At 39.9% G+C, this 144,179-nt stretch overlaps 4 protein-coding genes across 7 annotated transcripts; 2 read left to right on the forward strand and 2 right to left on the reverse strand.

Moving 5' to 3' along the window:
• Window positions 1–14,295: 14,295 nt before the first annotated feature.
• Window positions 14,296–73,612, reverse strand: LOC137944213 (uncharacterized). 2 transcript variants are annotated; one of them, XR_011110795.1, is made up of 15 exons: window positions 72,735–73,612; window positions 70,941–71,013; window positions 70,762–70,851; window positions 70,636–70,680; window positions 63,163–63,228; window positions 50,819–50,906; window positions 50,687–50,736; window positions 41,094–41,198; window positions 40,834–40,973; window positions 40,686–40,725; window positions 19,624–19,686; window positions 19,212–19,396; window positions 14,995–15,517; window positions 14,654–14,717; window positions 14,296–14,568 (listed from the first exon to the last, which is right to left on the reverse strand). XR_011110795.1 is itself a non-coding variant. In XM_068789796.1 (14 exons), exons 1-13 carry the CDS (start codon window positions 73,442–73,444, stop codon window positions 15,034–15,036), a joined length of 2,139 nt encoding a protein of 712 aa, XP_068645897.1. In that variant the 5' UTR covers window positions 73,445–73,612; the 3' UTR covers window positions 14,577–14,717; window positions 14,995–15,033. The 2 variants fall into 2 exon arrangements, 1 of the variants encoding a protein (XP_068645897.1); XM_068789796.1 differs by lacking the exon at window positions 14,296–14,568 and having other exon boundaries at window positions 14,577–14,717.
• Window positions 73,613–76,709: 3,097 nt separating this feature from the next.
• LOC137944242 (dual specificity phosphatase Cdc25) lies at window positions 76,710–89,573 on the forward strand. Its single transcript, XM_068789862.1, has 2 exons — window positions 76,710–76,978; window positions 89,171–89,573. The coding sequence occupies exons 1-2, from the start codon at window positions 76,760–76,762 to the stop codon at window positions 89,339–89,341; spliced, it is 390 nt and encodes a 129-aa protein (XP_068645963.1). The 5' UTR covers window positions 76,710–76,759; the 3' UTR covers window positions 89,342–89,573.
• A 947-nt stretch (window positions 89,574–90,520) lies between these two features.
• Window positions 90,521–100,284, reverse strand: LOC137944323 (26S proteasome non-ATPase regulatory subunit 2 homolog A-like). Its single transcript, XM_068789974.1, has 25 exons — window positions 100,048–100,284; window positions 99,857–99,957; window positions 98,025–98,145; window positions 97,881–97,940; window positions 97,439–97,506; window positions 95,318–95,360; window positions 95,127–95,195; window positions 94,973–95,011; window positions 94,808–94,890; window positions 94,473–94,587; window positions 94,275–94,349; window positions 93,919–94,077; window positions 93,675–93,782; window positions 93,453–93,557; window positions 93,184–93,324; window positions 92,999–93,103; window positions 92,688–92,909; window positions 92,300–92,413; window positions 92,014–92,229; window positions 91,807–91,866; window positions 91,585–91,698; window positions 91,408–91,493; window positions 91,208–91,316; window positions 90,928–91,106; window positions 90,521–90,818 (listed from the first exon to the last, which is right to left on the reverse strand). The coding sequence occupies exons 1-25, from the start codon at window positions 100,156–100,158 to the stop codon at window positions 90,743–90,745; spliced, it is 2,679 nt and encodes an 892-aa protein (XP_068646075.1). The 5' UTR covers window positions 100,159–100,284; the 3' UTR covers window positions 90,521–90,742.
• Window positions 100,285–102,301: 2,017 nt separating this feature from the next.
• LOC137944324 (F-box protein SKIP16) lies at window positions 102,302–119,912 on the forward strand. 3 transcript variants are annotated; one of them, XM_068789977.1, is made up of 5 exons: window positions 102,302–102,600; window positions 103,937–104,656; window positions 112,331–112,549; window positions 113,020–113,126; window positions 113,254–113,571. In XM_068789977.1, the coding sequence occupies exons 1-5, from the start codon at window positions 102,397–102,399 to the stop codon at window positions 113,267–113,269; spliced, it is 1,266 nt and encodes a 421-aa protein (XP_068646078.1). In that variant the 5' UTR covers window positions 102,302–102,396; the 3' UTR covers window positions 113,270–113,571. The 3 variants fall into 3 exon arrangements, with proteins under 3 accessions (XP_068646078.1, XP_068646079.1, XP_068646076.1); XM_068789975.1 differs by lacking the exon at window positions 113,254–113,571 and adding an exon at window positions 119,744–119,912 and having other exon boundaries at window positions 102,306–102,600; XM_068789978.1 differs by lacking the exons at window positions 112,331–112,549; window positions 113,254–113,571 and adding an exon at window positions 119,744–119,912 and having other exon boundaries at window positions 102,305–102,600.
• The last annotated feature ends 24,267 nt before the right edge of the window (window positions 119,913–144,179 follow it).

Here is a 144,179-nt window from a genome sequence, read left to right on the forward strand (position 1 = left end):
ATCTGCCATCTTCCACTGTACCATCGGAAGTGATGGAATGACCATCTCTTTTCCCTTTCTCCTTTGCTCATGCAATGACCTCGTCATACCCAAAACCTATAATTTCTCATATGCCAAAATGGCAGACACTTCGCGGATCTTTACCCCAGAAGATCAAACCATGGAAGAATTGTGTCCACTGTGTTCCTCTGCTCCTCTCTGTCGCTTGTGCGGTGGACCCACCATATGTCCGCTGCCGAATGTCAAGTCATGCCCTCTGCTCATTTATCGTCGTCTCTGAGTTTCAGCCTTGAATGCTCCGCCGCCAAACACTAAATCCATCATCCTCTAACTGGTGCCTCAACCGCTACCAGTGCTGCATCTCAACATCCGCAACCACCAGTTTCAATCCCCTCCTCGCAAACAGTTGGAGATTCCGCTTCTCTGATTGTCGTCGCTACCACTCCAGCCTTCCATGCCTTTATCTCTCATCTCTCCGATTTCGTCTGCCTAGTCCTCTCCCACCGTCGTCCCTCCTTCAACTCAAATCCCGTCTTACCAAGCAAAACCCTTTACAACATCTTTCTCCTTGGCTTGTCCCCTACCTTCACTGAGATTGTCGGCCTTGTCGGCTATGACGTCGCCATCACCCTTCACCTCCATCGTCGACGAAGACCATCGATATCGTCACCATTGTCCACCACACCCATTGTCGCTACTATTTGCCCCACCACACACCTGTGTTGTGCCAATGGTCGTTGCCACTGCGTCTCGCAAACACCGAACACAATGTATCGCCCGCACTAAAGCTACACTTTGTTGTTCCACATAATATGATTGGCTAGACCTAAGTTCAGGGAAATAAATAGCTCCCCTAGGATGCTTTCTTGCTCGCACGCATGCCACAAGTGTGAGACAAAAAAAAATCTCACAATCAACAACTGCCTGCTCACTGTTTTCCAATTCCAGAAAACTGCAAATCTCTCTCCCAATTCTAGCCTATCCCTCTTGGCTCAAATTCTAATTTGTTGGGTATGATCTCCATAGGTACATTAATGACTCCAAATCTAGGCCACAGAAAACCTTCACAGCAAATGTCTCTCGTTCTTGGATCAAATTCATCCTTATCAGGTATGATCTCCTTACAAAGCCAGCGCCATGTTCATAGTTTTAGTTTCTACGAGACAAGATTGGCCTATCTTGAGGGGATATTGTAAGTGGTTATCTCCCTTTGTATTTAGCCTTCTCCTTAGGTTTAGGAGATAAGATCTCCATGATTGTACTTATTTTTTCTATTCTAATTGTATAAATACCACCCTTCAACATCTCACATCCTATACTTACATGTAAACATGGGTTTTGAGTTTTAGATAAGTTGGTATTATTTGAGAGCTTTATCCTTAAAGCCCATTTTAAGATTCTATCTTGTGCCAACTTGTGTAATCCCATTATTTGGCTAGTGGAATCTCAAAGTATTACTTCAATTTATTCTTCTCAAAGCTTATGTTCAATTCCGATACCTCCCTCCCCCTCCCTCTCTCTGTTTTCCTATAAAGGTGGAGAGGAAGGAGGGATAGGCTCCTCCCTGACACATGTGCATAGAGGGAGATCAGCTCACCCCCTTCCTCCCCAAGAGCCATACATAACCCAGAAGATTAGACTGGTCGAGTCAAGTGCTACACTGGTTAAAGCAGTATATTTGGCTTAGTCAATTGGGTTTGAGCCCAATCCAGGTTATTCCATAGGTTGGTTAGAATCTAGTGGGTAGGATATATTCTCTGATCTGTGTTTGTTGCATTTTCCTCCTTTGAGTCCCTCATGGACTAACCAACTAAAGCGTTCTCTGGCCACTTGTTTCTACGAGTGGCTACTCTTTCAAACTCAGCCTAAGACTATGCCACTTAGCCTATTTGCTTCAAACTGTTGAAAGCAGCATCGAAATGTTTCATACTCGGTTGGATCGAACTGAACATGAAGAGCTTTCTTCTATTCTTCCCATGAGAAGTTGTTGTGTGAACCCTCCCAATACTTGAACCAGTCTCCAATATCACTGTCAAAGTGAAAGGATGCTAGTTTTACCTTATGGTCTTCTTCAGTGTTTTGATAGCTGGAGAGCTTCTCTACTCTATAAATCCAACTGTCAAGATCTCCGCGTGTTATGTAGGTGAGTTTGAGAAAATCAACTTGAGTGTAAGGACTATGGACACTACCTATCTCCACCTTAGTATGATATTGTCCACTTTGGACCTAAGCCCTCATGGATTTTCTCTTGGGCTTTTACCCCAAAAGGCCTCATACCAATAGAGATAGTGTCCACACTTATATATCCATGATCCTCCCCGCTTCTAGTCAATGTAGGACTTTAGTTGTATACCCAACAATCCTCCCCTCAAACAAAGGGTCACCGAGTCTCCCCTCAAACAATCATCCATCAGTCCACTCTCTACCAACCCGGATTTTCACTCCAATGTGTTGGAAGCACATGCCTTACATGGAGTACCACCTGTCTCGAGAGCATGCTCTATCCAGATCAACTCCTCTTCACCGTGTTGGGATCAGAACACGTCCATGAAGAATCTGGAGCACACCACCTGTCCAATAGAGCACATCCACATATCCATTTGCGATCTAATTTGAGGCTCACCACCTTCATTCGGCATTCAGAGGATTCATCCACCATGGCTAACTATAGGGCATAAATCTGATACCATTTGTAAAGACTATGGACACCACCTATTAGTATGATATTCTCCACTTTGGGCCTAAGCCCTCATGAATTTGTTCTTGGGCTTTTATCCCAAAAGGCTTCATACCAATAAAGATAGTGTCTACACTTATTTATCCATGATTTTCCCGACTTCTAGTCAATGTGGGACTTTAGTTGTATACCCAACATTGAGTCTCCGAGCTTGGACTCCAACTATGATGCTATAGTTGGTCCGTGAGGTGGTCTGGGACACTGCTATTGCCCTCGGACCTCCTTTGTCACTCTTGGACCTAATGAGAGGCTAGTGGAGAAACCTCTTGCACTTGAAAGGGACTTCCTTTGGGTTATAATAAGCTTGGACCTTTGCCAAAAGCTTGGAACCACTTTTGCATCATCTTTGCCTGTTGTCAGTTAATTGTTGGTTGTCTTCTTGCATCTTCCTCACAACTTCGAGCTGATCTCTAAAATTGGTGCTCAATTTATCCATGCATTGATTGAGCTGACTTAATCTTCGTCAAATCTACCTTAAGCTGGTTGAGAGCATAAGCTTTGGCCATCTCGATAGGAAAGGATAATGATCTCTATAGATAGGTGCTAAATCCATGATGCTATTGGCGTAACCTCAACCTTTTGGGCATTTCTTCTCCTTGGCTTGGGTTTGTTTGGATGAGGGGAAAGTGAAGGGGAAGTACGCTGGCTTTAATTTGCTTCCTTCAAGGCAGTAAGCTCTACCTCCAATTTTGCAATCTCATGTTTTTTAGCATTGTACTTTTCTTTATATTTATTTAGAGTATAAATTGATTTCTCTAAAAGCAATTCTAACTCATTTTCATTGTTCGAATCGCTTACCTCTTCCGAAGTGGTAGACTCTTCATCATCTTCAAGAGACATGAGTCTTACATCACTCTCTACTTCATCGGAATGTTTGGACTCTTCTTTCAAAGCATCCCAAGCTGAGATCAAGACTTTCTTCTTTTTGTTCTTTGGATCGTTTTTTGAAGATGAGGTTCTTCCTTCTATATTTCGGCATATGTTTTTCTATGCCCAAGTTTACCACACTGAAAACAAACATCAGTTTTCTAAAAGATTTTTCATTTTGAGTTCTAAATTAGTCTTTTCTACAATTTTCTTCTTTCTATATATTCTATGTATGTGTCTAGTGTATGGGTCATTCATTGTCACATGCCAAATGTCTCTCAATCCATGGATTGGACGAAGAATTTTATTCTTTCCTTCAAATATCATAGTTTACACCATTGAATCAAAGAGGAACAGTTCATGGATTTTCCTTGGAGAATGAGCAATTTATCTTGAGATGCCATCTTAATCAAATTTCAAAATCAAATGGATTTTGACTCAAATCAACTTTTGGCCAGCTCTGATACCAATAGTTGGTCGAGGTGGCCTCTCAAGAGGGGGTTGGGAATTTCAAGTTTAAAAGCTTTAGGTGACCAAGAATTAAATCAAGTAAATATACAAAAAAATATATGCAAAAATTCACACATTACAAATTGAACATCAAATGTTTTGTTATCGATATTCTCCTATTGGTAGTCACCACCCAAGAACCTGTGCTTCAAAAATTCCACTAATAATAGCTCTATTAATTGGGACTTACAAGAAAGAGATTTTGGCTCTCCTTCAAGTCACATGTATGCCCAAATACACAATTATAATTTACTCCCCAAGAGCTTAGCTAGATTCTACCTTTAGCAGGCCTTTTCCATCTAGATTTGTCAAGGTTCTAGATGAACATATTAGAAAATAAAACTCTACCTATAGTTGTTTTTCTTTCTTTTTTTGTAGGTCGTTCAAATTTTTTTTACTATTCAAACATTTTATTTTGACATTTCTTGAATAAGGTTTTTAAGTGTCATCCAGACTTTTTCTCAATTAAAATAATTAACTACCGAGTGTTGTTATTATCAAAATTGACCATGGGGATCTTGATTCTAAAGGTCTCCCAACATAGATTTTGGATATCTATAACCCTAATCAATGGGTGGCTCCTTTGCATGAGATGGTAGCATGATCTCACTGGGTGGTAGATCAACCCCTATCAGTTGAGGATCTGCGGAAATTATTTATACAATACACATTGTTGGAGCACTTCTTAAAATTGTGTGCTCTAGTGATTGCTCAAATTATATTATGTTTTGGAGTAATCATAGTTGAACCATGGCTCGACTCTCACATACCTGTTAGATATGTGACAACTGACAACAAATGGTTTTACGATTTTAAATATTGATTTTTAAATCTTTCTATAATCTAATTTGTACTATTTTCCTTTTATTTGTTTTGGTTATATTTTGAAAGGATAAAAAAGGTTATATACTTACCTGTGGAGCACATAGGTTTAGACTATTAAGAAAGGAACTTGTAACCTAAAAAAGGCCCTAGGAGTGCTCTAAAGTGAAATACTCCCTGAATGGAAGCACCTAGACATATAAATCATCATTCAAAGTGCTCCCATATATCATTATTTTGGGTTGTTCATTTTCTTCGAGCTAATATTGATTTTTGGTGACAAAAATGTTAAAGTTCTACTACCTTGTGTTTTCTAATTCATTTATCATCTTGTATTGATTTTAAAAGGCGGTTGACATTTGGGTTTGAGACTCTTCTGGTGATTCTAAGAGTAAGTGGCTCAATTTGGGTAGGGGATGGATTTTCTCGAACCTAACTAGTGGGGATTGATACCTACAATGCCCATTTTAAAAAAAATTACATGACTTATGGTTTAATGACAATAACGTAATTTTATGACTTTAGTCAAGGTATTTAAGAAAATAAAATTCTAACTCAAAGATATTTTTTTACTTGGACGTTAATACCCGCTTATTTAAAAATAAAGACTCGAGTTTTTTTCTTCCCCACAAAGGATTGAAGTTTTAATTTAGGGCCGTTTTGGAAGCAAAAAAAATCGGGCTTCCTTGAGAAAGCTTACTCAAATACTCAGTATTTGAAGTCAAATACTCGAAGTCTCGAATCACCGAAAAAAAAAAAAAAACAAAAACTTACTCTTCTCTATTTTTGCTTCTCCAAATCCCAATTCTCAAATTCTCACTTCAGCATTTCTCACCTACTTTCAGAACTAAAACATTCCAGTCAAAGAAGCCCTAATAACCTCACCAGATTCGTTTATTTTTCTCTCATTCATTCCTCCGACTACAACCACCAATTTGGAGTTGAATCAGCTAATAAACCATCACATTTCCTTTATCCTTATCGACAAATCAGCCTACCAAGAGATTAATAAACTACCAATTCGATTTTTTTATCTTTACATGTAAATGTTTATTTTTTATAATAATTTGTATAAGCTTTCTGTTTCAATGTTTGCAAAACGAAAAAAAAAAAAAACAGATAAGCTTTTTATTTCTGTTTCACTAAAAAAATCATATTAGCAGTAAGTAAGCTTTTCTGTTTGATGGAGTTAACATCAACGATGGTGGTTGCTGGTTTTGTTTTCTCCTAATCCGAAGGCAATTCAAGGTGATTGGAATGATGCTCGTGTTCTCACAAACAACACCAAAACAATTGAGTACCAGTAAGATTCTTTTTAAACCTAATCAAATTTCTTACTCCGATTTGTATTTTCCTTTTTATACTTACGGGGACAGAGACAAATTTTGTAACAAATTGAAGCTATATACTTTAGCTTGAGGGGGAGAGTTGGAAGATTAGTTTAAAGTTAATGAGGTTTTACTTATTTTCTAGGATTGTTATTTCTTGTAGAAATTACATTACTAGGTATTATGGGTCCCAAGAACATAGGTGTACTTTTGTAATGCTTTAAATTATAAATAGGGGAAGGGGGTCTACAAAACCTAAATTCCCTCCCATCTTTTTTTTTTCCTGCAAATTCCAACAAAGACCTACTGAAATCATCAATAACGAAACAAAGAAGAGATAATCAAAGACACTAGGTACCAGACAAGGGCCCCAAAGATCTAATTGGAGTACTTAAGCAAACTAGAACTTCTATGACTAGATCAAAACAATGCTTGATGATGCTTCCCAAGTTTACACTACAATGTAATGATTGTTTAGAAGGCAAAGATGGAAAGAACTAGTCTAGTTTGGTCGAGGAGAGATAATACTACAACCTGTACACCCTGCAAATGGTTGAGCCCCTCTTGTTCATGCCTTAAACCAATCATCCTCACCATTAGGTCCTAAAACACAGAGTGAGTAAAAAAATATCAATAAAAAATTAATCAAGTAATTGGGTTCATGGAAAACAAATTAATAGGAATTTTAGGTACAAATAACATAAACTCTAAACATAAGGATGAAGTAGGTTGAATTATGCCTATATCACTAACAAGTGAGGAGGAACTATCAACAAAGGTAACATACTTAGAAGAAGAGGATGGACTAAAGGAACCAAACATTGAGAATGTCCCTAACATCTACGTAGATGCACTTGAATCAATCACCCATGTAAGAAGAGTCACATGAAGTACAGACGTACATGAACTACCTATGGGGGTTGTAGTTGTGGAACAAATCTGCTACACATATATGGTAGAGGAAGCCAATTGTCCTAATCTTTGTACCAAACTTTAAAGTTCATCTAGAATAATGTCTACCTCGCCATTGACAGTAGACACAAGAATTGGCCAATGTTGATATGGAAAACTTGTCCTAACACTTGTCATAGAAAGTCATAGTTGTGCCACAATAAGCACACCTCCAATCACTCCTACCATCATCACAACCAGAGCCATCTAAACCACGTCCTCAACCAACCATTCCATGTGCATGGGGTGTCTCGAACTAACTTGGGGTAGAGAGAACGCTGAAGGTAGCAACTTCAGTACCTATTCTAGCCTTGTTGTCCTTAGGCACCAAAACACTTTCTACTCGCAGAACCCGGCTGAAAGCTTTCTTCAATGTGGACACATTATCATCCGCCAATGTGGATACATTGTGATCCGAGCACATTGTCATCCGCCAATGTGGGCACATCAGAGCTTTGTGGTGCCTTGCTGGAGTTTATGGCCCAAATCGATATCACCTCACAAATCAATTATTAGAGGACCTGTTGGATTTAATACAAGCTTGGGATTCCCTATGGCTTCTTGTTGATGACTTCAATGCAAGTCAATTTTGCAATAAAAACTCCCCACCTAGTCAGTTGTGCAACGAAAACTCCCCACCTAGTCAATTTTGCAACTCGATATCGCCTCACTGATCATTATTAGAGGAACTGTCGAATTTAATGCAAGCTTGGGATTCCCCTTGGATTCTTACAGGTGACTTCAATGCAAGTTGGCTGTGCTACGAAAACTACCCTAGTCAAAGAACAAGTTCCACTGTGCACAAATTTTGTATCTTTATCAGTGCTTGGGAATCAAATGAAATTCATACCTCAAGTAAATCTCTCATATGGAGTATTGGCCTAAGACAAACCCATCATTTTGAAGATTGATTGCTTCCTAGCAAAACTCCAATGGGCATAACTCAAAGATAGTTATGCAACTTATTTATGTCATAGTTATGCAACTTGACATCTCATATGTTGTAAGTATAGTTTTTTTTATGAAAGTGCATATATTGATAAAAGAGAGAATTACAAACCTAGTTAAGGGCCTGGCTCCACAACAAAGTGTTGGAGAGACACACCCGTTTTAGCCTGAGAGTCTGTTAAGTGGTTAGCAGAGCGTGGAATATTTTTCCACATACAATTTAGCCCAGAAAGTAAATTACAGATTTCCTTGAACATATCCCAATGTCGCCAGGGGGGTGACCATGATTTGCGCACCAATTAATGATTACTGCTGAGTAGCCTTCAATATAGAGTGGGCCAGAGAGATGGCTGGAAAAGACCTTGAGCCTGTGCAGAAGTCCAGTGAGTTCTGCAGTGGTAGAGTCTGATCTGCCAAGGGGGCCAGCATATGAGAAGAGAAGTTCGCTATATCTATTATGAACAACACCACTGAAATCTGCAGGACCAGGGCAACCTAAAGCGTTGCCATCAAAGTTGAGCTTTATATATCCAGGTGGGGTGTCCATGTGACCATAGGAGGGGGGCGAGCGGGAAGGGGTATTTATGCAGAATGGGCAGTGATGGTCCAAGATTGAGGTGCCTATACGAATTAAAGCATCAAAGGTCAATATTTTGTTTCTGTAGGCAGACCAAACAAAGAATTTGGCTTGTGGGGGGGCTAGCAAATCCCAAGCTTGAGCCATTGCGTGCTTAGGATGATCTGAGAGGTTGTTTAGGAGTGCATAGGCGGAAGATGAGGAGAAAGATCCGTTTGGACAAGGAGTCCAAATTAGGGTATCTTCAGATGTGATCATTTGGCTACGAGGAAGAGTGAGGAGGAGTTGGGACGCTAGGAGAGCTTCATCATCAGTAAGATGCCTTCTTAGGTTAAGATTCCAATCTCCATTTTCTGGTATCTTCAGATGTGAACATTTGGCTACGAGGAAGAGTGAGGAGGAGTTGGGACGCTAGGAGAGATTCATCATCAGTAAGATGCCTTCTTAGGTTAAGATTCCAATCTCCATTTTCTGACACACTATCCGAAATAGTAATCTCTTGGTTACTTGCCAAGCCAAAGATAACCGGGAAGCTATTTTTCAGAGGAGTTTGGCCAACCCACCAGTTATTCCAAAACTTCGATGTATTTCCGTTGCCAATATAACATTTGGTAGCTATTTTGAAATTGGGAAGGAGTTGAGCTATTTTTTTCCATGCAGGTGAGAGAGCGGATTCTCCCTCCTTCTATCCACCAACCAAAGGAAAGATTTGTTTTTAACTTGACGAAAGCTCTCCAGAGCAAATGATGATTCATGTTATATTTCCAAATCCATTTAAGCAGCAGGGCAGAGTTCATTGTAGATGTGTCTTGAATTCCCAGCCCACCTAGATCTTTTGGCTTACAAACCTCCTCCCATTTGACCAGATGATATTTTTTCTCTCCATTAGGACCTCCCCAAAGGAAGCGTCTCTTAATGAACTCAATTCTGTTTTTGATAGATGAAGGGCAATGAAACATGGACAAATAATAGTTGGAGATTCCTTGAAGACATGATTTGATGAGAACTAATTTGCTGCTTTTGAGAGAAATTTCCTCCTCTAAGTGGAAAGTCTCCCTTCAAGACGTTCAATGACTAGGTGCCAAGAAGCCTAAGAGGGGAGACGAGGGGTCAGAGGAAGCCCCAAATATGTTTCAAAGGATAATTCAATGCAGCAGCCCAAGTAGTTGGCCATAGAGTTAAGAAGGGTTGGCTCTATATTGTATCCTGAGATGGAGGATTTTTCCCAACTGATTTTTTGCCAAGACGAGATTTCAAATAAGCTAAGTACAGCACTAAGATTCTGAATTTGATCGAAAGTGCCATCACAAAAAAGAATAGTGTCATCTGCATAATGAAGGAGGTTAACATCAAGTGCAGGGTTAGGGGAGACAGGACTTAGCCATCCAGTAGATTTGGCTTAGCGGATCATAGCAGCTAATTGTTCCCCAATGACGATGAATAGAAGAGGGGACAGAGGGTCCCCCTGTTTGAGTCCCCTAGTGCTTTTGAAATATCCACAGGGTTTGCCATTTATCAGAACTGAATAGGAGACATTGGAAATACAGCTTCTCATCCAAAATCTCCAACGAATGGGAAAACCCATCTTGTAGAGGAGGTGATCAAGAAGCTTCCAATTTACTCTATCAAAAGCTTTCTCAAAGTCAAAGTTTTATAACCACTCTTGGGTTATTCAATTTCTTGAAGGAGTGGAGGATTTCATGCGTTGTCATAGTTGAGTGAAGAATATTCCTACCAGCAATGAAGCCACTTTGACTGGGACTAATGACTTTATGGAGAACAGATTTGAGGCGTTTGGCAAAGACACGAGCTAAGATTCTATAAGGGCTAGTGGTGAGGCTTATGGGCCTAAAATCTTTAGCCTGATTGGAGCCAGATTTTTTTTGGGACAAGGGCTATGAAGGAGGCTCCAATAGATTTGTAAGTGATACCTACTTGGTGAAAATTGTGGACAAAACTATGGATGTCACTTCTGATTAAGTCCCAAAACCGCCAGTAAAATTCCCCATTGAACCCGTCTGGGCCCGGGGCTCTATCTCTAGGCAATCTGAGGACTGCTGCATCAATTTCCTCGGGGATGAAAGGCTTTTCAAGTTGAGAAGCGTCAGATTCAGAGATCTAATAGAAACTGATATGGTCTAGGATAGGCCAATCAAAATGTTCCTCTGTATATAGACCTGTAAAAAACTTAACAAACTCATTAGCGATAGTCATACTAGCAGTACATTCCTCCCCATTGATAATGAGAGAGGATATACGATTAGATCTTTTTCTGCCAGATGCTATAGCATGAAAAAATCTTGTATTTCCATCCCTCTCAGAGAGCCATCTAAATCTGGATCGCTGCTTCCAGTGAGTGGTTTCATTAGAAAGGAGCTTGGAGAGATCATGAGTAAGGCTGTTTCTGGAGACAAGTTCATGGGGAAATAGTGTTCTTTGTTCTTCCAAGAGGTCTAGATCTACGAGTTGGCTGCGGATGGAGGATGTTTTATCACTAATTTCAGTTTTAAGGGAACGAGCCCAAGGTCTGAGAAAAGTTTTGAGGGCTCTGAGTTTACAATGGAATGCCCACCTAGGGTTTGAATGATGAGGGAGACTTTCCCACCAAATCTTGAGGTTTGAAGAAAAAGAAGCTTCGGATAGCCATGAATTTTCAAAACGGAATAGAGAGAAGCCCCAATTAGGAGGGTGAGAATTTATGAGAATAAGCCAGTGGTCGGAGCCAAGTTTATTGAGAACTTGACCAACAGTATTAGGGAACAGATTCAGCCAATCATTTGTAACTAGGAAGCGGTCTAATTTGGAGAGGATGGGAGGGTTTTGACCGATCAAGTAATTTTTTTCCCGGCGAGAGGAATTTCAACAAATTCAAGGGAGTTGATTAGATTTTAGAAAGTTCTCATTGTAGAGGTAATTCTTTTTGCAGGGGGGCTTTTTTCTGAGCATCAAAGGGTAGCATTGAAATCCCCAGCAATAAGCCAGGGTACATTCCATTGTTGGACTTTAGTTAAAGTATCATCTCAGAAAATGGATTTGTCCCCCATTACTTGAAGGCCCATAAATCCCTGCGATGGCCCATTCCGATCCCAAAGATCTATCCCGGAAATGGATACAAAGCGAGAATAGACCGAGGCTTGTAGTGACTGCCTCAACTGAGTTTGGGTTCTAGATTACAAGAATTCCTCTAGAGTGGCCGATCACATCGATAACTACCCACTCAGGGTCAGAGCTAAACCAGATACTGGATGCAGTAGATTGATCAAAAGATTGAAGTTTGGTTTCATTAAAAACAACTATGTCCACCTTACATTCAAAAAGAACAGCTTTGATTAGATCTCGCTTAGAGGGCGAGTTAATTCCACGGACGTTCCAGGATAAGACTTTCATAATCAGAGGCGCTTGCGAAACTCCTCTTCTGAGTAGCAGAAAAGGCTATTGTAATATTCGGAGAAATCCCAATAATACTTCAACATCTTCAAGAGAGGATTGGGGGAGGGAGGGAGAGTCTTTGAGATACTCCGAACGAGGGGGGGAGGAAGGAGGCTCTTGTTGAAGGCTGTTGGATTCTGGATAAGGGGCTCTTAGGTTTATTATGAGATTTCTTATGGGAGTAGGTTTTGATTGGCGCTGCAAGGGGTTCTTTTTGTTTAGGCTTACGCCTGGAGTAAGTGATGGGAGATCTGTTTTCATAGAGACAGTTGGAGGCTTGGGGATTGTTAGAATTGGTGTTCATAGTTGCTGGAGGGGTGCGAAAAAGGAAAATGGTGCTGGTTGCGGGAGGTGATGCGTACATTTGGGTGGGGGGATATCCTTTTATAGGGGGAGAACCTTCGGGAGGGGTGGGGGTTTGAGGGATACTCTTTTCTAGATCAGGGTAAGATTGGGTCCCGAGGGAAGGAAGAAAGAAATATTTGTTTGTGGGGATTTGCTGGCAAGATCTATCTCGGGCAGGGTGTGTGTGATGAGACGAGGGAGAGTTTGGTTGCTCGAGGGTGGGAGGAGTGGAGGATGATGAGTGTTATTCGGGGTTAGAGAGGCTAGGGGGTGGCGAGATAGGGGTGTGGGGATTAGAAAGTTTTTGGAGTGTAGCGTCGAAGGATTGAAGGCGAGATGTTGGGTGACAGAGATAGTCTGGAGTGAATTGGGGGTGTGGAGGCGGAGCTCAGGTCTGGGCAGGTTGAGAAGATGGGGAAGGGTGAGGACGTTTGATTTTGAGGGGTGTGGCAGAGGGCTGACATTGGGGATCATGGTTATGGGCTTTAGAGTCAGAGGCTCAGAGATCGGGGAAGGGGACGTAGATTGTGAAGGGGATAGGATGTGTGAGTCAGAAGATCCTAACAAAGAAGGTTTTTGGGGAGTAATGATGAGGTGATGCAGAGAGAGAGGGCATGAGGCCGGAGTTGACAAGGAGAAATTTAGAGGTTTGTGGAGAGGAAGTGGAGTGGTGGTTGCGTGAAAAGGGGGGATCTCGGTTTCTGTGGTAGGCCACTGCAAAGAGGGGTTTTGGGGGTTGGAGTGAGGTGTTTGGCTTGCGCGGAGTAGGGTGGTCTCGTGTTTTGTGGAGGTCATAGTTAATCCATGGAACATGAAAAAACGATTTGTTTAGAGCCAAGCAAAGGTCTATTGTATTAGCTACATGGTCATTTACGAATTGAGGGATATTCTAATGTTGATTATGTAAAGTCCAATTTAGATAGAAAATTTGTAATACCAAGTAATGTTCCATATAGTAAGAAAGTTTCTATGGGTAAGATTCATTTTGCAAGAGCTAGGCTTTTGCACCAAAGGTGCTATGATGATGCATTGTGATAACAAACTATCGTCTTCATTACTAGTAACCCAATGCTTCAAGAAAGAACCAAGCATGTTAATGTCGACTATCATTTCATTTGAGATGTTGTGATGAGTGGTACAATAGGCATTCCATTTGTTAAATCCGCATATCTTAGTGATATTTTTACTAAAGTTTTAGGCAAGCGTAAATTTGGGAATTTTTATAACAAATTGGAGATTCTTGATAGACACGATCTAGCTTGATGGTAAGTGTTGCAATATGTGAAGGGTATTTTGGTCATTTTATGCTTGTCTTTGTCTAAGAGATATGTGGTTCTATTTTCACTTTACTCTAATATGAATTTAGGGAGTTGTAGAATTTTGAGTGCAGAGAGTGTTTATGTATTTTTCATCTGTTTTCACCTATGTGATTTATCTAATATAAGAGGTTGATCTCGGACCTCTCATGAGTGCTGGTTCTCTGCTACACTCTCTCTTTTGAGCACTCTCTTTGTCTCTCTTCTCTCTATTTCCTTCTTAACTTCATACTTTCACACGCTATATTAACACAACTCATGAGTTTACTAGACAAAAAAAAATGGTCAATTGTATACAGTGCTTTAGAAAATAGAATGAAATTTTAAAATCAATCAATTATTCCAGAATCTAAAATGCAAACATTCCTCAATACTGAATGCAAAAAAGCATGAAATGACCAAAATATTAGCGCAATTTTGAAATCCCAGTGTCTCATATCAGTGATAAAATTAGGCGAAGGCACTCAGGGTATATTAAAAGATTTGGAGAACAAAGCCTGTCAAGCATATAATTCAAAAACAAAAAAGGTGGTCAAGCACAATTTAGTATGACTCTTTGTTACCTATTCACAATCATTGGTTTACAAGACTTTCCTAGTTTAAGTAAAACTCAAACATCAATTTTTTTATGTGAAAAGTAATATAATTATCAATCATAATGATGAGTTACAAAGCAATAACCATTCTTTTAACAACTTTTAATTTCTCTATTACACTCGAACACTCGCCCTCAAGCTACTGCATAGAAATCATTTTATTTAGAATAATGAGAATTTCAATGAAAGGAGGGAAAGGATAATAAATTTAGAAAAAGGCCACTCACAGTGGATACAAATCACAGATGCCTGCTTGCCATAGATAGATCATAACTGAGCTGATGCTAGTGCCTTGATGAACATATTAGCAAGCTAAGTCAGTGAGAAAACAAGTGAAATTACATGATTATGCACCTAACTTGCAAAATTCTAAAATTATGTAAAATTATATAAAAATTATTTTCTTTTACCTAATTTGATAATATAAAATTATTTTTATTTACATGATCAAATCAGGTTGGACAAGGAAATAATTTGAGAAAGTCAGCATGACATACAAAAAAATTGGGCAAAAAGAAAGGATTTGCTACTAGCAGGAAAGATCAGAATAAGAAAAGTAATGAATTACCTTATCATCTAGTGCTTGCCCTTTGTTCCCTACACCTCATCAAGAATTAATGGAGAAAACTTGCACCTTATTCTCACTTACGCATCCAAGTAAACCAACATCAGCAGAACTTGCATACTTTACATCAAGGATGGGACGTTCATGAGGAGTGAGAGCATTAATAAGATGTAGAGATGGCAATTCCCTCAAACTGACTCTGTGGCTACCTTCATCTCCATGTGCAAACAGTGGATTGCTATCCACCAGACTTATTACTGAGGATTTTGGCATTCGAACTTCACTGACATATGATGATACATGTTCAAAATTTTGGTAACTGTTCATACCCGTCCTCTTTAAGTGAACATAAGAACCCAATATGGGTGATCCAGGAGTAGTCATTGTTGAAGGTTGAGAAATCTGATGATCTGAAAAAAACTGGACTTTGGGCCGGAAGGTAGCAACAATATCTTCACTGCACCCGCAATAAGCAAGCGATATGCAGATGCCTTGGTTCTCCAAGTAAGGGATTCGATTAGGTCCACTAAACATTTGAATTGAAGAATGATTAGTAGTTCATTATTCAGTAATAACAGAAACTTCAAGTATTCTTCATGTGTTAACCAGAAAAATTAAGTTAAATAATACCCCTGATGTTCTAAGAATCTAATTGTATAAAGTAGCTAAAAAAAAGACTCAAAAGTTGATGAAGAACACTCGAATACATGATAAGAAACTTGAGTGTCAAACCCTTTTTCTTCCATCCGTGTAGACATCTATGGTAGCTAGTTTCCCAAGAACGTAGAAGAAAAAAAAAGAATCCTCCAATGCTTGAATTACTTTCTTTAGGTCATTGGATATTGCCAGTTTGAAGATAACGAAGACAACATGTTCATTAATTTTAGTACAAAAATATTGCAATATAATAGCATATTGATGACATAAGATTCTTATAGATGTAACTCATTACTTCCACTTAATAATATCAATGGGTTCCACGAAGACCTCAATCTACAAGGAGATGTACAAAGTGAACAGAAGGTGAACAAGCGACAGCAAGGGTGCATGGATCATGATCAAGGAGGATGGACACTAGATCTTGCAGAAGGATGCAGTATAAAAAAAAAAATCAATTTTCAGATGGACAAGTGTTGAAATATATCCAGATTCATTTGTTGTAATACGTCCAATCTCGTTGTCCAGATTCATCATCGTATTGTATTTCTGAATTCCCTCCTATATTAGAGGCTAAATTAGCTCTAGGAATAAATCAACTTTCTTTTATTCATCATCCTTTGTTGTATGTATTGTAGCCAATGTAGTTGTGATTAAAATGAAATTGAATAAGAATTTTGTATTCTTAATTTTCATCAACAAGGAAGACATTCTTGGGCAGGGAGCAGAGCAGCAAGGCATATGTCTGATTGGCAGAAGAGTTTGGAAGTCAGCCCCAATCACACATTTTCAATGGCGAATCCAACTTTTATCTGGATGCTATCATATTCAGCAGTATCCAGGCTTTCAAATAATAGAGAAGCGAGAAGAGAAGGTGATTTCCCCTGCACTTGCAAGAGAAAATTTCTTCACATGTTCAGTGAAAACAGAAAGTGATTGTCCCTGCACTTGCTAGAGAAAATTTCTTCACATGTTCAGGAAAATTGTGGAAGATGCAGGCCTGTCTTTCAGAAAAAGAGCTATGGACTACTGATTCTTGCTTCCATCTTTCAGTCACTGAGAGTGAATTTTGTAAAGTATCCAAAGTAATAGTCATTTGCTTGCTGGCTGGCTTGTCCAGCCTCCGTGTGCTCAAAGATTGATGTTATTCGCCGTCGCTTCCTATGGAGAAGTTTAGAAGACACGTTCAGATATCATTTGGTCAGTTGGAAGGAGATTTGTCTACCTCGGGATAGGTGGGCTGGGCATAAGACCTACAAAAGATATGAATAATGCCTTCCTGCTTAAGTGGATTTGGAACCTTAATGCCATCCATAGAAATTTGTGGAGGAATATGGTGTGCTACTATATTCAGATTCTAGGGCATTGGTGGAGAGAGGGAGGCACTCCCCACAGTTTATCCTCGATTTTGGAAATCCGTTTATAAGTTGCTTCCAATCTTCAAGGTCACGACCTCCTTCTACCCGGGAAATGGGAGGACTCTTTTGTTCTGGGCAGATGAGTGGTGCGGTTCCCGTCCCATATCTAAGGAGTACCCGGGGCTATCCAGGATTGCTATGAACCTATCATACTTGGTAGTAGAATCTTGGAGTAATCATTCGTGGAGTCTTCTCTTCCGCCGGAGCTTGAATGATGAAGAAGTTATAGCCTTTTGCTCGCTTCTATCCAGTCTTAGTAGTACCATCCTTCTGGAGAAAGTGCCAGATAAATTGATTTGGAAACCTAGCATCAGTGGTATATTCACAATCGCTTCAGCCTATTCCCACATCAAGGAAGTTGTTCCCAGTTTGCCAGAGCACAAGGCAAATCTCACCTAGAGACTCTCAACGCCTAACAAAGTAAAAAATATTATTTGGACAGCCATCAGAGAGAAAATCATCAATACAGACAATCTTCACTGACAATATTGCATCTTCCATTTTTTGTACTTGGAATCATATTCGTAGGACAGCCAGTTCTTTGGCTGATAGGCTAGCTAAATTTGGTACCTCCCAACAATCTCTCATTGTTTGGGACGGTTTCCGCTCCTTGTAATCTTGCTCCTTTGAGCCTTTTTATATAACTCGGTACTATTTCAAAAAAATAGTCATCTGCTTGCATTCATCCTGCTCCTGCAATACTCATCTGAATGTTGAGAATAGCCGGTTTTCATGTCATCTCTAGATCTTTTAACCCAAATGTATTTGCTGGCGCCACACACCATTACAGCCCCCCACTCATTGTTGGCCTTAAAGCCATTCCAGTCATCACCCCCTCATCAATGATTCTCTATACTGAATTTCTGTTGCTAAACTCAGTGTGCTTCCCACCACCCACCCACCCACCTACACCATTTCTCCAGCAAGCACTTCAGCGATGTTACCAATTCACTCAACAGGTTTCGCCACTAAAATGCACTGTTAGTAAGCCAAGTAGTTGTCCCACACAGCTTGCAGAGAATATTAACTGCAGGACATCCCCTTCTGAAAAGCTCATGACAGGTTAGTATTTGCCATATGCTTTTACCTTCAAACGTAAAGCATTTTCTCTGGTCTACATCTAAAAATAACACTTTTACTACATATCAGCTCTTGTGTAGGGACAAAATTATTCAAAATGTTCGTTGTAATGTTTGCACTACAGCTGATGAGTCTGAAGACCATAGCTTTCTTTATTGCGGTTTTGTGTTTAAAATCCGGGGTGTCATGCTAAAACTATTTGGCATTGAATCTGCTTCCCTTTGTCCTCTTCATATTTCTTTATGCAGGTTTCCAAAATACCACTTACCCATCCTAAAAAGGTTTTGTAGCGATTTGCTGTTGCAGCCACGATTTGGGTGTTAATGGAAGAATGTAATGAAGAAATATTTATCCTACAATCCCGCTCAATTAGTTAGTTAATAGAGTGCATTATTCATTTTACGCCCTTGTGGGTTAAAAAAACTCCCCATCTTTTCGGCATAATGAAAGTGTAGTCCAGCAAAGGCATTGGAAAATGACTGTTTTATCATTTTTTAGGTTTGGTTGTATGACAAAATACAGTCAACCCCAAGAAGGTTGGCCATAATTTTGGTTGTAGCTCAAGAGGCAATCCCAGCCCAGTGGGAAGTAGAGGAGTTTTCAGAGATCATGCATTGTCAAAGTATACTCTATGCCTAAAGTATTATGTGATTCTCTGCTCTCTTACATGGGATTACAATTCACAGCCTTCATTTTCCGTTCCTTCGGTCGTCAATGGACTCTTCAGTGGTTATTTTCTACTTTAGTTCTAGACAAGCTCCTCCCTAGGGTTTGTTGTTACAATGTGATCTCTACCTTATTCAATTCAGTTCATTATTTCTTAGGTCAGAGTGCAAATTCTATAGCAGATATCTAGCGTTAAATGGTTTCTTTACACTCTCCAGTTGTTGGATACTCTAACCTACTGGATTTAGTGGCTTATACTTTCGTCAGTGTTGTATTTCTTTTAATTTTTTCTTTGTTCTCTGTTGCATATCCTTGTATTCTTGATAATATTCTCATTATTTAAAAAAGAAAATGAAACCAATTAAACATGCATCTTTTTAAATCATAAGCACTACTGACCTCTCATTCCATTGACATAGACCAGATGCAGAAGCACTTAAGAGTGTAAGACCATTGGATGCAACAAGGGCGGCATTGTTACTCGTAAGACAATACAGTGTATGCACTGGATGGCAGCTTAAACCACTTAGTGCATGCAGCTGAGTTCTAGTTTGACGCAAATCAAACACCATCAGCATGCCATTCTGCACAAAAGAACCCACAAAGGTTAATATCAGGAATAATTTGGTGGATATCAATTGGGAAAAGAGCTCATAAATTCAGCTCGTCATTTGAAATGGACCTAAATCGAACTTCAATAGGAACACAAGACAGCTCAACCAACCAAACAATTTCCTAGCAAACCCCTCCGATGTAAGTGAAAAAAAAACATAAATTAAACATTTGGAAGCTTAAAAAATGAGGAATTGACCTGCAAACCAGCATAAACTTGATGCGAGCTGTCCAGATCCCATGCACATGACCACACAGGTGCCTTAGAAAAGAAAGACAAATAATTCTTATTAACTAGAAATGATGCTTAAACCATATATAAAATGAGATTGACTACAAGCATTTTAAGCGTCAAGGATGATGTTAACTAAGAACTTGAAAATGAGACATCTTTAAGAGAAGAAAGTAAGGTAGAAAGCAAGAATCAAAATCTTAGATTTCTTCTTTGATTAGGATTTGATGACATCCTTTATTTGTGTTAGAAGATAATTCTATTTACTTAGGTTTCTAGGAAAATGTTTTCTCATATAATCTTATTTCCAAGGGTGTAAGGGGAATAGGAACATTAGTGTCTTTTTATCATTGTTTTATGTTATAATGAGGGAAGAACAAACCTTACACACTTCCTTCTAAATTTAATGTGAATTATTTTCTCTAGCTCTCTTCTTCCATGTTCTAGCTCCTCTCTCCCATACCTTCAACCTTTGCTTCTCTCGCACTCATGAATTTTCACATGGTATCAAAGGGACAGTCCTGACACGGAGAAGGAGAAGAAGATGGAGAAGGTGGAAAAAAGAGGAAAGGAAGAAAAAGATAAGTTTTAAATTTTTGAGAGTCCTCTTTGCTTGTCTATGGTTTCCTTTCTTGGTTTGTGTTAAGCTACAATAGTGAAGTTTAGATAAGTTCCTGCTCCTTAACGTCCTTATTATTCTCTGTTAGTGTTGATAAACTGGTTCAAAACATATTCCCAGAAATCTGTAAGTCCTAGTTTTGATTGTCGTGTTTGCTATCATCGGTTGTTCAGTGAACTTTGAGAGAAACGTTTTTGTTCTATTTCTGGGCATTGCCTCTCGTGCAGTGCATTCAATATGGAAGAATCCTAATCCTGCTCGAAGAGCATGCTGCTGGTCTTGTAGTTGCCTTAATTTTCAGCAAAAATTTAAATCTATCTTAGCATGTGCTCTCTCTACTACATGTTTTGTGTTTGAGACAGTTTTTATTGATTACGTATTTTCTATTGTTTTTTTGCATGCTGCTTCAGTTGTGTTTTATGGTTGATGCATGTATCGATTTTTTGGTTGATCACATATCTGCTTAATTACCTCCTAGTTTCCAGCAGTGACCTTCTCATTGTTATCGATTCTTATTTGCGGCAGTGACTAGTTTGTTTTCCTGATTTCTTACTGACCTTGACGTGAGTTATGTGATTGTAAGTGTTTGATCGTGGTATCTACAATCTCAATTCTCGTTAATTTCCTGGAGTTCAACTTCTGTCCTGGAGGCATGGAATCTCAAACCACTTGAATGCCAACAAGATGTCCTTTTTGTTCAAGAAGATTCCTTCTTGAGTAAGGAGTCTGGTGTTTGTCTACTCTACCAGCAATACAGCACCAGACATCCTGGATTCTTGCCAACAGCTGTATTGTCCAGCAGCCAGTAGTCCTTGATCAGCTTGTCTCGTTCAGTGTTGCCAGCATTAGAATTTAATAATAATTCTGTTTACCATCAGATTATCAATGGTAGGTGGCAGGTTTCTGTCATTCCTAACTCTTCCTTCGGTGTCCTCTTAAACAAACAAGTGTCACGGTCCTCATGGTTGGTAGAGATAGGGACTTGTCCATGGTCTCATTGCCAGCAAGAAACGCGGTTATTATTAGCAGCAATTTGTCACTTTCCGTCCTCTGTTTTCTAGTTCCACAACTCCAGAGGTGTGCAGGTCTTTGTCTTGTCTTTGGCCATATAGCTTAAGGGAGTAGACGCTTAATGAGACATCCTTGTGTACTGTTTTCTTTCTTTCTGCTTTATTAAACCCGAGTGAGTCTCATTTGCTTTTATAATGTGTTGCCACAGTTTGAAGTTTATTTTGCTGGTTTAGTTCAGTTTTTGGGTTGATTTTAGGCACCAATCTAAACCATAATGGGTTGTTTTTATATCAAGACAGTGCATCACAATCCTCTCTTTCTTAATTAACTCTTTGTTATCCTTCTTGGTGTCAAAACTGGTCAGCTTTGTTCTCTCTTTGTCCATAACCACAATAGGGTGAATAGTTTAAGTGAGGATGTGTCTCACAGAATAGGCAACATCCAAGTTCTATTCAAGGGTAGACTATGCAACCTCGAGTTGTATTTCTTCAATTGGTAATGTTTTTTTTATCACTTCAGAGGAATGCCCACACACCCATTACACATAGCAGCACTTTGAGACATGTCTTCTTTGATGAATTGAAGGATGTCCACTTGTTTCTTCACAGCCATAGAAAGGAGTATGTCTGACCAATGTCAACGAGTATGACCTTCTTCCTTAGGTTCAGTTTCTGTCACTACATGGGGTTGTGGCAAGTCCAGAACTCAGCAAAGAGTTGAGTTCTTGTCTCAGTGCTTGATAGATGTCGATCCTCTTTTTGTTGGAGTATGAGATTTGTTGTTTAATCAGGAGTGATGTTTCTTCTCTCATATATGTTATTGGCAAGTTGGGTCTCTTGGTGTCATACATCCCCAACTTGAGGGGGAGAACTAGAAAGAGAAGTACAGAGGACTCAGGTATTTGAAAGAGCCTACAATGACGCGTTCCAAGTGGTGGTGAAGTTTTGATCAAAGTCAATGACCACATCCAAGTAAGGGGGAAGAAGCTAAAGTAAAAGATCAAGTTGAAGTTGACGATTTGAGAGCTCATTGCTTCATTGAAAACATTTGTTGGGAGATGGGCCGAAGCCCACATGACCAAGGAAGGCCCACACATCCAAGAGATGTGGAAGATGGGCTCAAGGCCCATAGACCAAGGAGAAGGCCCACAGGCCCATACAATGATGGCAGGATGGTAAATAAATAGTCATCTCATACAGATGGCATTGATGTAATTAGGTTAAAGTTTTAGGGGCATTATTGTAATATTTTAGGATCATTAATCTATAAATAGAGCTTTAGGGGAAGGGTTAGGGCATCAAATCCATAACCTATTCTTCCTCTTGTTTTCTCCCAATGGGTGTCTCTCTATTTTTCTCCATGAGCTAAATCCATGGAGTCCTGAAAATCTACATAGTATCAGAGCATTGATTTTCAAGACTCACATCTATGGTTTTCAGCATTCAAAGAAACCCATTATTTTTTTTTCTTTGCTCATATTACTGTTTTGTTTTTCGTCATTACTGGAACTCCATTTTTGTTGCTGAGTTTTTGATATTGTTGCTCTCTGATCTGTTGATTACTACCATCACCTGAATCTCTGTCTATTGTTACTAAGTAATCTCTCTAACGCTGGTGGAGAACAAAGGAAAAGTTGTACTGATAGAGATCTCTTCGATTCAATGGAAGACGATGATTTCCGGGTATGAACGGTTGAGATTGCTACTACTTATGACATTGGAACAACTACTGATTTCTTCTGCTCGTCGTCGTCGTCACGAGGCAAGGAAGTCGAGGAAAATGTTTTAGTTGTCCTTCCAGCAAGTCCAGCAGAAATCAACCTGGCTGGCATCCGTTGTTAATGGTGGATTAAAAGACGACAACAGTGCTGCGGCTAGAACAGCTGTTCCTCGCATGAGTTTTTTTCTCCGTCATCTTCCCCATGGCTAGAACAGTCACCATCCAGAATTATTTTGCTGCTGCTTATTATCTTCCAGCCAGCACGTTCTCTGCTCCATTGTGGTTCTTTTCGGAAACTTCTTTGTCCCCGCCGATTTATCAGCAGGGATTGATTTTCATCTGCTGATTTTTGGAAAGTCCTTCGCTGGCTCCTCCTCTCCTTGCGCCAGTTCTGTTGAATTTCCTGAAGTCGCTGCCATTTCGGAAACTCTCTGCTGGATTGATTTTTAATTCGGAAAGTCCTTGAAAACTCTCTGCTGGCTTACTCTCCACTTATTTCTGGAATGAAGTTGCTGGATCACTGCTTTCCGTTTTTCATTTCCTTTCAGAGAGTCCAAAATCTGTAAATAAATTTTGAACCGCCGCTCTGTTCAGTGCCGAGAGGAGGAAGAAGGCACTGTTGCCAAATTACATGTTTCCTAGGTTAGGAAACTTATTTGATCCAGCGCCGGGCCGGGCCTGTTCTGCCCAATCTGGACCGGGCGGGCACCAAGCTCACTTTGTTCCACTCTGGTTAACCCAGCAGGTCGGGTCAACTTGGTCCGGTCAACCTAACTCGGCCCACTTATTTTTTTGCCATACATATTTCTTCCGTAATTCGGCTATATTTGGTCTACTATTTGACTTGGCGCGACTCGATTGTTTTTCTCCAGCTGGATTATTATTTTGAAGTATTGGCAGCTTATTCCTTGGTCAGCATATTATTTGGTGCACAGACTCGCATCAGATTATTTTATGGGTCCTTTTTTGAGGATTACATCATTTGGGCTCAGGCCTATTTTAGCTATTGCTATTGTCTCTTTGGATGAAACATTATTATTGAAGAAGACTTCTCAATTACTGATTTTTATCACCATTGGCCATTGTGGTGATGAAGAAAGCCAAGGTGGCCTCAGAATATTATCTTCCAGGTAATTACCCGTTACCCCCCTTAATTGGTATTTATTACTTCTACCATTTGAGAGTCGGTGTCCTGTGAAGGGACACGGAGATGAATGAGTTTTGTTATACTTCTGAGCATTGTGTATAGACCAACTACCTACAGAAGATAGGAGTGTACCCTACATCTAGTATGAGTTATGACTGGATTATGGAGCGATGTCATACGGCTTGGAGTAATTTTACTCTTACTTATGTTATGCCAGTTGGGCCTCATGGAAGAGGGGGAGTATTGGAAGATATGGAGGACTACTATTTTATACGAGAAGATCCTATACACCATTTGCAGCAAGTTGGGTGTTCATGATGTTCTCTTACCCCCAACTTGAGGGGGAGTGTTGGAAGATGGGCCCAAGCCCACAAGACAAAGGAAGGCCCACACATTCAAAAAATGCAGAAGATGAGCTCAAGGCCAATAGACCAAGGAGAAAGCCCACAGGCCCATACAATGATGGCAAGATGGTAAATAAAGAGTCATTTTATAGAGATGGCATTGATGTAATTAGGTTACATTTTTAGAGGCATTATTGTAATATTTTAGGATCATTAAATAAATTGAGCTTTAGGGGAAGGGTTAGGGCATCAAGTCCATAACCTATTCTTCCTCTTGTTTTCTCCCAATGGGTGTCTCTCTTTTTTTCTCCATGAGCTAAATACATGGAGTCCTAAAAATCAACTACCTTAAAGACCTAAGTATAGAAAATTTTACAAATTTTTTATTTTGATATACTACTTAAAAAGTTGAAGTCAAAAACTCCAGCGTGAGGGAAAGTATTATAAGATAAAATTTCAATTTACTTAGGTCCATAGAAAGTATTTACTCATAAAATATTATTTCTAAGGGTGTAAGTGATGTAGGGACATTACTATCGTTTTATGCTATAAATAGGGGAGAAGAGGGAAGCCTAAACGCTCTCTTCTAAATTAACATGAATTATTTTCTCCAATCATACCTCTTCTCCCATGTTCTAGTTCCTCTCTCTCAAGCCTTCAACCTTTGCTTTTCACATACGCAAGAATTTTCACAATTTGCGTTCCTTGGGTTGATCTTTGTCTTTTGGGGTAACCAACATTATTCGTTTTTAACTTTGACAAGTAATTAGAGGAACAATTATTCGAATATTTCTCCATTAAGTTTTTTTCTACACAATGGTTTTATCATTACTTTCAATTTCAAATCATCTTTTATATTTTTCTCTTTTTTTTATTTCACCCTCCATTCTTTTGTAATTAGTCATGCCTTAGTTAGGGTTTTCTCCACTCTTCATCTTAACACTTCGTTTTAGTTACTACTAGATACCCCTGCAACCCAAAGATAGGGGACTTCATCTTTCCAGGGAGGTCCCAATGTTACTACTAGATACCCCTGCAACCAAGAGATAGGGGACTTCATTTTCCAGAACCGGGCGAAAGAGCTCAGAATTGTGTGGCTGCTCTCCACAGAATAGCAAAAATTCGACCCAAAAACCTAGGCCCAGATAGTGGAACTTGCCAAGATGATGGGCATCATCTACACGGAGCCCCTCCGGGGAGATAACCACTAGTCTAAGAAGTCCAAGAAGAAGACAAGTGATCAATGATCATTCTCTCTTGGCATGTTCGTGGAATTGGATCCGTGCGTCGCCGCGCCTCAGTTCGGGACCTCCTTGTCTTTACTAAGGCAAATGTTGCTATCCTTCAAGAAACCAAGGCGGCTTCTCTACCCCTTGGATATATCCGCATGTTGTGGCCCCTTAAAGAGCCTGGATGGATTTTTGTGGATGTGATTGGATCGGGTGGTAGCATTTTGATGGTGTGGGACACCAATACCATTGAGGTGCTCGATCATTGTTGTGGCACTTACTCCCTTGGAATCAAGCTAAGTCACAAAGGATCAGGGAACATTTGGTGCCTTGTGGATGTGTATGGTCCTGCCAGACACCATGAGAGACATCTCTTCTGGGATGACCTTTTGAGGACTTGTCAAAGGTGGCCCATTCCTCTAATGCTTGCTAGTGGTTTCAATGTTACCCGCTTCTGCCATGAGAAATCCCCGCCCTCCCGGAGAATCACTACCTCCATGAGGCTATTTGCAAACTTTATTGGCAGTTGGGACCTTAATGAGATTACCATATCTGGGAAGACCTTCACTTGGTCAAAGGGTAGACAGCCTCCCGTCCTCTCCAAGCTTGACCGCTTCTTAGCCAACAATGACTGGCTCCAATTATACAGCAATGCCACAGGCAAAGTTCTCAATAGGGTCGTTTCCAATCATTGGCCGATTATGGTAGATACCCACTTCGGCAGTTGCACCCCCCCCCCCCTCCCCTTTTAAGATTCAACAATGCTTGGATGGTGGACCCCTCTATCCTATCCTTCTGGAAGAGGATGGTCGTTGCTGGCCCGAGCGGTTGGACTTTCCCAACCAAGCTCAAGATGTTGAAGCCATGGCTGCGGTCCTGGGTCTCTACGAGAAAGGCCTTTTCCTCAGCCGAGAGAGCCTCTGTCCTTTCTCAGATTGCTACTCTTGACTTTGAGGAGGAATCTAGAAGCCTCTCTTCAACAGAAATAACCCAGAGATATGCCCTCCAAGGGCAAATGCAATCCTTCACTCATAGTGAGCTCGTGCACTGCAAGCAGCGTGCAAGATTTAAGTGGCTCGCCGATGGGGATGCCAATACTAAATTCTTCCATGCAGTCGCCTCTGCACAGAGAAGAGTCAACCGCATCACCACGCTCAACATCAATGGTGAGATTACCTCGGATCGATCCCTTATTTCAGACTCACTGGTGAACTTTTTTGCAGATTTATAATCTGATTGCCAGCCAGTCCGCCGTTTCTTCGAAAGGGTTCATTTCCAGGCTATTCTTTGGCTAAAGCTAGTTTCATCGAGCTCCCTTTCTCCAGTAGGGAAATTGACAAAGCAGCACTGGGTCTTCTGGATCGCACTCCGGGCCCGGATGATTTCAATGGGGAATTCTATCGCCGATGTTAGCGTCTTCATTAGAGACGGCATTGCCTGCATGGTTCACTCGTTCTATCAGCATAGCATCAGATTTAGGAGCATCAGAGCTTCATTTATTGCCCTCATCCCTAAAAAAGAAGGGGCAAACTTCCATCTGACTTCTGACCGATCAGTCTCACCACCAGTGCCTACAAGGTGCTTGCGCGCCTCCTTGCCAATCGCCTCAGGGCGGTTCTCCCTATTGTCATTCATCATGGCCAGAGTGCTTTTATCAAGGGAAGGAATATATTAGATTCGGCCATGGCATGTCACGAGCTCATCCACCATTTTAAGGCTTTAAAGCTCCCCAAATTCATCCCCAAGCTTGATTTCGAGAAAGCCTTTGATAAAGTTAATTGGAAGCTTCTAATCACTCTTTGGGGAAGATGGGATTCGGGAAAAAATGGCGCTTCTGGATTCAAAGTTGCATCTCCTCTGCAAGCTACTCCGTTCTTCTCAACAGAATAGTCTGCGGGTATTCTAAGGGATCCAGGGGAATCAGGCAGGGAGACCCCCATTGCCCTTTTGCTCTTCAATGTGGTAGCGGAATATCTATCCTCATTGATCTATTCGGCCAAGAACCTGGGATGGTTCTTCCCCACGACGGACTGTGTAGCCTTTGATGTACCGATCCTTCAGTTTGCAAACGATGCCATTTGTTTTGGGGTTGGTACTATGGATCAGATATGAAAACTATATGCTGTATTGGGACTATTTGAATTAGCTTCTGGTCAAAACATTAACTAGAAGAAAACCACTCTCCTAGGCTATCACATCGACTCATCTGTGCTTTAGGGTATGGCTGACTATTTGGGGTGCTCATTGGAAAATTTGCCAGTTACATATCTAGGACTCCCACTCTTTAACTCTCAGCCTTCGGCGACGCTTTGGTCCCCCCTTATTGAGAAATTTGAAAAAAGACTAACTACTTGGAGGGGCAATCTACTGTAGGGCGACTCACTCTCCCCAAGTCTTGTTTGGCAGGGCTGCCAAACTATTTATTATCCTTAATGCACTATCCGGCCTCCATTTGCTACAAGATTGACGCCATCTGACTGCATTTTCTCTAGAGAGGATCAGAGGACACCTTCAGATATCATTTGGTGAGTTGGAAGGATATTTGCATGCCCCGCAATCGGGGTGGTTTAGGCATCCGGCCTACGAAGGAGATGAACAATATCCTTATGCTCAAATGAATCTAGAACTCCAACATCAAGCATAACAGCCTATGGAGAGATGTGGTCAGGTTCTATCTTCAACCTTCGGGTGCCTGGTGGAGGGAGGATGGCGTTACTCCCCTCCTATCCCGGATATGGGAATCAATTTAAAAGTTCCTCCCAATATTCAGAGATGCAGCTTCCTTTCACACAAGCAATGGAAGGATCCTCCTCTTTTGGTCAGATGAATGGTGTGGCCCCCGCCCCCTCTCCGAAGATTTCCCAGGGCTCTCTAGGGTGGCAAGAGACCTCTCTTGCTTAGTGCCAGATTCTTGAAGAGATCGCTCATGGAGTCTAACGTTTCATCGGGGATTAAATGATGAGGAAACTTCGGTTGTTTTTGCTCTCTCCTCTCCAGACTCAGCAGCATTACTATCCGTGAGCATGCAGTTGATAAACTGACATGGAAGCCCAGTATTAATGGCCGATTCACGGTTGCATCTATTAAAGTCCTAGGCAAGAGTACTTCCCAGGAGGTCACCCATCCTAGAATTACTCTTGCCCAAGCTCGCTTAACTTTCGAGTTCTGAGTCAGATACCTAGCCAATACAACCCGAAAAGACTAGTCGTTTAAGGTGCGGAAAGTCGAGTACCTAACTCAGACCACAAACTCTAACAAGAGTGGACGGAACCACTCTGACACCCACCCCGCCCATTCTGGAGCAGCTTCTCACGGGATACGAACGCGGGCCACAGCGTGCCCAACTCTAATACCATAACAGTGGCTAGCCAATACAACCCAACAGACCGATCTGTTAAGTGCGGAAAGCTACCGTTTACAAGAGTGGACGGAACCAGATTCTTGAAGAGATCGCTCATGGAGTCTAACGTTTCGTCGGGGATTAAATGATGAGGAAACTTTGGTTGTTTTTGCTCTCTCCTCTCCAGACTCAGCAGCATTACTATCCGTGAGCATGCAGTTGATAAACTGACATGGAAGCCCAGTATTAATGGCCGATTCACGGTTGCATCTGTTAAAGTCCTAGGCAAGAGTACTTCCCAGGAGGTTACCCATCCTAGAATAGCTTGCTTAACTTCCGAGTTCTGAGTCAGATACCTAGCCAATACAACCCGAAAAGACTAATCATTTAAGGTGCGGAAAGCTAAGTACCTAACTCAGACCACAAACTCTAACAAGAGTGGACGGAACCACTCTGACACCCACCCCGCCCATTCTGGAGCCGCTTCTCACGGGATACAAACGCGGGCCGTGGCATGCCTAGCTCTGATACCATGTTAAAGTCCTAGGCAAGAGTACTTCCCAGGAGGTCACCCATCCTAGAATTTCTCTCGCCCAGGCTCGCTTAACTTCGAAGTTCTGAGTCAGATACCTAGCCAATACAACCCGAAAAGATTAGTCGTTTAAGGTGTGGAAAGCCAAGTACTTAACTCAAACCACAAACTCTAACAAGAGTGGACGGAACCACTCTGACAGCATCTGCCTACTCTCATATCAGAAAGTAAGATTACAGCATGCAGAAGCACAAGGCAAACTTGGCATGGAAGCTCTCAACGCCTAGTAAAATCAATTATTTCATACGAATAGCCATAAGGGAACAAATCCTCACCTCTGACAACCTCCATAGCAAATGCTACACAACCCCCGATCATACTTGTCCCCTCTGTGGTACAAGCGATGAGACAGTCTAGCATGTTCTATTACAGTGTGATTTCTCTTGGCAAGTCTAGATGAAGATCTTCCAGAAGATTGGACTCCAAATGGGGCTACATCAGGACCTCTTTGGAACTTGTGAGATGGCTATGGGGATCCACTTTCCTAGGTTGGGCAAGCTAATTCTCTTGGCATGCCTTGCGCATGTCCTATGGTGCCTATGGCTCAAGCGCAATAACTAGAGATTCAACTCCAAGGCTAGCACCCCGGAAAACACGGCTTTTCATGCAATGGGCCTTATCTCGATTTGGTTACATACCAAGGAGTTTGCCTCTCTATCGGGTGTTTCCCTTCGGGAAAATTGAGGTTTGATCGCGCATATGGCAGGCCCGTGCAAAACTCCGATTATGACCACCTGGGATCCTCCCCCTTGTGACTGCATCAAACTCAATTTTTATGGCAGTGCTTTAGGTTGTCTTGGGCCGGCTGGAGCTGGTGGTGTTTTCAGAGACAGCAGTGGAGACCCTATTCAATCTTATGCAGGGCCGGTGGGCATTGCTAATTCAAATATTGCTGAAGTGAGTGCTCTTCTATACGGCCTTCAATTCTCCAAAGAGCATCTCCATGGCAAGTTGTTTATTGAAGGAGATTCTAAGACTGTCATCAGCTGGTGCACAAAAGATAGCTCCCCCCTTGGAGCCACTGGCCTATCACTGATTGTATTGCTGACATTGTGTCATCTATTCCTTGTAATTGGAACCTCGTTCCTCGATCAACCAATTCTTTGGCTGATAAATTGGCAAAATTTGGAACCTCCCAGCAATCTCTCATTGTTTGGGAAGGTTCCCCCCCTTGTAATGTGCTCATTTGAGCTTTCTATTAATAAAAATCAGCATCGTTTCAAAAAAAAAAAAAAAAAAAAACACTTCGTTTTAGTTTATTGGATCTTTTAATCTTCCATAAGTTTTTCCTATTTGAAAATTTCTTCTATTGGAGTTGTTAAGGGAGAGTTCAGAAGCATCAAAACTAAATATCAAGTTTAAAGCAAATGAGCAGAGACGTGGAAAACAAAAGCAACAAGATTGTGCAACTAAACGAAGCCTCAAGCACCATTCCAAAAAGAGGAAATCACCATCAAAAAGAAAAAGCAGACAAAGAGGGTCCACAATAGTGGAAAGAAGAAGAGAAAGAAATCAAAACAACAAGGAGAATACTTACATGCGAGGGGAGGACCAAAAAATTGCCTTATAATTTTTGAGTGTCACATTTATATGAAATCCACCACCATTAATGGCAGCTATGGATTCAAAATTACTGTGACACACTCAATCGATGATCTTTCATTTGAATCCTAATGGTGGGCTGATTAGCTTGCAGTATCGGTTCAAGAAAACGGTGGATGCAGCTGATTCCATTAGGAGTCGACATGAGCTGTGGATGAGAATCATCATCTTTCACCTGTCCCCTGTTGTTGATAGAAAAGGGACCTCCTGTAGAATCATAGAGTACAAGAGCAGAAGAGTCATAGCAACCGTTGATATTCCAAAATCCACTCATGAAGGTTTTGACTGGTTGAGTTCCCTACAGCCCTTGAGACATTCCTAAAATCCCTCACCACCTCAATCCCCCCGAAAATAAGCCACCAGAACAACCGCACTCATAACTACCCTTTCTTACCCATCCAAACCCAAAATTTCACCTTTTTACCCTCACATCCTCAAAACACCACTGCCTGGAGACTTGCATCACAACCCATGTGCCAACCTAATACAAACTGAAGCCCATATATCCCATTGGAACATCCCAACCCGCTGACTGCAAACACCACACTACCACCACAACTTGAAGCCTCCCACCAACCACATCAAAACTGCTCAGCCTAACAAGTGTCCCGTCCTTACTGCAATCAACACTGAACATCAACTCAGATCACCCCCGCATTCGTACCCTACAAAAACATGCATTATTTTTTAGAACTGTAGTCGATATTGACACTGATGCTATCCAAGTCTGGACATAGCAACTATGGTGCATTTCCACCACCAGACATTGTGTATCAAGGGAATAACCAGTGCCTATTAATGTCCTCAGTGAAGACAAAATTCACCAAATTCTGGAAATGGAAAACTAGCAATGGGGGAGATGTTCGTGGAGCTCACTTCCTGGAACCCAATATTATTTAGATAGCAAGAGTAGATCAGAATCAATGGACTACCTGTCATTTTCTGGTGCCCAGTGGTAAGCGACATTCTTGGGAAACAACAATGTGGGAGGATCCTTCATCTGACAACCTTCATAAAAGAGGCTTCACCACCCCTGATATTTCTTGTCCCCTTTGTCATGAGTGCGATGAGACAATCCAGCATGTCTTCTTACTTTGCGGATTTTCTTGGCAAGTTTGGATGAAGATTTTTCAAAAGATTGGGCTCCCAATGGGGCTACGTCAGGACCTCTTCGGCACCTTTCAGATGGTTAGAGGGATTCACCTTCCACGACTAGGCAATTTAATACTTTCGGCCTGTTTTGCACATATTCCATGGTGCATTTGGCTCAAGCGAAATAACCGAAGATTCAACTCCAAAGCTTGTACCCGGACAACACAGCTTCATATGTCGTTGGCCTCATCTCGAGTTGGCTTCATACAAGGAAGGAATTTGCCACTCTATCGGGTGTTTCCCTTCGGAAAAATTGGAGCTTGATCGCCCATATGACTGACCCCTGCAGGACTTCCGATTATGGCCATCTGGGATCCACCCCCTTGCGACAGTATAAAACTCAATTTTGATGGTAGTGCTATTGGTTGTCCTGGCCAGTTAGAGCAGGCTGTGTTTTCAGAGGTCACAGTGGAGACCCTATTCTATCGTATGCTGGACCGGTGGGCATTGTTGATGCTAATACTGCTGAAGTTAATGCTCTTCTATTCGGCCTCCAAATTTTCAAGGAACGTCTCCGTGGCAAGTTAATCATTGAAGGAGACTCGAAGATTGTTATCAGTTGGTGTTCCAAAGACAGTCCCCCCCCCCCCTTGGCGCCATTGGCCCATCACAGATTGTATTGCTGACATTGTATCTTTTATCTATTGTAATTGGAATCTCATTCCTAGATCAACCAACTCTTTGGCTGATAAATTGGCAAAATTCGGTACTTCCCAGCAATCTCTCATTGTTTGGGAAGGTTTCCCTCCTTTGTAATTTGCTCTTTTGAGCCTTTGTCTTAATAAAAATCAGCACCATTTAAAAAAAAAAAAAAACAATGTGGGAGCAAGACACCAAGCTAGGGTGGAGACTTGATCGAGCCGGGTGAAAATACATCCCTACCGGCCACCATCAGCCGAGGCCAAAGGAACTCTGATATTGGAAGGCTGACATTCACTTTCCTCATTGCAAAGCATGTTTTAGGCTTCTCTGCTTCAGCGTCAGTGCCGGAAATCAGTGAGCTCTGGAAAGGACTGCCGCGAACCAAACGAGGGTAGCAAGAGAAGAGAACTATGCATTTCAAGAAAAAATTCAAAGGTAGGTTCAAGTAAACTAAAACATTTTCCAGCTATTCCCAATACCGCCTTTTGCCCAACACATCACCCTGGCCAAAGGCTTATCCACACCCATCCCAGCATAATGTAAGCTAATTGGCCAGATTTCTCAAACACCCTTTCTAGAAACCGCTCGAACTATCTACAGAACTTATTACTCCAAGAAATGGGCTCACTAAATTGCCCTCAACTCTTGCCAGCTTTACACCAACCTTACACCACTTCTTCCAAAGATGAACATTGGCCTCATCGAAACCCAACAGACTCTAGTCAGCTCCTGCTCAACAAAGTTCCAACCCCACTCAAGTCACAAGGCAAAGCACAAAATGCCCCTACTTAACCAGAATTACCATTCACCATCTCCAAAACCCACACCCGAGAATACCGCTTGCTCTCAAAACCTAACTTACCAAATCAATCATCTTCACCCCCCTCTACATCCCCAACTAAACCAACCCTCACCCTCCATCCCCATCCCTTGCCCCCGACCTCATGTCCCAACTAACTCAAACCCAAATGTCAATAATAGTTGGATATCCAAAGCCAATCGCCAAGACACTAATAGAGAACAGAGGAGGAGAATCAATGTCCTATGATGCTCCATTTACAAATCCTACTATCGCAGAGAGCCGTAATGAAAGAGCAACCAATGAGCAAACTCAGTACCCATTAGAAATCTCCTTAAAAGTTCAAAACCTTTTTCATAGCCAATGTCTGGTTGAAGATGAACAATTGGAATCAAAAAGTGTCAATGCACTAACCTCCCCTACCTCAACCGCTCCCCCAAGCCCCACCCATGTTGACAACCCAAATATATGATCATGAATCAGGCCAATAATGAAAGAATTTGTGGCTGTTCATCACACTACTATGCCACCACCATTTTAACCTGATGATCATCATTTCTTGGAACATTCGAGGCCTCAGTGGGCTCCCCTAAGCGTGCTGCTGCTCAAGAATTCCGCCAAGCTCACCATCCTCACTTGGTTATCTTTCTAGAAACAATACTTGTCGCCACCTCCGCCAAATAGGCATATCTGGTCTGGCCAGTAATATAACACTGCAGTTGATGCCACAAGTTTGTCGAATGGTATAGTTGCAATCTGAAATACCTCTCTACCTTAATCTGCTCCAAACCACTATGGGTAGTTACTCCCTTTCTCTCAGGTTCGAAGACCTCTACGACAATCTAAATGGAGAGTTTTTAAAGTTTACTAACAAACCGCCTGAAATGAATGCCATGAATTCTAGAAGGAAATTGAACACTCTTTCAATGATTTTTTTTTTCTTTTTTGAAATGATACTGATTTTTATTAAGACAAAAACTCAAACGAGCAATTTACAAAGGAAGGAAGCCTTCCCGAAATTGCTGGGAAGTTCTGAATTTTGCCAATTTATCAGCCAAAGAGTTCTAGTCATGATACCATGATGACAGTCAGAAGTGATCGATTTGAATTGCCGAATGAAGGATGCACAAGCAACATTGGGGATGGAGATGAAAGATCGTTTATCCCCATTCCTGACAATTATCCGAATGCAGGGATTGACCCATAGGTCCCACTTGGATATCGTAAGTATGGTGTTGCCATAAGTGAAGCAGAACTCCTCAGGGTGCAAGTAGGGTCGGTCAAGATGGTGTCTCGAGTGGCATGTTTTCCTCTGAACCGTTATCATTCGCCAACGACATCGTCTCAGTGGGTGATCCTTGGATTGTCGCATAACGCAATGTTTATGCTGCCTCATCTAGCTATTGGCATTGCTTCATCGAATAGAACTTGCAGAGTATGGTTGCCCACAAAGTCCAAAGTCTCCATCTATAGGTTCATTCTCCATCCTATACTCATGTTCCTCATATTTGTTCTTCCCTCTGCCAACGTCGTCATCCTCAAGCTATCTTTCCCATCTTCTTATTTCCCTTGTCCAGCTACTATACTCCTTCAAACCTTCATTACTTTTTTCTATTTCACTCATACTTCTTGCTTCGCTCCAACCTTCTCCCTCATTCCCAAATTCTTCCTCTCTCGCGCTCTCTTGCTCGATCTTCCTTTTGCTCCCGCTCGTCTCCCCACACACACACACACACCAGCTATCTCTCACTATGTCCCTATCATGGTTGATCGCTTTTTTGAACTCTTGGGGGTCAACTCCCTTCAAATTTGAATCATGTCAGCTCAAAACTGAGAACTTTGTTCACATATGGGAGGATTAGTGGACCTCTCTTCACCCTGATTGTGCTCATCCCAGTACCCTAGAAAATAAACTGAAGCTCCTCAAACACGCAATATGGACCATGTAATAACTCCTTTGGAAGCATATCCTCTCACCATATCCTAGCTCAAATTCAGTCATCAGATCAAATTGCATATATGCTTCCCCTTGACTCGAGTGAAGTTTCCTTTCTCCTGAAAAATTAATTTGATTATTTGGAATCAAAAAGAGTAATTCAAATGGCTTCGGGAAGGGGATGAAACCACCAAGTTTTTTCATGCCATCGCCAGTGCTCATCAGCAATCAAGTAGGAACTCCTTCCTCATATCCAACAAGGAGCTGATTCTAGATAAGTCAGCCATTACTAACAAGTTTGTTGATTTTTTTGCAGATTTTATACTCAACCAGCAATCAATATCTACATGGTCTTTAGATGTCTCTCAATCAAAGACAGCAGCAGCCTTGAAGCCTCCTTCCCCTAGGAGAAATTGAATCTGTTGTCAAATCCCTCCCCCCAACAAAGCCCTGGGCCTAACTGAATTCTACAAGGCTAGTTGGCCCTTCCTCAAATCAGACATTCTCAAGCTATTTTCAGACTTCCACAGAAATGTCTACGAACCGCAGTTGCAAGATTGTAACAATATCTAGTGCATACAAATTAATTGCTAAAACCCTTGCTTATTGCCCGAGTGCCGTACTCCCCTCAATTGTCCACCCACATCAAGTGCCATTGTCCAAGGTAGGAACATCCTTAACGTGTACCTAATTGCCCATGATCTCATTGACTACTTCGACAAGAAAAACCTACAAAGAGTCATGGTCAAGCTTGACCTTGAAAGAGCATTCAATCGTGTCAATTGGACCCTCCTTGATTTCATCATGAACAAGCTGGGTTTCAGTGACAGTTCGAGATGCTGGGTTAGAAGTTGTATCTCCTCGGCCTCTTTCTCTGTCCTTGTCAATGGTGCTGCCCACTGTTTTTTCAATAGCTCAAGGGAAATCTGCCAAGGAGATCCCCTATCTCTCTCCCTCTTCAACCTGATTGGTTAGGTCCTTGGATTTTTTCTCACCACCCATCAAAACTCCAGGTTGAATCCCATTGATGACATTGAAGAGGTGGACATCCCCATTCTTCAATCTGTTGATGACACTGTTTGCTTCAGCGAGGCAACCATAGATCGAATTATCAATCTCAAAGCCCCCTCTCCCTTTATAAAATCAGTCTGGCCAGAAAATAAACTGGCAAAAATCTACCTTTGCAGCTATTGATGTTCCCATGGACACCCCCAAATAAAATGAGCACATTCCTTTGATGCCAAAAATCTAACCTCCCGCTCCAATACCTTTGTCAGCTTCTCACTGCTTGCCAACCCAAAAAATCCTTATAGAACCCTATCCTGAATAAATTTGAACTTAGGCTCTCGAATTGGAAAGGAAAGCTCTTATCCAAGGTCAGTTGCTTCACCCTCCCTCACTGGCCTCCCTAATTATTTCTTGTGTCTATCCTCAAATGCCCAGCCAGAGCTGCCAAAGAAATAGGAGAAGCTTTAGAGGAGATTTCTGTGGAGGGGGTCCTCTAATGCAGCTAAAAATATCACCTTGCGAACTGGTCAGGTGTTTGTCTTCCTAGGGACAGGGGTGGCCTGGGTATCAGGAGGATGAAAGGCAAGAATGAGGCCCTCTTAGAAAAGTGGACTTGCAGATACTATTAGGAAAGGGATGCCCTTTGGTAAAAGGTGGTTGCAGCGAAACGCAGATAAGTTTTGAATGATCTGCTTCCCCCCTGATCCTCTCCCTTCTCAAGAGCCATCCTGAAATTCATAGATAATGTTCAGCAAGGTGCTCGTTTCAGAGTGAGACCTGGCTACTCTATGAAGTTTTGCACTTATAACTAGCATGGGGACAATACCATTGAACAAGAATTTCCAAGCCTCTTCTGTCTCAACCAGTGGGACCAATCTCTTGGTTGCTGATATCCACACAAATTCTTGAACCTTCAGTTAAGAAGGAGCTAAAATGATGATGCTGCTCTGGCTGCCATCAATCTCTTAGCCTTCCTCAAGTCAAATTTCATAAACTGGCCTGATGAAGATATCATAATCTGGATGCACTTCATTTATGAAGACTCTAGCACCTCCTATTACACTTCTAAGTTCCTGAATGCTCAAGTGAATGATCACATCGCTGCCAAAGCCTGGAAGCTCCTTGATCTCCCCAAAGCCCAATTCTTTGATTGGTGTGCAAGAGCTTGAATGATGATGATGCTCTGGCTGCCATCATCCTCTTAGCCTGACCTGATGATACTCTAATTTGGACTCCTTGTCCAAAAGGGTCTTTCTCCTCATCTTCGGCCTATGCTCTCCTAAACAATCTCCCATATCATCCAAAACACCCAGTGGCTCATGCTTGGGATTTGCTAGCCCCTCCAAGAGCCAAATTCTTCATGTGGTCTGCCTGTAGAAACAAAATATTAACCTCGGATGCTCTAATTCGTAGAGGCACCTCAACCTTAGACCATCACTACCCATTCTGCATAAATACCCCAGAAAAAACATCCCACGTCCTCCTTTCATGCCAATTTGCCTACCAAGTTTGGTGTTATGGACTCAATAACACTGAGTCATCTACTTTACTTTTATTATTTATGTTGCTTTTAATTTCGAATTTTATTGATTTGTAATAAGACTTAAAGGTAGGGGTAGAATTGGGTTTTATAACCCTAACCTATGTTGATGTTAATTACCCTATTTAAGGGGTAAGGATGGAGAAATAAAGCAAGTTCGGATTTAGAGTAAAATAGAGTAATTAGGCTCTTGCTAGGTTCCCTATCCTAGGGTTCTTGGCTTGAAATATCCTTGGTTGTTTGCTGCATCCATTGGGGAGTCTTTGAGGAGATCTTGGAAGGAAAAGGAGGAGCAATCAGCCTTCTCTTCCATGCTGCAATAGTCATCCATCTCTTCCACGAACCAGCAGTGAGGGAAGGAGGATTTGCGTGAGCCTTAGCATCAAGAAAGGGATTTTCGAGTTGCTAATTGAAGGAGTCTTCAAGAGGTATTTTTATCTATCTTTTCCGAGTTTAGAAGAGCTAGAGACTGCCCTTTTTACATTCAGCATTGGTAGTTGCATGAATTCAGAAACCCTACTCATTGACATGAGGTATAAAGTAGGGTTTCATAATTGGATCCTTAAAACAGTCTCTTGAGTGAATTGGTGCATCTATAATTGAGAAAAGGAAACTCCTTTTCAATTATGGACGAAATCAACTATTTGGCAAACTCCATAATCTGGCTGCACACCCCGCAGTCAGCAAATATGGCAGCTTCCTCCGCTAAACAAGGTGTTTACCTCCCAGAATTATCTCTTTTTGATAGCCTCCCTCAATAATCTGTATGCCCTTGTATTGTGTAGTTCATGGTTTCTGTTAGCTTGAGGCTCCATCTCTTGTGCTGGCCTAAGCCCATAACCCGTATGTCCTTGTATTGAGTAGTGTTAGGTTTATGCTTTGCATGGTTTCTGTTAGCTTGACGTTCCATCTCTTGAGCAGGCCTAAGCGCCCCAACCCCCCCCCCCCCCCCCCCCCCACACACACACACACAACCCTCTTCTACCTCTCTCTCTCTCTTGCTCCTTAATAAAATTTCTCACTTTTCAAAAAAAAAATATCAAGTTTCGATATGTGCTTCATTGTTTTTTTTTTGGTTTCACCGCATTAAGGGGAATTTAAATTATAAAGGCATTGATGTAATTTCCTCCAACAATTGTTTTTAACCATAGCATGGCCCATAATACTCTATTATGACAATCATATAGCCAGACATAGCCAACTATGTTTTCTTTGTGAAGCAAATTGCAGGATAAAGGGTTGGCAAAATTAGACTCGACCTGAACCCAACCCATTTATTTGACAACAACTCAACCTAGTTATAAATAGATCAGGTTCAAGTTTATATACCTCACCAGATTAATAATTGAGCTAGGTACGTATTTGACACTAGGACCCTCTGGGTACTAGTTTTGTAGCTCAATAATAAGAACTCAACCAAACCAGCCTGGTTCAAATTTTTGAACAAGACCAAACAGAACCAGACCATCAGTTCATTTTTTTTACTACTTAAACCAACTAGATTTTTTCTAAAATCCATATCCATATTTTTTCTTATTATTTATAAACATTTAGTTAGATATTTATGTATTTTTAATTTTTAATATTTTTAAGTGGGTTGACCCAAACCTAACCCGAACCCAAATAGTCTTGGTTCAGGTCTAAATTTCTGACCCATTCAGTAAACAAGTTGGGCTTGCATCAACCCACTTAACAACTGCTTTAGGTCAATCCAAATCCGAACCAGACAATTGCCACCTCTAAGATGAAATAATCCCTACTGAACATCATTCACCGTAAAAGCAGCTAGAAGATGCCTTTACGGAAGTAACTGTATCAGCACAGCTTTTATCAAACTGTGGCAAGATGGGCATTTATAATCAATATGCACTAGTTTGAGTAAACTATTCAGGTATCTAAAATTAAGGAACTTCTGTAACTAAACTCCTTCGCTTCCTGGCTTGCTTTTTTTTTTTAATTTATTTTTAACAGATTGCTTTATAGTTATTTAGTTATTTGTTAAACCAATACACACAAACTACGTGATGGTAATTATGTACTTTTCCATAAATACTATGTACAGAGTGGACCTACCCATGAATTAGTAATAGGTATTTTGTTGTTATTTTCTGATTTATATAGGCATACCGGTAATCTCTTCATTACCTAATAAAAGGAATGAACAAGAAAGCATAAGTAACACTGTCATCTCCTTCTGGGCCCTGTACACATTATACAGCACCTTAAAACCTATCTTTTCAATGTTCTTTCAATCTTCACAGATTTTAAACCCTAGTAACTATGGGAAAACATGTAAAATCAATTTACCACAAATTTCTGAAAACAAAAAGAACAATGGATAATCAATACCGGTAAGTCATATTGAAGGACAACATTATTGCTTTTCCAGCTGGAAAAGGACAAAAATAAATACACGCATTAGAAAAGCTCTAGTTCATTTCAAGCTACCAAAGAAAAAAAATTAGGTAACATACACCATAAAAAAGTAGGTCCCCACCTGACAATTGATAACTTATTCCCCATCGAAGCCAAGAGTGCAAGCTTCTCCATAGAAAGAGATACAGATATGTCCCTTATCGCTTTATAACAAGGAGGAAGCTCTATGTTCTCATTTTCATTTGGAAACAATAGACTAATCTGCAATAGAAAAGAGTCAATAGTTAATAAGACCCTACATATTATGGAAGAGATACAAAACCTGTAAGTGCCTATACACGTTCCCTTGAATATTAAACATCTGAATCTCAAGTACATTACTTTGGTGAGCACAGACACTCCACTTGAGAGTCTTCGGGAAAGTAACATGATTTGATCAGAAGTAACCATATCAAACACCCTTGCACCATCGATCCTGAATTCTTGCTGAACACAATGAGAATTTATGGGTAGAGATTAGACAAGTAACATTACAAAGCAACAGAACAAGTTAAAATCTATATTTTTTGGAAAGATAGGTTAAGAATCTACACTAAAGAAGTTTCACTAAACTTTTGCCAAAGAATGGTTGATTCTTCATTGCCACGAGAGAACCCAAAGAAGTTACCCAAATGGAAAACTGCTATTCTTACATATATTTTTGAAACTATATATATTCATGAAGCTAATACCAACACTTGATACATCAACACCAGTGAAGCAGCAAGGTTTTTAAATTCAAGAATAAGATTGTCAAGAAATACTAGACTTTGATAATTAGCTGTCAGTTGTAGTTTTGGCATGACCTTTCACATGTTTGGTCGAATGCTTTGTTCAAATAGGTGAGGGGCAATTTTGTCATTTTGTACTATAGGGGGTTAGGTACTTCAGTTTTTTTGTTCCCTTTCTCCTTAGGATATTTCATAATGTCACTGGTCAATTTTACTTATGTTAGATACACGTGTCTTTTGTAATGAAGGAGAAGGGCTTATATGTAATTTTGTTGCTCATTAACTAAAAGAACCTGTAAGTTTTGGAGCATTCTTATTGTCATGGTGTTTGGAATTTAGATTTTAGAAGAAATTTGACGCAAAATGAAATGGAAGAAATGTTGAGATTGTTAACCACATTCCACACATGTTATTTGCGAAGAGGGGTAGAGGATGAAATTGTATGGAAGTTTAATACCTTAGAAAATTATACTGTTTCATGATTGCTTTTGGGGAAAATGGTCTCAGATCATTGGCCCATTCTGTTTTTTATAAATGGTAATACATCAAGAAAGGCCTCCCCTAACAGCAAGAGATTGTAGGGAAGGATACAAGAGGTAGTGGAAACAACGTCCATAATATCAAGAAAAAATTGTCAGTGATGCCACAGGGGGAAGGAGGTGGTAGAGCACCAGCCAATGACTTTGGAGTCACCCTTCACGATAAGTGGACCTCTGAAGCAATCCTTGTAAATGCGAAGCCCGTGGAGGAGGCCAAAGAGCTCAGCAATGGTCGAGTCCGCAACGCCGAGAGGACCAAAGTATGACATAATAGTTGTTCCTCCAGGATAAAAAATCCCCCCCCCCCCCCCCCAAGCCAACCAACCCCAGGTTCTCAAAAGCATTGTCATCAAAGTTCAGCTTATAATAACGAGTGGGGGGAGGCTTCCAAATATCGACTCAGCGGGGTGCAAAAGGAGTGGACATCTGAGCAATAATTTTCCAGTTGGTGCAGGAAGGGGTACATGATAAATAGCCAAATTCTTTCCGAGTGCGAATCCAGGTAGAGATAAGGCCCGTAGGAGTGTAGATCACCTAAGCAGCAGAGCGCGAGGCTTCATTATACCGTCTAGAATTCCTTTCAATCCAAAGGCACCAGGGAATGTAAGCAATGCAAGCAGCAAAGAGAAGCTTACCGAGGCTAGGAAGACAAGTACCAGATGCGAATCAGCACATTGGCCCATTCTGTTAGACACCAAATTGAGTGCATGGGGAAGGAAACCTTTACAATTTGAAAATGCACAATTAAAAAACAAAGACTGTTGTAGACTCATGGAAGCTTGGTGGAAAGAAGCTGTTTATGGAATTGTGGCCATGAAACTGAAGGTGCTGAAAAATAAGCTACAACACTGGTCTAAAACCACTCATGCTTCCTAAAAAAGTGAGAAGAGAAAGAGAATGAGAGAGAAAGTGGAGAACAAGAACTCCAAGAGAGAGCTGTGTTGGGGGTCGTACACGATCCCCAACCTCTATTTATTAATGTTGTTTCAGTAGAATTACAAATATGCCCTTAAGTGAAACCCAAATCTCCACATATCTCCCATTCTACATGTCCTATTTACATGAAACTTGGACCATGGATATAATTAAACATGCAAAACAAGATTACATCAAGACATATAAATAAAGATAAATTAAAATCACCAAAATACCCTTTTACTTGTTTTTCAACACTCCCCCTCAAGTTGGAATGTAGATATCAAAAAGTCTCAACTTGCCACAGAAGTTCAGAAATCCACGCTTTTCCAGCGCTTAGTGAAGACATCCTCAAGTTGATCACCAAACCAAACATATGGGGTTGTCACCTCTTTCATCATTATATCCCAAATAAAATGACAATCTACCTCTATGTGTTTCGCTTTGTCATAAAACACCGGATTGCTAGCAATGAAGATTGTTGCTTGGTAGGGGTGGGCATCAAGTCGGATTTTACTGGGAACCCAACCCGACCTGACCCAAAAACCCGGGTTCAGGTTTGTAATTTCACCCCGCGAGGCGGGGACGGGTTTGGAAAAACCCGACCCAAACTTGAACCACATATGAGATAGATATAAAACGGGGTTGAGACCGGTCGGCTTTTACGGGGAAGGGGCAGGGACAGGGTTACAAGGATGGTCGGGTTTGATGAATCGGATTTTTTCGGGTTCGGGTTTCGGGGTCGAGGATCGGGTTCAAGCTCGGGTTCGAGTTTTGGTAAACCTAACCCCAACCCAACCCGTGCCCACTCCTACTGCCACAATACATAGTCATCAGAACCTTCTGATAGATGTCTATTTCTTAGTACTAGATTTTTCCCACATTAGCACACTAACAGTGTGGACCATTGCTCTGTATTCAGCTTCTGCAGTAGAGCAACCACATTTTCTTTCTTACTCTTCCAGCTGATTAGGTTTCCTCCCAGAAATACACAATACCCAATAGTTGACTTTCGATCAAGCTTGGAACCTACATAATCAACATCAAAGAAAACCTCAAGTCTCAAGAGATCATTACATCTAAAGATAAGACATTTTCCTGGTGCTCCTTTCAAATATTGTAAGATTCTTTGTGCAGCCTCTAGATGAATCTTATGTGGATGCTCCATGAACTGACTCCACTGACTGCAAATGAGATGTCTGGTCTAGTAATTGTGGCATAAATGAGTTTGCCTACTAATCTCTGATACATTGTTTTAAACTGGATTTTGATCATCACAAAATACTCAAAAAATAACTATAATATTCTGCACAATCCTATTACCTTGTTTTAAGCCGAAAAAATCTGTGTATAACGCATATACACTGGAAATATTACTCACTTGACCATATAAAGCTTCTAAAGATACCCACTTAGCTTTGGCAGCTTCAAAATTCATAACCTAACTCCTTATAGTAGATTCCATGTTGTTAACGATCAAAGTCATTATTTGGCTGTCTTCTACTTCTCAATCATCATCTTAAGGGAGAGGACGATCATCCCTAACAAATTTCAGCTTTTTCCTGCCCTTTTAATACATTCTAACAAATCTGGCACAAGTAAGACAATTATCACCATTCAATTTTTCAGAAGTAATGGTGATAACATTTTTTCCATCAGGATTATAAGATTCTTTAGATGGAGAATAGACTTCACCAGAATCAGCCATAACAGGTATATAGAAGTACCAAACAGATCAAATAAACCTTCCAATGAACTTAAATTAATCAGCTTAGGTGAGCCCCACCACATAGAATTAAGGTTAGGCTAATTAGGTGATGTGCACAAGTCAGAAATTCCAGTACAAGTATCAAATTCCAGATCAAACAATGCAAAAAAAGTATCAATAGGGCTGACATCAGCAGATGTCAAGGATGACGTCAGTAGGTGCCAAAGATGACATCAACACAGGTAAGCTTGGGAGTTGGCGTGCATCCCATGATTAGCATAAAAAACCTCTTTAGGGCAGTTTAAAACATCAAGATCTGTTATAGGAACAGCATAACTAGTAAACCTAGGGCTATGGCAGAGAGAAGGAGAAAAAATGGCAGTGATGGGGGCGGAAGATAATGGCGGATGGCGAGGGCTAGTTGACTCCAGCCGAAGCCGGAGTTGGTTGTTTCTGGGATGGTTATACGGGCCATGGTTGTAGAGTCTCTGTGCTGCGAAATTTTACATTCGGTGCGGTTTCCTCGGCGGACCGTACGAAAATAGTACCTCCAGGGCCCGGACCAAAGTTCTCTAGTTCTGGGCGACGATCTCAGATCTTCAACAGTTGCTGCAGACAAAGCAATGACCAAAGAAGTTCTAACCAACAGATGAACAATGATGAAGGCACAGCGCTCTCCTGTTTTTACTGCAATACGGACATCTTTGGCATTTCAAAGGTTCACCTAAGTAACCGTGACAGCCGTAGGACCAAAAAGGAAATGGGATGGAGTTACAGAGCTACGAGGAGGTCATCTTCTTCGGCTCTGACAGTGAACAGTGGTCTAGCTGGAGGCGTCACAGGTCGTTGGACCTCTACTCGAGTTGTCCTCTCTGGTATCACTTTCGGAAGCACCAAAAGAGGGATAGGGGGGGGGGGGGGGGGAGGTCGTACGGCGTCGGGAGGCCCTCGGGCTTCCTCTGCAAAAGTTGCAAGTTGTCGCCTGCTGTGGGGAGAGCGAGGAAGAGAAGTTTTTCGCCCTCTCGATCGTCGTCGAAGGTGAGGGTCCCGATCGGGAGTTGCGGTTCAACCTACCTCTTCGTCCCCCCGAAAGATCTCGTGTAGATCTGTTTCAACAAGCAGCAGGAGTGCTCGTTGACTTGTCGCGACGACTCGCTAGTTCACGAGCCCCATCGTCTTCCCGATGCCTCTTTGTTAAGCACCTAGCCAATATTACCCAAAAGACCGGCATGTTAGGAGCGGAAGACATAGGTGCTTAACCCAGGACCATGACATCACACCCACACTCGCGAGAGCCGACTCTAGCGACGGCCCACTTGCGACGGCCTACTCTAGCGACGGCCCATGGTGCGGGAACACGCTTAGGTCGCCCCTTTTGCATATAGCGATAGCCCATTGGTGCGGGAAGCACACTCTGGTCACCCCTTCCGCTAGGTCGCCCCCTCCGAGATTCGAACTCGCGACGTAGCACTAGCTCTAATACCAAATGTTAAGCACCTAGCCAATACTACCCAAAAGACTGGCATGTTAGGAGCGGAAGACATTGGTACTTCCCCCTGCCAGATAACAAAAACCAGAAATTTTACTTGGCTCTGCAGAATGTGAGCATCACCAGCTTGATGAAGAAAGATGGAGTTGTATCTCCGAGCTGGCTCAAAGAATGGGAGTATTTTACAATTGAGAACCTCTTGGGTGGCAAGACCACATCAGAAGTTTGCAGAAAAGTCAAGAAATGATTATTCTTTTTTGGAATGTTCATGGAATTGGATCTCCTAGAATGCGTGCTACTGTTCGGAATCTTCTTTCCAAAAGTCACCCTTCTATTGTAATCCTCCAATAATCTAAGTGTCAAAATCCCTCCAATTCCATTATGCATGACCTCTGGGGCTGTAATAATTTGGAGTGGCTTGCTATCAATGCTATTGGTTCTTCTGGTGGCCTCTTACTTCTTTGGAACTTCTCTGTAATTGAAGTCTTAGATCATGTGACTAGATCCTTCTCTATTGGTATTAAGTTGTGTGACAGATGCACTGGTTTCACTTGGGGGCTTGTTGGCTTTTATGGGCCTACCAAATATCGGAATCGGCGCTCCTTTTGGGATGAGCTTTCTGGCCTTCTGCCTCTCTGGTCCAATCCTTGGCTCCTTGCCGAGGATTTTAATGCAACCCGCTTTTGCAATGAGAAGTCTCCCCCTACCTCCTGGACTACCACAACCATGAGGCAATTTGCTGACTTTATTAGCAGTTTTGAGTTGGAAGAAATTAGCCTCTCAGGTAAGGCGTTTACTTGGTCAAATGGTCAGAGACCTCCCATCCTGTCCAAGCTTGATCATTTCTTGGCCACTGGTGATTGGCTCAGACTCTACGGCAACACCTGTGGATCAGTCTAGAGCCGTGTTGGCTCTGATCACTGGCCTGTTTAGATTGCTACCAAACTTGATAAATGGGGTCGAGCATGAAAGAACTTTGTGTTAGCCGAGGGTGACGCTAATCGCCTTGGCCCGCAGGAGGACTAACCGGGGTCACCTCCTTGTCTATTGACAACGAGGTTACCTTGGATAGGACCTCCATTACTGATGCATTTCTCAATTTCTTTGCAAATCTATACAGGGAGGAGCAACACCACCGGCCCAGATTTTCCAGCATTCGCTTCACCTCGATTTCCCCCCTATTGGCGGGTTTCATTGAGCTTCCTTTCTCTGACTTGGAAGATGAGGATGCGGTCTTAGGTCTCCCCGGAATCAGGCCCTGGGGCCTAACGGGTTCAACGGGGAATTCTATAAGGCTTGTTGGCCCGCCTTGAGATCGAATAACATTTCCATGGTCCCAAGCTTCTTTGATCGTGCAGTCACTTTTAGCAACGTGGGTGCCTCCCTTCTTGCACTAGTCCCCAAGAAAGCTAGTGTGGAACGCCCTCAGGATTACCGGCCGATCAGTCTCGTTTCAAGTCCTTACAAGATCATCACTCGCATCCTGGCCCGTCGTCTCAAGGTTGTTATTCCTACCATCATCCACTGAGGTCAGAGCGCCTTTATTAGAGGTCGTGACATTCTCAACTCTGCTATGGCCACGCATGAGATTGTAGATCATTTTGCCAAGTTGGGTCAGCCGCGGTTTGTTCTCAAGTTGGACCTCGAGAAAGCTTTCGACCGGGTTAGTTGGTCCCTCTTAGACGACATTATGCAACGTATAGGGTTTGGCGACAAAGATCCATAGTTTTATCTCTTCGGCCTCATACTCCTTGTTTCTCAATGGCAAGGTTTGTGGCTTCTTCCAAGGCACTCGAGGCATCCGTCAAGGAGAACCCCTCTCCCTACTCCTCTTCAACATCATTGCTGAATACCTATCCTCTATGTTCTACTCTGCTTGCAACATTGGTTGGCTAGAGGCCGTCTCTAATCAGAATTGTTTTGACATCCCCCTGCTCCAGTTTGCAGACGACACCTTATGCTTCAGCATTGGCACTCTTGATCAGGTCCATAACATTAAGGCTCTTCTCGGCCTTTTTGATATCACTTCTGGTCAGAAAGTTAAATGGGAAAAGTCGTCAATTATGGGATATCTTATTGATCCCCCCTTGCTTCAGATCATGGCAAAGACTTTGGATGTCCAGTTGTGATTGCTCCCACAAACTATTTGGGCGTCCCTCTTACTACTAATAGCAGACCCCAGATGGGGTGATGGGCTTCGGTGATCGAACGGCTTGAGAGTAGCCTCTCCACGTGGAAGGGTAGGATGCTCTCCAAAGCGGGTAGATTGATCCTCTTAAACTCTTGCCTCGCGGGTATACCTAACTACTTCCTCTCTTTCTTGGCTTGCCCCGCCTCTATTAGCCGACGCATTGACATGATCAAGAGACGTTTTCAATGGCGTGGCACTAGAAATGAATTTCATTATCACCATGTCAGTTGAGATGAAGTGTGTAAGCCAAAGTCTTTGGGTGGGCTCAGCACCAAGGAAAAGGGGCATGCTCTATTGCTCAAGTCAGTCAGGAAACTCAACTCTTCCTCGAGGGCTTCATGGAAGCCAATGGTTGCCTTCAAGCTTCGGCATCTTGGAGATAGATAGATCACTGACAGAAACTGTCGTCATCTCTCCCCCATCTGGAAGGTCATGTTTCATCTATTTTCCACTTTCCGCACTAGCATTCGGTTCTTTGTTGGGGATGGCTCCAGTCTGCGTTTCTGGACAGATTGGTGGTCGGGCGATGACTCTCTTGCCCTGTCTTACCCAGCTTTGCTTCAGCTCACCACCGGTCGGTCTTGGCAATGTTATTGTCTGCCCTCAAACGGCGGACCGGATGATCTGGCTCCCTGACAACAGCGGGTGATTCTTGGTCTACTACCATCTTATAGGATGGACTCGACCCCGACCCTCCCCACCCACACACACACACACAATAGTTTTTGTTTAGCGCCTCTCCTACCAAAGGTGAAGTTTTTTCTCTAGAGTGCCTGCCGCAATAAGATCCTCACTGCAAACAGCCTTATCAGGCGCAGTAACACCACTCCCGATCCTCTCTCCCCTTTCTACGAGACGAAGGCTGAAACTGTGAGTCATCTTCTTCACCACTGCAGCTTTGCCTGGAAGGTGTGGACTTACATGATTGACATAATGGGTCTCAACTTCTGCATCCCACTTGACCTGAGCACCATGTGTCGTTTCTATGCTGGAACCCACCTTCCCAGCCTAGGCAAGCTTCTATTGACTGGCTGCTTTGCTTTCGTCCCTTGGTGCCTTTGGAAGGAGAAGAACTCCAGACTGTTTGACTGTACTTTCCGCTCTGCTGCTGAGGTCTCCTACACCGCTATTGGGCTCATCTCTACATGGATCCGCTCCCGGAAATAATTCGCCTACCTCTCTTGTTTCCCGTGGTCCACACCAACTAGAAGATTATTACTCTGATGCCCGTCCCCTCTGCCTTGTGCTGAGTTGTTGTTTGGGAGCTTCCCCCATCTGACATTATAAGCTAAATTTTGATGGTAACGCCTTTGGGAACACAGGTTTGGTTGGCTTTGGCGGGGTGATTTTTTATCCAAGCGGCACTGCTATACTCTCATACTCTAGCCCTCTCAGAATTGCTGACTCGACCACTGCTGAGCTCTCTGGTCTTCTTCACGGCTTGCGTATCTTTCAAGACAGCTTCAGTGGTTCCCTTATTCTCGAGGGAGATTCCAAGGTCGTCATCGGATGGTTCTCCACCTCATCCTTCCTGCCATGGCATCATTGGTAGATTTTTCTTGATATTTTGGACGTTGTTTCCACCATTTCTTGTACTTGGTCTCATGTGTGCTAAGCTTCCCCCCCTCCCACACACACCCCACCCCTGTATCTTCCTTTTCTTTGAAATAAAATTATCATCATTTCAACAAAAAAAAAAAAAAAAATTATCAAATGCCTTCCTCAATACTGAATGGTCAATTTCCTATTCCTGTTCTTAAGCTTAAATGGGAATTGTTTGTTCTTCCTCAAGTTTTTGGATGTGTGACCTTTGTTCAAGTCCAAGTCCATCTATAAGTTGTCAGCTCATTTAGTTAATTGCATGTTCCTGGGGTTTTCTCATAATCAAAAAGGTTGTGTTATGATCAGTATCTTGGAAAGGTTTTTTTTTTTTTAAATGAAAAAAAAATTGATCTTCTTTTTTTTTAAATAAAAATTATGCTTATTTTTATTAAGACAAACGCTCAAAAGAGCAATTTACAAATGAGGGAAGACTTCCAAAACAATGAGAGATTGCTGGGAAGTTCCGAATTTTGCCAATTTATCAGCCAAAGAGTTGGATCTTGGAAAGTTCTTACCTCTGCATAAACATACAAATCAAACAATTAAAGAGGACAGAATGACATAACTACCACAGGATAATATAATAATAAAAACGCCTAACGCTTTTAAGTTGTACATCTCAACAGCTTAAAACTCCAAGTGTACCACGAGAAGAGATACCTTTGTTTGAAAGAAAAGAAAGCAGCTACAGTTATTACTGAGGAGAAACACCGAGTCATTAAAGAAGATTGACATTTGACAGGAAAACTAACAGAAATACCTTCAAAACAAATCTGCAGTGGTGCCTCATTGATATTTGTGGAATATATTCTGCATGAAAGTAATAAAAGTTTGAAATGAAGTACGACGTAACAAGTACACTCATCAAACAGTAAAAGCAGGGAGGTCATACCAATTTCACTGTCTTTGCTCTCATCAACAATATGAAACAGCTTCCTTCGAGCTTCCCCCAGGGGAACATAGTCACTGAGGGACACCACCTAGAAAAGAGTACACTCAAGAAGATCAAAAGAATAAATCAAAAAAATAAGCAGCATGTGATCCTAATACAATAGAAGTTCAAAATATAATCAGAAAATAATCCTAATTAGAGAGAAGCTCACTTGTCACAGCACCTGTTCAAATGAACCACATTTATCATACATTCCTAGAAGCATCCACCACATATGTACTCTGTATGAGATTCTTTTCTTCTCGGTAAAAAGAGACAGATCAAAGATATTACTTAATGCAGGAGTTGAGAATTGTTTACGGGCTTTGTTTGCCATAATGTTGGTGTGATGAGTGGAGGCCCAAGCTTTGAGGTGCAATTTGATGAGCTTCAGTCTTTGAGGCAGGTTCCAGCCAGCCACCCCCGATATGCTAAGCATGGGCCAGACTTCAGCAACAAGCTTGTTAAAATACAAGTCCAGGGGTATTTTAGTCATTTCCCATATTTTTCACATTAAATTTCTCTCTTATAGTATGGCTATTGGATAGAGAATGTCTTATTTTATCTCTAGTTAAATTTTCATTCAATTTAGATAGGAGATACGTAATTTTGAGTATCGAGGGGCATTTTGTCCTTTTGTAAATTTTCACTTAAACCCTGATTATAAAGAAGCAGGAAGGGTCTTTTAGCTCGGATTCCAAGGCAGCAAAGCTACCCCTCTTCTAGAACTCTTTTTCCTCTTCTATTTTCTCCCCAAATCACATATTTTTCATAGTATTAGAGCAGTAACGCAAGTCTTGGGCAAGTTTCTTTCGATTTCGTGGATCTTCTCTCCATTTTCAACAATCTCCTTGAAGGTTTTTCCTAGATTTCTGGACTGGTAGGGTAAATTTTTCATTTTTTTCCCTTTTTCTGCCTATCTTAGCCTATTGGCAAATTATTAGTGCTTCTATTTGATTGATTGTTGGGATTTAAAAGTGTTTGATGATCCCAATTTGAAGAAATTTCTCAAATCTGTCTAATGCTTGCATCATCATCCATATAGCTTGCGTCATCCTGGTTTCTTGCAATTAGGTCATTCTTTCATCGATTCATGGTCTCAATTGCTGGAATTGATCACTAATGGTAACCTTGTTGGAGTTAAGGAGATTTTGGGCCGCATAACACTTCCAAGCTGAACCAATTCCTCTTGTGTTCTAGGATAGTATAATCATTTTTTTGTGGCCTTCTGGACTCCTGAGCTTTGATTGATTCCAAGGAATGGCACCAAGGAAATCACTCCCATAAGCTCTACAAGCTTCATCATCTGATTCCAGGTCTCTTCATCATACTTGTGACGTTCTGATTATAGCTCAACAATTAGTTTTGTTGAAGAGCAAATATGGAAGAGTCAAAGTAGATACAAGAAAGAGGTATTTTATTCCATATGTTGTGGTAAGTTTTATGTGACCAAAATATTTAAGAAAGGGGGAGCACAAAAGATGTTGAAGAGAAAACATGTAAAACTCTTCCGTATTTGCTCTTCAACAAGTTTCTGGGATTATTAGCCTTCCTATCACTGGGTCAGTAGGTAGTTGGAGGGGCGGGTTGCTTGACTCTCCTTGTAATAGTTTCTGTCTTTGGCGAGTTTGGGATCTCTCCCATCGTTGTTAGGCAGCCGAGGGGGAGAGGAGTTTCTCTAGTGTGTGTTGCGGGAATGCGGTAATGACTGAGTTGATTAGCCTTGGGGATGCTCGACTTGTTACAAAGTCGGGGTGGTGGGAAAGGAGGAGAGTGTTGGTCAATGGGTGCAGCAACAATGTTTACTAGAAGAGGTAAGTCTGTTTGTTGGGTGAGGGGAGGGGAGAGTCGGGTGATGCAGTTTTATTAGGTTCATTGTTCAAGTGGGAAGAAGATTCTCTCTGGAAGGTAGTAAGGTTTGGGCTTGGGAAGCGTTGATCTGGCCACTAAGTTGTCAACGTACGGATAAGATGGGAATCAATGTGGTGTCACATCCTTTTCAAAGTGAAAGCGGTTTGGAGTACGGTGGGCAGGAAAAGTATCTAGGTAGGGGGACAGGTTTGTCATAATGGGGTCAGGTTTGGCTGCAGTTGCCTTTTGCCAGCTGGTAGGTGGGACATTTAAATTTGAAATTTTGCCTGTCAACTAAAGAGGGCCAGTGGGGGATTTTTGATTGGTCATGAAGTGAGAGACTGAGGAGGGTTATGGTCAATAACTGGTATGAAAATCAAGGGGGATTGAGGGAGATCCCTCATCGCATTCTCACCAGCGACTGGAGCCTACATAGAAAAAAAGTCCAAGTAACAAACCTTGACCCAGAAGATTAAGTTTCCGATTGAGATCTTGAGGAGAGAAAAGTCATGTCTCGATTGGGAAGGTATGAAGAATAGGCTTGCCATGTCATGTTTGGTCTTCTTAGCGATGGCATCTCCCAACTTAACAAATTGTCCATAACATTCAACGATTTGGGCTTGCAGGTGCCACAGCTCAGCCTGAAGGCCAAGGATATTGATCCATTGTTTGAGGAGGTGGTCTGGGTGGAAACGAGGCATTTTCATAGATTTTCCAGATGCATGTTTCTGGGGCGAGGGGGAGCATAGGGCCTGTATTTTTTCTTCTTGGAGGCGGATGTATAGGAGCCATTCCTGATTACCAAGGTATGAGGGGGTTGGGGTGTAAGTAAGTTGGAGATTTTTGGCCATCCAACAAATGGTTGAGGTTATGTCAGTCATGGGCTGGTCAAAAGAGAAGATAAGACAGAAAGTGAGCATTTCACTTCCCTCGTCCAGGTAATGGGCTGTCAGGTTGATGACTGGTGGGTCAGGGTAGGGAGTGGCGTGTGAAATGTTTGGAGTGGTACTTGGTCATGGGAGGTTGCTTGGTAAGGGCTCAATCGGGTTTGACTAGTTGGTTTTAGGGAGTGGGAAAAACGGTGTAGCTGGTTGTGGGCTGTTCCGTGGGGATGGCTGGTGAAGTGTGGATAGTCGGAGAATCGTGTCTCTGACTTGTCTCCATCCGAAGACAGAGTTGGTAAGCACCGAGAGGTAGACTCTTCCCATGATAGCTCCCTCTCTGCACTATGTAACTTTACATTCGTTGGTCCCCTTGTACTTGGAGACAAAGAGGTAAAAAACAATACAACTAGTCTAGAGTTCTTTGGTTTTTCTTCCATCTCTCAGAGAATGGATGACAGTGTCAAACTGTTGGATAAAAGTGTCATAGGCCACCAGGGGTGGATATAAAGGATCGCTTGCTCCCAGTGACAGTTGAGATGCAAATAAGCTAACTCGACCTATCAATGACTTCTGCAATGGAGTAAAGGACCGCTTGCTCCCCATGACAGTTGAGATGCCAATCAGCTAACTCGACCTATCAATGACTTTTGCAATGGAGTAGGAAGTGTTTCCTACCCGGAAAGTAGAGGTAGGCATGTAAATCCTTCATGTCTCCAAAGATTTTTTTCCTCCGGTAAGCTCTACTTTTAACGACCTGCCATCCAGAGTCGTCATTCGCCAGCAGCCCCTCGGCAATCTCCTTTCCTTTTCCTTCGTGTTTCCTCCTATCTTCTTCGGTTTTGAAATTTTCCTGTTGCACTTGACTGATCACGCCATTCCGTGCAATAGTACTTTCCTTCTATTGTTGATCCTTTTGAGCGTTTGCGCTGTTCAAATCCTCGTATTGTGCTTCCATCCTTCCAGGTTTCACTTCCCTCCCTGACCTCCCTCACCTCACCTCTCCCCTCGCTTCTCGTCTCTCCTCTCCTCATCTCCGTCATAACCACTTAGTTTTTTTTTTAGAAAGAGATGAACTCATTAAACCAGAAACAAAAACAAGATTAGGCAGACCTCCTCCTTACAAGAGGAGCATGAAGGGAGCCCCCCTGCTTAGCCCAACCATCTGCAACAAAATTTGCAGATTTGGGAACATGGGACCAAATACAGGTAATATGAAGAAGAATGTCCAAAATGGAGTAGTAAGCATCCCAGTGACGCCATGGCGGGGGAGAGGGAGAGAAGAACCATCCGATGATCACCACAGAGTCTCTCTCAATGTGGAGCAGCCCAGAGAAATGCTCACAAAAGATGATGAGGCCTCTGAGGTGGGCCTGAAGCTCAGCAACAATGGAGTCCGCGATGCCCATAGGACCGGGATAAGACAAAAGTTGGGTATCGTCCGAATCATGGAAGGCCCCACCATTACCAACCAAATCAAGGTTGTCAAGGGAGATGCCATCAAAATTCATCTTGATGTAGCCCAGATCAGGGGGTTGCCATTCCTGCATCGCTGGAGGCTACGATAGGACTCCCAACTGTCCAATGGGGCTCCAATTTTCCCTGAGCGAGAGCCTAGAGAGAGCAGAGAACTCCTCCCTGGAGTGGAGCCAAGCAGAGATGTGGCCTGTAATAAAGGAGATGACCCGGTCACGAGGGAGATGCTTGGCGTTAAAGCATGTGTTGTTGAGTTCAATCTAGATGCCCCAAGGGATGAAAACAACGTAGGCAAAGATTATCAGCCTCCCCAATTTAGGAAGGGGGATCCCAAGAAGCAAACGCCCAATTGAGAGAATGTCCTCTAGCAGGCAAAGCTGGATACCGAATCAGCTAAGGACAAAAACCATGAATAAGGGCATGCAGCAAATATGTGCCAAGAGGTCTCCTCCTCAAAGCCACATAGGGGGCAAGAGGTGCATATTGTGAGATTGTCACGGCAATGAAGGTTGACAACAGTCAGGATTTTGTTGAGCCCAACACTCCAAATGAAGAATTTTATCTTCAGGGGAGCAGAGAGACGCCAAATGAACTCCACCTCATGCTTGGGGGTCTCTGATGTCCAACCCTTGATGAGGGAGTAGGCGGAAGAGACTGAGAAAATACCACTCGCCTTCGGCCACCAAATCATCGAATCTTCCAAAGAGTCATGGGGTCTAGAGTTGGAAATCACCTCAAGGAGCCGAGAGGCAAGCAGGGCATCCACGTCATCCAATCCCCGACACAGTCGGAGGTCCCAATTGCCCAGATTCCAAGCATCCGCAACCCACATTCCGCATTGTGTGGAGGCCCGCCAAATACTAATGAGCCCTTCAACTGCCCAAAGCTAACCCACCAGTCTTCCCAGAAGCGGATCGAGTGACCATTTCCAAAGTGAAAATGGATGCCCGAGTGGAACAACAGAAGGAGAGGAAAGATAGGTCTCCAAATTGGAGATAAGAATAGCAGCTCTCCTTCACCAAAGAATCGGCTGATCTAGGAACAAGGTTCCAATTACAATGAATGGATGACACAATGTCAGCAATACAATTAGTGATTGGCCAGTAGCGCCAAGGAGGAGAGCTATCTATTGAACACCAGTAAACTCAGTAGAGGTGCCTTGCCAAAGGAATCTTCTCATCATGCCATCAATTTGATTACAAATCGCAGCAGAGCAATGCATGACGAAAGGAAATAGGTTGGAATTCCAGCCAAGCAAGATTTGAGAAGAGTAAGCCTCCCAGCTTTGGATAGGAAACGACCTCTCCAAGTAATCAAACGGCGTTCCAATCTCTCAATAATCGGGCTCCATAAGTCCTTGTTGATGCGAGATGTAAAGAGAGGAAGACCGAGATAGGTGGTGGGGAGGGTACATATAAAGCAGCCCAAGAAATCCGCCATGGATCGGAGTTCCTCTACGTTGATGTTAAACCCCACGAGATGTTTTCTGTCAATTGACTTCCCACCCTGATACAATCTCAAAAAGACCCAATAGGGCCTTGATCTTCACAATATAGTCCAAGGATCTGACCCAGTAAGGTATTGTCCGCATATTGGAGAAGGGGGACGTCAAAAGCCTCACAGCTGCTAATCAGCTCAAGCCATCCAAGCTCCTTAGCCCAATAAGTCATGACCGAGAGGAGCTCAACCCCGATATTAAATAGGAGAGGGCAAAGCGGATCCCCTTGTTGAATACCCCAGGAGCCCTTAAAAAAACTACATACAATCCCATTGAGAAGGAGAGAGAAAGAGGCCGAAGAAACACATGATCTAATCCAACACCTCCAACAGTCACCGAAGCCCATTGACCCAAAAGGTCATCTAAGAGATCCCAATTAACCCTGTCAAATGCCTTCTCAATATCTAGCTTCAAGGCAAACCAAGGGTAACTAGAGCGGGAGAAATGGTCGAGGAGCTCATGAGCTGCCATGGAAGAGTCAAGGATGTTCCTTCCCCTCAGGAAAGCACCTTGACCATTGTGGGAGACTAGGGGGAGGAGGGACTTCAACCGCCGAGTGAGGAGCCGAGCAATAATTTTGTAGGTCATCTAAGAGATCCCAATTAACCCTGTCAAATACCTTCTCAATCTCCAAATCAGAGAAAGGCAGCTCAATGAAAGAGGCGGTGGCATTGGAGATTTTGGCAAAGTTGAGGTGCTAGAGCTTAGGACAATGAGGGCACTCCTCTAAATATAGATATGCATAAAACTTTATCAAAACATAAGTAATGGAGGGTATGTCCGAAGTTACCTCATTGTCCACACACAATGAGGTAATTCGGTTAGTCCACCTCGTTGAGGCGACAGCATGAAAAAAATTTGTATTGGTGTCTCCCTTTTTCAGCCATCTAAAACGGGCACGTTGCTTCCACCGCACTTTCTCCAAGTGGAGAAGAGAAAAAAGACGAGCCTGAAGAGCAGCTCGAGAAGAGAATTCAATATCATAACTACTTAGTTGATAACTAACATTTTTTACTATTCTTTTTAGTTGATACTCCTAGCTTGGGCCCCTATTTCTTCAAGTAAGTAGGAAACCTCTCAACAAAGTCCAACATATTGCTCCAAGTGTCTTCATCATAATGCTTTTTCTGGCCCATGATAGATGCAAGAAGAGGCAAGGCTGATTGGAAAAACACTCATGAGGACCAAAATCTGGTGAAATGCCAGTAATGTGATGCTCTTTTGAATAGATTCTAAATTACCAGCTTCACTTTCACCGCCTTCCTCCTTGCAAATTCTAGTGGCTGAAAGCATTTTGAACTTGGCCCATTTCATTTAGTCATCTGATAAACCCAAAATTATATAGAAGCACTCATGTACCAAGCTAGGGAAGGGGTACAAATTGTAATTTGGGGGGCATTTATTTTTAAAAAGTCAAGGGTGCCACCTCAAGAGTAAAAGTGACAATTTGATTTTGTTTTCTAGAAAATCTAGAAACCCAAAATTATCCCTAAGGAACCAAAAGAAGAAGAGAAGTAGAAGAGAAGTAGAATAGAAGAAGAGAAGAAGAAGAAAAATAGAAAGAGAATGAGGTACCACCACAAAATAGAAAGTAAAGGTGGAGCCAAATCCAAGGGCATGGTGCATGAGAGCAAAAAAGTAAAAAGGTCCCTCAAGGGGCTGGTCAAAGATAAGTCATACTTGCCTCTTCTTGATAAGATAGGCTTTATCCTTAATTGATGTAATCTTTCAATTTCCTAAATTCTCTCTAAGATTCATGTAATCTTTATATTTCCTAATACTCTCCTTGAGTTATGTAATTCTAATTGATTAAAGAGTTTTTCGAACAATGCAATGAAAAAAATGATAAATAGGGATATTGGCTAAGGGAAGAGATCAGTCAAGCCTTCTCCAAAATCTCTCTTTCCCCTCTCAAATTCATGCCCTAGCTCCTTTCGTCTCTTTTATCCTCTCCTCTTCTCTCTTTTCCTTCTAGCTCTCTCTCTACCCCCCTCTCTTCCTCTACTTTACTTCTCACTTCTCCCCTTCTCTCTTATTTCAACCATTTTAACCTCTCTCTTTCAACTCTTCCTTGCACTTTTAAGAAAGATAAAGACTTTTTCCAAGTGGGGTTCTTAGGTACTTAGCCAATACATCAAAAGTTTCAGAGCTGATGGAATACAGAAGGTAGGCTCTTAAACCTATCTCATATTAGGTTGACCCAACCCGGTGCCCATACCCCAAGTTAGGCCCCACAAGATCAAAATAATCCACCACGCTACTGTGTCGACATCCAAGGCGCCCCACTCTATGATGGCTCCACTCCAAACAAGGTAACCCCTTTTCATCTTTGTGATGGCTTTCAATCAGGCATTGATCAGCCTATTTCATAGGTCATCCCCTCTGGGATTCAAACACGTAACATGGTGTTAGCACAGATACCAAATGTTAGGTACCTAACCAATACACCAAAAACTCCAAAGCTGATGGAACGAGGAAAGCTAGGCCCTTAAACCTATCCCATACTAGGATGGCAAAACCCGGTGCCCATACCCCAGGTTGGGCCCCACATGATCATAACATTGTCCTTCCGTGATGGCTTTCGTGCCAACGTCCATGAGGGCCCACTCTATGATGGCTCCACTCTGAACCAAGTACCCCTTTTTACCTTTGTGATGGCTTTCACTCTGGCACTAGGTAGCCCCTTTCGTAAGTTGCCCCGTCCGAGATTTGAACACATGACATGGTGCCAACTCTAATACCAAATAGTAGGTACCTAGCCAATACGCCAAAAGCTCCAAAACTGATGGAACATAGAAAGCTAGGCCCTTAGGCTGGCCCAACCCAACACCCATACCCCAGGTTGGGCCCTACAGGTTCATAACATCGTCCTTCAAGGATGAAGTGTTTTGTGAGAAATGGTGGTTACTACAAGTTGGAGATGAAGCCATGACTTGGCCCAAGGTCGGTAAGGCAAGATGTATTAGATGGGAGCACTTGATGGAGGTCTGGTCAGGGGTGACTTCTTGTGTTTATATGTTTGCGAGAAGTTTGTGTGCATAGAGGAGGGGGTGAGGTGAAGTTTTTGAAGAAGGTTCTTTTCTCCAACATCGTTTTCGTAGGGTTTGAGATGGGAAGCTGCAATATGGGCAGGGTTGACTAAAGGTGATGATGAGAGTGACGTGTGGTGAGGTTGTTGAGAATTAAAAAATGGGATTCAAGTAGAATGGTGAGTGATGTCTCAACATGAGGAATTGTTGACTAAGGGGTTGTTGGCTTTTTTAGGGTGAGTTGGTGGTTGGAGAGCGGACAAAGGCTCAAAGGTAAAGATGGAAGTGATAGACTGAGGGGCAAGCCTGTGAATCCCCATAGGCAAGATGGTAGGGGCTGGCTCCCTGAAGGTAGAGTTTGAATTTTGAATCATTCTTGGTTCTAGTGTCACAGACGGTTGGGCTGAACTTCAAAGATAGCTATTGTGGCTCTCTAGTCTTGGAAGGTGACTCTTTTGTTGTCATCACTTAGTGTTCCGGTAAGAAGATTCACCCTTGACGTTTTTGGAACATCTTTGAGATTTAAGGTTGTATCTTGGTCCCATGTAAATAGGTTTGCCAATTCTTTGGTGGACTCTCTTGCTAAAGAGGGGGCAGCCCTCCAATCCCTTATTGTAAGGGGCACTCCTCTTAATAAATTGGATCCTTTTCCCAAAAAAAAAGTGTCGCAAACGGCTCAACATCCCTATGAGATGGGTCTACATCAATTCAGTGCAACTCATTTTTGTTGAGTCAACTCACCCCTTGTGAGGATCGTTTCTTCCTCCTTTGGCCGTTTCACTTCCTCGAGCCTGGTCTTGGTTCAACATGAAGATGGATAGCGAAAAATATTGGTGCCCATGGAATGTTAATCCAAGTTTCCCTATGGCAATTTGAATACGAGATGATTATCATCATAGAGAAGTCTAGCCATCTTTGGTGTTGGGTACCATCTTCCAGTTCCACAAACTCTCCAACAACCTCAGCCAACGCATGGAAGACATTCTCTAACAAGAACTCAGTCAAAAGGCTAGTGATTTTCAAGCGTTTCTATTGGGGTCCAGAAGGAGAGGTGGGGAGCCACAATGAGAAAGATTTACATGGAATATGGGATTCCATCGTCCAAGAGTCTCTCACAGCTCTGCAATTTGCACCATTGTCAAGGTGGATAAGCCAGCGACTATGTTCCAAGAAGGAAAAAGAGGAGGCTATGGGGAGATTCCAGTTTTCTTCGATCCATGTATTGAGTTCGGTTCCCAGCCTAACATTCCAGTTAATTGATGCCACTAGACAGCATGCCAAAGCAAGTCTCTCGTCCTTCAAAAGAGAAGAAACCAAGAGTAATCCATAGCCAGCAAGTGGGTGGGTGGTGGGCACAGTATGTTTTGGCCAAGGCTTGGTTGCAGCAATGGTGTTTTTAACAGGAGAATCCATTATAGAAGAATTTGGGAAAATATATTGAAGCTAGAACTTGGGAGCCCTCCATATGGACTCTTTTGTGTTCTATCTGACGATAGTGGAATACCAAGAAAAGGAAAAGGGAGCTCTAAGTCCATAGTTCCTCGCTACGAACACACTGGCTTTCCTTAAGAACTGATTATAACTAAAGAATTAAGAGGTTGTACACATCAAGAGGGATTAGAATAAAGGATCATTTGTCCCCCTTGATCGAAGTTAACCAAATGCGAGAGCATAGATGATCAATTTATAGCCGGACTCTAACATATTGGAAATATCAAGAGCTTGCACCATACCTCTCAATTTGTTTTCTTCTTCAATTTGAGACTTATTTAGTTGTGGAGCCTAATCAACACCTTACGTTGACTCCGTATGCAGATTGACCTTTGCGGTGAGGTCACCGTGGGGAATGGAAAGGGAGCGGGGAGCCCCTCCCAAGGTTTCGGGGGCAGAGCCCCAGAAAGGTCCATGATACATTGACTATTGTTTCATTAAGGGTAGTTTGGGGATTTCACTCTTGTATTGCGGATGCCCTAATTTTCTCTTTATATTAGGAGGCACCACTATTAGGGTTTTATAATCATCCGAGGAGCATCTTGGGTTGCGGCCCGAGAGAGGTTAGAGAAAAACACTTGTGTGTGCAATTTCTCTAGTAAACTATTTTATCTTCATAGTGGATTACTGCAGCGGTGGAAGACAGGATGTAGTCTCACCTTGAGGCAAACCTGTATAAATCTTGTTGTTTGTTCTCGTGCTTGCTTTTTCTTTCTTTTGCGTTTATTGTTATTGATCTCACTAGTTTGGAATTAGGGCATTTAATTCATAACAAGATTGTGATCCACCCTTCTTCATTTTGATTTCTAGTTGATTCTCTTTGCATACTCTCTCTCTCGTTCAGCCAGCGTTGTTCGTCTGCTTCCTAACTACCTAGATGATCCTCAAGTTTGGTCGCACCCTACACCCTCTGATGCTGATATTCTTCTGTTCCTAGCTTCTGTCTTTGAGTTTCCTTTGCTGCTGTTGGCTCTCGACCTTCTCTTTGTCCTCATTCTCAACTCACTCTTCGTCCTCGCTCACGACCCTCCATTGAAAAAAGTGAGAACCTTTCAATCTTGCTGGTTCCCCCATTGAGCAAACACCAATGAATCCGCACTTTACAATATCTTGCAATGTCAAGTGTCCTCTAGTGTTTGCCTCCACTACCAACTTCAATTATCCCAAGGAACTGAAAATCAGTCATATCATTTAGGGTCTATTACCCACAAGAGCCCCACCTTGAAACCCCCTCCCCCAGTGTGAAAAAAGATGTAAAATAAGAGAAGAAAGAAGACAGAAAGGAGAAAAGAGAGAAAGATAGGAGAATCATAGCGCGTTGAATGGCACTCAATGGGGGTTAAGTTCAAGCCCTCTTCCTTTTATTTCACTTAAGAGACTTGAGTCTAATTATATAACCCTTTGAGACACAACCCTCTATAACTCACTAACCATACATCCGAATAACATGAGATTTGGACTATAGACTTCTCATATTAAATTAACCTTATTGATACTATTACAGACTTATATAGAGAATGTAAAATAACTAAAGTACCCCTACTTGATATTTAACAGGTTGACTTTTTATTTCAATGACAGCTCCTCTGGTAACCCAAGCTGAAATTCTAAGCACAAACATGGATTATAAAGGTTCAGTTTCACTATCATGCTCAAGCCCAAAAGTACATGTAGCTCCTTCAAGGCTGAGTTAATGGGCCTCCTCTCAGGAATAAGACTACTCTCAGAACCACTCAGACCCTGAAATCATTAAAGGCAACTCAGCTAAAGTAATCTCATGGTTCTTAAAGCCCCCCAACCCTCCTTGGAAATTAAGATCCATGTTTGATGAAATTACCCAATTTTTCTTTAGGTCAGTACATCCGAAGGAAGCACATTCTTTGATCAGAAAATGGCTATTCCAGACCATTTTGCAAATAAGGGTGTCTCCCGGCAAGTCCTTGTTGTAGGAACTCTTTCACTTTGTGGTCTTAGGGCTGGGTTTCCCTCCCATTATTTGTAGCTTTTTTTTCTTAATGAAAATGCCAATCACCATTCCAAAAAATAAATATTTAAGGATATATAAGAAACAACAATTACCATTTGTCGTTGAATCTCTTCTAGCTCTTTGTGAGTTGCTTCAAGCATAGAATCTTTCTCCTGAATCTGCACATAAATTTGGAAGGCATTACCATGTGGAGAAATCAGAGCTCAATTGACTGCAAATTTGCAAACTTGTACTCCCCAACCTGCTCAGGAATTAAAAAAAAAAAAAATTTTTTTTTTGAAATGATGCTGATGGAATTAAAATTTTATTATCAAGAATAATTAATAATAAGGTTAAATTGTCTACAACAAACCGAGTTGACCTACCAAATATGGAGGTAACATTTAGGAGGGTCGATTGTGAAGGAGAAGAGAGGACAAAAGAAGGATTGGGACTCACCGGTCCAGCGGCCAGCCTCGGGGCAAGTCAAATTGGACTTGGCCACCAAAGAAGGGTTGAGTCCCACCCTTCGACTCGGCTCACCCAAGCCCAAACCCGATCTAACTAGCCCAAGTCACAAGGAAAACCATGTTTATAAAAACTGCCTAAAAATTAAGCCTAGATGACCTCGTACATGGGACCTAGGGCATACAAAAATGATTAATTTTAGGTCCTCTCATTACCTTCCGAATTCTACACCTCGTGCCCACATGAAATAATTTCTGTCTTTCCACTTGGCATTAGTAATCTAGCCATATGGCCATCTTTCTCCATTGACTTATCAAAACTAGAAAAAGAAAAAGTAATGACCTCCCCAACAGTAGCCATATCAACGATTTAACACTTCTCTATAGCATCAAATCCTTGTACCAAGCCCTAAGCTAAGCTACAAAAGGAAGCACAAAGCAAGACAGATATACGCCATCAGCCCACAACACACATAGACCCATGCAGACTTTAAGAAAGAAGGTTTCTTGAAGATAAACACACAAAATAGAGTAGAAACACAAAGTAAAGTAGAGACACCTATGTCTCACTAGTAAACCACGAAAATGTCCACACCTCATACAAACAAGCCCAGCTCAAGGCAGTAGAGCATAAGAGAGATACAGACAACACTCAAACCATCAACCAAGAAGGTTGAGGCACACAAGTAGAGAAACTAACTTGTACTCAAGAAGTTTGGTCTACCTCACTTAACTTTTAACCAGCTTCTAGAGGAGAGAGGACTTCAAAAGCTACGCTCACCAAGCCCTCAAGCCTGTTCTAATACCATAAAATTTGACGTGCTTGAAGAAAGAGAGTAGAAATGTAGGTTAAAGAAGTGCAGAAGTAGAAGAAAATAGGAAAGAAGGCCTAGAAAAAAGAGAGAAGAAAAAAAATGTTTGCATGGAAGTGGGACAGAAGAGAATAGAGTTACATGATACCCGCTCTTCCTCCTTAAATAAGCTTTAACTAACAATAAGCTACACGACAAAAAATACCCCTTCACTTCCTAGGAAATAACCAGCAATTCTCTAGGAAAGGAAGAGAAAATAAGTTACAACAGTACTTCTAAATTAAACCATTACTACTAACGAAGAGAACATAGGACCAAATTACCCCTGAACACAAATGACCAAACTACCCATACAATATTTTTCAATTCTTCCTACAGGCGGCAGCACCACTAATATGTTGATCATACTATTCAACACCCACAACATAAACAAAATGCTTTTGGATTCCCACTTTGAAGGAAGAGGAGAAAGAGGTGCTTCACTAATGTAATTGTGAAGTTTTCTTTTTCACCAAGATGTTCCTATCTAGACTAGCCCGTATCAAATAATTCTTCCTACTCAAGTTAACACTAGCAATCTGGGTAACAGTGTTATCCTTCACATCCAACTTCTCTAGCTACAGAGTAATAACTTCACCAAAATCAGCCATGTTAGCACCAAACAAGTTTTTTTTTATGAAAGGTGATTTTTTATTACTAGAACCAAAAAGGAAGAGCTAACTCCTAACAACAAGAAATTGCAAGGAAGCTCCCTGCTTGGCTAAAACATCAGCTACAGAATTTGCTAATCTCGGAATGAGAGACCAAAAACAGTCAAATAAATTGACAATTTTCATAATTTCAAAAAAGATGTCCCAATGGCGCCACGGAGGTGGTGAGGATTTTTCACACCAGCCGATCACTACCTTTGAGTCTCCCTCAATGAGAATGAGCTGGGAGTAATGGTCACGAAAAACACGGAACCCGTTGAGCAAGTTGTGGAGCTCAGTCGTCATGGAGTTTGCAATACCGAGAGGCCCGGAAAAGGAAACGATCCGGTTCCCAAGAGATTCACGAATCACTCCGCCAAATCCAGCTAAACAAGGGTTGCCGAAAGAGGATCCGTCAAAGTTTAAATTGAGGATTCCAGCAGGTGGCAGGGTCCACCCAGAGTTAACTGGGGACTTCGAAGAGGTGTGGAGCTGGGCAAGACATATCCAATTGTTTCTAATGGAAGATCCCAAGAAGGGGGAGAAGGCTTTCTGAGAGTGGAGCCAAGTAGCAATACTTCCTGACCTGAGATTGTTTCCATGACTCTTTCTTGAGAGTTGAACTTGGCATTGAATCTCTTTTGATTGCGCTCTAACCAGAGTCCTTGCAGAATGAAAGCGAAGGAAGCTGAGATCATCATTTTCCCAAGACCGAGGACGGGGGTCCCAGCAAGCATTCGGCAGGTTGCGAGGAGGTCCGCCGAGAAGCAGAATTGGATTCCAATTCAACTGATAATCAACGTCTAGATCCCTCAAGTGAAGGGGCATATGAGGAGCAGGTGGCTAACCGTTTCTTCAACGACATGGTATAAAGAGCAAATGGGGTCCACCCCTAGCTGGCCACAATTTCTGAGATTGTCAGCAAAGAGAATTTTGTTTAAGCAAGCACTCCACATGAAGAATTTTACTTTGGGGGAAGCGCTGAGATGCCATGTGAACTCCGCTGAGGTGACTATGCGTGATCCAACCTCGAACGACAAGATAGACGGAGGGGATTGAGAAGGAGCCACTCTTATTCGACCACCAAATTAATTTGTCTGATCTGTTTGCTTGCATTCTAGTCGTCTGTAAGGCATCCAAAAGGCAACTGACTTTCAGAGCTTCAAGTTCCGATAGACCACGACGAGGTTGAATATTTCATCCCCCATTATTGGTGACTTCAGCAATGGTAATTTTCCTCAATCATGAAATTCTAAAGAGGCTGGGAAAGGAGTTATGAAGAAGCATATCGCCCGACCACCAAGCTTCCCAGAATCTAATATTTTGGCCATTTCCCACATAGAATTGGACAAACGAGGAAAAAAAGGGGATAAGAAGGTATAGAGATCTCCAAATAGGAGATAAAAGCCTTTTGTTTCCTCCTTGGATCCACCAAAACAAAGTAAAGTTGAGCTTTGATAGCACCATATCTTTCCAAAGGTTTGGAGTAGATGAGTTGAGTCTTCAAATCCATTTTAAGAGCAGGGCACGATTCATATCTCTGGCAAGTCGGATTCCAAGGCCTCCAAGGGTCTTTGGGAGGTAAACATCTTCCCAACTGACCAAATGGTACTTGAATTCTGAGTTGGTTCCTCTCCAAAGAAAACGCTTCTTCATCTTATCCAACTGTCGCCAAACAGAAATCGGACAAGGCAGAAAGGATAGGCAATGATTTGGGATGCCAATAATGCTTGATTTTAAAAGGGTTAGCCTTTCCAAGAGGCAAGACGCATCTCCATCTTCTTAATAACAAGAGTCCAAAGATCTTTGCAAATACGGTCCGAAAACAGAGGGAGACCGAGCTAGATGCAAGGGGTGGATGAGATTGAGCAACCAAGGGCTTCAGCCATTTCTAAGAGGGATTTTGGGTTTATATTGAACCCGATCAAGGAGGTTTTCCCCCCAATTTTCTTTCTGACCTGAGCAGATTTCGAAGAGTCCCAGAATTGCCTTGATTCTTTTGATGTTGCCCATAGTTCCTACTCCGAATATCAGAGTGTCATCTGCATATTGGAGGATAGGGATATTGAAGGCCGAGGAGTTGCTAATTGGGTTTAGCCATCCACATTCTTTGGCTGAGAAGAACATAGCAGAGAGAAATTCCGCCACAATGTTAAAAAGGAGAGAGGAGAGGGGGTCTCCCTGTCTCAATCCCCTCAAACCTTTAAAGCGCCCGCACACAGTGCCATTTAGGACAAGAGAATAAGTTGTTGAGGATAGGCAACTCCTGATCAAGTATCTCCAACGATCTCTGAAACCCATGTGAGTCATGAGGTCGTCCAAAAGGTTCCAGTTTACCCGTCGAAAGCTTTTTCTAAATCCAACTTCAGTGCAAAGATTGATTTCTTTGAGCGGGTAAAATGATCAATCAGCTCATGGGCCACCATTGTGGAGTCCAAAATGTTTCTGCCTTTCAGGAATGCACTCTAACCATGATTGATAACTAGAGACAGTACTATCTTGAGCCGGTTTGCAAGGAATCTGGAAATAATCTTGTAAGTGGTCGAGATCAGACTGATTGGACGAAAGTCACCAGGGGTTTCAACATTTCTCTTCTTGTGAATCAGGGAAATGAAAGAGGCACCCATGCTGCGAAAGGAGATGCCGTTCTTGAAGAAGCTCTCAACCATCGGAGAAATATCTCCAATAATGATTGGCCACACACGGTGGTAGAATTCACCGTTGAAACCATCTGGACCTGGTGTCGGGTCGCTAGTCGTGCCTAGGACTGCTCTTTCAATTTCTTTCATGGAGAAGGGAACTTCGAGAAGAGATGAAGCAGAGTGTGGGAGGCTGCCAAAGTGAAGCTGCTAGATTTTGGGCCGATTAAGATAATCATCTGCGTATAAATCTAACACCAAACAAGTTCACCACTTACTAATATGCCCAACCACCCAATTCATATACCAATGACACCAATTAATAACCAACACAACACGCTAGTGATGTAAACCTTGCACAAATATCAATTGTTCAATAGAGCACACACAAGTAAGAAAATCACACCAAACAGCAACTCAAGAGAAATATTGGTACCAGATAAGCCTTCAAATGCAATAACACAGCAAACCAGCCTCCAAACAGTCCCAGCCAGGAGCACTACAGCTTCAACAAAAATCCATGATTCACTTAAACTATCAATATAGTGGTTGTGGCACGAGAGCCTATGTGAGACGGAGGATGCAGCCATGGTGTGGCCAGACACCAAGGCCGAAGACTGTGCAAGTCCAGTGCACAGCAATAGCAGCAACGGCCAAGGCCAAGTGCAATGGCACGGCCCAGAGGGGCGCACGCATATGGCCGACCCGGCTGCAACTGCAACAGAAAAAGACGCACTTGAGTTGGCCAGACAGAAGGCCAAGCACCAAGAGGCGCAACGGCCCCAACAACCGGCCGAGACAGAAACCGTAAACGCAACAGACACGTGTGCGGCACACAGCAAGCAAAACGCGTGCGCGCATGACCCGAGCAGAAGGCGCATTGGCATTTGGGGTTGCCGAAGGTCAAGTGCGCATGTGGCACAGAAGTTGCGAGCGCGCGAGCGCATGAAGCGACAACGCGGGCGCCGAACGCGTTTGGGGTGGCCATGTGCGCGCACGGCTCGGAAGTTGTGGGCATGCAAGTGCATGAGGCAACAGCGCAGGCGCCCAGCGCATTTGGGGTGGCCATGCGTGCGCATGCAAAGTGGCAAAATCTGGGAGGTTGCATTTCGGGTTTGCCACTCCCAGACGTCTCCTATGCCAACTTGGACTCATTTGAATGCTGATTAGGCAGCCAAAACGAAGGGAGACACCTAGGATGTCCAGATACAAGATTGAGTCCAAAATGAGCAAATCAAGGGATTTGAATGGAGGATCAAATCAAGGAGATTTGATAAGGGATGATCTCTTCTCTCATTGGACGGAAGCATGAGAGAAGGGAGGGGTCGAAGCCTATAAATACCAAGACATTCAACCCTTGTAAATCATTCACCATCTTGTAGAAAAAGCTTGTATAGCACGTGAAGGAGAGAATTGTAGAGAGACTCTGGTCCTCCACCTTGGACGACCAGCATTGTGTTTGTAGTCATCAATACAAGGTATTCTCCCCCTCGAGATTTGATAAGGGATGATCCCTTCTCTCATTGGACGGAAGCATGAGAGAAGGGAGGGGTCGAAGCCTATAAATACCAAGACATTCAACCCTTGTAAATCATTCACCATCTTGTAGAAAAAGCTTGTATAGCACGTGAAGGAGAGAATTGTAGAGAGACTCTGGTCCTCCACCTTGGACGACCAGCATTGTGTTTGTAGTCATCAATACAAGGTATTCTCCCCCTCTACTCCTCTTGGTTCCCTTTGCTTTCATACTATTGTTCGACTTGAGGGGAAGGAGCATTGCGACGACGATTTAGGGAAAGAGGTTGTACTGTTTTCGAAGGACTAAAAGCAGGTCACATGAGACTTAGAATTTCTGCCAGCCTAAAGGAGTTTAGGCTCGTCTAAGCCCGTGACACTATGACTCCCTTAAACCATTAAACTAATGATTTTGCCATCAAAAATAGGAAGAAAAGGAACTTTGGGACTCGCAGAGGAGAAAAATGTTAAAATTTTACTCCAAAATATCCTGTACAGATCAAACAAGAGAAAAGAAAGAAGAAATAGCAGGAAAGGTCTAACCAAGATGCCTTATTCTCACTCTGAAACTATGAGAACAGTTACTAACATGCTGGAAATAAGAGAAAAAGAAGAAAAAAGAGAGAAATTTGCATCAATGATAGTTAGGGGCCAGATAGACCCTTAATTCCTTATATTCACTCACTAAAAGGACTAGATATTATAATGACATGATTATCCCTCATTTTACAGCACTTTGTACCCTCAACGAACTTACTAAAATACCCTCACTTAAGTATAATATAAGTAAAACAGAAGCCAATGACAAAACTAAGCTCGACACCCTTCATAAGTTCTGCATCCACACTCTTTCTCAATGGCCCAGATGATGGCATTGGAAAGGGTGCCAAAGGATCCTTTGGTTTCTGTCATTCACCAATTGAAGGGTTGGAGGACATCTAGCAAGAAAGCCATAAGCCACAACTCAGGCAAACTTTGAAGGCTGACTTTCCAAAGACATGATGAATGAACCGGAACACATTCAAAGGCAAGCCACTAATTGTCTCTATAAAGGTATTTCAGGGACATAATACTTCTGCCCACAGTTTGGATTTCTCCATCCAAAATTGTAGATGTATTCAAGTCTTTCTTTCAATACAGAAAATCCGAAGGATTGAAAGTCTACAATTTTGGCTACCCCAGTAATCAGGCTAAACAACTGAGAAGGCCCTAGGAAGCTGGAAAGCAAATTTCATGGAGAACAACAGTAAACCAGGATCCCAAATGGTGGATGCATTATTCAGGATAATATGCACAATAGGTTCTGAAATGTCCTCATCAGCCAGGTAGTCCTTATATGTTAAATGCCATGGGATGGAAAACTTGCCTTAGTACCTTCACCTCTCATATATGAGAAAATGCCTAAAACTCATCAGAATAAAGTGACTAATTAGTTATCATCTTTGACTAGTATAAAATGCATACCTGCCTGTTAAGTTTTTTATTTTCATCTGCAAGAGATTCCACTTTCTGCAAGAAAATCACAACCACTTAAACAAAAGCATAAAAAAAATTCAGTCGAAAGCCAAACGCACAAAAAGAGAAAATCACCTTCTGCAAAACATTGTCAATAACAGCAATCCTTTTTGGATAAATTGGTCTAATATCAGACAATTTACAGCGCTTCTTACAGTTAGGGCACTGCGAAAGGGGAAACACTGAATGTAAGATGAAACAGTCAAGTGATGAAATTGAGTACTGATGAAGAAAATGAGAGATAAATAACATACAATAGCTTTTTTCCGATCTCGAATCCATTTCTCTATGCAGGATCTACCAAATGTGTGCCCGCATGAAAGAGAGCTGCCAACATCAAAGATATAAATCAATCTAGAATAGATTTGAATGAACCATGCAAAAGAACACATGCTTTCAAGAGATATAAAAGTAAAGGTGAAATACTTTCACTTTTCCTAATGGAAATTTTCTAAAAAAGCGAGAATACAGAGAGATCCTTAATCAGCTTACCAACAAGCTGTGGTAAAGAAGGCCCTCTTTTGCTAATCTATCACCAAGTAACCTAGCCGGCCTAGGGGTGTGAAAACTTTGGACATAAATGATTTTGACATAGAGAGAATATTTCTTCAAAGAAAGAAACCAGGGTGTTTCTTTCTATTGCTTCTTACTCCATTAAGGATGAGAATACTCATCAACAGTCTCAGGGATGCAATTAAGCAGTACTCTAGCTTCATAATAAGAAGAAACTGGAGACTTGGTGTTGCCTTCTCACCTGTAAGGACCTCCTATTAACCTTTTTTCTTGAAAAAAATTAAAATAACTATCTATTAACTCCAATATCTTCTTTTTAATAACTTCATCAGTTGGATCACTTAAAGCAGCTCTTTACAGAAGTTCAAATGCAAACCTGGGGCTTCTATTGTGGGGTTTCAGAGACCAACATGGAAAATCCTACCATCACTAACTCTATTCATCTTGGGTCTAAGGGCTCCATGGAAGCTGAAGCATTAAATTTTCAAGGAGAAGCTTTCAAGATTGCAAGAAGTGAAAGGTGACTACAAATTGTCACTGCATGTTGCATAAGACAGCAACATTCCTCCATGGTGGCTTTGGCATATTTTTTAGGAGATTCAAGACCTCAGTAAGTAGATCTTACTTCTACATCTATGGAATCTGTAACTCCTAGAGGCTCAAGTACAGGAGATAATTTCTCATGCATGCTTGAATAAACCCATCAAAACACACAAAGCTGAAGAACATACATAAAACTTGAGCTTGTTGAAAATATTCCTTAGTCTTCATCTTCTTTTCTTTTTTTCAGAAACTGAATAGGGTAGAGAGGGCAACTTCCTACTATTTTGGCCCACTGTGGTTTAAGTTTGCTACTGTGTTCCAATTTGAGGGCCCTCTGGGGCATCCTTGCCAAATGATGCAGGTGATGCCAGTGAAGATTCTAGAGGTGTGCTAGAGTTCAGCATCTCGGGCCTCCTAGAACAAACTCAAGACAAAATGAAATAAAGACTTTACCAGTTGGCACCATGATGTCCTGTTGGGATCAAGATTTCAAAAATAAAATAAATGGTTCCAATAAATACCCTTTTGTTTTTCATTTCATGGAAACAAAATAGTTCTCCTTTCTCATTGAAACTAGAAGACATTCTGTGGAAATTCCATCTTGTTAACCTCCAGATAAACTTGTCGGTTGTCATAAATGTTTCCAGGTCTACAAACTCTTTCTGATACACTAGGATGAAACACCGTCTACTTTGTCATCAGCTATATATAGACAGTAAATTTTCTGGAGCAAAGAAAAAGACAAATAACTAAGAATCTTAGCAACTTCCCTTTTTTTTGCATGATAATGATTCTTAAAAGTCTAATTTCACTGGTAACGTACAATTTGTCAGACTATGAATGCTCACAAACTCTAATTACTACGTTTTCACGGAACAAATTATGAAGTTAATTGACTCCCACAATTTTTCAAGGGTTTTCATCACAAAGCCCAGGAGGCACTTTGACAAAAGAACATAGCAGAAGAATCATTTGAAGGCTCTTCGTTGTACCAGGACTGGTGAGCACCACTGTCGTTCCAGGAATCGTAGCAAATGGAGCAATCGGTCTCATATTCCGCAACCAACGTATCCACATCGACTCTCTCTTTAGACAGTGCGTCAACAGTATTCCCACGTAGTTCCACAGATTCACCAATAACTTCAAAATCCAGAGTGGAGCTCGGACCTTCTCCTTCTCGTTGATTGATTGCACCAGATTGTTCGACTCCTAAGGACTGTTCAACCGCAGAGGAAACCTCAGCCATAACGGGTCGTTCAGCGGAGGCCGGTACACGGTCCATCGCAGAATATCCGGAATGAGAGTCAGTTCCATCTGCCCATTCCCGTCGCCGATTCCCTCTAACAGATTGTTCCACAGTAATGGACCGTTCGGCGGAACTGGATGGTCCGGTAATTAATGTCTCAAGGCTCCTAGGATCGTGGCTAGAATCGTCCCCTTCAATTTCATTTTCGCCTTGTTCTCTCGTCTGTTCTAGCTCAGCCACGGAACCAGATTCCGCAGCAGCGGCGGATTCTCGGACCTCTGGAAAATGTTGCGAATCATCTTCATCGGTTTCGTCTACACTATCAGATTCATCCCCAGAATACATTTCGTCGTCTTCATCTTCGGGAACGTACGAAGGATCATCATCTTCTATATAATTAAGAAGATAGTATTCCTCGTCGAAGAATTGGGGAAAGTTAACGAAGTTACCCGGCATTAGTTCTCCGGCGAGGGCTATCCTTTAGGTAACTGAGAATCGAACAGAGAGAGAGCCCTCTCTGTGCTTCCTTCCACTGTTACACACTTTTTCAAAGCAATTGAATGCCGCGTCACAGGAGTACAACCTGTTACATGGATATTAGATAGCTTTAACGCTACTTTACAACACCGCGAGCGCCAACCTTCGAACTGAGTGCAGGGTTGTCCTGGAATTCTTTTAATTTCCTCTCCAGTTGTTCATTTTTGGCGGACTGTTTCTATTTGTGAGAGCTTGGCTCTTCTGTTTCGTTTTTTGTTGCCTTTGGAGCTTGATTTATTTGGTTCCGTTTTGGCACGATAGGAGGGGTTAGTGGTATTAAAGGGAAAGAGAAAGTGAAATGGTAAGGTAATCACTTTTTGGTGTTAGTGGGCTGAAAGTATTGTGGTAGAGCTAAAAATGAAAAATATAGTGTAAACAAGAAAATAAGTTATTTTTTTATAATATAAATAGATTATATACCTAAATAAATAATAAACCTAAAAAAATATAGTTATTTTTATAATAAGTAATTTAATGTAATATTAAAATATATTCACATAATAATTAATTAATTACAATATTCATTAATAAATTAAAATATATTATAGTTTAGTCTAAATTAATACATTAAAATATAATAGTAATGAATATAATAAATAAATATTCTATTTTATTAATAACATAAGACAGATTTTAATGTAGTATAAATTAATAATATAATTGTAAAAAATATAATATTATTATTTTAATTAATTATAAAAATAAAATGCTTAAACGAAAATGTATACTTCTATAATGTCTAGATACTTCATCAAATTCTTACTTTGATAATATCTTAATTATCACTCTTAAATCACTAATTTAGTATAGTATTAACATTAATGAATATAATAAATAAATAATTTTATTTATAGCATAAGATTGTTTTTAATATAGTATAAATTAATAACATAATTAAAAACAAATATTATTAGTATAATTAACTTTTAAAAAATTAAAATTAAATACCTAAACAAATATGGTTACTTTTATAATTTATACATAAATATCTACATTATCTTATATAAATAAATAAATAGGATACTTTATTAAAAAAGACTTTGATAGAGAGTATGTGTGTTAATACTTTTAAAGCCATGAAAATAATTTCTTTGAAAAATACTTAATAATGATCTAAATTACTTGTAAAAGTGCACAATTTGCAATATAAATAGATAACAATTTGTTAGTGTCTTTAATATAAAAAACATCAAGTTAGTATAAGTGAAAGATAACTTACCTGTTCAAATTCAGTTAGATACAATAATCAATATTCACGTCAAATATGAGTCACTAGACATCTCGGTAATATGACGCTCCCTCTAAATATTTGTTAGTTGGTTGCAATCATTGCTATCTTAATCATCTTCTCCACCAAACTCATCACCAGAATCATCTTCTTACATTTCAAAAATATATTTGTAATCCTCCATATGTATACAATTATGTAATACATAACAAGCAATTATAATTTTTTTTTCAATATCTCAAAAAGTAAAGGGAGGAGCTTCTTTCAATATTTGAAATTGAGCTTTTAAAGCCCCAAAAGTATGCTCAATGGTAGTCCTCAATGATAAGTGTCTTCGATTGAACAATTATTTATCATTTTTAGGAAGATTATCTCCAAATTATTGCAAATGATAACAAGCACCTCGATATGGTGCCAACAATCCTAGAAGATTTGCATAACCAACATCGACTAAATAATATTTACTTGAAATAGAAGATATATTCCACATGAATTAATTGAAGATAATAATAGACAAAAAATACTAAGTAAAAATAAATTATTTATGTTCAGGTACCTAGAGTTTATTTCATTGAGTCAATGTGAATTGGTTGTTGATCTCTCCTATCCAGCAAGTATATGTATATAAATTGCATGTCAAATATACATGTTGCCATTACATTCTCTAAGAGAAAACCTTTTTTGTTCTCGAATCATGTTTGTTGCTCAAACAGGATGTGAACTTTGATATGAGTTCTATCAAAAGCCCCAATACAATCTAAATAACACCATATCAATTAATACAAACATTAATTTGATATGAACTTGAAATTATTCATAAGATAGTTTTGATATTACCTTACAATACAGATAAAACATGGGATTGTTTAAAATCTTAGAGTGAATACGTCCCGAATGGCGTTTGATGTAATCAGAGTGAAGTTTGACAATAACATTCAACACCTTTTTGAAATATTTACTTATGGTCCAATTCAATCTATCAAACATCTCTTATGTGACATTGTATGATTGTTGTTGACCAACAGTGAGGAGAAAATATGCAAATTGTTCTTACATTGAGATGGCCTTATGGCTGATAATAATCCTCTACTCTTTAATATGTCAGCCAATTTGAGGAAGACAGTTTGATTCATCCTGTAAACTTTTTGAAATTTAATAGGTAATTTTTTTAATGTTGTTTTTCAAATATAATGGACCACCAATCCCAAATATAATGTGCACACTTATTGCAACATAATAGATAATATTTTATTATAGAAAACATAATTGTGGTGAAGGTAAACATAACGACAATTTTTTGTTTGTCTCAAATTATTTATGAATACTTGCAAACACAATCACAACCATAAAATCATGACCTGTATCAACGCAAAGACATAAACACCAACACACCTCTATCTTCAATCACAACCACAATCATAATAACAACTTATCTTTAATCACAACCTAACTTCTGCATAACCATAATCACAACCTATCTTCAACACAACTTGTATCAATCATAACCTATCTTCAATCACAACCTAACTTCTGCATAACCATAATTACAACCTATCTTGAACATAACTTATATCAATCACAATCTAACTTCAATAATTAAAAAATAATTTAATTATAATTTTATATACATAAATCAACTTTAATTTATTTTTAAATATGTTTATTTTAATTAAATTATGTTTATTTAAAAATCGAACAATTATTACTTTTTATTTTATTTTGACAAAGATATTATTTCTTATAAAAATTGATGGATGGATGTGTATATATTGGTTGATTGTACAGCATAGCAAAAACAAAAAATGTTAAGTACTCACATAGATGGTGGGTTAATGACAGGTCAGCTTGTTCCACCCAATTGAACCGGTTCGTGCTCACTGAACTGGTGACCTTGACCGTGTTCAACGGAACCTGGCCTCCTTCTCGTCTCTCCTCCCCTCTATATAGAGATTTCGAGTTGGCACAGACAGAAGCAGGAGGTCTGAAAGGATAGCGCAGGAATACTGATGGCTGGCCTTGTGTCTTACATCTCCGCCTCGCAGCTCCTCAACCTCAACCAAACGAACGTTGCCATCGTCGACGTCAGAGATGACGAACGGAGCTACGATCCTCACATAGCTGGTTCTCTCCACTACGCCAGCGAGACCTTCTCGCAGAGAATTCCCCACCTCATTCGTGACGTCAAGGGCAAAGACACCCTCGTGTTCCACTGTGCCCTCAGTCAGGTCGCTCTCGCCTCATCCTCATTACAAGCGTATCGGTTCTTATTATTTTCGTAAATTGGATTCCCTGGTATTTATGGGTTGTTTGGTATTTTGCTTTTTTTCCTGATTTTAGTGAAAAGTGCTACCAGGGCGTGAGAATTATGGATGCCCAATTTTGGGAGGTTGATATCGTGTGGCTTCTCAATTTCTGATATTAATTTGCGATGGAAACTTACCAAGATAGATTAGTGTCTGGCTGTAAAAATATTGTCAAAAGTGTTTGTCTCGGTCTTTGTATGCCAAATTTAGAAAGTCATTCCGCGCCATTCAGAGCAAACATTATCTTCTGGCTACAAAGGTTAACTTCGATATAAACAGGAGGCTTGTTGTCTTGAGCTCCTTAAACTTCAGCCCTTAATTTTGTTTAGAGAACCGGAACAGACAGCAACAAAAACGGAACAAAGTGTACTCAGGATTGGACAAAACCATGATAACTGCAAAGAACATGGTCATGAAGTAATTACTGAAATTTTTTCTTTTGAAATTGTGGGACTACTGAAAAATAATTATAAGACCTTTAAAATGCTTCGGATTTCATTTTGCATAACTTTTTTTTAGAATCTGACTCAATTTTACATATTTAATTTCATACATCAAAGGTAAGTTGATCATATTCTTTTTTAAGAGAACATCCGTGACTAGTCCCACTGCTGTCATGTGGGCATGGTAATGGAACAATATGCAACACTAAACTGTAAAGTATTCAGCTGCAATGCGCATACTTATTTATCACTCTCCAGCAGATGCAATAATCATAGTTCAATTACCATGATTAGCTAAAAGTTATCTTTAAAATAACTCTGCTATTGTCCATCTCTTTGAATTTTTTAGTCATAATCTCTACCTAGAACAGGTTTAAAGATGCTCACTCATTCCTATGAGCGATTGCAATGATTTGCAATATTTGTTGGTTTTAATTTGTTTGAATTTCTATTCTATGATTCATTTATTAACTATAGAAAAATTCAATTTATCTGTTATTTCCGAAAAGGCAACTGGCTTCCTATTTTCTGTTAGCTAAGTTCTCCTGGGTATAAATGAGTATTTTAAATTGTGCTGAACCTTTTGTTTGTTATGTCCACCTTTCCAATGTCTTTCTAAATTGAGCTTTTCTTTAAACATTCTTTGTTTTCCTATTTTCTTAAATTCTTCCCTCCCTCAGGAAGCTTCCTAATGGAATCCACCTTTCTCTTCATTATTTTGAAAAATGGAAAAATTAAAGCTTCAATGGAAAACCTTCATAAATATCTACCACAATGACACATCCAGCACAAGTGTGGCAAGTCAACATGGCACGTTGGACAAAGAGTACTGGTTGTCACCATCTTTTTTTTTTTGTGTTTGGTAAAAGCTGAAGTGGTGGCATTTCAGTGCTGCTACTAATGCACTTAAATGAAAAACACACACTCCTCAAAAGTAAAAGAAAGCCGCTAGAGACGGTATTTCTATGCTGCCTCCAAAAAAGACTCGTGGCAGTATTTCAGTGTCACCATTAATGTAGTTTAATGAAAACAACAATTTTCAATGAAAGAATGAAAGAAAACCACTGGAGATGGCTTTTTTATGCCACCTCTGCACAAAATTTGGGGGCAGCATTTTAATGCCACCACTATTGCACTTTGATGAAAACAAGAGTGATGGGTGACAGTGGCAGCATTTCAACATAAAAAGACTTCATTTTTTTAGTGAGGCAGCATTAAGATTCCACCATTAATAAATGCCACCTCTTCTTCTCTATAAAATATTTAGCAACACGCTGGTTCTTCTTGCCCCTGTGTCGCTTATGTGTCGTGTTTACCAGATAGTTGGTGTTGAATTTATCGTTCTGAGAAATAATTGCAGATGTTTTAGATTTATTAGATATATGTTTTTTTAGAATTTTAATTTGGAAAAAAGCTCTTTCATATTTCTAGGAACATCTTGACCTATCTGAAATGTACCTATTCTTGAGTAGAGTACATTCACTCCAGTTGCCTTTCCACACTAGGTTTTCCAAATCTATGTTATCTTGTTTGATACCAAGTTTCAACTTCTTGTTTTGTTTGTGAGTTCTTCTATTCCCTTGAGTCCCAGATCTGATTTTAGCCATTAGAATTTTATTAATCCATCTTTATCTTCCTAACGGATGTGCAGTCTGGTGTTTGCCACTATTGCTGCAAGAACATGGCATTTATTGCTTACATCAGTTAGTATTAGTGTGATTTCTTGTCGATTCTTGTAAAAATACAAAATTTCCAGGTTTTCGTTTCCTCTAGACATACCATATGGTCATCTTTACTGAAGACTTAAAAGGTGTTTGTTCTATATTGAGCTTGCATCACAAGCTCAGGTTGTCTCATTGCTCAACTCGTGTAGGGCTTGCTTAGGTCCCATTTCTGTGTTATATAAGTGAGCTTTCATCCTGCATGTCTAACCTGATACTTGTAGAAGATTGGACTGGTTCTTATAAATTGACTACCTGGAGTTAGGAGATGTCTTCCCAACTAATAAGTACGGTACTTTTCCAAGTCCCAACCAATGTTGATCTGGAGCACATGCACTGCTACAAAATGTTGCGACATTTAATCCACCAACTCTCCTCCTCATTTCCTTGCTGAAACAAACAACCTTGTCCAAAACCTAGAGAGCATACAAGTGTCATAGAGAACATAGACCGAGTAAGATAAAACACACTTGAGCCACAAAGCACAAACAGATGGGCTTGAATTAGTTTTGATACAATGTTGAATTTGTGGTTGTTCCTCCCAAAATGCCTAGAAGTTGGGAGGTTTCTTCTCAACAAGGCGTCTTCTCAACAAGATGCTTTGTAACTTTTGCTACTATTCTATCCCAAAGTGGTGGCTGAAAAGACTTGCTTACAAATGCAGGGATCTTCCTTTCTTTAGTCTGTAAGTTGATCAATGAAATATACTATGTGAAAATGCCATCGATTGGCATCTAAGGGCCTTTAGTCCCTCAGAGACTCTAGGACTCCCTTTGGAATCCTCCAGATTGTATGCTCTTGTATTCTCATGTTAACTACGAGTTTGTACACTGGTTCATATTGTGTTTGTTGGATTCTTGGTAAACTCTAAATGTCAGTCATCTCTAGATACTTCCTTGGAACTCTGGATCTGTAATATCTCATGTTGGACTGTAAGCTTAATTGGGCTTATTGAGCTGTCGGTGGGCTGCTAATGCTGAGCCTTTGTGAGCAAATGGCTCAATTTTTGGAACTGGAATGGCTTTGTACAATTGGAATTTTAATTATTTCAACTTTTAGGTCTACGGAAACTAGCACATTGAATGTAGCTTGCCAATTATGTGGTTTATGTTCATTATGCAGAGACTAATATCACATTCATTACAAGTGTTAATATGTGCAATGGTATTTTGGTTATTTCTCATTACTGGTATATATATCTGGAGTTAGCTATAGGCTATATGTCATGTTAGAAACCTGTAGTTGAGATTTAGTTAAATTCTGAGTTGTATTCATGAAGTTATGTGAGTTGAGGTTATAAGGGGCCTTATTGTAATCTTACACATACAATCACTTAAATGAATAAAAGAGAAAGGGAGGCACGATTTTCAGTCTCCAATTACTGCTGCATTCACACACTCTTTCTTTTCCCTTCTCTCTATTTTCTCTTTCTCTCTCTCTATCTTCTCTTATTTCTTACTTTTTTCATGGTATCAGAATAGTAAGATCCTGTTTCAGACCTCCGTAGGTGTTCTTCTTTACTCTTCTTAAAGTTTACATATTCCAGGAAAGGGGAATTTCAAGATTTTCGTCTGATTGGAGCTAAAGGTCAAGCCTTGTTGGTTTCTTTCTGCCATAACCTAAGGGTTAATTGTTCCTATTGCTGATTAAATTAGTTCTATGAAAGATTTTTGCCCTTAAAGGGTCTTATTGTTGGGTTTATCCCAATTTGTGTCTGCATGGCCTTGTACTATCTACTGCACTCCTTTGAAAGTTGACATCATCCTTATTTTGCCCTAATTGTGGGATTATCAATTGATTTTTGGTCTATTGGTGGTTGAGTTGGTTTGAGATACATGTGTTTGCTTTTTTTCTTGCCCTAATTTCCTCGTGTGGGGCCCACCTAGCATGCACATACCTAAATTGTTGACTTTTGTGACAATTTGAGACGGATGATTCTGGTGAAATGATATACACCGAATATGGGTACATGTTATTTAGATGGGAAACACAATTGTAATAATTACAAAAAAGTTGAATGCCCAAAATTACTTAAGTTGGTCTAAATCAGTTCGAGTATATTTAAAAACCAAGAGGAAGATAAAATTCTTGAGAGATGATCCTCCTGTTCCAGTAAATGATGATTGGGAAGTTAAAGACAGCCAAATGATGATTTGGCTGCTTAATAGTGTGGATGTAAAACTCAGGGACCAAGTAATGAATTGTGAAATAATAAATGAGATCTAGACACCCCTTGAATCCTTGTATGCACAGGAAAGTAATTTATCAGAGATTTATGAGTTATATGCTTGATTGTTTAGTTTGAATATGGGTGACAAGGAGGTTATTGATTACTAAAGTGAGTTGCAGAGAATCCTACATGAGATTAGTGTGTGTTACCTTTCACCATTGATGAGAAACAACTTAGAATGCAACAAGTATGATGGAGTATGAGCCTAGTTGCTTGCTTCAAATGAGGTTCCTTCGATCTCCAATGCATTTAATAGAGTTATGCATGTAGAGTTAGCCGTGACATCACATGGTGGTAAGGAAACACCTATTGTTGAAGTTGCTACCCCCCTTAATATTCAGCATGGGTCCAGCTGGTTGGAGGCCAATCGTGACAGTAATGGTAGTAGTAGAGGGACTTGGATGAGGTCGAAAGGGCTTAGTTTGTGGCAGAGGTAGAGGTGATAAATTGTGTGTCCATTGTGGATGTATCGGCCATGTTTTAGATAAGTGTTGCGAGAAGTTTGGTAAACCAGCATATACAAACTCGTGTTTTTGGGAGTAGTGAGACATCTGTAACTCTTGTAGGTAATATTGTGCAACGTATTCCAGATGACATGCAACAATTAATTCAGAGGATAGCCCAATTGTCAATCTTCTCTCTGTAAGTCGAATCAAGTCTTTGAATTGCTTAGTAACCATCTATCCTACTCATTGTGTGTTTCAAGACCTCCAGATGTGGAAGATGATTGGTTCAGGGTGTGAGAGAGATGGTTTGTATTTCTTGGAGGGTTCCTCATAACAGGCATTTTCTATACTTCATGTCAATGGTTTCTAGTGGCAGCTTCGATTAGGTCATCCTTCTCCAACAAAGTTCTCCCAGTTATTTCCTGTGTTGTCATATCAAACTCTGTTTTAGTGCGAGTCTTATCAGCTAGGAAGCAGCGACAAACATCATTTCCTCTATGTCAGTTTTTTAGTCATAGTTTTTTTGAAATAGTTCATTCTAAATTATGGGGACCATGTCTCATTGTCAGTACCTTCGGTTAGAAGTATTTTGTGTCATTTATTGATAATTTTAGTAGGTCTAGATGGTTGTATCTCCTAAGGGAGAAGTCTGAAGTCTTTGATGTATTTCTGAATTTTTATAATGAAATAGACTCAATTTGGTGTTTCACTCCTTATTTTGTGCACAGACAATAGGCTTGGGTTAAGAACAATACATTTACTTCTTTTTGTCAATCTACTAGCATCATTCACCAGTCTTCTTATGTGTATACATTGCAGCAAAATGGTGTTGTAGAAAAAAAAAGATCGCCATTTTCTTGAAGTTGCATGCACATTGTTATTTCATATGCACCTCCCTAAATTTTTTTGGATTAATGCAATTCTCACTAATGCCTTCTTCATTGCTTGGTGGAAAATTCCATTTCATATTCTCAAGCCTGATGGTGAGTTATTTACCTCGTGCCCTCTAGTATTTGGTTGTATTTGCGTTGTGCATGTCCTTGGTCCAACACCAGATATACTTTCGCCTAAAGCTGTGAAATGTGTTTTCTTGAGGTACTCACAAACACAAAAGGGGTATAAATGTTATTGTCCATTTATAGGAGAAACCTATGTCATTTGATGTTACATTTTTCGAAGATACTGCAAATTTCCATGTTTGTTTCTTTATAGAGTGTTACCCTTCATCCAGGTCATGTTGTTTCTAGTCCTATGGAGGACCTTCCAAGTTCCATGCCACCAATTGAAAGTATCCAAACCATTGTAGGTGTATCAATGCAGAAAACATATGAAAACACCACAAACTACTCTATTTCTATAATCATTGCTAGCTCCTTTTTCCTTTGAGGTGACTGAGGTAAGTGATGTACATCTTCCAATTACTGTCTGTAAAGGTGTTCGTACATGTGCTTAATATCCTATTTCACAGTTTGTTTCTTTTGAGTCCCTGTTAGGGTCTTTTAAAGAGTTTGCTTTATCATTGTTTTTTTGTACTATTCTTTCATTAGTGTAGGAAGCTTTGTTGTCTCCTTTGTAGAAATGGGCTATGGACGTAGAGATGGATGCTTTACTAGACCGTGGAACTTGGACTCAATGTGAGTTGCCTCTTGGTGCTATAGTTGTGGGCTGTTGTTGGGTATATACAATGAAGTACAATACCAATGGATCTATTAAAAGGTATAAAGATCATCTTGTGGCTAAAGGATATACCCAAACTTATGGTGTGGATGTGTTTAAAACTTTCTCTCTTTTAGCCTGGTTATCCTCAATTTGGATTCTTGTTTCAATGGCAGTGACGAAAGGTTGGCCATTACTTCAATTGGATATTAAAAATGCAATTCTTTTATGGTGACCTAGGTCTGAAACAGAGTCCTAAGGCATGGTTTGACAAGTTTACCAAGGTAGTTATGGCACTGGGTTTTTTCAAAAGTCATTGTGATAATTCTTTGTGTGAAATGATGAATTGAAGAGGATTGAGAGAAGAAGGAAGAGAGGAGAAGGAGAGAGAAGTTCTTGGAAAGAGTGCAGAATAGAAAAGTTCTCATTGGGGTGCATGCTTGACCCTCTAATCGTTTTATTAACGTGAGGATGCCTATAATTACACAAATACCCTCCATAGACATAACCTTATAACTCCTGATGTATAACTCCAAATTACATGGAATTTATACCATAGACATATCTAACCATACTGAGTAAAGTAGTAACTTCCCTACGAACTACAAGCGACGTAAAATGACTAAAATACCCCTTGTACTGTTTTCTAACACTTCTCCTCAAGTTGGAGCATAGATGTCTATAAGCCCCAGCTTGTTGTAGAAGGTCCCAAATTTACGTTTACCCAAGGCGTTTAGTTAACATACCACCGACTTGATCACTTGATCAGACATAAGTGGTAATGTTGATTTCTAGGGAAAACACATAAACACAAGACATTTCAAGGGAAGAAAAGAAGAGAGGAACTCTAGCTCTTGGGTGAGAGGAAAAAAAACCAAGGGAGAGAAGGAAGAAGAAAAGAGAGAGGTGTATAGACGAATTTGAGCCAAGAGGAAGGGGCATGAATGCTCTACCCCATGCCTTGAAGTTGTATTTATATTGTAGGAAAGTGTTTACAATAACTACAATGCCCTTAGGGCTACATGCTTCAAAAGGAAAAAGATATAAGAGGACATACACCAGCTTATATAATTACAATTTTATGCAATATCTATGAAAGTTCTCCTTATTTACTAGTTATGCCACTCCTATACATGTGGGTGTTTTTTAAAATTCCCCCTCAAACTAGTGTTTGTAACTTTACTTTACAAATAATCTTGGTCTAGAGACTTATGTGTTTGAAAAAGAAATTTTGATTGCCTTATAGGTCTATGGTAGAGGAGTTGGAGTACCAAGGTTGGTGTTCCAAGTAGATATCAAAAAATTCTTTTCTCGACCACTAAGTGAGATTCTCTAGGATTAGATTGAAATCTAGCACATAGGCATGCCAAAAACATGATACATGGTCTACTAGCCAATAAAAAGAGTAGAGAGCCAATCATACTTCTATAAAGTTTTTTTATCAATGGCCCTATTTGAGTTGTCTGAATCAAGCTTTAAGGACGAACTCATAGGTGTACCAATTGACTTAAAATTTTCATTGTTGAATCCCTTAAGCAATCCTTAGGTGTACTTGGACTGATTTATGAAAGTTCCATTTTTCGGTTAACATAACTTGAAGTCCAAGTAAGAATGCGAGTTCACCCATTAAACTCATGTCACATTCATTCTTCATTATGTCAGCGAATTCTTGATGTTGTGAGGGATTTGAAGAACCAAAAATGATATCATCCACATAAATTTGGACAATGATTAGATTTTGTTCATGGTTTTTGGTAAATAAAGTCTTATTCACATTACCTCTCTTATATCCATTTTTCTGCATGAATTCACTGTCTTTCATACCAAGCTCTAGGAGTTTGCCTTAATCCATATAAAGCTTTGTGCAATTTGTAAACATGGTCGAACTTGCTCATGTCTTCAAAACATTTGGGTTGCTCTACATAAACTTCTCCTTGCATGTACCCATTTAAGAATACACTCTTTACATCCATTTGGTATAACTTGAATATTTTATGACAAGCATAGGCTAATAGGATTCTAATTGCCTTCAGTCTTGCCACGGGTGTATATGTCTTTTCAAAATCAATGTCTTTTGTTGGAAGATATCTCGAAGTAGCATCAAAGTAAATACCTTCCACACGTCAAGGAGGTGGCAAAGGAGGTAGCTAAAAGGTCTTCTCATAAGGATGGATGGCACAAGGGTGTAACTAAAGAAGATTATATATGTCTACTTATGTCTTTTCTTTTACAAAACTTGTAGCACTAAGGTCATTGTAGTCATTGTAAAACTCCTTCCACAACTATAAATAGTGGTTCAAGACATGGGGTAGATCATTAAGTCTCCCCTCTTCTCTCTCAAATTCATCCCTAGAATTTTCTCCTCTCCTAAGCTCTCTCTCTCTCCATCTCTCTAGCCGAGTTCTCTTTTCTTTCTCTCTCCTCCTTTCTTCTCCTCCTTTTCTTCCTCTCCTCTTTCACTACCTTGGTTGAGGACCTTGTCATGGGATCCTAAATTTAACACATCTCTACCTCTTCCCTTACTGTTTCCACCATGACCTTTGATTGATTTTGAATAACCCAGAGTGTTAGGGACTGATGCATCAACATTTTTAGTACCTTTACTCTCCCTGGATGTAATGGTAGTCTCTACACGCATGATTATGTTAAATGCAGTGGACAATGCTGGGATATCATCTGAGGTAAGTAACTGTGCCTTAACTGCATCAAACTCCAGTCCCAAGCCATCCAAAAATTTAGCTACATGCAGTTGCCCTTGTTGTTTTCACAGTTCCCTCTCATTAGTAGTAAAGGGGTAAAAAAATACTTCTCCTGCAGAACCCTTTGTAACTCACTGTAGTAATCTGTAACTGATCTTTCACCTCACTTAAGACTGAATGATTTCGCATACAGTTCATAAACTTGGGACAAATTACTTTCTTTGGCTTACATTGCTTCTAGAGACAACCACATCTCTTTTGCAATCTCATAGTTCATAATTTGATTCCTTAACTTGGCTATTTTCCACTTTTGAATCATCATTCAAGGGCATTGGAGGATCATCCCTAATGAATTTAGACTTCGTTTTGGCCTTAAGATTTATAGCAATTGATTTGGACCAACTGAGGTAATTTTGCCCATTTAACCTCTTTGTGGGAATCAAAATCGAATCATTTCCCCATAGCTTCCAAACCTCCTTGAGGGAGTGATTATTTCACCAGAATCAGCCATAAGTACAAGAAAAAGGCCAATTAACGCAGCTGCAGCTTCACACAAAACAATTACTTGCAGAGGCTATATGGACCCCACTTTTGAGAAAATTAGGGTTTTTGCAATCACAAGCAGATACACCCGATAATACAGAAACACAGAATTGTCAATTCCACTTCAATACATCCAAAAAACCAATAGAATAGGTTGATGTTAGCCTATTGGGTAACGACATAGGCAATTAGGCCCAATATTGGGCTGTGCACCATGCAAGTGGGGAAATCCCAAGTTAGATGTCCCTCTTAGGGCTCTAATAAAGCATCAAACTGCTCTAAAGGCAGTAGAAGCCATCAACTCTAGGGTTATGGCAGAGAAAGAATACAAAAAATTGATTTTCTTCAACCAGTCAATATCAAACTTGGAAATCCCCCTTTCTATGACTTCGCTGTCTTCAATGGAGAGAGAGAAGGAACTTCACGAGCTTGTAATCAGGATCTACTGCTCTAATACCTTGTGAAATGATGAATTGAAGAGGATTGAGAGAAAAGGAAGAGAGGAGAAGGAGAGAAGTTTCTTAAAAGAGAGCAGAATAGAGAAGTTCTCATTGTGAATCATGCTCGACCCCCTAATCCTCTTATTAACTTAAGTGAAGATGGTTACAATTACACAAATACCCTCCATATACATATCACCTTATAACTCCTGATATATACCTCCAAATTGCATGAAATTTACACCATAGACACATCTAATCATGCTGAGTAATGTAATAAAATTCCCTAGGAACTAGAGACAATGTAAACTGACTAAAATACCCCATGTACTATTTTCTAACACTTTGTTTATTCTGAGACGCAATACTGGAATTGTGGCAATACTTGTTTATGTGGATGACATTATATTATGTAGAAGTGATAAACAAAGAATTGAAGAGGTGAACAAACTAAAGACCTATGGTCATTGAAGTATTTTCTTGTCATCGAGGTTGCTAGGAGCTAAGCAGGAATTGTGTTAACTTAACGGAAATATGTGATAGAAAGTTTGACAAATATGTGAGTCAGATCAGTGTTATAGGAGATGAGTTTTATTACTATAGGGTCCATGACTTTGCAATGTGATAATCAGGCTGCAATTTTTATTGTTAACAACCCTGTATTCCATGAATGTACAAAACTTGTAGAGGCTGATTATAATTTCATTCGTGTGTGATAAATGGAGCAATGATCACACCATATGTTAGGTCTGCCGATCAAACTGGTGATATTTTCACTAAAGATTTGTGCAAGAAAGAGTTTGGAGTTTTATTTACAAGCTAGGGCTTTTTAATATATATGCCCCAGCTTGAGGGGGAGTGTTAAAATACGTGTAAGGTTATTTTAGTTATTTTTCATTACTGATATATACATCTGGAATTTGCTATTGGCTATAGGTCATGTTAAGAACTTATGGTTCGAGTTTGGTTAAATTCTGAGTTGTATTCGTGAAGTTATGTGAATTGAGGTTATAAGGGGCATTATTGTGATCTTGCATACGGAATCACTTAAGTGAGTAAAAGAGAAAGGGTGGCACAATTTTCAGTCTCTTTCTTTTCTCTCTCTCTCTCTCTCTCTCTCTCTCTCTCTCTCTCTCATTCTTCTCCAATTTCTTACTTTTTTCAGCAAGTGCTTGTATAAGTCAGTTTTTGACCCAGGTGAGTATTTTTAAATTAGATTTCCTCAAGTCTTTATATATTTCTTAAATGAGGGTCCATCAACAAGATGGTAAATGAAGCAGACCCCCGTTATACATTTGTTTATATTTTTCATGAATATTATGGAATATGTAATTTACGAATACTGGTTCTGAGAAATGAAGATCAAACATATTTGTCAAGTGGTTCATATATATGAGCATTTCAGACCGGTGTATTGAATGGAAACTTAACATGATCTTTGACGACAAACTTCTAAATGGATATTGTTTCTAGACCACTATTAGTGACAAATGAAGGTCAAATGGATTGAAATAGTGATATTTAAGGGGAAGCACTGCTTGGAAGAGTAATTTTTTACTTAATTGTGTTGAAGCAGTAGTATTTAAGTAGAATTTTGAATGATATGAATACTTTGGGGGTCTGAGGGTTTGCACCGATGACTTCTGTGAGACTTTTTTTGAACGAATTGTGCTTTAATTCATCATCGTGATACAGGTGTGGAATCATCTTCTTTCTCGAGTGAGAATGTTTGCCTTCTGAACTCTTGCACTGCTGTTAGTAACATTTAGGTTTAGACTGAAGATAATCTAGCACTAGTGAATTCTGTGTCATACTACCTGGTCCTATTTGAAACAGGAATAAGCTTTTCAATTCATGATATATTTGAATCACAAATCCTGTGAACTAATATCGTCACATTAGAGTTGTTTATGATAGTTTTACAATGCATTTGCAGGTTCGGGGCCCTTCTTGTGCTCGCTTCTTTGCAGATTATTTGTCAGAAGTGAAAGAAGATACAGGAATAAAGAAAATTGTGGTTCTGGAACGTGGATTTAGTGGATGGGAAGCTTCAGGTAGACCTGTGTGTCTCTGCACTGAGATCCCCTGTAAAGGCGCTCATCCATAAACGAGTTTACCGCTCTTAATCTCATTTTACATGTCCAAGAGAAAATCATTTACATTGTATCAGATCCCTGGTTTTAATCTGTTTTCCATCATTTGGTAATTAGTAACTTGAACGACTTGCTTGCTTGAATGTGTCAAAGAGAAGATGTATCTGATCTTTCGAATGTAATTACGAACAATTTATTTGAGGGTACCTCTTAACTCTTACTCTGGCAATCCACGTTAGACACGAACCCCTCTCCTCGTCTTGACAGGACTGGCATTAGAATCTCATCTTCCTCTTTTGAAAATTTACAGACAAATTTCTACAGTGCAAAGGATCCTTTGCTGCGGGAGAAAAAACTTCTCTTTCTAGCCGTAAAAAGCTCGGCACAGAGAAGAGTAGTGAAACACTTATGCCCTAGAGGTAAATTTCGATTTTTATTGTTGTTTCGCAAGGTAGGAGTGCAGCCGATGATGTTAAAACTTTGATTAGCAAGAGAATTGTTAGAAAGGTTGAAAGAAAGAATGAGTTGTTCAACCGAAGTCTGAGAAACGAGATGCAGACACTAAAAAGGATGTTCATGTTTGAAAATCTGACAAAGAGTTGAAGGATAATCACAAGGACAAGGCAAAGGATGAGGAGAGAGAAATGATGGACAACAGGGATGAATATAAAAGAAAATTGTGTAGAGAACCAAAAGAACAAATCAAGCATGAAGAACCTCAGATTCCTGGTTTATCTATGCAAACAAAGTAGACCAAGGATCGAGAATGGGTTTGTCAATTGTAATTTAGGCTAAGGAACTAATATTAATTGCAGAATTTAATAAATATATGATGCAAGATAAAGAGGTTGTGGCATAAAAACACCTTACCAATCCATAAAAATAAACCACCAACCAAACAGGTTGTGGCACAAAATGTTGAGAAGATGGTTTACTAACCTGAGCCAATCAAAACTCCCAACTTTGAGGAATCTCCTCTCCAATTCTTGTTGTTGTCTAGGCTATTAGGAGAAAGAATGAAAAAACACAAACCTTCCCTGGTTGAGAATTGCTCTAATACCATGTAAGATGCAAAAGAGAAGACTAAAATTGGAGGAAAATAGATTCGGTTTCTGCAAGGATGACTGAAATCTTGGTGTTTTCCCTAATAAAATCAAAATCTTGAAATTCTCTTATCGCTACCCACCAGAAGCTGCGGACAAATCTCCTAGACGGTCTATTATAAATATTCATTAGCTGCCATAGGCCCAAAAGATACAATTAATTCGTGTACATCGAACAAGAACCACCACTGCATAAGTTGCCATTTCCAAATTACACACTTCGCAGCAAATATTTACTCTATGCTCAAGAATCTGCCAGGCCCGTCCAGTGGATCTCTCCCAAGTGATGCATATGTGATGCCCAATAATAATTTACTTCTCTTCATGATATTCTGGGTTCTCACGCAAGATAACAAACCCTTCAAGTACAGGTGAAAGAGGAATGTACCTGCATGCGCACAAAGTGCTCAGAAGAATTTAAGAAATAGAGCTCCTACCTAAAGCCGATGGAAGAGATTTAAAAAAAAAAAAAAAAAACTATGTTATCATCAACTTACTTTTCGGTAGCTAGTTCAGCTCGATCTCCTGCCGAGAGAAGAACTGGGGTGGAATGAGTTTGGAATCCAGTGATGGTCTTCGGACGACCAGCCTGCCCGACCACATCCACAGCCTGACCCACCCGAACAGGTACTGTCAGAGGCTTGAGATTTTCATCAACAGTCATAAGCATCCGTGGCTGTAGGAGAGAAACTGGAATCAGCGACCATACCAACAGGAAACAACCACATTGCCAACCACATTATAAAGGGATTAAAATAGAGGTTTTCAAAGTCACACCTGCATAGCCAGTACAAGGAAGTAGAGGACATAGTGATATTTTCCAAGGATGATAGATTTCATATCCAGACAAGCATGCAAGGTGCATATCAGCCCAGCAAGTGCAGTACTGAGAGCATTTTGTATACGCACAAAACAATCTGTTAGATCACTAAAATATAAAGGCTGATAAAGCACAAAGCGAGTACGAATAGACTCACGGTGAAAGTAGAAACCGGTCAGAATGGTGCGGTGAAAGAGTCAATAAACCCTTTCCAAGGTGCACCAGACCTTGAGCAATGCGAACCTGCACATGTAATCAGGCTTAATTTTTTGAAAAAGTAAAAGCTAGACAAAGCTACAGCATGGGAAGTGAACCTTGAACATAAGAAACTCACACAAAAAAGGAGGCTTGCTTCTTTGTAGTAATAACTTGAAAGATTTCGAAGCATGCCTGCTATTCGGGCATTGTTTGTGCCTGCTCCTATCAAACCTAAAGCAATAATAGCTGACTGAAAAAATAAATAAATAAATATTAGTCATAACTTGCTTTTCACAAAATCTTATCCAATTTGGGACCTCAAGAACAACAAAATTGTACAGAGCACAGCAAAGCTTACCATAGCCACTTCAGAATCTGTATCATGACTAAGTCTACTAAGGGTGTCCATAACATTGACCTGATCATACAAAACAGTACGAATATTGGGTTTTTCAAATCAAATCAGTATGGGAGTCATTCACAATTGCTCATATTATTGAAATTGTTTGACAAACCTAAGTTGAAATAACATTTTATTTTAAGGAAAACAGTATTGAGTTCTAACCTTCGGATTGGATATGCAGAGAAGACCAAGAGCCAAGGGCACAGCTCTCCGAATATTCTGCTCCCCATATTGTAAAAGATGTTCCAGCGATCTGATAGCCATTTCAAGACCGAGCTCTTCAGCCATGGCCACAAGGGCAATCCCTAACACTGCAGGCCCCTGATGAGTTTCCTCCTTATCAAGATGTTGTGCACAATGTCCTAGAAGCTTTTGAACCTGTACAAAACTGATCATTTTAGAACGCAATGCACAGTATCATTTTTCAGACACAACAAGAAAGATGTACCTTGAGTACATCTCCTGTCCCAGCATAAGCAAGAGACATGAGGGTCATATCACAATACTTCCGGATTTTTTCACTGAATGTCTTTGAAACCTCGGCTGTGGCTTCTACACTTTCCTGCAAGGCAACAAACAACATTCAGTGTTACAAACTTCCTTTTGAGAGGTATGAAAAAATAAAGGACTTGATCACTGGTCTTTATTTATTCATTGACAACAAGTGCTTAGAACCAAAGGAGTCAAATCAACTAATACTTAATAATAATCACTAAGCCAAGGAAGAACCCCAGTTATCAATAATAGTAATAAATAGATAAATAAAAGGTATCATCATAACTAGGGAAAAGAAATCTTACAACTTCGAGAAAGAGCAACCAAGGCAATTGTTTTACCTGCTTTCCTAAGTACAGAAGGCCAAGACCTAATGGCAGAAACCGAGCAAGTGGTTCACCAAGTTCAGACTCGCTGCGGTCCATCAAAGAGTAGATGATGGACTGAGCAACTTCTTCATTGCACGAACCAACATACACCAGCCCTAACGAGACAGCTGTGAATGCAATCACATCAAGAGGCGCTTTTGCATCTCCTAGAATTGGAGACAAAAGCCTCCGCACCTGGCAAATTAAGTATACAAGTTGGTATGGAAATAAAACCAGCATGTTTCCTGGAAATTTTAAAGGAAGTATGGTAGAAGCATTCTCACCTGATCATTCTGAGAACCAGCATAAGCAAGACCCAGGCCCATAATTGCCCCAATTCTTATGCTTGAATCTTCTTTATTAATGTACTCACCAAGTAAAGCCAATGCCTGAATATGAATAATACAAATTTTCAAATTTTTCAAAATTAAATAAATAGACGACCAGGCTGAGGTTGTAGCTAGCTCACTGGGTCACAGTCATTTGTAATTCCAACAGTTACAATTCCAACTGCAAGAAGAGCTCCAGCAATAACATGGTTATCATTGCTGTGGAAATATTTGTCAATTTGGGCAAGACCATTGTCAACATCCCACAAAAGAATCAAACCCTGCAGACAATTACTACAAGTGTTAACATATGCTATTATGTCATATACCAACAAAAAAATTTTCCAGAATAAATACAACAGAAAGAGGGAAAAACAAGGCAGAAAGCAGATAAAGCCGAGAAAGATACCAAGCTAGCTGCAGCACTGGCTTTCCCATGTTCTTTGTTTTTGAAAAGCCAGCTTCCTGCTGAACCACCACTGGAAGACTCTGAAGGAACTGTCATCAACTTGTCCTGCAGAGAAAAAAACATTATGAGATGTTGGGGAAGAAAAGGTAAAAAGAAGTGCAGAAGAGAATTTTGCAAAGAAAAAAACAAACAAAATTCACAATAGTCTCCTTAAAAGTATACCTGGCCAAAACCTGCATTCACAAATGCATTAACAAAGGTAGCAGCTAGGTTCTGCCTCGCTGAATCTACACTGGCACCAGCACTGGCCCGTCCATCAATCAGATGCACCTAGGTTCACCAAAAAAAGAAAAAAATAAGCACAGATCACGTATTGTTCCAGTTCAGGATGTGAAAAAGCTCTATTAACAAATAGGTTTTTATTTTCTTTTTGAAAAAGATAAACATATAGATGTTAGAACAGTACTTTGTAGATATCCTCAGGAGATTTAGGTTCCATGACTTCAATATCCCGAGCAAGAGTTAAATAACCATCACTTAATTTGGTATTATTAATGATCTCTTGCAGTTGGTCTCTGTCATCGTCATTTTCGGCCATTTCATCATCAAGCAGAAGCTTATAGCCCTGTAATATCAGAAAGAAAATCAATATTAACAGAATGTAAGTAAAACTGAAATTGGACATGACAATCAAAGAACTACTAATAGATGTCAGGTATACAACATTAGAAAGCTCCAAGACATCAGCCCTACAAAGACTAATCAATCGTCATGACATACCAAAGTAAGTCAAAAATGTTTAAATAAACACAAGAAACATACATGGCGAGCAATTATGTAGCTGAACTGCTTCTTCTGTACCAAATCATCACAAGATACAAATACCTGCTTCAGATTCTGTAGAAAGATGGCCAACAGCAAGGTGTAAGCACCAGAAAGACTAATGAACTCATACATATAAAAAATTAGGGCTCTTGTAACTTGAAAGACCAATCAATATATTACTCTAATGACAGTCACCTGAATGTTATCCTGGGCCAGAGAAATACGCATTGCACTAGCATACTCCCCAAACTTGTGGTAAATAGTGTATGCTATATCCAAAACTAGCATATCATCGGGTCCTGGAAGGTAGCTTCAGTTGTTCCCCAAATAAAATAACCAAGAAAAAAGATGTAAGCAATGTTGAAAATACAAACCCAACTACAACAAGCCAAAAAGTAATTTTGAATCCTCCAGCCATCAGGTAGGGTTAAATCTTTATTTTATGCACAAAGAGCATATCCAAAACTCTTTACATTGAGAAAAAAATTTATGATATTCAAAAGTATCCACAAATTTCTGATAATACTTACCTTGCAGCACTAGTGAGATACAAGCATGTTCGCTTGTAGTTTGTAGAATCAACTAGATCAACTAACATATCAAGGTCTTCAACCTAGAAAAGAGCTTAAAAATAAACAAGGTTTGGCCTACCTCAGAAATAAAAAAAGAAAAATAGAAACAGTGATGAAGCTTACCTCCATTAAAAGATCTACAGCTTCTGGTTCAGCATTATGCTATTTTACAAATAAAAATATATATTCAGAAAGCGAAAAGTTTTATTATAAAAGGAAAATGGAATTACCTAATGTCAGCTGAAAAAACCATGATCACGAGAAAAAGTTGACTTACCTTCATATGGAAAGCAACAATTTGTTGTACCAAATCCATAAGATCATCAAAAGGCTCATCATCAAGATGCTGTACAATGACAAAAAGAACAGCTAAACAACTGTATGTTTGGTTGTTTGGCCTTTCCTTAATGAAACCACCACTAACATAGGGGAACTCAAGCCAAAAGAAAGCAAGAAAAGCAAAAATACCTGCCGTTTTGAAAACTCCTGTGAAATTTCACCAGCGAGGTTCCTGATCATACCAAGTTCAGGTGAAAAAAGGTTTCAATTAAATAGCCTATAAAATGATACCTGACAAAAAAAAGTACAAGGAGAAAGCTGCTCAAAGTATTATTTTTCTCATGACATGGTTATAAATGCTTAATGCACCCTGAAATGAACAAACTTCAAAACCACACAAAACCTCTCTCAAAATATGTTTATGGTCCAAGAAAGATTCCTCATGAACTAACACCGTTCAGGAATTGAAGAATGGATAATTTAATGAGATACAAAAGAATGAAGTGACCCCTGACTAAAAACCATCAATACACAAGACTACTCAATTGTACACAGTAACGTTTGTTTTAAGAAATACAAATTACAGGTTGTTTTAGATTAGCTGCCTATACAACCATGAAACACCATAAATATCTACATCCTTTAGGTTTTAAATTAATTAATACCTGCATGTCTTTGTAACATCACCAAAAATACTTGCATACTTTGTATGAGACTACTACTATTTAGTTCTAACCATAACATAAAAAAAAACAGATATAATGCAATTCCATTCACTTGGGCAATATGAACCCAAAAATATTACGTGGAAATTACCTATAAACCATATGTTAAACAAGTGATAATTGGTCTCTAAGTGGGTTCCAGACCATTAATGTGGGGTTGCATTCAGTCAGAGATACTATAGCATTTATTTCCATTCTTCATTAGAGTCTACAAATGGAACCTAATACCAGGAATATGCAGTTTTTTTTAATTATATTTCAGGGTAAAGAGGTATTAACTGAAATTCTAAAGCATGTAGGTACTTGGAACATATTTTAGGAGTATGTAGGCAATGAGCCTTTTCAATTAAAATTCAAATTCAGAGTTAGAAGATTTGATTGATGCAAACACAACATATCCAGAAAAACTGCAACCAATTTAAAAGTAGGCAGTAACATCAGAACTATATAGCTTAACAAGAACAAAACAAAACCAGATGATTCAAGTAGAATACAAGAACCATCTGCTTTGGCCAGTGCTATAACTGACAATATAAACCCAGATTTCGAGACAATGGGAGTACCCTTGCTGAGGTTAAATTTTATCTTTAAAAAAGATAATTAAGGTTTGCAGTATGTCAGCTCTCAATTAGACACAAACAAAAACGTTTTAACACACTAACATCATCATTGCTACAGCTTCATCAACTTCCTCCATTCAGCTATCCTCACTAATTCTAATGCTAGGTCATCCTTCTTCATGTGTCTTTCCTTAATCCATATGAAGGACAAGACACTCCTCATTGGTGCATATGCCTCCTCCTCTAAATGCACAAACCATCCAAACGGAGTCCTATTTTCTTTTCTTATCAATCTGTGCTTCTCTCACCAGATCTTTGACATTTGACTTATATGTTTCCTAGTATTTCCATATATCCATTAAATAATTAAAAATAATTATATCAATACTAACATTTGCTTCCCAAAGGCCAAAACGGGTTTCTACTTTTATGGTTCTTCCATTTCTGTATTGAATACTATTGATCAAAATAATCATCGCAGCAGTCCACTTAGCAACCGCAACCATGGCAGAACACTCAGACACCTCTTCTGTGGAAAACTTGTGGTCATTTCAAAATGTTAATGCAACACCAAAGTAAGGGTGGGTGTGTTTGTGCCAATACACAACCAACTGAAAAAGGGCAAACAGTTCATCCCAACTTCTCTTCTTCCAAGAATAAGTTAAAAGGCCTGGAAAAACAATCGGATGGAAAAAGGTGGGCGAAATAAATTAAAAAGCTACTCTAGTCTTCAAGTTGTTACCCATGGTGGCACAAGCACAAGAAAACCAATCAAAGGGAATAATTTTCCAATAGGAAAAATTTTCAATGGGAAATTGGTGAAAAAGAAAATGATCACCCTGTGACAGCATAAACAGTGTCTAAAAGTGAGGGAACTAGTCCAACATCAATAAAGTGAAGTCTCAATTACCACCTACAAGCACCCAACTGAGCCTTATTCACCCCAGCCAGCATAGAGTATAATTCCAGCAATACCTAGAAAATGAAGCCAGGAAAACTGTAGCTTTCATATCTTAAATGCTCACCTTACATATTCATGACCCCATGATCCTATGTCCCCTTCAGAACCCAGCAATCTGAATTTCAAGCTTTCCTGAAAAAAAAAAATGAAACAGCTAAATCCTCTTCCTCCACCCCAAACAAAAAACAGAATAACTACAGAGAGAGAGAGAGAGAGAGAGAGAGAGAGAGAGAGGAATTTTGAAGGGTCAAAGTAAGATACATGAAATAAAAAACAGACTGTTAACATGCACATAAACGAACATAAGCTTCTTGTGGACCTTCAACAAATTAAACATATACAAGAAATACATATTAAGCAGAGCTCCTTGCAATCAAAACTTTTACGACAAAAAAAAGAGCAGTAAATAAAATTAGGTTACGTGAGACCAACTTTTTTCCTTTAAATGGTTACTTGTAGCTGTAACTGTGATGCAATTTCAAATTAATGCAAGTTTTACTGCATACCCTTTCTCCCTCGGCAGACATAGTCAAAGCCAGAACTGATAGCACATCTGCCAGATATTTCTGCAATACCAGAACTAAAATAAGCATTTTAAAGCTTCTAACAGTAACATACGGCAGCACCAAAACTAAAATACTGCAGTGTACCTTCACATCTGAATCAACCATTATCTCATAGTAGGATTTGAGAGCGCCATAATGTGGGCGAAGGAACTTTAATGGTTTTGGAACTGAAGTCATTGAACTAGTTGATGTACGAATCTCTTGCCTGTGGAATAAAAGATTATCCAGAGTCAGAACTAACAAAGGTTACCAAGGCTAAGAAAGTATATCATAGACAAACTTCTAAATCATAAGCAATTGGTATTAAAATGTTCTATCATATGGCTGTTGTACTTCTCTCCTCTGGAGTTCTTCGTAATAAAATCTTTGTTTCCCATTGTTATAAATAAAAAATAAAAAAGCAATGAAACTCTTTAAGTGGATTTGCTAGCCCCAAAAAGTTGTGATTAACATGCATGACCAATATTCAAGTGGAAAGAAGACAGACAGATGCACCATATTTGTACAGCTATATACCATTTCATTCATGCCTTTTGTCTTATGAAGAGAAACAAGGAGCCAGCAGCTAATCTTCAAACTAAATATGCTATATAGATTTCAAAAAGATATTGGCCATGGCAGAGGAAATATGAACGAGAGAGGAAAATGATATATCAAAAGGTTCTACAGGATACTGAGAAGATCTCACATGAAAAAAATCACAACAAACTATGCGTGTATGTCTTTTAACTCAAATACCCTCTTTCAACTATTTACATTCACAACTCCGGAAAATGTAGCACTGCAGAAAATAACGCAGGAATGACTCTCTCCCTCTCTCTTGGTTACTTTTGTTACAGTTATACTGCTTTTGCTCGGTAGTGATATTCTAGAATTTGGAGAAGCTCTCAAGTAATCTACCAAGCTCATCTTTGCCTACTTGTCAAATTCACTTCCTTCAAGTACGTACCATATCACAAAATTATTTCAGATATTCCACCAGCAAGTGTTTTCACAAATTACACATTATTTTGTAAATCACTGAAAATAGGTTGTTATCTAAGAGCCAGCACACCAAAAATATATGCTTATTGAAAACTTCACATGATAACTCCTTTCTTTCAGATACTCCACCAGTAAGTACTTTTGCAAATTACACATTCTTTTTCTACATCACTGGAAATAGACTGGTTATCTAAGAGCGAGCACACATAGAATGCATGCTTATCAATAGATGGTGATGGAAACTTCATTTTGTTTCTACATCACTGAAATCTTCTTCTTTTTTTAATCCAAACATCACTACATACTTGAGCAAAATAAGAAATTAGATGGAGCTTAGTTCAAGTAAAGTAAGCAACAAGGAAGTACTTCCAATTTCTTTTTTTCTAAAGCAGCAGTATCCTCTACTTTCACAGAGACAGATTGACAAAGTAGCTGTGCGGAGTATACACAATGCAGAGTCTCATATTTAAAACATAAAGTAGCACATAGCTTTAAAATCAAAGGCATATCCTCCACCAGGCTCTACTAGAAAATAGGGCCACTCGTTTAAGTGAATTCGATACAACCATTGTTACCAAAACTGCTTTTGACACCGGAACAATCTACTAGAAAATAGGGTAACTCGTGCTGGGTCTACACAAACAATCTAAGACGTAACAATCAACTTTTGTCACAGGAAATAAACCAAAACTGTTGCGAGATAAATCTAACATACGAGGAGAAAAAAAAGACAGCGATTGAAAAAAACGCCAAAGTTTTCAACTGAAGCATGGGTCAAGTCAATGCGGAAACGCCTAATTGCCCAAAGACCAAGTTCTTCAGTTTTAAGCCTATGTTATATAAGTTGGCCTTAGCCAAAAACTGAACTTTTACAACGAACGTACTAGATCAGTAATTATTCATAGTCAAATATTCTCTCGAAAAAAGGGTACCTCATGCTTTCAAGTGCTAGTTTCTGCACTCCCGGGTCCGAATCTTGAACTCTCTCCACGTACAGCTCCAGCTGCTGTTTCAACGCCAAATCTTCGTCCGACTACAGATTCCCAACAATTAAATAAATCAGTCAGAATTTAATTCCGAACGAACGGAAGCCCAAAAATAAACTAGAACGGTAGAAGCTCACCAAATCTTCCTCTTTTTTCTCGTCGTTCTTCTTTTTCAGATCTTTCGAAGGAGCTTTGTTAGAGGACTGCTCATTTGTGTTGTTGCTGTTGGGCATCGGATCGCCAGCCATGTTGAATAGCGAAAAAACTTCAAGCAGCAATTTTTACTCGAATCTGAACCTAGAGGGAAGACAACAGAAGGGGAAAACCCTAACAAAGGGAGGTGAAGTACCGGCGAAGGAACAGATAACAGGGGATCCTCCTTCCTTTAAAGGAGCACTTACCGTTTTTCAACTAAGTACGGGTGTCTAACCTAGTAGGTTGGGTCGAATTGCGACACTGATAGGACTCTAAGAAAACCCGGTTCACTCAGAAAAACAATATGAGATAGGCAACTAGTTTTACGTTTTGCATACATTCAATTACTTGTAAATTATTTATTTATTAAAATTAAAATTTTGATAAATAAAATAAAATAAAGGTTTCTTAATTATTTACATTCAATTACTTGTAAAATATTTTTTTTATTATAATTAATATTTTGATAAATAAAATAAAATGAAGGTTTCTTAATTATTTACATTCAATTACTTGTAAAATATTATTTTTATTATAATTAATATTTTGATAAATAAAATAAAATAAAGGTTTCTTAATTATTTACATTCAATTACTTGTAAAATATTATTTTTTATTATAATTAATATTTTGATCAATAAAATAAAATGAAGGTTTCTTAATTATTTACATTCAATTACTTGTAAAATATTATTTTTTATTATAATTAATATTTTGATCAATAAAATAAAATGAAGGTTTCTTAATTATTTACATTCAATTACTTTTAAAATATTATTTTTTATTATAATTAATATTTTGATCAATAAAATAAAATGAAGGTTTCTTAATTATTTACATTCAATTACTTTTAAATTATTTATTTTTTATTATAATTAATATTTTGATAAATAAAATAAAATGAAGGTTTCTTAATTCTTTACATTCAATTACTTGAAAAATATTTATTTTTTATTATAATTAATATTTTGATAAATAAAATAAAATGAAGGTTTCTTAATTCTTTACATTCAATTACTTGAAAAATATTTATTTTTTATTATAATTAATATTTTGATAAATAAAATAAAATGAAGGTTTCTTAATTCTTTACATTCAATTACTTGAAAAATATTTATTTTTTATTATAATTAATATTTTGATAAATAAAATAAAATGAAGGTTTCTTAATTCTTTACATTCAATTACTTGTAAAATATTTATTTTTTATTATAATTAATATTTTGATAAATAAAATAAAATAAAGGTTTCTTAATTCTTTACATTCAATTACTTGTAAAATATTGTTTTTTATTATAATGAATATTTTAATTAATAAAATAAAATGAAGGTTTCTTTATTCTTTTATACTCTCCTAATAATGACATTTTGCTCTAAAATGTCTCTCGTAAGTTATAATTATAGTTCGTAGTATCATGGGAATGCAAAATATTAGGCCGTATGGAGAACAAATCGTCATAGATACATATGGATACTGTACGAAAAAAACTATATAAACATAAAGAAAAATAACATAATCAACATAAATAAATTATATAGTGTTAAATAGGATGTTTAAAAAATAAAAATATATGCGTAACTATTTATGTTATCTCTCTTTTTCTTTCTCTACCTATATCTGAAGTCAATTTTGAACAAGGCATATATAGAATATCACATGCTCATCTAAAATAACCTTTCATCTTTGCTATGCAAGAATTGAGTGGATCTTCCTCAGCAATTACGTTGCTTAAGTTGATACGATCGAAGTGTTCATCACATTGCTTCACATATTGAGCTATGGGTTTCAATTTAAGTCTCATGTTGTGCTACACAAATACTAATTTTTTCAATTTTTCATATGATAGTCTGTTTCTTTGCTTTATATGAATAAGAGAAAGTGTTTATGGACGAATTTGAGCCAAGAAGAGGTTTTAATACTCTACTCCATAACTTAAGGTTATATTGATGGTTGTGTAAAAATATTTACAATGGTTAGATGATTCAAAAGGAAAAAGATATTAGAGGATATACACCAACTTACATAATTACAATTTTATGCCATTTTACCGTAGCCATGTATATCTTCGAGAGGATCTCACGGAGAGCATACTTACTCCAGACGCCTCGTAGCAGCTTGTGAGAGTTGATATTAGAACGACGTGTCAACCACCATAAAGTGGATTATCCAAGTGGAAGAGAAAATATGAATATAAATCGAAGAAAATACAAAACCCTCACAGGCGCAAGGTAGTCTTCCATGTAAAGGGCGACGGAGCTCCTGCTGAGCTGCTGCTGCGAAACCAGAGAGAATGGCGCTAGAAGAACTGGGAGATTTGGTTCTAAATGTTATTCTATCGAAAGTTGGGGCAAAAAATGCAGCCATTCTTGCCTGTGTCAATAGGCGGCTTCAGTCCTCGGCTTCCGAGGAGGATGTATGGCGTAACTTTTGCTTGCATGATCTTGATATTTCTGTTCCCGAAGATCCTTTTGGTAACCCTGCATCTTCCTTCAAGGTGTCTACTTCTCCCATTCCTTGAGGTTCTTTTCTCTGGTTGCATTTCTGTGATTGAATTGTACGATTATGAGCTGATTGCTGGAGTTTTTTTTTTTTTTTTCGAAATTAAGGAAAGTGAATCTGTCACTCGAGAGGAGGAATTTTGTCTGAAGCAGAAATTGGTTATAGCGTGACAAAAACACTTTTTGAATGATTTAAGCTTTGGAAATTGGCGACTAAACAAATTTTACAGTGAGGGAGAGATCTGGGTAGCATGGATAGACGAGACAGGGGAGTTGTATTAGTATTAGACTGTATAAAAGTGGAATCCACTGAGCAAATCAGAGTAGATTCCTCATATGATAAGTTTAGGCTGTTATTACGATGAACTGACTTGAGTTGGTATATTCATTAAAGCAGTAACCGAGATCTGTAAGTGCAAGAAAGTAAGATTAGCCTAAACTGAGTCTTATCTAACATGTTCAGGTTGATTTCTTCCACAGTTTTCTCCAATTCTACTATATCAAGATATGAATGAAGTCAGAAATGAAGAAAAAGCAAGCTAAAAAAACTGTAAGCTTTTGATAGATGGAAGTTTCGAAACTTGAAATGCCAAAATCATAGTCCAGAGTAGGTGATAGATGCCATGTAGATCAAAAACATTAAATGACCACTGCCACCAAAACATCCTCATACTATATTTGGGGTTAACTTCTACCTATAATATGATCCATGGATTCGTGACCTGGACTCCGAACTGGATTCAGCCCCTGCTAATCTGGGTCAAATTTCCTGAGTGGGGTTGCTTTTCCTGAGTTCAGATGCTGGACTTGGGGTGTGTTGGGGGAGTCTCACAAGAAATAGAAGGGACAAGTTGACCCCCCTCAACCTACTTATCCCCTCCTAAATGCAGGTCTTGGTGAGTCAGAAATTCATGGTATGTTCTATCATTTGTAAACTCCGTGGTGAGATTTGCCTTCCAATCACTGTAGGCACCTTGATATGAACTTCCAAAAGTTTGCATTCACTTCTTGGTGTTTCTCAACAAATAGGTTGCCCATACAAGTTCCAATTTTATTCCTAGCTCTTAAATAAACATGACTTGACTGTGGGGATGTACATGGGGTTGGGGTTGGGGATTTGGTGGGATTGAGGGGAATGATAAATGGAAGAAAGAGATTTCCTCATTATGGATTTGGTCCCACTTTTTTGGTTTTCTTTACATCCTTTGACAGTTTGTCTGCACTATATCAACCTTTAATCGTTTTTTGTTCTGCTGATTTCTGGTGCTTCTTCCTTAATATTGTTTATGAAGATATCCTTCACATGTGTCTTTTGATCCTACTTTCCTTCAGGAGGCATATAAACTATGGAAAGAAGCTTTTGGAATGTATCCATGGTCTCTTGTCAAGAGAATCAAGCGATGCTGGACTGTCCTTAAAAGTTGGCTGGTCTTGAATTTTCCGGAGGCGGCCAGTACTCTGATGAGAGGTGCATCAGAAGCTGAGATAGAAGAGATTGAAGATGCTCTAGGGGTGAAACTGCCCATCCCCACAAGGATTCTATATCGTTTTTGTGATGGTCAGGACATACCTGAATCAGTTTCTCCTGAAAATGAGGATTCACCTGCCTTGGGTCTTATAGGAGGTTACTGGTTTTATAGCTATGTAGTAAATGTTTACTTATTACCTCTAAGGCAAATTCTCACAGAGACAAAAGACTTAATACGTCAGCTGGGTTTTGTAGATGGATCTAAGTATATCGTAGTGGCAATATCCTCTTTCAAGGAAAAGTACTTTTTCCTTAATTGCACAAATGGGCAACTGTATGTCGGTACTGGAAATTTAACTACAGAAGGTGAGATGTTACCTTCTGTACCCGATACATTAATTCGCTGTGTGCATGAGAGGAAAGATTGTCAACAAACAGATGGCATGTTGCTATGGCTTGAGGAACATGGGAGACGGTTGCAGAGTGGTGTTGTTCGAGTTCGCAAGGAAGGAGAAATCCGAAGTATCAGTTTGTTTCCTGAACTTCCCCCACTGTGTTCTACTGCTGTAACGAATGGTGTCCAGGTGAATGGTTATCATGCAACATAGAATTAATATTGCAATTCTGATTCAGTTTTTGTTTTCTTATATAGTCAACAATTGTCAATAACTGAAATGAGCTAGTTTTCCGGCATATCTTTGTACTTGATACTATACTAACAGATTCTAAACAAAAACTTAACTAAGGAAAATTCAAAATAATTGGGAATGTAATGCATTGGATGATTGTCTAGACACACCGGTTAATTCTGTAAGAATGTGTGGGCCATAATTTGCTGGCTATTTCTTTAAGTTATGTAAGCAGTAATTCACTGCATAATGCTGTATCGTTCTCCAACATAGTGGGGAAGCATCTAGCTGCCTAGCTTTCTATATCAACATTATTTAACAGATCTACTCTCGTGTTTCATTTACCTGATTTTGTATGTGCAAGATCTGCTAGATTCATTGATTCAACCATTTAGAAAAAAAATCCTTATTATATGGTATTTCTTTGGACTCAAATCATTGTAGCACTGGTGGCTTGGTAGAAAGATTTTCAAAAAATACTCTTAAGAGTGAAGTTTCAAGTGATTTTTGTTTTATCAGGTGAATAAGTTTCTGACTACAAAATCTGCTATAGGTCCTTGTTTTTTTTTGAAATGATGAGAATTTCATTAGGGAAGTGAGAATCCAAAAGATACAAGTATAAAATAGAAAGAATAGCCTAAAAAAGCAGGCAAGGACAACAAACTCACACAAAGACATCAGAACCCATTATTGCAGCTAGCCCTGGAAAAGAACCAAACAACCAGCCTGGGTCGATAGCATGAGAGTTGCTCTCGATAAGATGGTGAAGAGAAACACCTATCCTAGTTGATGAATCAGCCACTCCATCCACACTTCTAATATACGGGACCAGTTTAGGTGAAGAATGTCACAGAAGAGCCACTGCTTCATCATGAAGCATCCAAAAAGATAGGGGCTGACTTGCTGACCCATAACCACCTGAGAGTCTCTCAACAACAAGAGGGGAATCTAAATGGTATCTAAAAATTCTCTAACCCATCGAATGCTTGCAGTTCAGCCTTCAACAAATCACAAACGCCAAAGAAAGTAGAAAATACATGCTAAACTCTGCCACCTCTTAAGGGTCCTGGATTCCCTCTATAGCTTCCATCAAAATTTAGCTTTAGCCAATCTTCTAGAGGCAGTGTCTAATAGATAGTTCTAGAATCAACAAAAGCAATTCATCTCTCCAGTGTGTCCTTAAAAGAACACTAGCATGGGCTCAAAAGGCAGGGAATTTTAAAGTGAGCATGTACTGTACATACATTCCACATCTCCCCTAGCGGGATTTATTATCAAATATCCTTGTGTTTGTTTCTTTCCACAAGGCTCAGATGGTTCCATAAAACGCAGCCAACCACAATTCTATTCCTTGTTTAGATAAACTTTTAGAAGAAGCTTGAAATAACATTTTAGGAAAGAAGCACAAAAACAAAAATGAAACCATAATTCCTTTTAGTATGGGCTTCTGAATGACCCTCTCCCTGACCCTAATCTGAGATATATTTGTTTTGTGAAGGGATGATGAGAAAATTTTAAAAAGAGAATAGTGGAATAGGTGAGGAACAAAGAGAAACAAAAATAAAAACAGCAATACACAAAAGCAAAAACTAAAACACAAGAGCTACAAAATTGACAACTCAGAAATACTAAAACCAAATACAATTTAGCCAGTAGGTGTGGAACTATGGAAGAGTGGAAGAATTCAGTCTTCCAAAACAAGTTCTGCACTATTGTTGGGGTTGTGGAGCACAGTTTTGGAGTAGTAAATACCTTTCTTCATTTTTTTTTTTTTTGAAATAGTATTGAGTTATATTAAAAGGCTCAAAAGAGCAAGATTACAAGGAGGGGGAACCATCCCAAACAATGAGAGATTGCTGGGAGTTTCTAAATTTAGCTAGCTTATCAGCCACATAATTGGCTTACCTGGGAATGTGATTCCAAGTACAAGAAATGGAAGATATAATATTTGCAATAGATGAAGTAATTGGCCAATGCCGCCTAGGGGGCGAGGCTGAATTAGAGCACCAGCTTATGACCACTTTAGAGTCTCCCTCAATTAGCAACATCCCTTGAGACCTGTCATTGAAAAATCTTCAATCCCCCCCCCCCCCCCCCTGCTCTAGCAGGTCCTGGACATCCCAAAGCATTACTGTCGAAATTCAGCTTAATGCAATTACTGTGGGGCGGCTCCCACTCAGTCATGATCGGAGTCCTCTGGGGACCTGCCATGTCGGCCAGAAGACACCAATTCCATCGAAGGGAGACACCGACTTGAAGAGCAAATTCCTTCCTTGTGTGAAACCAGCTGGAAACCATACCCACAACGCAAAAGACTATACTATCCAGATTGCTGAACTTGGAATTGAATCTCCGATTATTTCTCTCAAGCTAAAGACACCAAGGGATGTGAACAAGGCGAGCATAGAGCAAAGTCTTGCCAATTTTAGGGAGGCGAGTCCCAAGCACCATCTGAAAAGTGCCAAATAGATCCTGATGGAGGCCCACCTGAATGCCGATTTTTGGGAACACATCCATCCAAACTCTCCACGAAAGCCACAATGCAGAAGAACATGCTGTACTGATTCCTCACAAATGCCACATAGGGGGCAGGTAGCATCTGGGGCGGTGAAGCCTCTCCTGTGAAGATTGTCCGCCGTGAGGATTTGCTCTTTGATGGCTGTCCAAATAAAATTTTTTACTTTGTTAGGCGCTGGAAGTCTCCAGGCAAGATTTGCCTTCTGCTTTGGCCGACTAGGGACAACTTTCTTGATGTGGGAATAGGTGTTGAAGTGATTGTGAATGTACCACTGATACTAGGCTTCCAAATCAGCTTATCTGGCACTCATTCCCTGAGGATGGTACTACTGAGACTGGAAAGAAGTGCGCAAGAGGCTACAACTTCATCATCATTCAAGCTCTAGCGGAAGAGAAGACTCCAAGAAAGATTACTCCAAGATTCTGCTACTCAACATGAAAGGTCCATAGCAATCCCGTACAGCCTATTCCTCAAAGAGGGGGTGGGAGCCGCACCACTCGTCAGCCTAGAATAAAACAGCCCTCTCATTTCCTAGGTAGAAAGAGTTCGCACCCTTGAAGGTTAGAAGCAGCTTATACACGTATTTCCAAATCGGGGATAGACGGCGGGGAGCACCTCCCTCTCTCCACCAATGCCCTGGAATTTGAAGATAGTGGCACACCATATTTCTCCACACATTTCTATGGTTGACATTAAGGTTCCAAATCCACTTAAGCAGGAGGGCATTATTCATATCATTTATAGGTCGAATGCCCAACTTACCCCTATCCCGAGGCAGACAAATCTCCTTCTAACTGACCAAATGATATTTGAATGTGTCTTCTGAACCTCTCCATAGGAAGCGACGGCGAATAACATCTATCTTTGAGCACACAACGGTTCGACACCTAATAAAAGATTGGAGATAATTTGGCAGGCCAGCCAAGCAAGAATTTAACAGAGTGAATCGACCCGCTATGGATAGGAGCTTGCCCCGCTAAGTTGCAAGTCGCTTCTCAAATTTCTCGATAAGGGGGGGACCAAAGCCCAGTCGTGGGACGAGAGTTAAAGAAGGGGAAACCCAAATATGTAGCTGGCGTATTCTCCAGAGAGTATCCCAGGAAATCAGCCATATCTCTGAGCTCAGCACCATTTATATAATATCCTAGGAGAGTGGTTTTCCTCCAATTTATATTTTGACCCGAAGCTAACTCAAATAGACCAAGAATAACTCTCAAATTCTTGATCTGATCCATGGTGTACACGTCAAAGCAAATGGTGTCATCTGCAAATTGAAGAATCAGAATATCAAATGCCACTATATCTGTTGTGGGGAGTAGCCACCCAAATCCCTTTGCCGAATAAATCAGAGAGGAGAGATATTCCGCCACCACATTGAAAAGCAGAGGGGAGAGAGGGTCCCCTTGACGAATGCCCTGAGAGCCTTTAAAAAACCACACACTGCACCATTTAGAAGCAATTGGCCGATGAGATGCAACTTTGAATCCAGAATTTTCACTTAGCACCAAAACCCATTCTTTCCAAAAGAATATCAAGAAGCTTGCAATTGACTCTATCAAATGCCTTCTCAAAATCTAGCTTGAGAACAAATATGGGGAGCTTCAAGGTCTTGAAATGATGCAGAAGCTCACGACAAGCCATGGCAGAATCTAGGATGTTCCTCCCTTTGATGAAGGCACTTTGCCCTTGGTGGATAGCAATCGGAAAAACTGCTCGGAGACGATTGACAAGAAGATGCGCAATGATTTTATAGGTACTAGTGGTAAGACTGATAGGCCAGAATTCTGAAGGAAGCTTTGCTTCGACTATTTCAGGAATAAGGGCAATGAATGAAGCCCCTATACTCTTGAAAGCAATGCCCCAGTGGTAGAACGAGTGGACCATGTGAGCTATGTCTTCACCAATAAGGGGCCAGCAGTGCCGGTAGAATTTGCCGTTGAATCCATCCAGGCCTGGAGCACGATCCAGAGGGAGCCCTATAGCAGCTTTCTCAATTTCTTTACTAGAAAAGGGGAGCTCAATAAGACTGGCGGCTATAGTGGGTATAGCCATAAGATTAACCCGTTGAAAAAAGGAGCGAACTGTCTGCTAGAGATTTGCAAAAAAGGTCACTAGATTATTAGAAATAAGTGCTCTGTCTCAGGTAATCTCACCATTGACACAGAGTGATGTGATACGATTGACTTCTCTTTTGGTAGTGGCAATGGCTTGAAAATTTTTCGTATTGGCATCCCCCTCAGAAAGCCTTTTGAACCAAGCTTGCTGCTTCCAAAGTACTAAATCGCAATGATCAAAGTTCTGTAGCTTCCCCTTGAGAGTATAGCGCTGTGCCGATTTAGCAAAGCTCAGGCTTCTAGACTCCTTGTCAGCATCAATGATAGCCACCTGAGCAAGGGCAAAAGCTTTCTCCACCGAACAGGAGGACTGACGCTCGAGGACCCAGGAGTGCAAAAGGGGCTTTGAAGCTTGAGCTTCACTGGGAGGGACCATCTGCTTGGCCCAATAGCAACAATTCTCCTCCGAAAGGATTGGACCGAAGAATCAAATGAGGGGTCACTGATCCAAGCATTGTTGAATCTGAATGGCGGGGCCCCCCAGCTGCCGAAGTGAGTGCCCACCATGATCGACCAATGATCAGAGACAACCCGGCTAAGCACTTTGCCTGTAACATTGTTATATAACCGCAACCAATCTTTTTTTTGAAATGATGATAATTTTATTTCAAAGAAAGGGAAGATACATCAAGGGAGGCCTCCCCTAACAACAAGAGATTGAAGGGAGGGGGGCAAGTTTAGCACACAAATCAACAACTGAATTGGTTGATCTAAGTACATGAGACCAAATACAAAAAATAGTGGATACGATGTCCAAAATATCAAGAAACATCTGCCAGTGGCGCCATGGGGGGAAGGATGAGGTGGAGCACCATCCGATGACGACCTTGGAATCTCCCTCCACAATAAGGGGATCACTGAAGCGGTCCTACAAAATACGCAGTGAAGGTGACCACAGAGCTCAGTACTGGTTGAGTCAACAATTCCGAGAGGGCCAGAGTAAGAGAGTATGGCAATGCCGCCCGGATAAAAAATATCCCACCAAAGCCAGCCAAAGCTGGGTTTCCAAAGGCGCTACCATCAAAATTCAGCTTATAATGACCAGTGGGAGGAGGCTCATAAACAACAACTCAGCGGGCGGCAGAGGGGATGTACATTTGAGCAATAATCTTCCAGTTGGTGCAGACCAGGGAACAATAGGGGCAGGCGAATTCTTTCCAGGTGTGGATCTATGCAGAGATGAGCCCCGTGGCGGTGTAGGAGACCTCAATAGTAGAGCGGAAAGTACTGTCAAACTGTCTGGAGTTCCTCTCCTTCCAAAGGCACCAAGGGACGAAAGCAAAGTAGGTAGCTAAGAGAAGCTTGCCCAGGCTGGGAAGACAGGTTCCAGAAGAGAATGACACATGGTGCTCAGGTCAAGTGGGATGCAGAAGTTGAGACCCATATTGTCAATCATGTAAGTTCACACCTTCCAAGCGAAGCCATTGTGGAGTAGAAGATGACTCATAGTTCCAGCCTCCATCTTGCAGAAGCGACAGAGAGGATCGAGAGTGGTGTTACCATGCCTGATAAGGTTATTTGCAGTGAGGAATGGCTGCTGCCAATCTTCACTGGCGAGAAACCTGTCAAGCTTTGAAAGCACAAGGGGTTGCCTAGCGTTGGACCAAGTGAAGGTCTTCCCAGACAAAGCAATTTCATCAAGCTCCCATCATCCAATGAAATCAGCAAAGAGCCTCATGGAGGTAGTGATCCTCCTAGACGGCGGAGACTTCTCGTGGCAGAATCGGGTCACATTGAAGTTACCAGCGAGCAAAAGTGGTACAGACCATCTCTGGCAGACCGACAAGAGGTCGTCCCAAAAGAGGTGTCTCTTGCTATATCTAGTAGGCCCATAGATCCCACGAGACACCAAATGTTACTTGCGCACTTGTCAGGTAGCTTCCCTCCCAACGCATAGCTTCCCTTAAAGCTATCCATCACCTCAATGGTGCCAGTATCCCTAACGAGAAGGATGCCACCCGCCGAGCCAACAACATCCACAAAGATCCAATCGGGCTCCCTCAGAGGCCAAATATCATGAACGAAGCTGAGCGGAAGAGACGCCACCTTAGTCTCTTGAAGCATGACCATGCTAGATTTAGTAGAATTGAGAAGGCTATGTAAAGTTAATTGCCCATTACATGAAGGACTTTTTTGTAATCTGAAATCTATTTTGAAGCAATATAAAGAGGATAGGAGACTAGTGGGGAAGTATCACACAAATTCCTCTCTCCACTTCCTTTTTTCATTCAAGCTCTTTCCCTCTTCTCTCTTCTTCCTCCTTCCTTAACATGAAACATAATGCTCATCTAGCCTTCCTTCTTTAGTTTGTCAGTTCATTAAATCCCGGTTAAATCTTAGAAATATTTTTGTTTTTGCTACCTTCTTCTAGTTCATCATCTCTTTTCGTTTAGGTCCATCTAATCACTCTCTTCAATTGTGGTGTACATGTGGAAGATATTTTGTGCTAATAGGTGTCATGTTACTTGGGTCAAAGTTGCTTTAATCACCATTTCCAAAAAAGAAAAAGAAAAAGGAAGTTGCTTAATTAATTGGCCTAAGCATTTTGTTCATTGGGGATAATCCCACATTGGTAAGAGTTAAGAAGAGTTCTTGGGTTATAATTTTGAACAATAGACCTCCTAAATAGCTAGTTATTTTTGGATGAAATCAGGCTCAATCCTATCAATAGTATTTGAACAATATGTCTGTTTGGGTCTAGGTCTAGTTGGTATGTTGTGAGTTTGTGTCCCTGCCTCAGGCCTATTATGTGTAAGCCTAGACCTGAGAGGGAGTGTTAAGTGAAACTGATATTACATTGGTAAGAATTAGAAGTGTTATTGGGTTATAATATTGAGCAGTAGGCCTCCTAAGTGGCTAGTCACTTTGGGATGAAACCGAGTTCAATCATAACACATTTCAATACGCCAATTGCACAACTTTCTAATCAATTATAAGAGGGTTGTTATCATGTTGTCCATTCCCAGTCTGTTATTAATTCATTTCAGTTGTATGCAGATTCGTGCTTCTGCATGCTTTGTTCCAGAATTATCAGATCTACAAAATGACACAGAGAAGTACTATTTTACGTACTCTATTCGGATGCGTCTTCTGTCTGAAGGTTGTGTCTTGGATGGTATCCATTCCAACTCTTGCCAGCTTTTTTGGAGGCACTGGATTATTCGTGCCAATGAAAATATTGTATCTGATGTTAGTGATGAAGCTGTCATTGGAATGGTGAGTTTGAGATTGTACCTTCAGAGTTATCTGAATCCTTCTAAAATTAAATGTATGTTTTTTTCCAATGTATTAAGTATATCATTTTTGCCTCCACTATCATGTTTATGTGCTGCAAACTTTGGAGTTAAAAAACCTTTTAGAAGTATTGGACTGATAAACTTGTTTCAGAAGGATTTGGTGTTATATTTCTAGGAAAGATGCAACTGGAGGTGAAAGGCAGTGGAAATATTGACTGTGTACAAAGATTTAGTTTCTGTGAAAGGAAAGCTAATAGTACAGCTTCTAAGTGGGTATTAAGATAGAAACTGAATATCGTTATAATGCCATCAGATCTGGTGGGTGCATAATTTTTAGTATTGGTTGTTGTCTCATGGTTTGATTGTATAGATCATTTTTTCAAGCTGTCATAATGCCTCTCACTAGGTTTTGTTATTACAAAGCTGAATTTTTCTTTGTTATTGCTGCAGTACCCCCTTTTGCATCCTGATGGTGATGAGTTTGTCTATGAAAGCTGTGCGAGAATGCCATCTTCTCCAGGCTCAATTGAAGGTGCTTTCACATTCGTTCCTGGCAGGTAATCCCTTACCGTCATTGTTAGCTTTATTGACTCTGAAATTGAAGTTTTTATTAATTTTCTCCCCTTTCCGTTCATTTGGCCTTTTTACTAATTATGTACTATTAATCATGTGATTTGTAATTAGGAAGAAAGAGAAATAGGTGAACCAAAATCAAATTGAGAAGAGGTTAAAAGGAGATTACTTCAGAGAAAAGAAACAAGGTGAAAGTCGTGTATAATCAATTTATCCCCTCTAATCAGAAGCACTTGCCGTGTCTAAGTATGCCTATCAACTTCAAATGCTCCACCTTTTTTACCCTCAAGACTACTCATCTACATCACCCTCAACAAGATTAAATGTTCTTTAGCAATGCAATGGTCCTACCCACCCCAATCGAATGTTTTGGCATTTGTGCTACAATTCCTTCGGGTTGCCAAGCTTGATATGTAGACATGTCTAAGAGACTGCCTTTTACCCTAGCTTTTTGGCAAGCGAATCATACTCAAGTCCCTCTTGAAACAGGTTTGGAAGTACACTTCTTACTTGGGACAGTGAGGCAACACTTCCCATCTTGGGTGGTGCGAGTGTGGCCTTTGGACTCGAAGCATTAGCAATGATGTTCATCCGACTGGGTTTCTAAATGAGAGAATTGAGAAGTTAGACAAAGGAATGAAAGAAAGGAGACAAAAGTATGGAGAAAGCTGTGGCAGCTCATTAGGGGTGAAAGGCGACCCTTAAAAACCTTGCTGTTAAATTACTAAAGTGATATTTACATACAATGACCAGAATACCCTTCATCACTTGACTTGTACAGCTCATAATAGAGTGTAATAAAAGACAAATTACAGATTCTGCCTATCTAAGACATAATTTTAACTAAGAGGGATATAATAACACAAATACATGAGTAAGAAATGACTAAAATAACCTTAACTTTCTGCCTTAGTTGGAGGACATATGTATAAAAAAAAAATACCATCTTGTCACAAAATTGTAAAGACATTACTATCTGGTTACCGGATTTTCACATACGAAGTAATAATTGTCCTACTCATTGCAATATCATGAACAAAGTGGCCATCAACTTTTATATGTTTTGTCTTCTCATTGAAAGTTGGGCTACTTGCAAAAAATGTAGCTTGGTTGTCACATTTCAAAATCATAGAATCATTGGCCATTGGCCCAAACTTCTTTAATGCTTATTTTATCTCCATGAGCTTTGTATCAGTATGAGTAATAGCACGATATTTTCCTTGGGCATTACATTGTGTCACCACATTCTGTTTCTTACTTCTCTAGCATACAATATTTTTTCCTACATAAACACAATACCTAGTTGTAGACTTCCCATCCAATTTTGACCCTACATAGTCTCTGTCTAGATGACTCACGATCTCCAAATGTGCATTCACCATCAACCAAAACTCCTTTAACCTTGACTTTATCACATGTACTCACTAATAGTATGAGCTATATCGCTATATTTTGCTTCGACACTAGATTGTGCCACTACATTTTATTTTTCACTTCCTTTTACAAAAACACAATACCTAGTCATGGACTTCTTATCTAACTTTGACCTTGCATAGTCTACGTCTAGTAACCAATAATCTCCAAATGTGCATGTGGCTTATTCAGTAATCCTTCTGTAGTTGCTCCTTTCAAGTATTTCAAAATCTTTTGGTTGTCTCAAGATGAATCTTGTAATGATTCTCCATGATTTGGCTTTCAACTAGGGGTGGCATGAAGTCGAGCCAAGCTCGGACTTGTGTAGGTTTGAGCTTGGCTTGACGTTAAAACTTCAAGCTCGAGCTCGAGCTCAAGCTTAGCGTCAAACCTTAAATTGAACTCGAACTCGAGCTCAAAAATTGTAAATGAGTTTAAAATTAAGTTTTAGCCGGGTTTGAGCTCAACATAAATTTCAAACTATAAAAACAAAAAAATTACAAAAATAAATAAAACGAATATTGTGATGAACTTAGTACCATTGAACTGCAAGCTATCACAGAAGAGTCCAAGACTTTGCAATAGAGCATACTAATATATAATAACTAGCTTAATAGACCTAAAAAAAAGAGCAAACACCTTTATCTATAGTGTTTATTCCATTGGCAGACAACAACATTAGATGTTAAGGGACCCAAAAGGGTTGAATAATCTATCGTCTTTGAGGTTTGAGGTAAATAAGAGCAACTATAAACTAACTAAAGAGGGAATATACAAGAGTAATCAAAGTAAAGGGTATTTTCGTAAAAAAATCTATGTTAACGAGCCGGCTCACGAGCTAACAAGCTGAGTTTGGAAAATCTCAAGTTTAGCTTGTTATACTTAACGAGCCTTATTTCAAGTTTGAGCTTGAGCTGAGCTCAAGTGAAACCTGAACTGAGCCTAGTTTTTTTCAAGCTGGCTTGAATGGTTTGCGAGCTGGTTTGGCTTGGTGCCACCCTTACTCACAACATCAACTGCAAGGATATGCTAAGATCGCGTTTTGTAGCATAAATCAATTTGTTAACTAACTCAGGACATTCATCTTCATGGAGATTTGAGTTCATTTCCATGGGTGTCTCAAATGGTTTACCCTCAATTGTCCATACTCATATAACTTACTTGTTACATATTTCCTTGGAGACATACCACACCACCCTTGCCTCTAGCAATGTCAATACCCAGAAAACATTTAAATTTTTTATCTAAAATTGTCTCTTGAGGTATTCCTTGACTTCCTTAGTTCTCTTAACATCATTGTTTGACAACACTATATCATCTAAATATACCACCAATGTTAAAATTCTAAAGGCCAATGGAGAGCAAAATAAGAATGATTATAATAACTTCTCGATAAATCAAAAGACATCACAGCTCTATTGATTTGATCAAACGAAAAATCAAAAGACATCATAGCTCTATTGATTTGATCAAACGAAAAATCAAAAGACATCATAGCTCTATTGATTTGATCAAACCATGCCCTAGGACTTTGTTTTAAACAATAAGTAGTTTTATTCAACTTACATACCTTCTCACTCTCCTCCTAAGAAACATCCCCAAGAAGTGGTTTCTTATATACCTCTTTTTGCTATCTTGTAACGTTCTTTTGTCCTGTCTGCATGATATTTATGGGTTTAGATCTAGCAACACCCAACAATTGTGGCTTGGAGTGGGGGACTACACAAAGTGCACCTATCATGGCCTTTTTCCCCAATGGACCAAGGCATTTGTCTCCTCATCCATAGATTTTTGCACAATAGATAATTTAAGGTAGCTTGCAAACTGTACTTGGGATAGGAAAAGATGACAATAACAAGGCAAAGGACTTGAATGAAGACAAGAAATCAAAAGTATCATGCCGAGACATGGGGTGTTTGGTGCATGATCGAGTCCTTTTGCAGAGTGGAATGGACAGGTCCAAACCACTCACTTACACGAGCCTCTATTAGAGAAGAGATTTGTAAGGATGAAGAAAAGGGATAGTAATCAGCTGTGACACAATCATCTGGCGATGACTTGTCAGAAATGACAGCCTTGTCTTTTCTATATTGATACACCTATAATGGTTTCTTTTGCAACTTAATGAAACTTGTGTTGGTACATCATCCACAAGAAGTGGCAAAACTAGATCCTAAGAAAAACTGATCAGTTTCTTTTGCAACTTAATGAAACTTGTGTTGGTACATCATCCACAAGAAATGGCAAACTAGATCCTAAGAAAAACTGATCAGTTTCTTTTGCAACTTAATGAAACTTGTGTTGGTACATCATCCACAAGAAGCGGCAAAACTAGATTCCAAGGAAGACTGATCAGAGTCAACTGTAGTAGATGAAGAAACATATAAAACATCTTTGGAGAATGTTACATCTGCCATGACATATATTTTTCCTAGTGAGAGGAGCATAACAGTTGTATCCCTGCGGATGACAGAAATATCTAGGTAAACACATTTTACTGACTAAGAAGAAGGATTATCCATAGGACTACCAAACACATGAACTGAGCAAACAACCCCAAGAACACGAGGATATATATCAAATAATGGACTCATGGGCTTAAGCATACTCATGGGAACTTTTCCTCCTAATACAGATGAAGGGATGCGATTCATTAAGAAGCAAGCAGTAAAGGCAGCACCGTCCTAGTACGATTTAGGAACCTGCATTTGGAAAAGCATGGTTCTGGCTACTTTTAGCAAATGGAGATTCTTCCATTCTGCTACCCTATTTTATTGTGGAGTGTAGTGACAAGATTTTGTATGCAAAATAATATTGGAGTCACAAAATAAATCAAATTTATGATAAATTCAAGCCCATTGCCAGATCTGGAAACATGAAATGAAGTACAGACGGTTCTTTATTTCATCATAAAAATGAAGGAATACATCAAACGTTTCTGTTTTCTCCCGTAGGAGATACACCCATTAGTAAAGGACACAGATACCTATAACCAAAGACACTAGGTTAGACATGCACCCTATCCATTAGAATGAACCTCTTCAAAGATACTTGGAACTTTATGATTGGTACTAGGTGGAAAGGGTATTCTATTATGCTTCCCAAGTTGCTATGATTCACATTCAAAAGACAGATCTGAAAATAAGTGAAAAAAATAAGATTTTGGGAGAGTGAGCCCAGCTCTCATGCTTTTCAAATTCATAAGATTAAGGTATAAAACATTGATCCCTCTCCTCTAATTACAATCATTTCAGTAACAGGGCCTTAATACCCTTCATCTAATAACTACAATTCAATAACTTAAAACATAATGACTTTTCTACCCTTATACTTGTGGCAACCTATAGTAATAGGCTTATAAAAAAAAGAACCTTGAACCCGAACCTTCACATCTCTCAATTTTCCATCAAGTTGGAGCATAGATATCTTGCATTTCCGACTTTTTCTACAACATCAAATATTTTCCATGGGTGTCTTAGATGATCTCGCACGAGGAGTTACGATCTTTCCAAACATAATAGCATATTTGATGAAATGGTAGTCCGCTTCTATATGTTTAGTCCACTCGTGGAAAGCAGGATTACTAGCCATTTAAGTATTACGGAACATCTCTATAGGCTTCTCCTAAACGAAACGAAATTCAGCCTCTAGTGTCTTCACCCGCATCAACTTACATGTAGTATGTCATGGTACTTACTAGTGTCTTCACCCGCATAAACGTACATGTAGTATGTCATGGTACTTACTTTTACGCCTGATCTAACTATTACAGTTTCTTTCTTTCTTTTCAATGTAATATGATTTCCACTAACAAAGGTGGACTATCCGCAAGTGCACTTCCTATCAAGCTTAGAACTTGTGTACTCTACATCTGAATATCCAACAATGTCAAGATGTTGAAGCCTTTGGATTTTTGAGCTTTGAGGCTTTGCCCCTTGGCCTTGATCAGAACCTTTTTAGATCTATACATCCAACAACGAAATGACTTGGGCCTACGGCTTAGTACATGGGGGGTTTCTAGTATGAGGTCTTGGAATCAAGTTTCACAAAGGGATAAAGGGGTGTATGCATGTTAATCACCATTCAAAAAGAAAAAAAAAAGGTCTAAGATGTTTTTATGTTGCATAGTTCAAGCCTCTACTTGGAGCTCTCTCAAGATACTTTAGAATATGCACTATAATCCTACTTCCATGAACTGGCTAACCACTGCAACAGCAAAAGAGCTGTCTGGGCTTGTTACAATAGCATACAAAAAGCTGTCTGGGCTGTCATTTAAAAAAATAAAAATAGCATACAGTAATTTCCTTACAATTTTCTATATTCTGTCTTATTTTCTAGCTTCAGGCTGTCCACACCATGGCATATCTTCACCGACATCTATAGGAGTTTCTGCAAGCTTAGCTCCCAACAAACCTGTTTTCAGCAATAAATCCGTGATATACTTTCTTTGAGAAAGAAACTATCCCTTCAAATCTTTGTGCAATTTCTAGCCCTAGAAAGTATCCTAGCCTACTCAAATCCTTTGTAAACTTTTCTTGAGATGGTTTTTAGTCTTCTCCATGCCTGCCTTCTCACTTCTATTTCCCATCGTACAAAAAACATAATGATTTGTATAGCTGCAGTGAAAGCTAAAACCCATAACAAGAAAGTTTGAATCCATTCTTTTACAAAGTACTTGCTTGTGTGAAGTATAGGAGATAAACATGACAGGCAAAAAATAAAATAAAAAATCATCCATTGAGTCAGCTTTCGTTTTAGTTTGTTATTCTCCAAGTAGCAAAGCTCATTGTATGACTAATCTTGATTTGTTCATAATCATCTTGACCTCTTGAAACGTTAAAACCTTCTTTTCTTTTTAGGTTTATCTAACTGGTGATTATTATCATTGTAATGTGCCATATGGTGAGATCTGTTTTGGCTACCTTGTTCGTGTGAGGGTTTTAACGGCAACAATGCCCCTGGAGTGTGATTATTTTCCTTTGAATTTGTGCGTAATTAGTTCAAAACTGTACCATATCTGAGTCTGCTAAAGGGTATAAGAACTACAAACCTTTGTCATGTCCCCGCCCCCCCTCTCCATTTTTTTACATAGACAATCGTATTTGTAGCAGAACAATAATCTGATTCAAGCAAACTCTTTTCAAACTGTTAAATGGATTTATCTTTCTCACACTGGCCGTTGCTGTAGGTTGATAGATCCTAAAGGTGGACCATTTGATGTACGAGTTGCACGGTTCCCCCTCGAAATACCAGAGTATATTTTCTGACTGTACCATATTGTGACAGAAATGATTTATCTTTTTCTTCGTATTGGATGTACTGATAATAGTTGGTGTAAAATAATACTGTTTGTCTGAGTTTCCATAGTTTTTGGTCGATAGCAGGGGATGTTTTATAACAGTGGCAATTTAAAATTCGTAAGAGACTTTTCAATGGAAAAACTTGGGTCTATCTTGGAGGCAATTATTACAAGTTTTTAATTTTAAAATTAAATTTAATAAAACTTGAAATTGGCTTTTGGAAAAATGCGCTCGAATTGGAAATTACCATATCCCCTTGGCAAAATATGTGGGTGTAGATTTTAGATTAGTCTGGAACATTAAGCCTAGATTACTGTAGTGATCTCTTTAGTGCTAGATGTTGTGGTCTCTTGACCAAGAACCCAATTTCTAAGTTTTATATTCGTAGTCAAAAGTTCAAAATAGTTTTGCCGAGAACAAAGTGAATATTATCTTATTTGATTAATTTAGTTACTTTGTCGATTTTCCTATGATCTTGACATATCTCAAGTAAGGCAAACTTGAGCTGAAAAGGCTATTTGTCTATGCTTTTGTGATATGCTTTGTTTGCAATTTACACATATTGGATTTTATTATTTGAAAAAAAAAAAAACATTTGGCTAAACTATTTGAATGAACATCAAGCATGTTCTTGATCACAATTTTGAAGTAGCCAAAGACAATTCAAGTCTAAAGTACCTAAGTGATTATTCAAAGTTTTGAAAATCTCATCTTATTACTTAAAATAATAATTTCTAGATTTTAACCAGTAGTTAGCTCTTTTTGTTGAATGAAATCAGTAGGTTCTCTAAACTTGGAACACAACTTAGGAAAGGGTTATTCTCCCATGACTGCATATGTAGGGAAGAAAGTATTGAAATCAAGTAGGTTCTATGTATTCTCTCTATAATAACTGGAGACCTACTCAATTTATTGTTAATGGATTATTTTTCCTTTTCTAAATTTTCAACATGGTATCACAGTAAGGTTTGTGAGATGAATTACTCAACCCAAAGAGATGATTATTTTCTTTGGGTTGCTCAGAATTCTTTTTCTTAATCACTATTTTTTGGTGTTCTTTGTGCCCTTGTTTTTATTCTGTTACCTTATTTTTTTAGCCTACTATTTTCTGCCCTTTCTTCAACTTTTGCCATGAAGAAAGTTGTTTGCTTTGTTCAACAAATTCCTCCAACCATCTTCCTTCCCTCCTGGCCCTCTTTTCTTTGGTCAACGAAGTTGTTTAGGACTCTTCACAGCTTCACTGATGTCAAAATAGCAGCAGGATCATCCCTAATCGCTGCAGTTGATGTTGCTCAAATCATCCCTAATTGCAGATAGAGCTCCATAGATATACACTCTCTTATGTTTTATTTTCTGAACAAAATCAGCTGCAATAGAAACCTCTGTCAAACTGCAGCTATAAGTCGAAAAGTGGTGTCTCATGTTTCAGTATATTATTCATTGTTTATGTTTCTCATCACCTACCCTACCCCCCTCTCTTCCAGGGCTCATGCAAGAAATCAGCCTGGATCTTGAACGTGATCTAACTTGTCCTATTTGAACTAATTTGTTCAAATCCAAATGTTGAAACTCCTATTAAATTTAAAGTTGTTTGTCTTTGTCTGGAGATTGTTTAAATGGCTGAGCAAACCGGCCGAATCAGCTGATGCAGAATGTCTGCGTCTGGATTTGGATTGCCACTTCATATGCTTCTATTCAAAATAAAACCAAATTAATTTTCATGATCCTCTCCTTCATCACATGCTGTCAACTCTTGAAAGCAAACTTAGGTGAGAATCCTGATATTTTTATTAGAATAATCAGCTTAAGGAAGAAGATTAACTTATCTCTACTGAAAAACCCCATTTTGCATCTTTCCCCATTAATCAGATACTGAAACCAAATCTGTTTCATGTATGGTGGCTTTGGAAAGCGACGACGATGCTATTTTAGCTGATATCAGCCAGCCCCACCGAACCAGACAAGCTTATCCCCTGCCAGAGAAAGAACAAACTAGAAAGTAAAAAACCATTCTTGAGACAGTTGTTGCTGTTTTTGTTTCTACAGATTATAAAAGTTATCTTGAGTTGAATTTTTTGAGCTTGTCTGCGGAGTGGAATGAGCTTCTTTCACCAACAGGAATGAGAACGAATCAGAGGGAACCATACTGGTAGGAAGCAAGGGCCCAGTAATGTGTGGTTTCTTCTAGGAAGTGCCGCGATGAATGGGATTGCTGGATGTTAACTAGAGGTTGAAGATGACAAGCAAGTGATCTTATGCGACCGAAAAGCTGTTGGTAATGGAGTTGATTTCGCTGGAAGGGGCCGTGCAACTGTTTCAAAACGTATGTAAATGATAAAGGGCAAAAGTTATGCAATATTTTTTAAAATAATAATAATAATAATAATAAATAAATAAATAAATAAATAATAGGAAAGACAACCAAATAATAAAAACAAATAATTAAGGCTCTTGATCAAGCTGATTTTCATCTTGAGACAACTAAACAAGTATATGATATTTGTGCAAAGTTATATTCTAGTGCTGATAATTTGTAAAAATTATACGATGTTTTTCATATAATGTATAATACCAAACAGGGGGAGAACTTGCATGATTACCTTGTCCGATTTAGGGGACTTATTCAAGATTGAAAACTTGCTTTACTCTATTCCACCGATATTGAGGTTTAAGAAAAACAACGAGAGACTAGCAACCTCTATTTGTCTGGGTAATATCAAACCATATCTTGAGGTTGCTAAAATTAAAAATTATTAGTTCAGACACTCTTCCCTCTTTTGATGATATTTCAGCTACATTAATACGTATCTTGGATCCATCATTCACTTCACAAATTGATGTTTCTTCGGCTATGTATTCAAATAATAGGGGTGAAAATTCAAGTAATAGAGGACACATAACAAATACTAAAGGTGGCGGTGGAAGATGTGGTAGGGCTGCATAAAACGCTTCCAAATTTGACAATTAGACTTGTATTTATTGTGGAGGCTTAAATTACTTGGTTGACACTTGTTGGAAAATCCATGGTAAATCAGAGTGGGTTACAGCAAATCAGGTCTCTACAAACAATGGAGACAAGAATGAAGTCAAACTTGAGACTCATAAAGCCAAGAAAATTGTATTCGAAGAGGATTTTGAATTACTTCAGAAGTTAAAAAAACGATAGTACTTACACCCAACAAGGCCATTCCCACTACTACAGTAACTACTATCATAAGTATGGTCTTTGCTACTTCATCTTCTTCATCCCGGATCATTGATTTTGGGGCCTTTGAGCATCTGACAGGTAATGGTAACCTCTTGCACTCTCTATCTCCTTGTTTATCTGATAAATTTGTCTCTATAGCAGATGGATCCCAAACCAAAGTACATGGGGGGTGGAGTCCACCTTTGCTACACCTACACGTCACCTCCATGATGTTATTTTTGTTCCTCAATTTCCTTTAAATCTCTTATTGGTCAACTAGTTTACTAAAAAATTCAACTCTTCCATCACTTTTTCTCCTACTTCTTGTATTTTTTTCAGGATCTGCAAATGAAATAGGTGATTGGTGGAGACCATGAGCAAGGGGGACCTTTATTATCTTAACTTACCTGTAGTCATTGCTACATCCAGTGCTCAGATCACAACTCTTCAATGGCATAATAGATTAGGACTTCCCTCTCGACAGTTTCTCAAGCATATGTTTCCCTCTTTGCACTCTATCTCTAGTTTAAATTGTGGAGTTTGTCAATTGAGTAAACACCAGAGGTGTACTTATTCTCTTCGACTTGAACCTAAACGTGTTACTATCTTTTTCTTTAGTTCATACCTATGGTGGGGACCTCTAAACATTTCTAATGTTTGTGTCTATTAAAGAACTTTATTACCTTTGATGATGATTTTACTCAGAAAATTTAGTGATATGCAGCTCTCTGCATGAGAAGCATATTGACTGTCTTTAATAGCTTCTTACAAGCATTGCAACAGACCAAATGCAAAAGATCAGTCAGTGGCTTGCAATCGAATACATGCTGTTGGAAGATGGGCTCAAGCCCATAAACTCAAAACTAGAAGCCCACACGTCAAAGGAGTGACATATGGGTAAAATATGATACATTCCATAAAGATGGCATAAAGATGTAAATACGTAGTTCTTTTATGTCTTTTTGTTTTATCAAGTTGTAGTCCTAAGGGCATTGTAAAACTATAAATAAAGGCATTGGCTAAGAGGTAGAGCATTGAAGCCCTCTCCTCTTTTTTGACAAATTCGTCCAACCTCCTTCACTCTTGGTTGACGTCATCTCTCGTCTCCTTAATCCAAACTCTCTCCCTCTATGACCTTCTTTTCCTCTCCTTTCTCTCTTCTTCTTCTCCTTCCACGTTATTCTAAAGTTCTTCTCATGGGATCCTAAATTCTACATGGTATCAGAACTTAGAGTTCAGGATCCCTCTTGATGAAGTAGTTATGAAATCTGTCCAAGAAGTTGCTCATAAAAGAAGGAGTTCAGCCATGAAGAGATAAGTTATTCTGGCCCTTATTTACATACTTCTTCTTTACATTTATTTTCCTTCTTGGATTCTGAATCACATCAAGTCAGGATAATCTTCATATGATATGTTGTGAAGATTTATCTTTTATGACTAAGATGATGCTATATTCTTGATCTTCTTGTAGATTAATTACAAGCTTGATCAAGATCAGTTGCTATTACTGTCTTATCATTCATGGCAACAATCATTTTTCTCTTCCCCTTAAAGTTTTTGGATGTACATGTTTTGTTCATGTTAATTCACCAGAAAAGATCAAACTTGATCCTTGGTCTATGAGGCGTATTTTTTCGGGGTACTCTCTCACCCAGAAAGGATATGTCTATGTTGAGGACTCAATAGATAACCGAGTCATACAACAGAGGCGTACTGAGTTACAGAGTTAATAGTTTTATTTCCATATTGTTTTAAATTCGTTTTTTATGCATTAACTAAGTTAAATTACCATAGGGGCAGAATTGTAATATTTAACCCTAAAACTAGGGATATCAAGACTACTTAGAGGGCAAGGGAATGAGAAAAAAAGCAAGTCTTGAATTAGGTAAAATAGGGTTTGGAGTTCTCCTTGACGAGCTCTAGGGTTTGGAGGTCTCCTTGATGAGCTCTAGGTTCAGGTTCCCTTTTGAATCTGAATTTCCTACTTCCATATTTTGATTTCTGTTTATATTGATCCATACCAAAGAGGAGAGGGGAATTGATGTCCCTTTTCTGAGTTCAATCAGTGGCTTCAACCTCCTATCCATTCAAAAAAACTATAGAGGGCTTCTCCCTCTCTTTCCGAGCATGAATTGAGGCTTCTCCATCACCACACCACGAGCAGCCATAAATCAAAGTTTTTCAACATCAAGACCATCAAGAATCCAGGTTAGGAACCCATAACCTTAGGTCCAAGGACTATCCAAGTTTGGGGCTTGCAGCCCTATCACGAGCAATAGCCAAGAGGGGTCCAAACCCTCTTTTTCGTGACCAAGAAGGTGTCCCTTCCCCTCCTATCCGAGTAGCAGCAGAAGGGCCCTCTACCCTTACCGAGCAACAGCCTAGCCCTACAAAGGAGGCTGCTTTCCCCCTACCCGAGACCAGACCAAGAAAGGAGCCTCTTTATCTGCCCTTACTGAGAGCAGTTGCTTTATTACAGTGCTGGATTCACAAATCCCATGCCGAGTTACTCGATCCATGACTAGGGACCATAACAACTTGGTATCAGAGCCTGGTTAACATGAGCGATACATCCAACATGAAGACCTGAAAAACATGATCAAAGGGATGCAAGATGAGCAGGCTGAAGCACTAGAAAAAGTGGGAACAAATTCCTATCATGAGCTTGCAACTCCAGCGACTCACTAGCATGATATCAGATCTCATTGCTGAGAGACACTCTATCCCAGACCGAAGGGGGGAGAATCATTTGCACAACTGAAGGGAGGAGCAGTTTGCCGGGCGCACCGTTGTTCAGGCACTGCAGAGTGGCGGTACAATACCCAAGTACACAAAATTGGATTTTCCTACATTTATTGGGTTAGTCGATCCCTTAATTTGGTTGCATAGATGTGAGAATGTTTTTTCAAATCAAGGGACTTATGAGTTTGACAAGGTGGGACTTGCCGTCTTCCACATGTTAGATGAGGCACAACTATGGTTTCACCAGGTGGAACTAGAAAGATTAGTGCTGGATTGGGATGAATTTAAAGAGTTATGCATAATTCGATTTGGCCCTCCCGCCCACAACAACCCATTGGGAGATTTGGTCTTTTTGAGACAAACCGGGTCTGTTGAACTGTATCAAAAACAGTTCCAAGAAAAATTGGCTCGCGTTGGCCAGTTGGTTCGAGTCGACCAGCAGATCAACTTATTTACAGTAGGCCTCATTGAATCTCTAAGGTTAGAGGTGGAACTTCATTCACCTTCAAATTTGGCTCAGGCAATGAATTTAGCTCGAGCAATGGAACAACGACAATGTCTTCAACATCATAGGCTAGTTTGGCAAGGGCGACGAAATACTTCTCCTCAAGTGCCACATCCTGCATTACCACCGCCCAGAAATAATCCGATTCCTACTATGGCAGCCGACACACGCACCCGTCCCCCCCCCCCCCCCCCCCCCCCCCCCCCCCCCCCCCCCCTCTTCGCTTCACCTCAGTATATAAAAAAATTATCCAATTCTGAGATGGCGGAACGAAGATCCAAGAATCTGTGCTACAACTGTGATGAACCATACAGGGCATGCCACCAATGTAAAAGGTTGTTCTGGCTCGAAGTGGATGAAACAGAGGATACAAAAAATAGTGATGATCTTATTGAGGAGGAACCACCTGCCATCTCTCTGCATGCCATTACTGGGTTGAAATCTGCCAAAACTATGCAAGTCAGAGCTCGAGTCCTCGACTAGGAACTTGTGGTACTAGTGGATTCGGGAAGTATACACAATTTTCTTAGCTTGACTGCAGCTCAACATCTTCAGGTATAGATCCATCCACACCAAACAACCACAATTTCAATGGCTAATTGGGAGAAAGTCCCTAGCTACGAAATCAGCAAAGCGGTAAAATTTTCAATTGATACGACTTTATTTCATTCAGAATTTTTTGTCATACCTTTGGCAGGATTTGATATGGTGTTAGGCATTAAATGGTTACAATCATTGAGACCTATATTGTGGGACTTCTCTGCTTTAACTATGAGTTTTGTATTGAGCGGATGCGAAGTGCTATTACAGGGCAGTCAGATGGACAAGCCCCACCACCTTCATACCATTCACACACAAGACCAACCGGAGAACACTATCGAAAAAATTCTCGACGAGTTCTCAGACCTCTTCCATGAGCCTTCCTGACTGCCTCCCTTGAGACACTGTGACCGTAGGATCTATTTAAACCAGGTTCTGATGTGGTGGTTGTTCGGTCGTACTGGTATCCCCACCTACAGAAGGATGAAATTGAGTGACAGTGCCATGCCATGTTACAACAGGGCCTTATTCGCAGCAGCCGATACCCTTTCTCTTCATCTATCTTGCTCGTGAAGAAACATGATGGTACATGGAGATTTTGTATCGATTATAGGGAGTTAAATGCTTAGACCGTGAAGGATAAGTTCCCTATTCCGGTAGTGGAGGAGCTATTGGATGAATTACGTAGTTCGTGGGTTTTCACTAACTGTATTTACGCTCTGGATATCATCAGCTTTGTATGCACCCCTCCGACATTGAGAAGATGGCATTCCGAACACATCATGACCATTTTGAGTTTGTGGTCATGTCGTTTGGGTTATCAAACGTACCATCTACTTTTCAAGCATTGATGAATGAGGTATTTAGCAACTATCTTCAAAAATTTGATTGGCCACAACAAGTCTGGGGAAGAGCATTTAGTGAATTTACGGATAGTTATTGAATTGTTACGAGCCCATTAGCTCTGTTTGAAGAAATCCAAATGCTCTTTTGCGGAATCACATGTCACCTATCTCGACCATATTATATCACATGTTGATCTCGAGAAGATTCAGGTAATTCATGATTGGCCACAACCTCAGTCTTGCTCAACTTTGAGAGGATTTTTGGGCCTAGCTGGATACTACCGCAAATTCATTCAAAATGACGGTCCCTTGGTCGCACCATTGACAGTCTCCTCAAGAAGAATTCCTTTATTTGAAATGATGAGGCCACACAGTCTTTTGAGGCCCTCAAACTAGCTCTCGCCTCCACACCTGTCCTACAACTTCCTAATTTTGAGGACTTATTTGTGGTTGAGTGCGACGTACCGATGGGGGCATTGGGGCCGTCTTACATTGCACATTTCAGCAGGTAGTTGGCATCACGACATCACAAATTGGCAGCATATGAAAGAGAATTAATCGGGTTGGCCAAGGTGGTCCAACACTGGCGTCCTTATTTATGGGGCTGTGCATTTCTCATCCGTACTGATCATTACAGCCTGAAATTCTTACTTGAACAGTGCCTCACTACTTCGCCACAACAACACTGGATCAATAAGTTGATGGGATTTGATTTTTCAGTCGAGTCCCGTTTGGGAAGATTAAACAAGGCAGTGGATGCCTTGTCACGACGTTTTGAACACTAGCAGCTCATATATGCGATCAAGCAGCCTCGTTTCCTCATCTTAGACTTGGTGCAAGTGGCCCATGCCACTCTTCCTGTCCTACAGGAGCTACACAGAAAAATTAAAGAGGGGACAATGGATTCTAAGTGGTCCATCCAGGATTCCCTTATTTGCTACAACAATGGATTTATCTACGACACACTTTCGAGTTGATTCCAGCCATCCTCTCTTCCTACCATGACAACACACATGAAGACATCCAGAAAACTTTGCAGCGTGTTCGAGCAGATATTTATTGGCAAGCCATGAAGACCACCATAGCCACATACGTCTCTGCATGTTCGGTATGTCAACGCAACAAAGCTGACCACTTAAGTCCAGTAGGTCTTCTACAACCTCTCGCACTCCCTACACAAGTTTGGGCCGATATTTTGATAGACTTTGTAGAGGTTCTTCCGCAGTCAGCCGAAAAATCAATATTATTTGTGGTGGTCGATTGGTTCTCAAAATATGCACATTTTATTCCTATGGCTCATCCATATACAACATCACGAGTGGCACATGCCTTCCTTGAGTATATTGGCTGCTTACATGGCATTCCAGAATCAATTGTTAGTGATCGGAATGCGGTATTTACTAGCACTTTCTTGCGGGAACTTTTTTGTCTGAGCGACATGAAGTTGAAATTTTCCTCCTCATATCATCCCCAGACAAATGGCCAAACTGAGGTGGTAAACTACACCGTCGAAATGTATCTAAGGTGCCTTGTGGGAGATTGTCCGAAACACTGGGTTCAGTGGCTACCGTGGACTGAATACTGTTGCAACACTTTATTCCACTCCACCTTGCAATCCACTCATTTCGGGGTTCTCTATGGCAGGGATCCCCCTCGGCTCCTCTCTTATACTTCAGGGTCCACCCTCGTGGATGCCATTGATCAGGCACTCATGGATCGCGACCAGGTATTACAAAATATTACAGAACGCCTACGGCGAGCTCAGGTTTGCATGAATGATTTCTACGACAAGGGACACCAAGACGTCTCATACGAGGTAGGGGACTACGTTTGGTTACGTCTCCAACCGTACCGATAGTAGTCCATTGCCGGACCGCCACGCCATAAGCTCTCACTCAAGTACTTTGGGCCTTTCTCCATTATTCGATGCATGGGACCAGTGGCCTATAAACTACAACTTCCAACCACGACCAAGCTGCATGATGTGTTTCATGTATCCCTCTTAAAACCATATACAAGATCACCGCCCACATCCACTCCTTTCCTTCCTCCAGTGGACAACGGATACGTCATTCTTACACCAGTCGCAATGTTATGCACCAGTTTGGTCAATGACTAGTGGGAGATTCTAGTCCAATGGACAGCTACAGAACCAGACGCTGTGATATGGGAATAGTTAGACACCTTCAAACAGGTCTACCCAGCTTACGACTTGAGGACAAGTTCTTTCTCCAAGGGGAGGCAGATGTTGAGGACTAAATAGTTAATAGAGTCATACATCGGAGGCGCAATGAGTTACAAAGTTAATAGTTTTCTTTCCATATTGTTTTAAATTCGTTTTTGATGTATTAACTAAGTTAAATTGCCATAGGGGGGTGGACGTCAAGCCTACTTAGAGGGCAAGGGAATGAGAAAAAAAAGCAAGCCTTGAATTAGGTTAAACAGGGTTTGGAGTTTTCCTTGACGAGCTCTAGGGTTTGGAGGTCTCCTTGATGAGCTCAAGGTCCAAGTTCCCTCTTGAATCTGAATTTCCTTCTTCCATATTTTGATTTCTGTTTGCATTGATCCATACCGAAGAGGAGAGGGGAATTGCTATCCCTTTTCCGAGTTCAATCAGGGGCTTCAGCCTCCCATCCATTCACAACAGCTATAGAGGGCTTCTCCCTCTCTTTTCGAGGCTGAATTGAGGCTTCTCCATCACCACACCACGAGCAGCCATAAATCAGAGTTTTTCAGCATCAAGACCAGCAAGAAGCTAGGTTAGGAACCCCTAACCTTAGGTCCAAGGATTGTCCAAGTTAGGGGCTTGCAGCCCTAACACGAGCAACAACCAAGAGGGGTCCAAACCCTCTTTTCCGTGACCAAGAAGGGGACCCTTCCCCTCCTGTCCGAGTAGCAGCAGCAAGGGCCCTCTGCCCTTACTGAGCAACAACCTAGCCCCATAAAGGAGGCTGCTTTCCTCCTACCCGAGACCAGACACAGAAAGGAGCCTCTTTATCTGCCCTTACCGAGAGCAGCTATTCTATTACAGTTTTGGATTCGCAAATCCCACGTCGAGTTACTCGATCCATGACTAGGGACCATAACAGTCTATTACAACCCTACCCTTCGGAGGATGCTTGTATTTCGAGATGTGACTTTCTTTGAGGACACCTCCTTCTACTCTTCACATGATGCTCCTCCAAGATTGACACTTCCTCCTACTACTCCATGTCCACTTGTGCCTTTCACTCTTGATACAACTCCACCCACTGACGCACCAGCCGTTCCCTCACCTGTGGAGTTGTCAGATCCACCAGAGGTAAGTCCTTCTCCTCATATGTTTGGGCTTGAATTTGATACTCAGCCTATTGCTTTAAGAAAGGAACGTCGTTCAAGTATTACTTCTCACTCTATCTCCAATTTTATGTCTCACCATCGCTTGTCTTTCGAGTGCTTTCAGTTCCTTGCATCTCTTTCTTCTACCTCCATTCCCCAGTCCTATTAGGAGGCCTTGAAGCGTCCAGGATGGAAGACGGCTATGGATGAAGAAATGAACGCATTATATGAAAATCAAACCTGATCCGTAGCACCACTCCCGAAAGGAATACGACTGGTTGGTTGTAGATGGGTGTTTTCGATGAAACATAACTCGGATGGGTTAGTTGCTCGTCTTAAAGCTTGACTCGTTGCTAAAGGTTATACTCAGTGCTATGGGATAGATCATGGGGAGACCTTCTCTCCTGTTGCCAAATTGAATTCGGTATGTATCATCTTATCTATTGCTGCTAACTCATCATGGTCCGTATATCAACTCGATGTAAAAAATGTATTTTTAAATGGTGATATACGAGAGAAAATTTATATGGTTTAACCACCTGGTTATGTGGTTGAGGGGGAGTCAGTAAGTCAGTTAAAAAAATATTTATATGGGCTTAAACAGTCCCCTCGGACTTGGTTTGATAAATTTAGTCAAGTGCTTCTACGATTTGGTTTTCACCGGTGCTCGGTCGATCATTTAGTATATTTTAAAGATACTGTCAAAGGGAAAATATTATTGGCTGTATATGTCGATGATATCATCTTAACCGGTGATGATGCTCAGAGCATTCAAGAAGTGAAGAATATGATATATCAAGGATTCAAGACTAAAGATCTGGGTATGCTTAAATATTTTTTGGGCATAGAAGTTCTTTAATCCAAACACGAGATAATATCGTCTCATCGAAAATATATTTTAGATCTCCTTGAAGAAACAAGATTGAAGGGTTGTAAACCAGTTGACACACCTATGGATACAAATATAAAATTGTGTGCTACGACTGGAGAAGAGGTTGATAATTGCAAATATCAAAGACTTTTGGGAAAACTTATATATCTCATGGTAACTAGGCCAGACATATCATATGCTGTAAGCGTGGTGAGTCAATTCATGCATAAACCACAAATTACCCACTAGCAGGCCTTAGAGAGAATATTATGATTCCTAAAAGGAGCTTCAGACAGAGGATTGTTGTATAGTAGACATGGGCACTTCAACATTGAAAGCTTTTTCAGATGCAGATTGGGCTGGATCACTTGATGATAGAAAATCTACATCGGATATTGCATTGTTGTTGGGGGGAACTTGGTAAGAAGTAAAACGTGGTTGCAAGATCTAGCGCCGAAGCAGAATACAAAGCTATGACCCACATAGTGAGTGAACTCTTATGGATCAGGACCCTTCTTATTGAATTAGGATTTGATAAAGGAGGTTCCATTGGTCTGCATTGTGATAACCAAGCAGCCATTGATATTACTTCAAATCCAGTCTTCCATGAAAGAACTAAACATATTGAGGTAGATTGTTACTTTATACGGGAAAAGTTTCAAGCAGGAATAGTCTCCCTATAGTTGATATTCTCACCATACCACTTACATCTAAAATCTTATCCTTTATATTTGGAAAATTGGGTATTTATGATGTTTGTTCTCCTCCAGCTTGAGGGGGAGTGTAGGAAGATGGGCTCAAGCCCATATACTCAAGACTAGAAGCCCATACGTCAAAGGAGTGGCATATGGGTAAAATATGATACATTCCATAAAGATGGCATAAAGATGTAAATACGTAGTTCTTTTATGTCTTTTTGTTTTATCAAGTTGTATCACTAAGGGCATTGTTAAACTATAAATAAAGGCATTGGCTAAGAGGTAGAGCATTGAAGCCCCCCCTTCTTTTCCCACAAATTCATCCAACTTCCCTCACTCTTGGTTGGCATCATCTCTCCTCTCCTTAATCCAAACTCTCTCCCTCTACGTCATTCTTCTTCTCCTCTCCTTTCTCTCTTCTTCTTCTCCTTCCACGTTATTCTAAAGTTCTTCTCTTGGGATCCTAAATTCTACACATACATATCTTCTTCAGCAAACATGTTGGGTTCATCCGCCTCTAGTAAGTCTTTGTAAATGGCTTGAGCAGCTAGCTTTTCATGGTTTGAATCATCTGCTGTTATTTTAGGATAACTTCCTACAGCAAGAGGTCTCACCATGGCAGCCTTTCCGCCCTCACTGGGCTAACATAAAATCTAGTCTTCAGAGAAGAGCACAATCAGAGAGTAAAATATGCTCTGTGGCTTCCTTAAAGGTTGTTTACAGGACTACATGTCTACATTCTTATGAGAATACATATCATCCTTCCTTGGCCTTATCAAAGCGTCGCCGTCGTCAAGTTCCATGGCCGATGTTGTCGCATCCTCGTATGAGATAGTGCATTTTCGCTTATTTCTTGGCACAACGAGAACAGAGCCAAGCTACGGAAGAGAGAAAGAGAAATTTTGTCAGGCAGCATTATTCTTCATCAGATAACTTCGGCGACACCGAGAGAGGTGGAGACACAACGACAACTCATTAGCCAACAAACCCATTAAACATTTATGTGTATGAGAAATGAAGGCTTTGCTCTCTCTCTGCTGATCTGCCGTCAATCCATAAATCTCAAAATTTCATCCTGAGCAAATCTCTTTGTGTAGTTGTCTCTGCTATTCCATCTGAATGCTACAATCATGTTCCGTAAGGTTCTATCGTTGCTACTATTTTTTTGGAAGTCATTGAGCTGTCTCTGCCGCTCATCCCACTTGCTCGTATTCATCCTGCTGACTTCTTGAAAGATTGCCTTCTAAACAGAATATTTACAGCTATAATTGCCAGTCAGATTGGTTTTTCCATTTTTGTTTCCTATAATTGATCGCTGCTGTGTTGTCTAATTTCCTTATCAGGCTCACTGCTATTAATCTGAGCTTATTCATCTTGTTTACTGCTGTTTATCCAGATATCTTGCTACTACCAGTTACCGGTTGTTTGGACGTCGTTGTTTGATTTAATCTCTGCTCTAATTGATTTCGAGAGCTCAATCTGGAAGCTTGGTCGCTGCTTCGGGAGAAGACCTGACTATTTTTGGTTCTCGCTAGTTCATCGTCGGTGGCGGCGACTATGCAACATGTTCTGCATAGACCACACTCAACTAAGTCAACAGCTTGGTCACTGGTTCAGGAGAAGACCCGACTATTTTTGGTTCTAGCTAGTTCATCGTCGGTGGCGGCGACTATGCAACATGTTTTGCATAGACCACACTCAACTAAGTCAACCCAACCTTGCTCGATTTTTTTTACCCGTCTCGTTGCTATCAAGCCACACCATGTTTTTCGGTGTTAACTCGGACCGAGTCAACTCGATCCCGATCAGTTTGACTTGCCCTTCTCATCCTAGTCTCCTAACTCGACCTGACTCATTTATTGATTCAAATTATTTTTCCTTGGACAACATATTATTTGGTACACAACCATCTGATGGACTCGTAGCGAATTATTTTATGGGTCATTATTAAGGATTTTAATTATTTGGGCCCAGACCCATTTTAGCTGTTGCTATTGTGTCTCTCTGATTGAGATATTATTATTGAAGTCCTTCTCTGTTGTTGATTGTTGTCAGCATTGGTTATTCTGATGAAGAAAGCATTTGGTAGCCTAAGAATGTTGTCTTCCTGTGATTACCTTTTTCCTCCTTATTTTGCGTTTTGCTGCTACCATTTGAGATTAGATGCTCTATGGAGAGACACCGTGATGGAGGAGTTTATTATTACACTTCTGAACAATGCCTATAAACTCACTACCTACAACGGATAAGAGTGTGCTCAACATTTAACAACATCAGTCAAGTCTATTATTCACCCAAGAGGTATTTTTTTAGCTACAACGTGAAAGTGGGTAGACTCTGTGCTCCACAATAGGGCTACTTTTCCGCGTATGAAATTGAGCAAAAAATATTTTTGACTATGACCATTTGACTTGAGTATGGAGCCAAGTCTTATGGCTCGAAGTTTTTTACTCTCTCTCTTATATTATGCCAGTTGGGTCTTTAAGAGACCACCGACTTGACAGGGAGAGTTGGAAGATATGGTGGACTGCCATTTTATATGGGAAGATCCTATACACCATTTGTAGCAAACTAGACGTTCATGATGTTCTCTTCCCCAGTTTGAGGGAGAGTGTTAGAAGATGGGCCAAAACCTACACGATTAAGGAAAACCCACACATCCAAGTGTGTGGAAGATGGACTCAAACACACAAGACCAAGGAAAGCTCACACATCCAAGTGACGTGGAAGATGATCTCAAGCCCACAGACCAAGGATAAGGGTTACATGCCCACAAGTGATGACATGATGGTAAATAAAAACTAATCTCATAAATATGGCATTGATGTAATTATTTTAAGTTCTAGGGGCATAATTATAATATTATAGTTTTATTAATTTATAAATAGAGCTTTAAGGGGAGGGTTAGGACACAAGTCCATAAACTCTTTCTTCCTCCTCATTTTCCCAATATGTCGTCTCTCATTTTCTCCATGAGCTAAATCTATGGAGCCCTGAAAATCAACAAGTAACTTGGTTATTTTTAATAAAAGATAGATCTGAACTTTTCCTTTTTTTTATATGGTTGAAACTCTCTTAAAAAAATTCAAGTGTTTCACTCGGATAATGCAAAAGAATGTATGTCATCTCAATGTCATTCCTTTTTGCAACGGCAAAGGAATCATCCACTAGACATCGTGCCCATATACAACTCAACAAAATGTTGTTGAAAGAAAAACTTGACGTCTTTTAGAAGTTGTTGAAACCTTACTACTATCCATGAATTTTCCACAATTGTATTGGCCTTACGTTGTTTTGACAATTTGCTACCTTATTGATGACTTCTAGTGTTCTCAGCCACAAAACACTCTTTTCATCTCTTCTTCCTAATGATCAAGCTTTTCAACTAAAGTGTTTAGCGCACCAAGATATACTTGATCCAAGATCCTTTAAGTGTATTTTTTTGGGATATTCAAAGACTCAAAAAGGTATGAGTGCTATAATCCTTCTTTGCATAAAACCTTTGTTTCTCTAGATATCACCTTCTTTGAGGATTAGCCCATTTATTTCAAAGGGTTTTCTCCACCAGGTTTTGATGCTTCTACAGGTATGCTCCATCCAGTTGAGCCTTTGGACCTTCCCATTCCATTGCTACATGTTCAGCCATTACTCCAGCCAATACAAGCTCCATCCTCTCCACTGGCTAACCAATCTCATGCCCAATCTGTTGATTCTAGGTTTGTGGCTCTCCTTCTTTTCCTACAATATTTGGGCTTCCTTTTGATACCTGTCCTATAGCTCTCTGTAAATAACTAATTTCTTGTGCTCCTCCATGATCTCCACCTCTCATCCTGTTTCTCATGTTATATTTACTCAACACTCTCCTTGGCATGTTGTTCTTTTCTTGCTACCTTGTCTTTTGTGTCTATTCCCGAGTACCATATTGAGTCTATAAAACATCCAGGGTGGAGATCTGCCATGGAAGAAGAAATGGCTGCCATGTATAGCAATCAAACATAAGATTTGAATTCCTTTTTGGTAGAAAAGTTGAGGGTTGTTGATGGTGTTTATAATGAAGCATAATTTGGATGGGTTTGTTACTTGGCTATAAGTTAGGTTGGTTGCTAAAGGGTTCACTCAAACATATGAGATAGATTATGAAGAAACCTTTTCTCCAATTGCCAAACTTAACTCTATAAGGCTTCTTATTTTTTTTTTTTTTGCCAATTCTAGTTGGTCTTTTCATCAACTAGATGTGAAAAATGTTGTCCTTAATGGTGATCTCCATAAAAGGTTTATCAGCTTCAACCACATGGTTTTTTGGTTGAGGGAAAGAAAGTGTGTAGATTTAATAAATCAATTTATGGCCTCACAAAATTTCCTCAACATGGTTTGATAAATTTAATAAAGTTGTGTGTGGTATTGGTTTAAGAGTTGTGAAATGGATCATTATGTGTTTTTTAGGCATACTAACAATGGTGTTTTTCTTTCGACTGTTTATGTTGACGACATCTTTATCACTGGGAGTGATTAGAGGGGTATTCACCAAGTAAAGGAAGGTTTGTCCAATTTTTTTCAAATTAAAGATCTTAGATTTCTTACAATTGAGGTGTCACAATCGCAATATGGAATTATTTTGTCTCAAAGAAAGTATATGTTAGACTTACTGCAAGAAATATAAATGTTTAATTGTAAGCTCTTGATACTCATATGCACCCAAATGTCAAACTGTGCATAGAATCTGGAAATGAGTTTTGCTATTGGCAGTTTCCAAAGGTTGGTCAGTAAGTTGATTTATTTGATAGTTACTAGATTGGATATCTTTTTTTTTTTTTTTTTTTGTGAAAATTATTAGACAACTCAAGCATAATCCTCAACTTTCTCATTGACAAGCTCTTGAAAGGATATTGATGTATGTGAAAAAATAATCAAACCCAAGGATAACTTTGTAAAAATCATGGACACTTTAAGGTTGAAGGATTTGTAGATGTAGACTTTGTAGGTTAACCTAATAATAAGAAATCTACTTCTGGTTTTTGTACCATGGTTGGTGGCAACCTAGTGATTTGGCATAGTAGGAAATAAAGTGTTGTAACCCAGTATATTGCAAAGGCAGAATATAGGGTTATGGCACATGAAGTCAAGAACATGTTGTGACTTCAATCTTTAGTTACATGGTTTGGTCTTCTAACAGAGATTCCTATGCAACTTCATTGTGACAATTAAACAGTTATTCATATTTTATAATAGGACAAAACACATAGAGGTTGATTGTAATTTTATTCATCAAATGCGTAAACATGGAGCTAATAGTATGCATTACATACCTTCCAAGAATTAACTTGCAAACAATCTCACCAAAAAAATTACAATAAACCCATTTCAGCATTCATGTTCCAAGGTTGGAGTTTTTTATGTTTCTACACCACCAGTTTGAGGGGGAGTGTTGAGAGATTATGATGTATATCAAATTTTATACTTGTTTATTTTCTCTTTTAAGTGGCCAAGGGTCACTCTTGTAATTTCTCCGAGACCTTATAATTTAAATTTGAGAGAGAGGAGCTAAGCCTAATACAACCTAAGGCGAAGCTCTCTCTAAGAATTCGAGCTCCCTCTTTCATCTCCTACTTCTCTTTTTTCTCTCTCTCTCACTTGCACCTTCTCTTCTCCTCCTTTGTTGTTCTTCCTCTTCTCCTCTCTTCTCCTCTTACCACTAAGCTTTACAAGATACTAAACCCTAGAATCTAACATTATGAAAAAGATAAACTACCTATCATTTTCTAGATTGTACACACACTAACCTAAACCTAGTTTAAGAGTATGGATAGTTACACTGTCTTTTTTGAGTTTAAGAGTGAAATTAGTAAAAATATCACCACAAACCTCATCGATAATCCTAACTATTGTCTCATAGATGACATTACCAAAAATACTTGTGAGTAGATTCCACAAGTACTATAAATTGGGCGACACTTACATACTTGATGATTCAAAGTTAATAGCTTTTGTTTAGCACAAGGCTTGCTAAAATACATAATTGTAGATTCGATATCAAGTGCCTTTAGGTACCCTAATCTACTTGGGAGTCACTTGCTTAACATTTAAATATATGTATAGAGTACAATATCAAAACTTAAGTTGCATATTCTTAAAGTTATATCTCCTTCACGAACACTCATTTTCATAATATTCACAATGTCCACAATAGATATACACAACAATATGCATACATGATCATCAACTGACTTTTCGTATTGGATCTGTTACAAGGTGAGACCCACCATGACCACACGAGCTGGCATGATGAGTCACCACGTGAGGTGGCATGATGAGTCATCACACTAACTGGAATCCTTATCACATGAGTTGGAAGATTTGGCAATCTTCCTTGATTAATGTAATCGATTTATTTTCCCTTGATTTATGTAGATTTGGATAATCATGATTGATGTAATTAGGGATCCTACTTATCTCTGATTTTTTCCTAAATATGTAATGGAAATAGTATAAATAGGGGTCTTGGTTTAAGGGTTCAATCAAACTCTCCACTTCTCAACTCGTGGAAGAATCTCTCTCTAGCCTAAAGTCTTTTTCTCTCTTTTATCTTCTCTCCTCTCTACCCTCTTTCTCCCTCTCTCTCTCATCTTGCTTGAGGTTTCAATAATGGGGTCCTAAATTCAACATGGTATAAGATCATCAAATTTGATGTGGGGATCCTAAATTTGATGCTTTGATACCATGTTGAATTTAGGACCCCATGATTGAAACCTCGAGCAAGATGAGAGAGGAAGAAGAAAAAGTGCAAAGAAAGAGAGAGGGAGCTCGGGTAGAGAAGAGAGAAGAGAAAAGAGAGAGTAAAGTGTTTAAGCTAGAGAGATATTCTTCACAAGTTGAGAAGTAAAGAGCTTGATTGAACCCTTCAACCAAGACCCCTATTTATACTATTTCCATTACATATTTAGAGATAAGATAGGATCCCTATTATCCGTAATTAAATCAATCATGATTATCCAAATCTACATAAATCAAGGGAACATAAATCGATTACATTAATCAATGAAGATCGCTAAATCTTCCAACTCATGTGATAAGGATGCCAGTTCGTGTGATAATGGTGGGTCCCACCTTGTAACACTCCCCCTCAAGCTGGGGAAGAGAAAACACAATAAATGCCCAGCTTGCTACAGATGGTGGACAAAATCTTATGAGTGACTGGTTTGGTAAGAATTTTTGCAACTTGCCATTGTGAGGAGATATGTTTGAGAGATACTATGCCAACTTGGAATTTCTCTCGTATGAAATGACAATCTACTTCAATGTGCTTTGTTCTCTCATGGAAGAGGGGATTTGAGGTGATATACATTGCCACCTGATTATTGTAATGTTGATCCATATGGGCTTCTTTATAGAATCCCAGTTCAGTGATCCATAGAAGCTCACTAACTGTGTGTGCCATGACCCTGTATTCTACTTCTGCACTAGACATTGCAACTATATTCTATTTCTTGCTTCCCCATGTAACCAATTTCCATTGTACAATATCCCAAAATAGATTTTTTGTCATCTGGGAATCCGGCCCAGTCTGCATCTGAGAGCCCTTCTTTGTTGAAGTGACCATGGTTCATATAGAGAAGGCCTCTTCATAGAGCTCCTTTCAAATATCGTAATATTCTTTGTAGTGCTTGCCAATGAGTAAATTGTGGTTTGTGCATGTATTGACCCACCCCACTTACTGCATATGATATATCCAACCTTGTTACACAGAGATAAATGAGTTTCCCCACAAGTCTTTGATATGTTTTGATATCCACATCTTTTCCAATGTCTGCAGATAATTTTGTATTAAAATCCATAGGAGTTTCTACTGGTCTACACCCCATCATTCATGTCTCCTCCAGTAGATCAAAGACATACTTCTTTTGACATAGTATAATCCCATGTTTGGATTGTAGTATTTCAATACCCAAAAAGTATTTAAGTAATGCAAGATCTTTTGTCTTGAATTCTTGACATATTTTTTCCTTACTTTCTTGAATACCCTCGGGATCACTATCGGTCAAGACAATATCATCAACATATACGGCCAAAATCATTTTGCGTTTAGGTGTGTCTTTAATAAATACTGAGTGATCTAAGGAACATCTGTGAAATCCGACCCATATGAGTGCTTGGCTAAATTTATCAAACCATGGACGAGGAGACTGTTTCAGACCATAAAGGGACTTCTTCAATTGAGATACCGACCCCCCCTCAACCACAAATCCAGGTGGTTGTTGCATATAAATTTCTTCCTTTATATCCCCATTGATAAAAGGATTTTTCACATCAATCTGATAGACCAGCCAGGAAGAATTAACAACAAGAGATAATAAAATACGTACAAAGTTCATTTTGGCCACTGGAGAGAATTTTTCTTCATAATAGATCCCATAACACTGCGTATAGCCTTTGGCAACGAGGCGGGCCTTAAGGGGAACAACTGACCCATCTATATTGTGTTTAATAGTAAAACCCACTCACAAGCCGACATGTCTGATTATCATAAGTGCCTGCATTTATTTGTCCATTGCCGCCTTCCACCCTGGATGTTTCAGAGCCTCTTGATATGACTGTGGGACATAGTTGGAAGAGATAGACGCAAAAAAATTGACAATATGAAGAGGATAAATGATGGTGAGACACAAAATTGGATATTGGGAGAGAAGTAGAGGGCCTAGTGCAAGTTCTGGGTTCTTTTCTTAAGGCAATGGGTCAAATATCATATTGTGGTCCAAAAGGAATAGGAGAAAATGGACTTACCTCGATGGGATCCACAAACTCTGCAGGTGTGGTGTCAGTCAGTGCTTCAGGGGGTTGAACAGTTTCCGTAGCACGGGGCACAATCGGTCGAGGAGAGGCTAGTACAAAAGAGAGACATGGAGGAGCATTGTCAGAGTAGTATGAAGAGTCTTCAAATTTTTTTTACATCATGGACACAAGTAACCTTTGGAGCTGGTATTCTGTTCTATTGAAAAATCCGAATCTATGTCCATTGTTTTGAGTCACTTTTTGAGTTGATATATCAGAAAATATCTCACTTCTCCCTAGTTTGAGGGCTTATTTATACATATCTGTTATTTGGGCCTATTGCTACATCTATGATATTTCGTTCAAGCTGGGATCACTGCCATTACTTCCCAGCTTGAGGGGGAGAAGTACAAGCAGTACAAGAAAGAGGTATTTATTCCTTATGTTGTGGATAAGTTTATGTGACCAAAATATTCAAGAAAGGGCGAGTACAAAAGATGAAGGTTGTGCATCTAAGAAAAAAAATTTATATCAGATTATGATTATTTCATTGGTCCTTATACAAGGTTTATTATTTTGGTTGATATTATATGTGTTGGAAGATGATCGTGTTATTTTTAGCTGCAACTATTATGTCTCTTTGGGGACATTATTATTGAAGAAGAGGTGGCCTCATGTCATCATTTATTTTACCCCGTAAAAAGATCAAAATTATTTGTGGTTGGGAGTCCATGACGGAGGAACTTCATCCCAATCAAAAAGATCAAAATTATTTGTGGTTGGAAGTCCATGACGGAGGAACTTATTATTACATCTATGTTATCCCCCACTGTAATGGCTTTTATGACTCCTATCGCATGAGAGTCGTTGTCCTGTGGAGGGACACGGTGGTGGACACTTCAGAGCAATGCCGATAGACACACTACTGATAGAAGACGGAGTGTGCCCTACATCCAACATTAGGACTGGAGTATGAAGCAATGACTTACAGGCTTGGAGTGATTTTTACTCTCACTTATGCCATAGGGCCTCATGGAAGGACGCAACCGCGTGAGAGGGAATGCTGGAAGATTAAGGCATATTGGAAGATGTGCCATTTTATACAAAAATATTCTATACATCTTTTGCAGCAAGCTGGGAGTTCATGTTGTTCTCTCATACCCAACTTGAGGGGGAATGTTGGAAGATAGGCTCAAGCCCACAAGACCAAGGAAGGCCCTCAAACCCATAAGAAGTAGGACCCACAATGATTACCATGAGCTGGCATCCATATCACATCATTTGGAAGATCAAGAAGGACTGCCAAAAGTATCTTATCTTATGGTCACGTCAAAGAAGAGTTTTAGTTTGAGTTATGTTTGTCTTTTATCTATATTGAGTTATTTAATTATGTTAGGACTTATCTTTAAGTGTTAGAGTTTGGGTGTAATTGGGACAAGGGTAGTTTTATTGTAATTGGACTCTACTACCTTCCTCTATCATAAATAGAGGTTCATGTACTCTGATTACAACAAGTGATTGATGTCAATGAAGTATTTCACTTTTCCATAAATTCAACACTTAGGCTACTTCTATTTTGAGTACATTATTACCCTTGATTTACCGCTTATGGCTGAAGAATACATGGATAACAAGAATGATATTATCAAGATTACTACCATACCCTTGCGAGGGATATCAAATTTCTTGAGCTGGTCCACATCGGTTTGACGGTTCCTTATAATAAGGGACCTACTTGGTCACCTCACCAAACTTGGGCCACCCATGGATGAAGAAGATGTTGCTTATGCTAAGTGGTTAAAAAATAACACTTTGGAAATTAGTTGGCTCATCAACATCATGGAAGAACTTGTCTCCAACAATGTTATTCATCTCGACACCGCGAAACAAACTTGGGAGACATGTACTAAGTTGTACTCTAACTCTGACAACTTACACAGGCTATATGATATTCTCCAAAGAATGTTCAACACTAAACAAAGAGAAAATATCTGTTGGAAGATGGGCCTAAGCCCACACGACCAAGAAAGACCCACATATCTAAGTGTGTTGGAAGATGGGCTCAAGCCCATAAGACCAAGGAAGGCCCACATATCATAAAGTGTTGGAAGATGGGCCCAAGCCCATAAGATATGGGAGCCACCATGATCACGTGAGGTGGCATAAGAAGACTTACACAATAAGAAGTCTAACAGAGCCATAATTTTTCTGGAAGCAGGTCTCATAGAGAAGTTTCAGTTTGACGGTGTTTTAGTCATGTTAGTCTTCTATTTATTTTGGGTTATTTAATTATACTAGGATTTATCTTTAAGTGTTAGAGTTTGGGTGTAATTGGGACAAGGGTAGTTTAATGGTAATTGGACTCTACTACTTTCCTCTATTATAAATAGAGGTTCATGTACTCTGATTATAATAAGTCAATGAAGTATTTCTCTTTTCCATAAATTCAACATGGTATCAGTGCAGGTTGTGTGAGTTGACTTGGTCAACCCACAGAGATAATGTGATCCTTTTCTGACCTATTATCTCTAGCAGTTTAGGTTCGTATTTATCTTCTTCTTTTTTGTCCTTATACCCATTATTTTCTTTATGTTTTCACTTTTATACTTCTATTCTATTTCCGGGAGTTTATGGTTCATGATTGCTGATCGTGACGATCCCTATTTGTCTCTGATGCTGCTCTCCCGCTCCATTCGGCGTCAGGGAAGATTCTTCTCACATCAACCATCAGTCTATATGTAGCCGAGAAGGAGATTATTTTTGCCATCTGTTATCTTGCTGCCTTATTTTTGCCTCTACCGGATTTATCTCTGTTCTCAAACCAGCGAATTATCTCTGCTCTCGTCAAACCA

Source organism: Aristolochia californica, unplaced genomic scaffold (genome assembly GCF_029961685.1).
Source record: "Aristolochia californica isolate CCGP_79_NKW_82.1479 unplaced genomic scaffold, dmAriCali1.0.hap1 SCAF_11, whole genome shotgun sequence".
Lineage (NCBI taxonomy): Eukaryota > Viridiplantae > Streptophyta > Magnoliopsida > Piperales > Aristolochiaceae > Aristolochia > Aristolochia californica.

What these genes read in the sequence shown, in the direction of transcription:
- LOC137944324 (XM_068789975.1), top strand. Translation starts at nt 102,397, where the DNA reads ATGGCGCTAGAAGAACTGGGAGATTTGGTTCTAAATGTTATTCTATCG. An exon ending in CTGTAACGAATGGTGTCCAG is followed by an intron (nt 104,657 to 112,330) that starts GTGAATGGTTAT and finishes AGTTGTATGCAG; the next exon opens with ATTCGTGCTTCTGCATGCTT. An exon ending in TTCACATTCGTTCCTGGCAG is followed by an intron (nt 113,127 to 119,743) that starts GTAATCCCTTAC and finishes CCGTTGCTGTAG; the next exon opens with GTTGATAGATCCTAAAGGTG.
- LOC137944242 (XM_068789862.1), top strand. Translation starts at nt 76,760, where the DNA reads ATGGCTGGCCTTGTGTCTTACATCTCCGCCTCGCAGCTCCTCAACCTC. An exon ending in TCCACTGTGCCCTCAGTCAG is followed by an intron (nt 76,979 to 89,170) that starts GTCGCTCTCGCC and finishes ATGCATTTGCAG; the next exon opens with GTTCGGGGCCCTTCTTGTGC.
- LOC137944213 (XM_068789796.1), bottom strand. Translation starts at nt 73,444, where the DNA reads ATGCCGGGTAACTTCGTTAACTTTCCCCAATTCTTCGACGAGGAATAC. An exon ending in GAGATCGGAAAAAAGCTATT is followed by an intron (nt 70,852 to 70,940) that starts GTATGTTATTTA and finishes CCCCTTTCGCAG; the next exon opens with TGCCCTAACTGTAAGAAGCG. An exon ending in AATAAGTTATCAATTGTCAG is followed by an intron (nt 40,726 to 40,833) that starts GTGGGGACCTAC and finishes GTCCTTTTCCAG; the next exon opens with CTGGAAAAGCAATAATGTTG.
- LOC137944323 (XM_068789974.1), bottom strand. Translation starts at nt 100,158, where the DNA reads ATGGCTGGCGATCCGATGCCCAACAGCAACAACACAAATGAGCAGTCC. An exon ending in GCTACATAATTGCTCGCCAT is followed by an intron (nt 94,078 to 94,274) that starts GTATGTTTCTTG and finishes CTGATATTACAG; the next exon opens with GGCTATAAGCTTCTGCTTGA. An exon ending in TCCTTGTACTGGCTATGCAG is followed by an intron (nt 91,107 to 91,207) that starts GTGTGACTTTGA and finishes TCTCTCCTACAG; the next exon opens with CCACGGATGCTTATGACTGT.